The 144,179-nt window shown below is 40.4% G+C and overlaps 3 protein-coding genes across 3 annotated transcripts; 1 reads left to right on the top strand and 2 right to left on the bottom strand.

The window, feature by feature from the left end:
- The first annotated feature begins 22,885 nt into the window (after window positions 1-22,885).
- PLPPR1 (phospholipid phosphatase related 1) lies at window positions 22,886-66,191 on the top strand. The gene is made up of 5 exons (XM_010587795.2): window positions 22,886-23,102; window positions 37,550-37,682; window positions 58,023-58,273; window positions 62,041-62,217; window positions 65,856-66,191. The coding sequence occupies exons 1-5, from the start codon at window positions 22,923-22,925 to the stop codon at window positions 65,991-65,993; spliced, it is 879 nt and encodes a 292-aa protein (XP_010586097.2). The 5' UTR covers window positions 22,886-22,922; the 3' UTR covers window positions 65,994-66,191.
- Window positions 66,192-87,863: 21,672 nt separating this feature from the next.
- Window positions 87,864-91,385, bottom strand: LOC100654296 (acyl-coenzyme A amino acid N-acyltransferase 2-like). The gene is made up of 3 exons (XM_003407560.3): window positions 90,923-91,385; window positions 90,215-90,417; window positions 87,864-88,480 (listed from the first exon to the last, which is right to left on the bottom strand). Exons 1-3 carry the CDS (start codon window positions 91,383-91,385, stop codon window positions 87,887-87,889), a joined length of 1,260 nt encoding a protein of 419 aa, XP_003407608.2. The 3' UTR covers window positions 87,864-87,886.
- Window positions 91,386-113,018: 21,633 nt separating this feature from the next.
- On the bottom strand, window positions 113,019-123,156 carry BAAT (bile acid-CoA:amino acid N-acyltransferase). The gene is made up of 3 exons (XM_003407832.3): window positions 122,691-123,156; window positions 118,763-118,965; window positions 113,019-113,868 (listed from the first exon to the last, which is right to left on the bottom strand). Exons 1-3 carry the CDS (start codon window positions 123,154-123,156, stop codon window positions 113,281-113,283), a joined length of 1,257 nt encoding a protein of 418 aa, XP_003407880.1. The 3' UTR covers window positions 113,019-113,280.
- Window positions 123,157-144,179: the final 21,023 nt, after the last annotated feature.

Below are 144,179 nucleotides of genomic sequence, written 5' to 3'. Positions count from 1 at the left end.
GATTTACTCCTTGGCAATTTGCAGCGCTTGTTATTTATGGTTGTCTTGAGGGACTTGGGAGAAAATGGGCTGTAGGTGCATATGTGTTGGCACCCATCTGGCTGCCTGGATCTTGTAATTCTTGTACTCTGGCCTTAGTCCATGTACTGGACCACACTCATGCAGCACCTACAACATACCAGGCTCTGGGGATACACAATGAATAAGAGCCACTCTGTGTCCACAGTCCGGAAACCCTGGTGGCGTGATGGTTAAGTGTTACAGCTGCTAACCAAGGGTCAGCAGTTCGAATCCACCAGGTGCTCCTTGGAAACTCTATGGGGCACTTCTACTCTGTCCTATAGGGTCACTATGAGTCGGAATCGACTCGACGGCACCGGGTTTTTTTTTATTTGGTCCATATTCCCTAGGGACTTCAAAGTCTGGTGCACTAAATTTTTACTGACTTCCAGGTGGGATGATGTGTCTTTCAATCCCTCAGCATACAATGGAAAATCTGTAGGAATCAAAGTGGCCTAATTATTGCTTTTCTGTCACCTAATGTTCCTGTCCCTGATCATGCTGGGTAAATATAACCTCCTCTTGATATATCCAGCTAAAAATATTTTTCCTGATTCCCAGGAAATAGATTTCCTATCCCTCTTCATGGAAAATAAAAGAGCTTGTGCCTAGGAAGCAGGAGCCTTGGTGGTGCAGTGGTAAAAGCGCTCAACTGCTAATCGAAGGATAAGCTGTTCAAATCCACCAGCCGCTCTGCAGGAGAAAGACATGGCAGTCTGCTTCTGTAAAGATTTGTAGCCTTGGAAACTGTGGGGCAGTTCTACTCTGTCCTTGTAGGGTCATTATGAGTCAGAATTGTCTTGATAGCAGTGGGTTTGATTTTTTTGGGTTTTGGTGCCTAGGAAGGGGTGGCCTCAGCATGGGGTTAGCTCATATAGCAGAGTCTACTTTGGGAGACTGGGTGAGGGTGATGACACTAGGTATAAGGTGTCAGTTGATGGAGCTCGGACCAGCATGCTGACTGCACACTTTAGTTACAACAGTTCTGACATCAAGACTGTCAGGAAAATGAAGACACCATTGAAATGCTCTTTCACACACTGGGTTCCCTTCCCTCCAGTGACCATTACAAGAGATCAGAAGAAAGTCAAAAATGAAAAGGTACCTTATGGCAAACAATAATTAACTACTTAGGAATATAACTTCCCGAACTGTTTTAGCTTGACATCCCTGGCCTAAGCCAAATGCTCTAAATGTGTCTTCTAAAGTAATTTCACATTTCTTTGAATACGTTTCCATTGACAAGGCATGCTCAGTCATAAGAGCAATAGTATAATGGCAGAGTATTTAGAGTGCCAAATGATACAGATTATGTATTGTGCCATATTCAGAAAGTTTTAAACTGGAACAATCGTTTTCAAAAGGAACAAAAATCAATCCAAGAGGATAAAAGGAAGAAGAGGAGGCTTAAATTACTTTGCAGAACCTCCAGTCAAGCATGGACATCCACAGAGTGACAGTTTTTCATGAGAATCGGGAGATTATGGGCTGCGAGAGCCTTTCCCCTATCATGTGTATTAGAATAATTGCTCCTCTAATTCAAATCTCTAAGCAGCTTAATGCCTATTCTTACCCTGTTTTCAATTTAGAGAGAACATAACAACAAAGATGCTATGTCTGTTCAGTGTCTACTTTTCTAAATGAAACTGTTCAAAAGACTTCAAGCTCTACGCTTATGTCCAAAGAAGGTAAAGAAAGCCTCCTCCAGTTCAAGACTCAAACTGAGAAGTGGTTTCAAGGTTGTTAGGGAGATACAGGAGCCCTGGTGATACAGTGGTTAAGAGCTACGCTGCTAACAAAAAGGTTGGCAGTTAAATACACCAGCTGCTCCTTGGAAACCCTACAGGGCAGTTCTATTTTGTTCTATAGGGTTGTTACGAGTTGGAATTGACTCGACGGCAACAGGTTTTGTTTTGGGTTGGTTTTGGTGGCTCACGTTTAAAGCGATTGACTGCTAACCAGAAGATTAGCAGTTTGAAACCACTGGTGGCTCCACAGGAGAATGATGTGGCAGTCTGTTTCCAGAGAGATTTACAGCCTTGGAAACCCTATGGGGTTGCTATGAGTTAGAATCGACTCAATGGCAGTGGTTCTTAGGGGGGATATAAAAACATCTCCATAGCTAAATATATTTGGGAACAAAAAAAAAAAAAGATTAGAGGGGGAAAAATGTCTGTTCTATCCAATGCTCTGAATGTTGTAAAATCACCATGATTACATTAGTTTCTATGCCAGACTCCATGATATGCCAATAGTATTAGCTGACAGATTTGGGATATTACCCATGGCAAAAGGTAGCCATCCTCACTGAAGCCACACTTGCTTCCTCCAAAACTAAAATAAATTACTGATGAACAAATGTCTGGTAACACCCCAAGCTAGATTGCCTATTGTGTGACTCTTCTCTGAAGGGAATGTTTTGGCAATGCATTTTCTTGTCTTAGGGACTTGGAGCACTTGAAGGAGCTCAGGAATCATTCAAGCATGTATATAAATTCACTTAATTTTATTTGGTGGTGTAGTGGTTAAGAGGTCATCTGCTAAGCAAAAGAACAGCAGTCTGAATCCACCAGGTGCTCCTTGGAAACCCTATGGGGCAGTTCTGCTCTGTCCTATAGGATCGCTATGAACTGGAATCAACTCAACGGCAATGGGTTTGGTTTTGGGTTCGGTGATTCTATATAAGGACTTACTTCATATGTCTGTGTTATGGGTTGAATTGTGTCCCCCCAGAAGATACGTTAAAGTCCTAACCCCTGGTACCTGTGAATGTGACCTTGTTTAGAAATAGGGTCTTTGAAAATGTTATCAGTTAACATGAGATCATATTGGAGTAGGGTAGGTCCTAATCCAGTATGAATGGTGTGTTTATAAAAGAGAAGACACTAAGAGACATATAGAGGCAGCTGTGTGAAGGTGGAGACAAAGATTGGAGTGATCTACACACCAACTAACGCCAGAGATCTCCAGATCATCAGAAGCTAGAAGCATAGAACAGATTCTTCCTCAGAGCCTCTGAGTCAACGTGGCTGATACCCTGATTTCATACTCCTAACCTCCGGAACTGTAAGACAATAATAAATTTCTGTTCTTATAAGCCACCCAATTTGTAGTACTTTGTTATGGCAGCCTGTCTTAATAACAGAAATACCACAAGTGGGGGCTTTAACGAAGAGAAATTTATTCTCTCACAGTCTAGTTGGTTACAAGTCCAAATTCAGGGTGTCAGCTCCAGGGGAAGGCTTTCTCTCTCTGTCGGCTCTGGAGGAAGATTCCTTTTCATCAATCTTCCCCTGGTCAAGGAGCTTCTCAGGCACAGGGACCCTGTGTCCAAAGGATGCGCTCTGCTCCTGGTGCTGCTTTCTTGGTGGTATGAGGTCCCCCTGTCTCTCTGCTTGCTTCTGTCTTTTGTATCTCAAGGGATTGCCTCAAAGCACAATCCAATCCTGTAGGTTGAGTCCTGCCTCACTAACACAACTGCCACCCATCCTCCCTTATTAACATCATAGAGGCAGGATTTACAACATGCAGAAAAGTCATATAATACTGGGAATCATGGCCCAGCCCAATCAATACACACATTTTTAAGGAGAAATAATTCAATCCATGACACAGCTCTAGGAAACTAATATATTCTGCAAAGATGCTACCACTTGTGTCATCAAGGGTAACAGAATTCTAATCAATTGGTAATGACTACCTAGAGTTCTATGTGGAAAATTATTTGAAGACCTACTGAATTCAATGGGAAAGAGTCCTAAGGATTACTGGTGCTGTCATAATTATGGATGGAGGAAAGTGAAACATATGGCATGTTTCTGTCATTTCTAGTCTAGTTGACTCTGAATTATTACTTTTTCTTACATTTTCTCATTTCTTTAAAAACGCAGAGGAAAGAAAACACTAGTCAGGGTTCAGCTCCTCCTCCACATTTTAAACAGTGAAGATATTAGTCTAATGTTGTGTCATTCTCAGAATAGCTTATTAGATGCTTGTTATAAAATGGTACATTTCTGAGTCACAGATATCCAACATAGGAGTACTCGGAGAATGGACAACTGACTCCTTCTGCTGTGGGAATAGCCGAGGACGTGTGCCTCCTGGAATCCCAAAGAGCAGGAAGAGGTTTTGAAGCTTCTAGGTCACTTCTCATCACCTGACAGACAATAGGCACAGCTGTATTTAAGGAATTAAGTTTTCTGGAGTTAAGGAATTAAGCTTTCTTTCTCTTCATCCTTCTCCTCACTAAATACATAGTAGTTGTTCAACAAGTACTTGTTGTGATAGTGGGTGAATCCATACTGTCTAGAGATGCCTAGTGCTAGATTACTACAGTTTAGGAAATATACTTCACCATAAAAACATTTGTTAAATGGTCACCTTCCCAGAATAGCCCACAAAAGCTTATTTTGTATTTTTTTAATTCACAACACAACACGGAAGAGCTCTCCTCTCCCTTCCTAGATGAAGGTTTACAGAACAAACTAGTTTCTCATCAAACAGTACACACATTGTTGTATGACATTGGTTAACAACCCCACAACATGTCCACACTCTCCCTTTTCAACCCTAGGTTCCCTATTACCAGCTTTCCTGTTTCCTCCTGCCTTCCAGTCCCTGTCCCAGGGCTGGTGTGCCCCTTTAGTCTTTTGTTCCATGGGCCTGTTCAATCTTTGGCTGAAGGGTGAATCACAGGAGTGGCCTCATTACTGAGCTGAAAGGGTGTCCAGGGGCCATACTCTCAGGGTTTCTCCACTCTCTATCAGGCCAGCAAGTCTGTTCTTTCTTTTCGAGTTAGAATTTTGTTCTACATTTTTCTCCAGCTCTAAATGGGACCCTGTATTGTGATCCCGGTCAGAGCAGTCAGTGGTGGTAGCCAGGCACCATCTCGTTGTACTGGACTCAGTTTGGTGGAGGCCATGGTAGATGTGGTCCATTAGTCCTTTGGACTAATTTTTCCCTTGTGTCTTTAGTTTTCTTCATTCTTCCTTGCTCCCAAAGGGGCGAGACCAGTGGAGTATGCTAGATGGCTGCTCACAGGCCTTTAAAACCCCAGACGCTTCTCACCAAAATAGAAGGTAGAACATTTTCTTTATAAACACTGTTATGCCAATTGAGCTTAATGTTCCCTGAGACCATGGCCCCCACAGCCCTGGACCCAGCAGTTCAGTCCCTTAGGGAGTTTGAATGAGTCTATGGTTTCTTACTATGGCGCTACCGTGGCCTTGCCTTATACAGGTTGTGCTGGTTTCCCCAGTATTGTGTACTGTCTTACCTTTCACCAAAGTTACTGCTTATCTTTTGTCTATTAAGTGTTTTTCCATTCCTACCCTTCCCCTCCCTCATAACCATCAAATATTGTTTCTTTTTGTATGTATGCCTTTTCATGAGTTTTTACAGTAGTGGTCTCATGCAGTATTTGTCTTTTTATAATTGACTTATTTTACTCAGCGTGATGTCCTCCAGATGCATCCATGTTATGAGATGCTTCACAGGTCCATTGTTGTTCTTTATCATTGAGTTCATTGCTGTCATTTTGTAGTGTTTTTTTTTTGTGGTGCTACTGTTTTCTTTGTTCCTCTTACTGTCCTGTGCTGAGTTCCTTTTGTTTATGATTTCTTTCGTTTTTGTAGATTTTGTTTTTATTGAGACTTTATGTTTTTCTTCTTTATTTTGATGAGTAGGTTTGTTAACTTTCTTTGTGGTTACTTGGAAATTTACCCTTGTCTTCCTAGGTAATATGTTCCTATTATCACTTAGTATCTCCTTGCCTTCCTCTCCATTAGAAAGTTCTATACCTATACCGTTTATTCCCTCTTTCATTGTTTTGACATTGTTGTCATTTACAGATTAACCTCTCTGGTTCCCTGTTGCAATTGTTTTGGTTTTGGATAGTCCTTGAGAGTTCATTTCCTAGGTTGGTATCTGGCTGGTACAATCTTGCATCCTAGATTCAGGCTGTGGTCTGATGTTGTTTGTTCTCAGACCAAAGGACTCCCTTTAATAATTCTTGTAAGTTTGGTTTGGTTTTTACATATTCCCTTAATTTCTGTTTATCTGGAAATATCCTAATTTCACCATCATATTTGAACAAAAATTTTGCAGGATATATTATTCTTGGTTGGCAATTTTTTTCTTTCAAGGTTTTATGTATGTCATCCCATTGCCTTCTTGCCTGCATGGTTTCTGCTGAATAGTCAGAGCTTAGTCATTGTTTCTCCTCTGTATGTGACTTTTTTTTTTTTACTCGAGCTGCTCACAGGATTTGTTGTCTTTGATTTTAGTGAGTGTGATTATGATATGCCTTGGTGTCTTTCTTTTGGAATCTATTCTATATGTGGTTCGTTGAGCCTCTTGGACGGTCGGCTTTTTATCCTTCATGATATTAGGGAAGTTTTCTGTCAGCAGTTCTTCAATGATCCTCTCTGTGTTTTCCGTTTTGTCTCCCTGTTCTGGAACTCCGATCACTTGAAATTTTTGCTTTTGATTGTATCCCACATAATTCTAAGGGTTTCTTCATTTTTCTTTGTTCTTCTTTCTGATTTTCCCTCAAACAGAGTTGTATCCAAGTGTTTGTCTTCAATTTCACTGATTCTGTCTTCCATCATTTCAAACCTGCTCCTCACCCCTTTCCATTTCTGAAATCTTGTTGTTTATCTTTTGGATTTGTAGTTGTTGTTTTTGTATGATTTCTAGTTGTGAATTTATTTTGGCATTTTGTTCCTGTATTACTTTCCTGAATTGTTCCTTTTTTTTTTTTTGTCTGTATTTTCCATGTATCTGTCTGCCTTTTCCAAAAGTTTGTCTATTTTTTTTTTTTCTCATTTTTATCTGCTTTTTGCTTCAACTCCTGGATTGCTCCAAATATTAGAGATTTGAATTCCCTGTCAGGTAGTTCTAGTGCCTTTTCTTCTACTAGAAAGTCATCTGTGTTTTATTTTGGATGCTTACTGGACCTATCCTGCCTTGTTTTTAAATATGTTTTGATATTTTCTGCTGTCTTTAGGACATTCAGTAGTTATTTTCTTCGTTTCTTGATTGTAGATTTGTTTTGTCCTGCTTTTTTGTTTTATTTGGTTATGTCTGAGCAGGTGGGCTGTGTGTTCTTTGCTCATCGGTAGTCACCATACTTTTCACCTCTTGTCCAGTGGGCAGGGCCAGTCATTCAGCTATGGAACAGCAGGGCAGGTCCAGCTGAAGGGGAGGGGTTGGGATGGGTTGTTTGTGGCATGTACTAGGGCCAACAGGGTGGGCCAGGAATCAGTGCTGGGAATATTCCAGTAGGCCGTGCCTGTGCTGCTTGGGGGTGTGATGTTCAGTGCACAGTGCAGGTAGGCAGGAAAGAGTGGGGAGGTTGTGATATGTGGAGCTCATATGAGTATGGGAAAGAGGAGAGAGAGGAGGGAAAAACAGGAGCCAAAAACAAGCAAAGAGAAAAAAAAAAAAGAACAATAAGGGAGCTTGCTGTTGGAGTGCAGAAATGAGAAACCAAGAAATGGAGAAAAGAAAAAGGGAAAAAGAAAGAAAAAAACTAGATAAAAATTTGGAAAAGAAAAGCCCCCAGGAGTCCCAGAGTCCCACCTGTGGGGCTGCAAAGACTGGGGAAGTGGCTCCCAGGCTGCACAGTGTAGCCTGGCTAGAGGGGGTATAGATGTCACACAGCTCCAGGTATTCAGGAGACAGGAAAAGAAGATAAGTGTAGAGAGACAAGAACTGAGAAATTAAGACAGACGACAGAAAGGGAAAAAGAGAGAGAAAAGAAAAAAAAAAAGAAGAAAAACAGAAATGCCCCCAGGGATCCCACCTATGTGGCTGTGCAGGTTGGGGGAGTGGTTCCTAAGCTGTGCAGTGCAGCCCAGCTAGAAGGGGCTCCCATGCTGCGAAAAGAAAAAGAAAACAAACAAAACAAAATAGAATAAAGCAAAACATGGGGAAAAAAGCCCCAGGGATCCCACCAGTGTGGTGTCATGGGCCGGGGAATTGGTTCCCCAGTCAAGCGTGGCATCACAGCCTTTCAAGAAGAAGCAAAGATGGCACATGGAGCCAGGTGTTCCAGAGAAAGGAGGGGGAGGTGGTAGGAGGCACAGAAGAAACCAAAAGAGATGGAAAGAAGCAATATCAGCTCAGGGGTCTGGCCAGTGTGGGCAGGCCAAACCCAAGCAGCCTATGGTCATAGCAGTTGTCTCCTGGCCAAGAGACTGTGGCTGGCAGGAAGCAGACAAGGCCGAAGGAGAGGGGGAGGGGGCTAGGAAAGTGTATATTGCTAGTTATCCGGTGCTCTGTCTCCTGCTGGGAACTTTGTGAAGCTTCTTTACCATACTCCCTGCCTGCTGGTCTCCGATGTGGGTGGGGCGAATCCAAGCCGCATGGGCACTGCACTCCCTGGCCGGCCGAGCCACCACAGCCAGCCAGGAAGCTCAGAGGTAGAGCAGCAGGGAGAGAATGGTGGGTGGGAAAGAGTGTATCACTGCTTACCGGGTGCTCTGTCTCCTGCTGGGAGTTCCAAGAAGCTGCTTTCCCATGCTCCCTGTCTGCCTATCCCCAACAGGAGTCCAAGATAGCGGATCCATGCTGCGGTAGCCAGGGGGGCCCTCCGCACGTATCTTTCCTCGCTCTCCGTCCTCTGTCAGTTTCTTATTCCATTCAGTGTTTGGCTGAGTTTTCTCTCTCTTCATCTGGCACTTCAGGTTTCAGGAATGATGTTTGTCTGTGTTTTACTTAGTTTTTCAGGACTTCGCTGTGGACGGTGCTTCTGTCTATGGTGCCATGTTGGTCGGAAGTCCTCTCCCTTCCTACCATCTTAACACAGCTCCACCAGTCTGCTTCAGAGAACATCAGGAATAATGTCATGCTTTTTGTCCCTGTTGCTATGAGTTGGAATTCAACTCGACAGCAGTGCACTTGGTTTGGTTTAATATGAATTAGAAGACAGGACTCCAGACCATCTCTCACCCTGTGATCTCTCATGCCCACACAGCTCTGTGATCCCAGCCACCATCCTTTTAAACTCTTGAATTCCTGCCCTGTGAACTCCAGACCTCACCTGTGTCATCAGCAGAGCCTCTTAACTTTGTCTGAGCAGTCCCTTCTTACTCTGAACTTGAATCTCCTTAATTATATTGCTTCCCTATAGCCCTCCCAAATGGCCATGTTTTCATTCCCACACTCCTTGGGCTGCTAGATTTGGAGGTAGGATAGATGTTAATCTTTGCTCTTCATTGCCTTTTCCAGACTATTATCTCTCTCTCCTCCCTAAAATTGCTCAGCTTGGAAACTCATGCCAACAGCTAATAACACTCATTCTGCCTCCTTGGTGCAGTTATATAAGGCCCTGGATGTTCCTCCCCCTGCCTTCATTCCTTGAAGATTCTAGTTCTTGGCTCACCGTTACTTGCTCTCTAATGCCTACCCTTGTCGCAACCCTCTTCCATCTCTGTTTCTGGTTCCTTTTCATCTCCTGGATCGCTCTTTATTCTGTGTACATTAACTAGGTGATCCCATCCTTTGATGACTCCAAAATATGTCTTAACCCAGACCTTTCTCCAACTCATATATCCAACTGTCTCCTTGACATTTTACTTGGATGTCTTAAAAACAAACAAACAAAAAAAAAACCCATTGGCGTTGAGTCAGTTCCGACTCATAGTGACCCTATAGGAGAGAGTAGAACTGCCCCATAGGGTTTTCAAGGAGCAGCTGGTGGATTCAAACTGCCAACCTTTCGGTTATCAGCTGAGCTCTTAACCACTGTGACACCAGGGCTCCAGATGTCTAACAGGCATCTCAAAACTTGTGGATTTGAAATTAAACTTCTTAATTTGCCCCCAAAATCTGTTCTTTTTACAGTCTCCCCCACGTGACTAGAGACTTTATTTTGTGCACTGATATTTTTCCTAATGTCTAGCATATAGTAGATGCTCAATAAAAGTTTAATGAATAAATTACTTTTTGCAATAATAGTTGAAAACTGTTACAAAACACGATATTTTGTTTCTGCTCTATTGTGAATGAGAGAGCTAAATAAGGTTTTGTGACCTGGCTTTGGAAGTGTGATGTAGTTGTTGTTAACTGCCATGGAGTTGACTTCTGACTCATGGTGACCCCATGATGATAGCACAGTAATATTAAAGATATTCTGAGTACCAGGTTACTGACTTGTAAACAATCCTTTGTACCAAATCTGATTTCTCTGACAAGGGTTTCTACCTACTCCAGTCTACTACAGATTACTTTTCAGGGTCACTGTCTTCAATGACAAGTCTGATTTTGCCACTTCCCCACTCAAAATCCTTCAGTAGTTTCCTTTTGAATACATAATAAAACCTAACTTCCCTGGCCTGGCATGCAAAGCTCTCCTCCTTTGAGTTTACATCTACTTCTCTGCCTTCATCTTGAGGTACGGTCTTTAATAATAGACTGAACATGCTAACCCCAGCAGTGGATCTGGCCCTGACTCACTTGTGTCAGTCAGAACTCCTTGGCAAGTAGTGACAGAGGGAAGACTGGCTTAGCAAAGAACAGAACATATTGGCTCATGTAACTAAAAATCTCTATGTACTAATATGGAAAGATGGTCACAATGTGTTGTTAAGAGAAAAGCAAGTTGTGGAATAGCATTTATAGTGTAATTCTATTTTCTGTATTTTTAAATCTAGCTATAGTTGTGTGTATCTGTATGTCTGGGGAGAAAAAAAAAAAAGTCTGGAAGAATAAATACACACCAAATGTTAAAAATGATTTACCTCTACTGAGTAAAATTCTGACAGTGAATTTTCCAGTTTATGTATTACACTGTTTTATAATTTAAAAAATAGGTTCAAATTTATACTCAGTTCAAGGTAACACCCTGGGAATGTAAGACCATCATGAACTTTCCAACATGTAGCCACTAGCTGAATGCCCTTAGAAGCGAGGATGATGAGGCTTCAGCATGCTTACTTACATCGTCAGGAAAGACCAATCACTGGAAAAGAACATCATATTTGGCAAAGTAGTTATTTTCAGGTGCTGTCGAGTCAGTTGCAACTCATAGCAGCCCTGTGTAAAACAGAATGAAGCAGTGCCCTGTCCTGTGCGATCCTCACAATCGTTGTTATGCTTGAGCTCATTGTTGCAGCCACTGGGTCAATCCATCTTGTTGAGGGTCTTCCTTTTTTTCACTGACTCTCTACTTTACCAAGCATGATGTCCTTCTCCAGGGACTGGTTCCTCCTGATAATATGTCCAAAGTATGTGAGATGAAGTCTCGCCATCCTTGCTTCTAAGGAGCATTCTGGCTGTACTTCTTCCAAGACAGATTTGTTCATTCTTCTGGAAGTCCATGGCATATTCAGTATTCTTTACCAACACCATAATTCAAAGGCGTCAATTCTTCTTTGGTCTTCCTTATTCACTGTTCAGCTTTTGCACGGATATGAGGCAATTGAAAATATCATGGCTTGGATCAGGCACACCTTAGTCCTCAAAGTGACATCTTTGGTTTTTAACACTTTAAAGAATTCTTTTGTGGCAGATTTGCCCAATGCAATACAGTGTTTGATTTCTTGACTACTGCTTCCATAGGTGTTAATTGTGGATCCAAATAAAATGAAATTCTTGACAACATCAATCTTTGTTTATCATCATATTGCTTATTGGCTTAGTTGTGAGGATTTTTGTTTTCTTTATGTCGAGGTGTAATCCATACTGAAGGCAAAGGGTCAGCAAAATGAAGGAAACACTCAATGAGATGAACTGACACAACAGGCTCAACAGTGGACTCAAACATACCAAAGATCATGAAAATGGCACAGGACCAGGCAATGTTTCTTTCTGTTATACGTAAGGATGCCACCCAGCAGCATTTCATTGTAATTAAAGATTCTATTCCTCAGTCACACTAGCCACATTTCAAGTGCTTAACAGTCCCATGTGGCTAGTAGCTATGATGTTGAGAACACAGATATAGAACATTATCAAAGCAGCACATTCTGGTGGACAGTGCTGGTAGAGGAAAACAAAAATTCAGCCGCACCCCCACAATGTGAAACACCTGGAGAGCTGGATGAACCTAGATGTTTGCCTGGTTGCATTCTCTAGACTAGTCGGCTTCGCTCAGACGCAACCACCTGAGGCAGGTGCAGGCCTGAGCACCTGTGCTCTCAGAGCCCCCAGGAGTTGGAGTGAGGTCCCAGTTTGCATTCATTTATGCAGCGTCTTCTAGTTTTGGAGAGACAATATCCTAGTGGCAATGAATTTAGTAATTTTAAAGGGAAATAAGGAAAATCCCTACTCAGTAATACTTAAAGGAAAATAAGAACATCTAAATCTTTTTTGCAGTGCTGAGATTTACCTGTTTCGATTAGACAGAAAAACAAACTGGTTGATTTGGAGAAAATGTTTTTCCTTTCTTCCTCATTTGCCTAATTCCCAAGCAACATAGCAGTGCATCTGGCGAAAGAAAACTCATGTTCCTTTCTGGTAGGGAAATGAAAATGGTATCTTAAATACTTCTTTATAACATTGTTTTGAAGCAAAGGTAGGACACTTTCCCTTGGTTCCTTAGTTGCCCTTTGCAGTGGGAGGCTTTAACATTTGCTCCACGTGCTGTGCATAAAGATTGGCAACAGTTTTATGTTCTCGTTCTAATTTGGAGTCATAAAATGATTTCTGAATGACTTTTTTCTCCATATAAATCTGTAATTTAAAAGCTCATGATGAGAAAAGAACATTTATTGTAAATACCAAATAGGAACTTGCAATAGATTTTTATTTGAGATAACAGTGTTATTTTAATATTTAAAGCAACTTATATTTTTGATATCTTTTGAAAACCATGAAATGATAGGTCCATGAAAATGTCCCTTTATGTTTTACAGCAATTCATTATATTGACATCTGTATGTTAATAAACAGAGAAACTCCTGTCCATTTCATGGTTGTGGACTTTTGTACAAGAGTCACAGCAATCAGTTTTTTTTTTTTTTTTCATTTTATAAAAGATTAAGAGTATATTAGCAGTCAGCATGATCCTTATTTAAAGGCTAGTGTTGTGTTTGGAGGAAAGCCTGGTAGTGTTGTGGTTAAGTGCTAGGCTACTAACCAAAAGGTTAGCGGTTTGAATCTACCAGGTGCTCCTTGGAAACCATAAGGGGCAGTTCTTTTCTGTCCTATAGGGTCACTATGAGTCAGAATCGACTTGATGGCAACAGGTTTTGATTTTTCTTTTTTAATTATATTTGGAAGGAGTCCTGGCTGTGCAGTGGTTAAAGCGCTCAGCTGTTAACCAAAAGGTTGGCAGTTAGAACCCACCAGCCACTCCAAGACAGAGATGTGGCCGTCTGCTTCCATAAGAATCACAGCCTTGGAAGCCCTACAGGGCAGTTCTACTTTGTCTTATAGGGTTGCTGTAAGTTGGCATTGATTCAGCGGTAATAGATTTGGTTTGGTTTATTGTGTTAAGATGCATCTGTCAGTTTCTCATGTTGTGGTGGCTTGCATGTTGTTGTGATACTGGAAGCTTGCTAAAAGTGAAGAGAACTTGAAGCACTTACTGATGAAGATCAAAGACTACAGTCTTCAGTATGGATTACACCTCAGCATAAAGAAGACAAAAATTGTCACAACTGGACCAATAAGCAACATCATGATAAACAGAGAAAGGATTGAAGTTGTCAAGAATTTTATTTTACTTGGACCCACGGTCAACACCCATGGATGCAGCAGTCAAAAAATTAAATGATGTATTGCATTGGGCAAATCTGCTGGAAAAGACTTCTTTAAAGTGTTGAAAAGCAAAGATGACACTTTAAGGACTATGGTGCACCTGATCCAAGCCATGATAGTTTCAGTTATCTCATATCCGTTTAAAAGCTGGACAGTGAATAAGGGAAGACCAAAGAAGAATTGATGCCTTTGAATTATGGTGTTGGCAAAGAATATTGAATATACCATGGACTGCCAGAAGAACAAACAAGTGTGTCTTGGAGGAAATAGAGTGCTCCTTGGAAGTGAGAATAGAGAGACTTCGTCTCATGTACTTTGGACATGTTATCAGGAGGGATGAGTCCCTGTAGAAGGATATCATGTTTGGTAAAGTAGAGGGTGAGCAAAAGAGAAGAAGACCCTCAACAAGATGGATTGACACAGTGGCTGCAACAATAGGCTGAAGCATAACGATTGTGAGGATGGTGCTGGACTGGGCAGTGTTTCCTTCTGTTGTACACGGGATTGCTATGAGTCGGAACTGACTCGACAGCATCTAACAATATCATTGTGTTAGGCACACACAAGAGCTGTAGGATCACAGAGGCAACCGTCGTATCACACAATGGAGATTGTCAAGAATGACTTCTGGACAATTTCAGCAGCTTTATTGTTTACCTGAACCAGTGTCCATCTACTTCTGGGTTCTTTTTATGACATCTATACCTAATGGCCTATACTAGAATACTCCTCATAGCAACCCCATGAAGAGTAGCATAGGCCATTAGGTATAAAAAAAAGGTATAGATGTCTTAAAAAGAGTTGCTGTGAGTTGGAATTGATTCAAAGGTACTCAATGACAGAATACTCCTAGTGATGGAAAACACATTAATGCCCCCACCCTCAAATAAGAGACATGTTGTTTTTAGCTGCCATTGAGTTGACAACCCTGTGTGACCCCATGTGTACAGTGTAAAACTGTTCTGTAGGGTTTTCAAGGCTGTGACCTTTCAGAAGCAGATAGCCAGGCCCCTCTTCCGAGACATTTCTGGGTAAGTTAGAGCCACCAGCCTTTTAGCAAATAGTAGAGCACTTAATCATTTGTGCCATCCTATATACAGGATCAAATATATCATGGAGCCCTGTACTATTTGACCCCATTACATCTGATCCATGATGACTAGGCAATTTCTCTTGTTGGATTGAAATCCTATTCTATCATATTTTCCTTAAATTAAGTAGATTAGAATGTTTTAAATCCTTAAATAAATTACGTTTATTTGGGATTACATTAGTATTTTAATATGGATACTATTGTAGAATAAGCAGGCCAATGGAAATAAGAATAATGTTCTCTTTTTTCTTCAGACCAGGCACAAGTCTCTAAATGATTTGTTAGGACTAGTAGGAGGCTAGAAAGCCTTTCTTTAGGCAGAAAGTCAAACCACCTTCCCCAAAGCCAATTCAGTACTCAGTTAGAAAGCAAAGCCTGCAATGATAATGATTCAAATACTATGTACACTTGTGATGTCAGCTTTCGTTCATACAGTGCTCTGCCTGCTAATAAATCCATATCTCTTTTACCGAAAACCTTTTGATTATTAATGAAGGTAATTTTAAAGATGGGAAGAAAATTGCATTTTCTTTTGCTATTATAAGTATAGTTTCTTCAACTGGCTCTTTAAAAATTGAGAAGGCCTCATCTCACAGATTAATGAGACTTCTCTATTCCCACTCAAACCTTTTTGGACTTATTCACTTAATAAGTCTGCTACATATGTCTTAACTGTCAAAGGTGGCACTAGTCTTAATTCCTTAATTCCTTCCATCCACTCTTCCAAAAAATGCTCAGCATTATGAGTCAGATGCTGCTGTAGGTACTTAATACACAATCCTCATTTAATCCTCATGACAACTCTAAGAGGTAGATACTATAGTATTATAAGCCCCATTTTACATATGAAGAAACTGAGGCACAAGAATTTAGATCACATGCCTAATATAGAGCAGAGCTAGTTTCTAACCCAGGCAGTCTGTTTTATACTCTTAGCCTTTCATTCTACATCTTTCTCCAAGTACAACCTAGGTGGAATCATAATGCCATCTCTTCCATTTTACCCCACGATTTCACTTTGATGTGAAGTCATCAGATCCCATATATATGTTATACTCACCATTGAGTCATTGTTTATCATGTCGCACAGTGCATGAGAACCCACAGGAAAAATTCCTGTGTAGTCACCATATCAGAAATATTCTATGTGTCCTTAACTATTGGTTTGTTTTTATGTTATAAACCCTGTGAAATGTATAACTGACTGGGATTTCCTTATTTGTTGACGGCTACTTAACTTTTTTCTTTTATTTACATAACTTATACTCAGGGGTATAATTCCTGTCTCCATTTTATGCCACCATACTTATTTTCTTCTTCTCTTCCAAATTCTCATTGATGCTCGTTACTTTATTTGATAGAAGTTGACATAACTGTGTTTTGGAACAAAATGAGTATACGTAAACATGCCTCATTATATCTTTATGGAGTAGTTATTATTGCCCTTTATACAGATCAAGAAACTGTATGTGAAGACATTTAAGTAAGTACCCAAGTCTGTACCATATAGTCTAGCACTTAATATTATGCTGTCTTTATTTGTAATCTGAATGTCCATAGGCTGCATGAGTTCGTGGGGGAAAAATAAAATCACATTTATAGTAATCACCCCAGCTCAACTTCTAAGAACTGTGTGACCTTAGTTAATTCATGTAATATTTCTGTGCTTCTGATTCCTTATCTGTAAAATGGAAATAATAATATACCTACTTCACAGGGTAGTTTACGTAAATGCTTAGAACAGTCCCTGTTAACACATACATAATGTATGACATCATCATCTCCGTCATCATCTTTCGGCTCTTGCCCTTATTTATAAAGAACCTCCAGACCCTATCAAAGGGTCATCCAGTTATTTCTAAGGGTCCCTGCTGAAGTCTCATAAGGGTTTGTTATCAGTTTTCTCATGTGCTTCTCCTTCCACTTTCATCAATGCTACTTGAGAGTTTCCCCTCCAACTCTGTGTGCAGCCATTGACACATGTGCCTATGATGCTTTCTCAATCCTGAAAAACATGCTAACCCTTAAAGTGTGCTATTCCTTGGAGTCCTCCCTAAGACACTGCTTCTGTGTTACAACCGTGTCACATATTGGTTTGAAGGATACCAAACCAACGTCTATCCATCATCCAGCCTCCGATGAAGTACTACTTCAGCACTGAGTTTTCTTCATCTGCTTTCTTTATGAAATTGAATATATGTCCATGGGGATAGGCCAGAACCAATATCCTAAACAGACACCATGCTGCCCTCTCCATTCCCTTGTACTCCTTTCTCATCCATACAATGGCCCCTTCCCTCATTCTCTTTCTGTCAACTCTCCTCTTAACCAGTTCACCAGGGACATGCAGCCATGTATGAATCCCATGGGCTCAGATAACACTTCCCGACAGATCACTATCTGTTCCCTGTGTTGGTGAGCACTCCTCAGTTGAGTCACAAGCTGCTTGGGGTCAGAGAGCATGTGTGAGAATTCTTCACCTTCATAGCTCTTAGTTTAGGATTCAGCTCAGAGGCATCTACCATGAACAGTCGTTGGCTGGTCTTGATAACTTTTGGCCACATCTGATGTGAAACCTCTTTGGAGAGAAAACATTTATTGTCTCATACAGGGTGACTAACTGCCTGAGTTTGTCTGGGAATTGTCCCACCCTGGTGGAATAGTGGTTAAGTGCTACAGCTGCTAACCAAAAGGTCAGCAGTTCGAATCTACCAGACACTCCTTGGAAACTCACTGGGGCAGTTCTCCTCTGTCCTATAGGGTCACTCTGAGTCAGCATTGACTCAACGGCAATGGGTTTGGTCAGGTTTTGGTCCCAATTTTAGCACTGAAATTCCTGAGGCTGAGCAAACTGCTCAGTCCCAGACAAACCAGGATAGTCGATCCTAGTGCTAGGATTCCTCAGTTTGAAATATGCCCTTTACACTGCAGACCAGATACAAGTCCGCTCATTCTAACCTCATCTCTTTGCTCCACCTTCTTGGACACACTCACACATACACTTACACACACACACACACATATCACACCACCAGTGCCTGCTCTAGCACTCCCCCAGCTCACATTACTAGTCCAATTGCTCCAGACATTACTGCCAAAGCGTCAGCCTGCAGGAAAATGTTTTCATCATCTCAGCTTCTTCTCTCAGTTTTGTGACCTCCCCAGTTATCTCTGTCTGTGACATTTACTTCTCTCTAACTAGCAGAGGTCCTGGGGAGAAACACAGTGGTCTCAACCATGAAAGGCTGGGTTTCAGATATTGCTGGCTTCTGTCTGCTGAATCCTGGTAGGATGAATACATTTCCATATTTGTGTTGTCATTCTTGGTAAGCGACAGCCCAGGAAAAGGCATGTTAGCTCCTTACACCTTGTTTTCCTCCCACAGCCATAATTGCTCCTTTCACACTGACATCCACCACCGCTTGGGCTTAGCACAGCCTCACCATCTGCTCATGTGACACCAACATTATGGCCTCCCTCTATGCATCCCTAGATGGGGCTGAGGAGGGCAGCAGAGATGGCAAGTGTGCCAGCTGGCACTGGTGACAGAAACATAGAGAGCAATGCATCATGGCCCAGGGCAGGGAGGAGGAAGAGTGGACGCTGATGGCTAATCATGCAGCATCATCGATGCAGCGAGGTGGGCCTCTCTGCTTATGGGAGCAGAATCAGCGTGTGGTATTTTGTTCCTGCAACAGATTGCACCAGCTTCTTTTTGATGTATGGTCACAAGAGAATGTTCAATAGAAAGGAAACCCAGAAATCATGGTGTGGATTGGTCTATTTTTGCTTCTGTGCATCTCTATATGGCATTATCAGGGGATATTCTAGGCAGTTTGAGAATTGCTTGAAAATGGCCAGGAAAGGTTTCTGGCTGCTTAGGGAAAGACCTAGGGCAAATTGATCATGCTAGGGGCTAGGTCCATCCCTTAGGCTGCCGAAGCTCCCACCCACCTCTGCTACTGTGGTAAGGCCTGTCAGTCTCCAGGGTTCTCTGTTCTTTGCTTTAAGGCCTGTAATTGATTGATTGATTCATTCAGTTCTCTCTGAATGCCACTTCCGGGGTTAAATCAGTCAAGCAGCCATTTGAGGTTTGCTCCAGAGATTTCAAATTTAGTTGTATGACTTTGGTTTTTTTTGGCTGTTGATTTTGATGTATTTGATGTTGAGACAGTTCTGTAAGTTTCTGTCCTTTGCTTTTCTAATGAGTCCTCACACACCACACACACACACACACACACACACAAGTGTTGCCTTACTGTATATCATTTTCACCACTCTCTTTTTTTTTAAAGGTGTAGGAAGTGGCAGCACAAAGGTACCTAGTAAAATGCTATACTCTTCCTCAACGGAGGACACTAGATGCCTTTTTTTTAAGGCCAAGTAGCCCCTCCCAACCCCACAGATCCTAAGGAACCCTGGTAGTGCAGTGGTTAAAGCAGCTTGGCTGCTAACTGAAAGGTCAGCAGTTCCAACCCACCAGCTGCTCCATGGGAAAAAGATGTGGCAATTGACTTCTGAAAGGTTTACGGCCTCGGAAATCATATGGGGCAGTTCTACTCTGTCTTATAGGGTCGGTATGGGTTGGAATTGACTCAATGATGGTGGAATTGTTTTTGTTTTATCTCCCAAGGGCTGAGGAAGCCTTTGAAGCTCAACTGCATCAGCCATAGAGAGAGAGAGAGAGATGTGTTTCCATCCACCCACCCACATGGAATACAAACAAATCTCATATCAGCCCTTTACAGGGACAAAGACAGCCCCAGTGGCAGAGCCTCAAAGCTGTTGGAATCTTAGTGTTATCTCCATCACAGTCTGAGGTCAGCCGGCTAGGTCCCTTCCCAGTAGGTGGACTCAGTTGACCAGTCAAGCACAAAAGAAATAGAAACTCTATGGCCTTGACTTCTAAAGTAGCCTCAGGAAAGATCAACCATTAGCAGGGGCAGCTTTGGGACACTTATCTCTCAGTCTTACAGGAAAATATTTATCCAAGCCCTTTCCTGTAGCTATCAGGAAAAGAAATAAGCCAAACACTTGAAACAGCAGAGATGGCTGGCCTGAGGGTTGGTGATTTACACAAAGTACCATAAACAACTTCAGGCGTGGAGAAACCTGCAGGAGTACCCTGAGGTTACTGGATGGTGAGAGGTTGTGAGAGGGAGGTCCTTTAGCAGGGGTGGAAAACATGCTAGAGATCAGAAGAATGCAATCCTTGTGGGCCATAAAACACATCATGTCCAAGACATGGTGAGTATAAAGTATGATTTGTGACATACCTGGGGATAAAGAAAGGTGGTATTGAATGTGGCCAAAAGGTAACAACCTTACAACAGATGGTTAGGGGTCTGTACTTGAGACAAACTACAGCTGAGTGATACTAAAGGCTTCTGAGCCAGAGAGGAAAAGTACTGAAAGAGGGAAAATGGAAAGATGGAGGAGGATTCTTGATCTAAATGAGCTTTAAAGAAGATGATGCTTTCTGCTGCAGTGAGGAGGAATTGCAGAGGTAACAGCTCAGAAGCAGAGGCTGTGCCTGATTCTAGAGAGTGAGGTTGAGTGGGGCCACATGAAAGGCTCTGCTTCAATGTTGTGGCTAGAAAGTAATGGGTAGGAAAATGGACAAGAATCTCAAACAGTCGATGCTCTGCCTAAGAGTTCAGCTCTTTTGCCCTCCCCCCCCCAACACACGCATACATACACCTCTTCACCCTTTTGTGTAGGAATCCGTTTTGATGCCGTGGTAAAGGCTTCCAACTCCCACCCTACAGATCAGGAGGCATGAATTTCTTGTTCTGGCTTTAACCCTAACTAGCTCTGTGGCCTTTTTTTTTTTTTTTTTTTTTAGCTCTGTGGCCTTAGGTTAGTCATCCCAAAGCTAGAATAAGAATTAAGGATCATGGTTTTTCCCTCACTGCCCCGTGTTGTTTTTAGCTGCTGTGGAATCTGCTGTAGACTCATAGCAACCCCATCCACAACAGAAAGAAACCATCTCCATGATTGGTGGCGAATCAGACCTTTGTGTTCCATAGAGTTTTCATTGTCTGATTTTCAAAAGATGGTCAGGTGTTTCTTTCAAGTCTTTCTTAGTCTGGAAGCTCTGCTGAAACCTGTTCAACATCATAGCAACATGTGAGTGGACTGACAGACAGGTATGGCTGCACTCGAGGTGCATTGGCCAAAAATCGAACTCAGGTCTCCTGCTTGAGAAATGAGAATTCTACCATGGAACCGCCAATGCCCTATAAATATATATATATATATATATATATATATATATATATATATATATATATATATATATATAAGTACTTTCAAATAAAAAACAATTTTAAATCGCATAAGATGTACAAAGATATCCTACCAAATTCTGATGTTTTCCCATAATGATTGTGTCATCGCAATTTTGCGAGTTAGAGCCGCCTGCCGCAAATAGTCAATTCTTGAGACAGGGGTGAGGTGGGTAGCAAGAGCTTTATTAGATATACCAGTATATGGAGACAGAGGAGAATGATCTCCTTCTAAAGTCATCTGTCTCATCAAGCTACTGATCAGTTCGGGTTTTTAAGGAAAAAGGGGCCATAAGTTTTAGGGACTTGTGGAATGTGTACTCTCTTTTTTCTGTTTGGTTTTGGTGGTTGTATCTCAAACATGTTGATTTTTTCCTGCTATTATCCCATTAGCTCAGGGGGTAGGTGGCACCATCCTTCGTCTTATTTGACAGGCTTAGATCAATATTACTTGTTTTCCACAGTCTTAGAGGAAACATTGGTTAACACTTAACTATTTGGAGAGCTAACATCAGGATCTTACCTGGAGGCAGAGATGGGCTAGGGAAGGGAAAAGAGAGAAAGAAGAAAGAAGAAGGGAAAAAAAAAATTGGCTCAGGTACTGTTCAAGATATGGCTGAGCAGCCTGTTTCAATTACTTTTGATGCCTTTAAACAAATCATTTAAAAATACGTTTGTTCCACTGAGTTTCCCTGCCATGTGGATGCTCAGTCTAAGCACATGTTCTGTTTGCTTGTTGGATAATCCAGCAGTGGTCAGTTCCCCTGCCTGGGCCTCAGTTTTCTTATCTTATGAAATAAAAGTATTAGACTAGAAGATCTCTAAGATCTCTCCCAGCTTACATTTCTGTTATTTTATAACCTCAAAGATCTGTTTTCTATCTACCTTTGTTCTCATCTTATCTTGGCATTTTGGTGTTTTCCAAATATGAATAAGAAAAATTAACGTTGGCATTTCTATGTCCCCAACCCCACATACCTATTAAAGGCTATATCTAAACCTCAGTGAGTATATAGGATACTTCTGAGTCAAATTAAAGCATAACTGTGTCCCTTCTATGTCTCAGCCCTACAAAGAATATTTGTCTACAATAAAATATGATCATCAGCAAAAAATCCTTGATTTACTGGTGAAAGTATTTTGAAATGAAAGTAAAACCATTTTGGAAAGGGATAAAATTTATGACTGCTATAAAATACATATATTGTTTCCATCCCTATTAAGTAATTTAGGGTGTGGTCCTGGAAATTTCCCTAAAGTCCTATATGCTTTAGCTTTCCCGTTCTTTCATTCATTCAATCAGTCTCTCATTCATTCACTCACTCATTTGTGATTCAGCCTACCTCTAATACTTTCTAATAAGGTAAGTCTACCTCTGATAGTTACGAAATTTCTTGTGAACCGATCTCACATCTCCATCTTGCCAACTTTGATGCCACTGCCCTTTGACTTGATACCCTCTGTCCTGGTTCCCACTCATCCTCTGAGAGGGAAACAGCAGAAGCTGGGTCTCTGTCCAGCCTTGCTGTGGTTTTCCTTTTCGATGGGAGCTGCTCTTTATTTGCTAGAAGGTTTACATAACAGATGTTACAAGGCAGACAAGTAAGCACACACTCCCAGAGCCCAAAGCACATGAGCCAGGCACACACATACTCACCAATACCAATCCCAGGAGGGAGAGCTGCTGGGGTGATGGAGGGAGTGTGCTCTGGGGGCGAGCACTGCTCTGAAGCCCTGCTAATGTCTGTGTGGCCGTGCTGTATTTTCAGCTTGTCATCATGGCTGGGACAGTACTGCTTGCCTACTACTTCGAATGCACCGACACTTTTCAGGTGCATATCCAAGGATTCTTCTGTCAAGATGGAGACTTAATGAAGCCTTACCCGGGGACCGAGGAAGAAAGCTTCATCACCCCTCTGGTGCTCTATTGTGTGCTGGCTGCCACCCCAACTGCTATTGTAAGTACGGAACTCTACCTCCTTCTTTACTGTCAGACACCGAAGAGCATTTCCTGTCTGCCTTGTCTCCTCTTTCCTCTCTTCTTGGGCATTAATAGCAGTTTTATCAGCAGTGTCCTGTTTCAGCCAAAAGAAAAGGAAGGGAGCTCTGCATAAAAGCTCATTAAAATACGTCTTGTCTTTTATAGGTGGCTTTGCTTTTTGGTATCTGAACAAAAAAATATTTTTTAAAAAAGCATGTGTGAATGTCATACATCAACAGGCGTGATTAGCTAGAATGTTAAGGACACCAACTGTGGCCCTTGAAAAAAGTAAGCTGTGGGATGTGTATATTCACAAGAGGTTCTGAATGTAAATACTGACATTGATAGAAACACTCAGGTCAGAGTGAAATAGAGTCCACCAGCCCTGCATCTCCTGCTGTTCTGATTGAACTTCCAGAGAGGCCAGAGATGAGAGAAATCACTTGTCCCCAAGTTTGCTGTGACTCATTCCTGATGCCTCTGGCTCTCTTAACTTTACGTTACACTCAATTAAGTTGCAACTTTGCCTTCATTTATTTCATTTTCTCTCTCATGAGGCAAAAAATCAGCCAGCTAATGCTCTAGGGGGAATGCTTCAAGAGCCTGCAGATTGTGTCATCTGGTAAAGTGATTTAACGCTTAGACATCTTAATTTTTATTTAAGAAATGATCTTTTGTGGGGGATGTAAAGTGAACTTTTCTGTGTCTAAACATAGTACAAGGTCAGATTAGTTGGACTGTGATCTCAGCTCTCACTCTCCCTTTCTCTTCTAATAACCATCTTCCCCAACTCTCTCTCCTCTCCTGCCTGCCCTCTACCCCCCTTGTTTTGGGGGCAGTGATAGCAATACTGATGGATATGCTGAGGAATATACTGATTACTCAGGTTTCAGGCAAAGTGTTGTTTTCTACGCAAATGTTTTGCTTGTTTTAAGATGAAAAAGGAGCCCTGGTGGAGAAGTGGTTAAGAGCTCAGGCTGCTAATCAAAAGGTCGGCAGTTGGAATCCACCAGCCACTCCTTGGGAGCCCTATGGGGCAGCTCTACTCTGTCCTATAGGGTCGCTGAGTCCAAATCGACTCGATGGCACATAACTACAACATCAGCAACAGGATGAAAAATGGAATTGAATTATGAGGAGAAATAATATGGAGAGAGCAGCCTGTGTTCATTTTGATCATGGATTTCCAGGCTCAACAAAGCTCCCCCTTAAATGACAAAATTATGCTGTAAGGATTAAGGTTACTGTTGACAAACTGTAACATGGTATAGCAGAGTGGTTAAAAACATAAGCTTTGCAGCCTGACATACCTGGGCTCAAGTCCTGGCAGTGTGGTTACTCTTTCTTCCCAGGTAAAATAGGGATAATGTGACTGCCAATTTCATCATAGATATAAAATAAGTCATATAAACAACTCAGCACGGCACCCAGCATGTATTAAGTAGTCAGGAGTAACAACATGGAGAATAAGAAAAGTGAACATCTTAACTGGTAGCTAACCTTTGCTCTCTTCAGGGTCACAGGCCAACTTCCTCATTTTGAAGAGAATTAGATCACACTGAGAACACTGAGCTCTAGAGCGATAAGAGGTGTGTCCTCCCCGGAGGAAGGTTAGCTTCTGCATTGGTCTTACTCGAATTTCTCAACAGCCTGGGAAATAAGAGAGCGCATAAAAGGCACCCTTCGTCCTTCACAAAGCTACACGCTCACTCTACAGAGAAAATCAGGAGGCTAAATTGGGTTCTATCTGGAATGGTTTACTGGTAGCTCTGGTTAGAGGCAAAGAGCTTAGTCTGGAATCAGATCCTGATTTCTTCCTGTCTCATAAAAAAATAGACATGCCATTTTCCTGTGTATCTAAACATGGAAGGAAACATCATTGCCTAGCTTCTCCTATAGTTACTTCTTGTAATTATAGAGATTTTTTTTTCATTAAAAAATTAAGGGAAGCAAGGGGAAAATGATTTCAAAAATTATGAGCAAAATATAGTGAATCAAAAAACAGTAGAATTGATAAATAAAATCAGCAGGTAATTCTTTGAGAAGTAAAATGGATAACCCACTGGCTAGTTTAACATAAGAAAACAATATAAACCCATTGCCATCGAGTTGATTTTTAACTCATAGCCACTCTATAGGACAGAGTAGAACTGCCCCATAGGGTTTCCAAGGAGCAACTGGTGGCTTTGAACTGGTGACCTTTCGGTTAGCAGGTGAGCTCTTAACCACTGCACCATCAGGGCTCCTAAGAAAACAATATAAGTAAAGAAAATTAAGAAGAAATAAGAATATATAAGCAAATATACATAAACCTTTAAAAGTCTACACCCTATTTTTATTTAAATGATAGGTACAATTCTGTGCCAATAAATGCTTAAATCTCAATAATATTGACAATATTCTATGAAAAGATAATCTATCAACAATGCCTTAAGAAGATGTAGAAAACATGAATATATGAATAACCACAGAATGTGATTTTAAATGAATCTAAACTTTATCTCACAAAATAGTACTGGGTGTACATAACTATAGAATAAGTTCCTTCAAACTTTCAATTATGAAAAATAAGACCACTAATGCTGATAGGCCTCTAAAATATGTGTTGAGGAATCTTCCATAAATGATAATCATAAGAATAAAAAATAAGAATGATAAGAATAGCGTCTCTTAATTTACTGATATTCTACAGTCCTTGCCAATTTATCTTCACAATGGCTCAGTAAAATGGAAGAAGGACCATCCCAGAAAACCTAGGGGAAGTGTTTAGTCTAATTCCTTTATTTCTGAGTTGAGAACATTGAAACTCAGAGAGGTTAAATGATTGCCAGTAGCCCCAGCTACTTCCATGTATGACTGGACAGATGGCCACCCATTTGGTTCCACTTTTGTTTTCCTCCCAAGTGAGGGCCATTGCTAGGAACCTGGGCTGATTACAGCTGACAGGTTAATGGCAAAGACTTGGTGTGGCCTTGGAACCCTGCTGATGCTGTTTGATCTTCTTCCAAGACATAAAAATAAGTAAGCAGCAGCAGGACAGAAAGGAGAAACTTCCTGATGCTCAGGGAGATTTCCTGGGAGCAGGAAGCTGCATTCATTTCTTCTGTCCAATCTGAGCGAGGTATGGCGTAAGAGCTGCCTTTGTTTGGCCACCTTCTGAGAGATCTCAATCCCCTAACTCAGCACACCCACTGCTTCTGAGTATTCATTCTTCATTCTCTTCACACTACAGTCATCCTTTCTCAGGTTTGATCTGTCAAGAGAGGCAGGGTATCCCAGTCACAGCTCTGCCCATGATAATTGTATGGCTTCTGGTAAATCATGTTCCTCTAAAGACTTCCTCATCTTCAAACAAAAGGAGGATTTGGGCTGAATTATCTCCAAGATCCCTTCCTGTTCTCAGATTCCACAACCCAAAAAAAAAAAAAAAAATTCAGGTTGGAAAGTTCTATATGTCAAATTCCCAACCCCCAAGTCTCTATTTTCTCTGTCAAGTTCAGTTTTGCACCTCTGTACCTGGTCAAGTGTTTCACAGAACTCCAGTTTCTTTATTTCTCCTCAACACTGTTTCCTATTCTCCCTGAAGTAGAAAGAAGACAGGACTCCTTTTGGGTGACTAACTGAGGGCAACTTTCGAAAAGTAGCTCAGTCCTCAGTGTTCTGGGATCCTTGAACCCATTAACCATGGAAAAAACCTAGCATCCTGCAATGGTGTGGGTCTCTGTGGATGGGCGTTAACACAACCTTTAACAACTGCAGGAACTTACAAGAAAGGCGTTAGAGAAAAGACTCTGCCCAGGGTTTGATCTGTCATTTCCTATTTCTCCTTTTGTGCTTTGCTGTCAGAAAAGATCAACCTCATGTTGAGGCGAGGCCACACGGGATGAACTGCACCAGGCCAAGGCCACTGCTACCCGTGGTCTTTAAGAAAGGCGGGCACATGGGGAATTTATTGTCTCCAGAACTGTTTATCCAAAAGTGTAGCCAAAAATGCTTCAAAATATCTGCAGGGTATGTTTTGACCAACCTGGAAACCTCAGCTAACTACTGCCTGGGGCCTCCTGAATAGACTCAGATACTCAGAGTCAAAGGCTGAGAGAGCCCGTATGATAAGAGGATTTACACAGCAGAGAATCTGATTTACCCTTATTTTATCTCAGCTCCAGTACCACAAGGCATGAGAAAATGGCTATTAAGCCTTTTCCTTGGCCTCGCAACAAAGTGACAGGGGAGTATTTAGTTTAGTGTGGAAGCAGCAGTACATTTGACTCCCAGCCTGGGAGTACGGAAACAACTCGTAGTTTGCCTGCAGGTGTGCATGTGTACATCTACACGGCTCATCCCGAGTTTCCTAGGAAAGGAAGAGACAAACGCGGTGTGACAAAAAAGCACAATTTGGAGGAAATTCTGACTCTTTACTAAGGGGCTTCTGGACTTTGAGCTCTTACAGTGACTGTAAAAGCCGAATGCATTGTGCAGATCACAGAGTGGACTCTCTGATTAAACCCAATTGTGTTGGCTTTTTGAGGAGGGACGCCTCAGTTGAAGCAAAGAAGACATTGCAGGACATCGCACTCCCTTATAATCTGCCTCTCCCAGGCTCTGAACAACCTCATATACTAAAATTATTTCTTATAGTGCATATCTTTTTCTTTTTTTATATTTTCACAAGATTTCCTTTCTTTTTTAAAATAAATTTCACCATGACCACATTTTCTGCTTTGCTAATGTACTCTATCCTTATAATTTGTATTTTTTTCTGGGAAAGATTTATAGATATCCCCATTAATTGTTGTGGATTGAAAAAAAAAAGTTTTCTCCTTTTCTGCCCACACAGCCAGTGAAATTTTCTCTAGAGATTACTTTTCCCCTAATGCCACCACATAGATGTGCTTATGTCATTCAAGATGTCCCTTCTAATGACTGGTGATGATAATAATGCTAAGGAGCTCGATTGTCTATTTTCTGAAAAGACTATTGTTTGCCTAAAAGTGTGTGATGTCAGTTTCCTTGGGGGTCACCAGGGATTCACTACTTTTTATTGAGAATAGTATTTTAGTTAATCCATTTTAAGTTGCCTTTTCTCTTGTACCCGTTACTTAGAAGAAGAAAAAAGATGTAAGAGAGTACTATGCTTCGAAGATGCAGGGGATCAACTTGGTGTTACATTTTATGTTAAGTGTCAACAAAAGACCACCCTCTGGATGGATAGATATGGCCTCTAGAGTAAGACTCTGGGAAGGCTTCAGTCTACAAAATTCTTATTACCCCAGTTACTGAAAGGTTATCAAAATGCCATCATCCAAATAGCCTCGATTCCATTTAAGCCTTGATCCTTGGGAAGGCACAGGAAGTAAGTGTCTAGAACTTAATTTAGTCATTTCCACCAAGGTATGATAAAGCAGAAGTGAGGAGAGCCCCTCTGCAGATGTGGGTTTATCAACCCTATCCATTAGGAGGGATTAAAGCAAAGCACTAAGACTTTGGCAGTCAGGGCCAGCAGCATAGTCTGTATGTTTAAAATCTCCTGGGTCACTTCTAAATAAAACCTGCAATGAGAACCATGTCTGCCTTTCTTGGAAACGCTCGTGATTATTAAAGCCATCCAGGGAAAATATTGGAATCATCAAAAAAAATCCCTGGGACTGAGAACTCTGAAACTTTTTTCTAGTTACCATAGTGTTGGCTCTAACTCATGGCAGCCTCATGAGTGTCAGAGTAGAACTGTGCTCCATAGGGTTCTCAATGGCTGAATTTTTGAAAGTAGATTAACAGAAAGCCGAGGCACCCCTGGGTTGACTCAAACTTCCAATCCTTCAGTTAGCAGCTGAACACATTAACCATTTACATCACCCAGGGACTCCACTCTTAAGCTACTTAGATGTTAATATTGGGGAGTATATAAAGAATCTTCTCCTCTTCCTCAATGTCAGACACAAAAACCCCAGAGAGAGGGCAAGATTCGATGGGTAGCCTCTGCTGCCCTTTAAGAACCTAAGCAACGAGCTATCAGGAGATGTGATGACACTGAGATAGACTGTGTCTACTTAATTTTTAGCGAAGATTACTTGGCGAGGACAAAGTCCCATGGGATTTTAAAGTGAATGATGGCTGACAGAAGAGACATTGCAGGAAATCAGGCAGGGCCTGGAAAACTTAACCAACTGAACTGAGATTGAAGTCTGGTTATAAGTGCTTCAGAGTTTTACTCAAAGAGACCTCTCTTGTCAGCTCCTATCATAAAGCTAAAAAGATGGAACTGAAAAGTGCCTCAAAAGTCTTCTAATACAACTCTTTCATTTAACAGATGAGAAACGTAGGCCCACAGAAATCCAGCGACTAGTCCAAGATCAAACACCTGGATGAAGGCAGAGCGAGCTAAAATCATGCCATGTTCCATTATGCTAGGACTTGGTACAGTGATTTTCTTTTTTTTTCTAACACATACTCTTGCCTGGATAGAATAGGCAGCTTAGGTAATAAACATTCCCTGTACATCTGTAGATTTTTTATATACACCTTTTTTAATCCTTTCAATACTTATCAGATATAGACATAAACCTCACTTTAAAATCATGAAAAAAATAAAACAACAGTCAAGGCTCAAACAGGTTCAATTACTTACCCAAAGTCACACATCAAGAAATGAAAGAGCTGGGATTTCAACTCCAAAGCAACAGTTTTATGATTACCAAGGACCAAAAAACTACAACTAGCATATGTGTGAACACAAACTGTGTATTCCACAAACTCCAGATAACTTTTTAATGGCAACCACATATAATATGCAGAGAAACCCCCTTACAGTACGTAATTAAAGTACATATTCCAGGACTGTTTTTTCCACAGACTGTTTATATTTTGAAATCTAAAAGCTGTCCCCTAATTTGAAAACGGATAGTGGTGGTGGTTGCACACCACAGTGAACGTAATTAATGTCACTGGATTATACATGTAAAAATGGTTGAAATGGCAACTGTTTTATATGTTTTACCATAATAAAAAAATTATACTCTAAATTTTTTGCATTTGTTCATCACTTACCAGATCTCCTGTAAACATTTGTGAAGAAATATAATCCAAAAGATATCATATTGATGCACTGGATTTCTGGGTTATTTGTTCATTTATTTCTCTGTCACCCAATTTCCATGTTTGAAAGATAACTTTATCAAAATAGAACCATTATCCTTGTTTCTTAAAGTATATTTACTGTTATCAAAAGGTCAGTCATCACTTGGGATAGGAGCAGGTGTATCTGGGGGATGAGAAACGTGCCAGTGGAATTCATTTGCAGTTCATTTATTGCCAGATATGACATTTGGCCTTGAGCGTTTCTCAGCGGAGCATACTCTCATTTGCCAGGAGTGATATCATATCTGTTAGCCAACAATCAGAAAAGCCATGATAGGCAGGGCAGCCGGGGCTGAACACATGGAAAGTCGCACATGCCCCAGCCACTCTCTGAGCAGAGTGGAAGATGGAGACAGAGCGTGTGGCAAAGATACAGATGGAGAAACATGGCCATTGCCAAAACCAGAGTCACGAGTCTGCCATGATGCGCAAAACAGCATTCAGTGTGGGCTGGAAGTCTGGCAGAAACAAGAGAGACTCCTTCTCTTCCCAGACTCCCTCTCTCCAAGCATGATCAGGCCCTAAAGGAGATGAGGGGACCCAGCAGGTAGACAACTAGCACCCTATGGCTGGCTAGTAAGTACAGGAAAAGGAACATCCTTTAGCCTACTGGGATGCAAGAGCTAGACTGTTTATCAGCCCGTCACAGTCTTAACTAAAAATCAGGACTGTCTCACTTCATTTTAATTAATAAATGACCTCCGTCCTCCCTCTCTTTTTTCCTTTCTTCCTTATGCAAACATTCATTATTCTTTAATATATCTCAGCCATTACATAAGTAACTAGCTATTTAGATTGGTACATATTCCTGTGCTTTTTTTCGTTTGTTTTTTTATGCTGCATACCTCATTTTGTGATTTGAACATCGTTGGTTTGCTGTAACAATCTTTGTACCACTTATCATTTTTGACGTGAGGGTCTTAGGACATTTTTCTTGTGGATGTATTTGAAGTCCATGCCGTTTTCCATGACAGGTATTGTTTGGTCTGTGTCATAGATTGAATTATGTCCCTTCAAAAATGTGTGTATCAACTTGGTTAGGCCATGATTCCCAGTATTGCGTGGTTGTCCTCCATTTTCTGATTGTAATTTTATGTCGAGAGGATTAGGGTGGGATTGTAACACCACCCTTACTCAGGTTACCTCCCTGATCCAAGGTAAAGGAAGTTTCCCTGGGATGTGGCCTGCACCAACTTTTATCTCTCAAGATATAAAAGGAAAGGAAAGCAAGCAGAGAGTTGGGGACCTCGTACCGCCAAGAAAACAGCACCGGGAGCAGAGCGTGTCCTTTGGACCCGGGGTGCCTGCGCCTGAGAAGCCCCTCGACCAGGGTAAGATTGAGGACAAGGACCTTCCTCCAGAGCCCATAGAGAGAGAAAGCCTTTCCCTGGAACCAACACCTTGAATTTGGACTTTTAGCCTACTTTACTGCGAGAAAATAAATTTCTCTTTGTTAAAGCCATCCGTTTGTGGTATTTCTGTTATAGCAGCACTAGATGACTAAGATAGTCTGTTATGCCTGGGAGTGATTTTGTTTATGGGCGTGTGTATGTGTGTTTGTTTTTGGTGAGGATGGGTTGAGTGCAGATTTTCCTGCCTCTTGTTTGCCCTCCTCTTGTGTGAGTAATGGAAAGCCTTCCTGAACTTCTGCAGTTTGCTCATCTCCTTTCCTATACTGTAAGAATGTTTTGGGTGTCTGAAGTGTCTGAAGCAAACAATGTTATTTCTTTTCATATTATTGAGTGTCATGTGTTTGTCACTCTCCATCCTAAATCCCTGCTTCATTTTTTAAGTGTGTATCATTTTATGTGTGTTTATATTTCCCTCACTATGTCTTTGTTCACTGCTGCATCTGCAGTGTTAGAACAGTGCCAAGCACAGAGTGGGTACCTCCCAAAAAACTGCTGAATGCTAAAGGATTTGTTCACTTCCAACTCATGAAACCCCATGTGTGCAGAGTAGAACTGCTCCATAGGGTTTTCAAGGCTGTGACCTTTCAAAATACATTGCCAGGTCTGTCTTCCGAGGCTCCTCTGAATGGGTTCAAAATTCCAGCCTTTCAGCTAGAAGTTGAGTACTTAACCATTTGCACCACCCAGGGACCCCACTAAATGAGTAAATGAGGGAATTTCATTTAAAAGAAATTGCTTGCTTTGTATCATTTACTTGCTAGTTTTCATGTATTCTTAAGCAACACACTAATTATTTCATGCTTTCTGGTTCATATTGAAAATATCCAAAAGTATTCATCTCCAGAGAAATTAAGCTTAGAAGGTTTTGCCCATAAATAGGTCCTTTAAATGTTTAATCTTTCATTTATTCAATAAATAACTGATTCAGCCTACTATATACTAGGTCCTGTCTTAAGCACTATAAAAGGAAGGACAAATATACTAACCTCGAGGGCATCACACTTGAATGGAAAAGAACATACAAACAGTAATTGCAGTTAATTGAGAAGATAGATACCTGTATAATGGGCTGAAAGAGTAACAAAAAACAGGGTCTCCCTTTTCCTCAGGGACCTGGCAAGGCTTCACCAAGCACAGGGACGTTTTCACTGCATCTGAAAGATGAATACTAGAAATAATTTGTCCTTCTTTATAGTCTGCCTCCGCAGACCAAAAGAACTTTATTAATCTGATGTGCTTAATTCATTCAGCATTGAGCAACTGCTATGTACCTTGCATGGGGATAAGCCCTGGGGATAAAATGGTGAATAAGACAAGCAGGATATCCCATAGACAAAGAAGCACCAAAAGTAATCATATGTAGTTAGTTGTGATAAGAGCTAGGAAGGAGAAACACAAGCTAATAGATTCAGGTACAACAAGAAAGACCAAACTAGTCTGTGGGTCCAGGAAAGCTCTCTCAAGGAAATACTATTTCACGTATTTGAACATGCATGAATTTGCCCCCATCTGTTCACACAGATAAAGAACAGAATGCAGTTCTGTCATGTACGTTAGGAGCAAACAAAGCCCCTGGCACCTTATTTTGGCAGAGGTAGGTTTTATGAGCAAAGAGGGACGGCTTACTTATGTAATCTATTCAGATATTATTAGATGACAGAGCAGCAATTCATTGTTAATTCCTAGGGATATTAGGCACTAAATATTTATAACTCTGAAAAACTGTATCTTGACAGCATCTGCCAGCATGATCCATGCTGGCCCAATTATTTGCCTATCTGACTCTGAATTCTGTCTCTTTCTGCCTTATTCCCACCCTGCTCTCACTTGATTGGCTCCTTCTGTGCCAGAACTGAGCCATTATCCCACCTACAACCTACCTGTGCCTGGCCTCTGTCTTGGCCCTCACTGGTCCATCTGGTGGATTTCTCTCTGATTCAGACTTCATGGAACCATGATATTCTACACATCTGCCCCATCTCTGCTTGGGTGATGCTCAGCAGTGTCCTACAACCCCAAAGAAGCTGTCTTTACTTTTTTGAGTGTGACAGAGCTGTAAGGCAGGGGCTTCAAAATTGAAGGCTAAGGATAATTTTGTTAGTTTTCGACAATAAGCGAGAGGTCCAACTAATAAAGAAGGTATAGTCAACCAGTTTAGAGTAGGAGAAATATATCTCAAATAAACACATTCAATATATATTTATACTATCAATAATAGTAGTAGTAGCAAGTAATGAAGTAAGAATTTACTTCTGTTGGTATATTTAATGCCTTCTTGGGCACATGGACAGTGCCGTCTCATTCCTCATCACTACAACTCACAGGTTGAATTTGAAAAATCCAGTCCCAGCATGAACCTTATCATAATTTTATTGTTGTTGTTAGGTGCCATTGAGTCGGTTCCAACTCTTAGGGACCCTATGCACAATAGAACAAAACACTGCCCGGATCCTGCTCCATCCTCACAATTGTTACTTTCTTGAGCCCATTGTTGCAGCCACTGTGTCAGTCCATCTCGTTGAGGGTCTTCCTCTTTTTTGCTGACCCTGTACTTTACCAAGCATGATGTTCTTCTCCAGGGACTGATCCCTCTTGATAACATGTCCAAAGTATGTGAGACGATGTCTCGCCATCCTTGCTTCTAAGGAACATTCTGGTTGTACTTCTTCCAAGACAGACTTGTTCATTCTTTTGGCAGTCCATGGTATATTCAGTATTCTTTGCCAGCACCACAATTCAAAGGCATCAATTCTTCTTTGGTCTTCCTTATTCATTGTCCAGCCTCCACATGCATATGAGGCAATTGAAAACGCCATGACTTGAGTCAGGCACACCTTAGTCCTCAAGGTGACATCTTTGCTTTTCAATACTTTTAAGAGGTCTTTTGCAGCAGATTTGCCCAATGCAACGCGTCTTTTGATTTCTTAACTGCTGCTTCCGTGGGTGTTGATTGTGGATTCAAATAAAATGAGATCCATGACAACCTCAATCTTTTCTCCGTTTATCATGATGTTGCTTAGTTGTCTAGCAGTAAGGATTATTGTTTTCTTTATGTTAAGTTGTAATCCATATTGAAGGCTGTGGTCTTTGATCTTCATCAGTGAGTGCTTCAAGTCCTCTTCACTTTCAGCAAGCAAGGTTGTGTCATCTGCATAATGCAGGTTGTTTATGAGTCTTCCTCCAATCTTGATGCCCCATTCTTCTTCATAGAGTTTCCATTCTTCGCAATGTTATCCATAATTTATTATGATCTACATGGTAGAATGACTTTGCATAGTCAATAAAACACAGGTAAACTTCTTTCTGATATTCTCTGCTTTCATCCAGGATCCATCTGACATCAGCAATGATATTCCTGGTTCCACTTCCTCTTCTAAATCTAGCCTGAATTTCTGGCAGTTCCCCGTTGATATACTGTTACAGCGCTTTTGAATGATCTTCAGCAAAATTTTGCTTGCATGTGATGTTAATGATATTGTTTGATAATTTCCACATTCAGTTGGCTCACCTTTCTTGGGCGATAGTCATAAATTTGTATCTCTTCTAGTTAGTTGGCCAGGTAGCTGTCTTCCAGATTTCTTGGCATAAGCAAGTGAGCCCTTCCAGCACTGCATCCATTTGTTGAAACATCTCATTTGGTATTCTGTCAATTCCTGGAGACTTGTTTTTCACCAGTGCCTTTAGTGTACCTTGGAATTCTTCAGTACCATTGGTTCCTGATAATATGCTACTTCCTGGAATTGTTGAATGTCGACCAATTGTTTTCAGTATAGTGACCCTGTGCATTCCTTCCATCTTCTTTTGATGCTTCCTGTGTCGTTTAATATTTTCCCCGTAGAATCTTTCACTCTTGCAACTCAAGGCTTGAATTTTTTCTTCAGTTTTTCAGTTTGAGAAATGCTGAGGGTGCTCTTTGCTTTTGGTTTTCTTTCTCTAGGTCTTTTCACATGTCATCATAATACTTTGTCTTCTCAGGCCATCTTTGAAATCTTCTGTTCAGCTCTTTTACTTCATCATTTTGTTCTTTTTGCTTTATCTACTCTACATTCAAGAGCAAGTTTCAGAGTCTCTTCTGACATCCATTTAGGTCTTTTCTTTCTCTCCTGTCTTTTTAATGACCTCTTGCTTTTTTCATGTATGATGTCCTTGATGTCATTCCACAACTCATCTGGTCTTTGGCCATTAGTGTTCAACACGTCAAATCTATTCTTGAGATGGTCTTTAAATTCAGGTGGGTTATACTCAGGGTCATAAGTTGGCTCTCATCGACTTGTTCTAATTTTCTTCTGTTTCAACTTAAACTTGCTAATGAGTAATTGATGATCTGACCCCTGGCCTTTTTCTTACTGATGATACTGAGCTTTCCCATTGTCTGTTTCCACAGATCTAGTCCATTTGATTCCTGTGTATTCCATCTGATGGGGTCCACATGTATAGTCACTGTTTATGTTGGTGGAAAAAGGTATTTCAATGAAGAAGTCATTGGTCTTGCAAAATTCTATCATGCAATCTCTGGCACCATTTTTATCACCAAGGCCATATTTTCCTACTACCAATCCTTCTTCTTTGTTTCCAACATTTGCATTCCAATAACGAGTAATTACCAAATGCATCTTGATTGCATGTTTGATCAATTTCAGACTGCAAAAGTTGGTAAAAATGTTCAATTTCTTCATCTTTGGCATTAGTGGTTGGTGCTTAAATTTGAATAATAGTGGTATTAACTGGTCTTCCTAGTAGGCATGTGACTATTATCACTGAAAGCATTGTACTTTAGGATAGATCTTAAAATGTTCTTTTTGACAATGAATGCAATGCCATTCCTCTTCAAGTTGTCATTCCCAGCCTAGTAGACCGTATGATTGTCCAATTCAAAATGTCCAATACCAGTCCATTTCAGCTCACTAATGCCTAGGATATCGATGTTTATGCATTCCATTTCACTTTTGATGACTTCCAATTTTCCTAGTTTCATACTTTATACATTCCAGCTTCTGATTATTAATGGATGTTTGCACTCATTTCGTCTCATTTTCAGTCATGCCACATTGGCAAATGAAGGTCCCGAAAGCTTGACTCCATCCACATCATTAAAGTTGACTCTACTTTGAGGAGACAGCTCTTCCCCAGCCATCTTTTGACTGCCTTCTGACCTGGGGGGCTCATCTTCCGGCACTGTATCAGACAGTGTTCCGCAACTATTCATAAGGTTTTCACTGACTAATTCTCAGAAGTAGGGCACCAGATCCTTCTTCCTAGTCTGTTTTAGTCTAGAAGCTCAGCTGAGACCTCTCCGCCACAGATGACCCTGCTGGTATTTGAATACCGGTGGCATACCTTCCAGCATCACAGCAACACACAAGTCCCCACAGTACAATAAACTGGCAGATGCTTGGAGGGTAGAAGGAGTACCACATCACTAACCACAAACTCTTCCCCCCACCCAAAAAAGAAATTAATAAAATCTCCATTGGACAACTCTTCTCTCCTTCTTTCTCTGGTCTCTCTCTTCCTCTGCTAACATTGGCCTATCCTTACCTCTCCTATCTGTATTTTAAAAGTATTCTCCTTCTTCTGGGTGTTGGGAACCTGTGAACCACAGTACGACAAACTGACAGACATGTGAAGAATAATTCTAATTATTTTAATGTCATGTTATTTGACCTTAGAATCTAATATTACAGCCTGATATCTATATGAAATGATCAATTGTTGCTTTCTCTCATTCTTTTAAAGAGTTAAATGTAAACTACTATCTAACCCTCCATCTTTTAAAAGGATTGTAGATCCTCAAAAATTATTAAAGAGGGGGGAAGGAAGTGGTCTCTTTCATCAAACAGTTCTCCACCTTGACATTTCTTAAACGTTCTTTTCCCAGATTTTCATTGGTGAGATATCCATGTATTTCATAAAGTCAACCAGAGAATCCCTGATTGCCCAGGAGAAAACGATTTTGACCGGAGAATGCTGTTACCTGAACCCCTTACTCCGAAGGATCATAAGGTTTATAGGTGAGTAGAAGAACATGATGAACTGATCCTTTGCTTATAGGTAAAGTTTACTAATGGTGAACATGCTTGATAAAATCAGCTAAGCTACAGAAGCATCAACTTAAAAAATCCTGGCCACTTCGGGAACTTCTCAGCAAGTGCAGAAATTGAGCCTAATCCTATCATTTGGTGTCCAGTCAAATTTTTGAAGTGTAACAGTACTTATTATTTTATGAATGATTTCAACTTTCATTTTTTTCCCTATACAACATTTATCTGACAATCTCTCTGGGCTTATCTTTTAGTATTGACTGGGTATTGCCATATACTCTTAGCTAAGTCACATGAAGAGGGGGGCAATGGAGAACACCAATAAAATGAATTTAGAAATAATCAAATTTTTCTGGCAAAGATTTCCCATCTGGTAGTTTTCTTATGCACGGAATTTGACAAAGTGTGGGAAACCTAATCTTTCAGGTACTTGAAAAGAATGCCTTTCAGAATTTGAAACAGTTAACTAGCATCAGTGTTCATGATAAGGGATATTGAAGTCTTCTTCTAAGACTTTTAAAAAAACTCCTGGGGTGATATGGATGAGAATTATAAATATGGGAATTAATATGTGTAGGGGTAAAGGTAAGAATAGAGAACTTGAATATAGAGCTTTCAGTACAGTTTCTACACAGTAAGTACTCAATAAATGATAACTACTACAGTTTTTTTTTTTTTAACTACAGTGTTCTCATGAGGATCCTGCAAAGACTAACTGACCTGATCTTCATGAAAACCCCCAAAAAACTCCCAGACCAAAAAAACCGAACCCAGTGCCATCAAGTTGATTCCGACTCATAGTGACCCTATAGGACAGAGTAGAACTGCCCCATAGAGTTTCCAAGGAGCACCTGGCAGATTCAAACTGCCGACCCTCTGGTTAGTAGCCATAGCACTTAACCACTACACCACCAGGGTTTCAACAACAACAACAACAAAAACTCAACCAGGGTTTCAACAACAAAAACAGATTGTGAAAATAGCAGGTATTAAGACAAGCCATGATATCATTTAGAATATATAGAACTAACAACCGGGAAAGTGAGGACCAGAACACAGCTTGCTCTTAAATCTCTTGGTAATCCTTAATCTTTTTTCGTGTGTGTGCAAAAGGGTTGAATTGCCTGAAATTGTGGGCAAGTGACCACATCAAAACCAAATATGCAACAACTTCTCTTATTTGAGTGAGAATAAGGGAAGTGGTAGACGGCCTAGTAAAATTTAGTTTAAAAAAATCAACCCTTAAAATAGTCTTGGGCATTTACCTATGGTATTTGCAGAATAGCCTGTGGAAGTCTGCAGTTGGCTCATTAGGTAATCAACACGAGCCTAGTGTCTAGTCCACTCATTCCAAACAATGATGCCTTTCAGCGATGTCCAAAGTTTGGTAACCAGAGTGGCTAGATGATAAATCATGAAAGAAAAAGAGAATAAGGAAAAAGACTATTTATCATATAGGATACTGAGCTAGACAGTTCATACGCATTATTTCATTTAATCCTCCTAATACCCTGTAAAATAGGTTAGAGTCCTAATTTTACAGATGAAGAATCTGATATATAGTGGTGTGTGTGTGTCTGTGTGTGTATTTTATGAGCATACACACACACACATACATAATTTGATTTTATGACCAACATCGGATCTGCATCCTGCACAGACAGTTAAAGCAAGTTTTCAAAGCAGGAGGTTATTCAATTACAATTAAATGGAAATATGAAGAGTTGCTGATTTTATCCCTGGCAAAAATCTGGGGACTAGGGATATTGAAGGCATGTTCTAGAGATCTCCTCCTGTGACTTATAAAAACCCCTGGGTGATAAGAATAACAATTATAATACAATACAATACCCATTACCAGGTATTGTGCCAAGCATTTTTTATCCTTTAATCCTTACAACAATCCTGCTAAAAAATAAACAAAAAAACCAAACCCATTGTCTATTCTAACTCATAATGACCCTATAGGACAGAGTAGAAATGCTCCATAGGGATTCCAAGGAGCAGCTGGTGGATTCAAACTGCTGACCTTTTGGTTAGAAGCCAAGCTCTTAACCACTGTACCACCAGGGGTCCTTGATAATTATAGATAACAAGTTAGCATGTTTAATATCCCTCCAATATCTCATGGCAAAGACTAGCCACACCCACCCCACTGGGGCAGTGTCCAAAGAATGGAAATTTTAACTGGCATCTCTCATTTATGTAGGCCTGCCTGTATGCATTAGCAGAGCAAGTCTATGTTCATTGTGTGGTCTGACTTGAGGGATATCCGAAGGTTCCCACTATCTAGGAACGGATGCTCCAGATTGCCTGTCGTAGTGCCTGAAATTCCTGCTTGAGTCACTGCATTGGACCAACACATGGTTTCAGAAAGGCCACCGTTAATACATACATTTGTCACCCTGGGCAGATTCCCACATTCATAATCAGTGACACATGAATCCATTTGGGTTTATCGTAAGCTAACAGAGAGCTGGATCTTGGAAGCAGCCGGGTACATTCAGATTAGATCAGTTAAAGTTCAGCATAAGATGCTGCTTGTAAGGAACCAGGGATAGGGTGGGGAGAGATCAAGGGGCAACATGTAGACCTTGGAGAACTAGAGGAAACAGCAGGGGAAGGGAATTGCTGAATAATGAAGTGCCTACTACATGCTTTCCCTCTTGTTTTATGGCACTAGGATCCACCTGGTTTTTCAAGTCAAAAACCCAAGCGCCACTCCAAACTTGTTCTTCCTTCAGTCCTCACATCCAATGAACTGCTGTTGTTGTTAGTTGCTGTAGTCGACCCAGAGTCACAGAGACTCTATGTCATAGAGTAGAACTGCCCCGTAGTGTTTTCTGGGCTGTAATCTTTAGGAAAGCAGATCACCAGGTCTCTCTCCTGCAGAGCCACTGGGTGGAAACTCTATGGGGCAGTTCTACTCTGTTCTGTAGAGTGCTGTGAATTGAAATCAACTCAGCAGCCAAGGGTTGTTTTTGTTTTTGTTTTAGTCCTGAATAGTTAACCTTTTTTTGAGTTGGAAAAAAAGAAAAAAGATCCAAATATATAAGATCAGACTGTCTATTAGCACCTTAAGTAGACTGTCTTCCTGCAACTAGTTATTATGATCTTTTCAGTTGGTATCACATACTTGCCCCATTATTATTTCTAATAAAATTTTAATTAAATACCAAGAAAGTCTTAATGCCGTTTAGGTCAGGTCCAAAGATTAGGTGGCACTGGACAGAATAGAAAGTGACCTGGTATACAATTAATTTGTGCAGCACTAATTAACTGCCATGAACAAAGTGTGATCTAAATGAGACATGAATATTTTAAATGCAGTTTCAAAGGTCACAGTGTTTTGTTTTCTTTTCTTTTTTATTGTGCTTTAAGTGAAAGTTTACAATTCAAGTTAGTTTCTCATGCAAAGGTTTATACACATTGTTTTGTGACCCTAGTTGCTCTCCCTGTAATGTGACAGCATACTCTTCCTTTCCACCCCGGATTTCCTATGTCCATTCAACGAGCTCCTGTCCCTTTTTGCCTTCTCATCTCTCCTCTAGACAGAATTCGCCCATTTAGTCTCATGTATCTACTTGAGCTAAGAAGCACTCTCTTCATAAATATCAGCAGTTTAAAAGTGTTCTAGTCTCTCCACAACGTCTCTAACATTTATTATTTTGTGTTTTTTGGATTAATGCTAGCCTTGTTGAGGTGAGATGGTATCTCATTGTAGTTTTGATTTACATTTCTCTAATGGCTAATGATTGGAAGCTTTTCCTCATGTATCTGTGCCTGTTCATTTCTTTTGCCCATTTTTCAATTGGGTTCTTTGTCCTTTTGTTGTTGAGGTTTTGCACTATCTTGCAGATTTTAGAGATTAGGTGCTGATCAGATGTGCCGTACCCCAAATTTTTTTCCCAGTCTGTAGGTTGTCTTTTTACTCTTTTGGTGAAGACTTTGGATGAACATAAGTGTTTGATTTTTAGGCACTCCCAGTTATCTAGTTTCTCTTCTGGTGTTTGTGCATTGTTAGTAATGTTTTGTACACTGTTTATGCCATGTACTAGGGCTCCTAGAGCTGTCCCTATTTTTTCTTCCATGATCCTTATTGTTTTGGATTTTATGTTTAGGTCTTTGATCCATTTTCAGTTAGTTTTTGTGCATGGTGTGAGGTATGGGTCTTGTTTCATTTTTTTCACAGATGGGTATCCAGTTATGCCAGCACCGTTTGTTAAAGAGAGACTGTCTTTTCCCCAGTTAATGGACTTTGGGTCTTTGTCAAACATCAGCTGCTCATAGATGGATAAATTTATGCCTGGATTCTCAATTCTGTTCCATTGGTCTATGTATCTATTGCTGTAGCAGTACCAGGCTGTTTTGACTACCAAGGTGGTATAATAGATTCTAAAACCAGGTAGAGCGAGGCCTCCCACTTTGTTCTTCTTCTTCAGTAATTCTTTACTTATCCAGGGCCTCTTCCCATTCCATACAAAGTTGGTGATTTGTTTCTTCATCTCATTAAAAAATGCCATTGGAATTTATATTGGGATTGCACTGTATCTGTAGATCGCTGAGGATAGAATTGACATTTTCACAATGTTGAGTCTTCCTATCCATGAGCAAAGTATGTTTTTCTACTTATGTAGGTCTCTTGGTTTCTTGCAATAATGTCCTGTAGTTTTCTTTATATAGGTCTTTTATGTCTCTGGTTAGATTTATTCCTATGTATTTTACCTTCTTGGGGGCTATTGTAAATGGTATTGATTTGGTGATTTCCTCTTTGACGTTCTCTTTGTTAGTTTAGAGGAATCCAACTGGTATTTGTATGTTTATCTTGTATCCTGAAACTTTGCTGAGATCTTATATTAGTGCCAGTAGTTTTCTTGTGGATTCTTTAGGGTTTTCTGGGTATAAGATCATATCATCTGTAACTAGAGATACTTTTACTTTTTTTACCAATTGGATGCCCTTTATTTCTTTTTCTACCCTAATTGCTCTGGCTAGGACCCAGCACAATGTCGAATAAGAGTGGTAATAAAGGGCATCCCATCCTTGTCTGGTTCCCGTTCTCAAGCGGAATGCTTTCGGACACTCTCCATTTAAGATAATGTTTGCTGTTGACTTTTATAAGTGCCCTTTATTATGCTGAGGAATTTCCCTTCTGTTTCTATTTTGCTGAGAGTTTTTATCATGAATGGGTGTTGAACATTGTCAAATGCCTTTTCTGCATCAGTTGATAAAATCATGTGGTTCTTGTCTTTTATTTTATGTGATGAATTAAAATTTTTTTGTTTTTCTAGTGTAAACCATCCCTGCATACCTGGTATGAATCCCACGTGGTCATGGTGAATTATTTTTTTGTTATGTTATTGAATTCTATTGGCTAGAATTTTGTTGAGGATTTTTGTGTCTTAGTTCATGAGGGATATTAAAAAAAAAAAAAAAAAAAAACAACCAAGCCCATTGCCCTTGAGTTAATTCCGACTCATAGCAACCCTATAGGACAGAGTAGAACTGCCCCATAGAGTTTCCAAGGAGCACCTGGTGGATTTCAGTTGTTGACCTTTGGTTAGCAGCCGAGCTCTTAACCACTGCATCACCAGGGTTTCCTCATGAGGGATATAGGTCGGTAATTTTCTTTTTTTGTTATGTCTTTATCTGGTTTTGGTATCAGGATTATGCTGGCTTCGTAGAGTGAGTTTGAGATATTCCATCCTTTCCTATGCTCTGAAATACCTTTAGTAGTGGCGGTGTTAACTCTTCTCTGAAAGTTTGGTAGAATTCTCCATTGAAACCATCCAGGCCAGGGCTTTTTTTTTATTGGTAGTTTTTTAATTACCTTTTCAATCTCTTCTTTTGTTATAGGTTTATTTAGTTATTCTCCTTCTGTTTTAGTTTAGATAAACCCGTTGCCTTCAAGTCGATTCTGACTCATAGCAACCCTATACGACCGAGTAGAACTGCCCCATAGAGTTTCCAAGGAGCGCCTGGTGGATTTGAACTGCCAACCTTTTGGTTAGCAGCTGTAGCACTTAACCACTACACCACCAGAGTTTAGGTAGGTAGTGTGTTTTCAGAAACTTTTCATTTCTGCTGGGTTTTCAAATTTGTTAGAGTACAATTTTTCATAGTATTGTGTTATGATTCTTTTAATTTCAGTTGGGTCTGTTGTGATATAGCCCATCTCATTTCTTATTCAGGTTATTTGCTTCCTGTCCTGTTTTTCTTTTGTCATTTGGGCCAGTGGTTTATCAATTTTGTTGATCTTTTCAGAAAAACAGCTTTTGGTCTTGTTAACTCCTTCAGTTGTTTTTCTATTTCATTTAATCCTGTTCTAATTTTTATTATTTGCTTTCTTCTGGTGGCTGAGGGTTTCTTTTGTTGCTCTCTTTCTATTTGTTTGAGTTATAGGGTTAATGTTTTGATTTTGGCTGTTTCTTCTTCTTGAATGTGTGCGTTTATTGCTATAAATTGACATCTGAACACTGCGTTAGCTGTGTCCCAAAGGTTCTGATAGGAAGTGTTTTCATTCTAATTGGATTCTATGAATTTCTTTATTCTGTTCTTAATTTCTTCTATAGCCTAGTCATTTTTGAGGAAGGTGTTGTTCAGTTGCTAAAGGTTCGATTTCTTTTCCCTGCTTTTTCTGTTATTGATTTCTACTTTTATGGCTTTATGGTCAGAGAAGATGCTTTGTAATATTTCAGTGTTTTGGATTCTGCTAAGGCTTGCTTTGTGACCTAATATGTGGTCTATACTAGAGACTGTTCCATGTGCATTGGAAAAGAAAGTATACTTGGCCGCTGTTTGGTGGAGTGTTCTGTATATGTCTATGAGGTCAAGTTGGTTGATTGTGGCATTTGGATCTTCCATGTCTTTATTGAGCTTCTTTCTGGATGTTCTGTCCTTCATGGAAAGTGGTGTGTTGAAGTCTACTATTATTGTAGAGCAGTCTATCTTGCTTTTCAATGCTGTTAGAGTTTGTTTTATGTTTTTTGGAGCCCTGTCATTGGGTGGGTAAATATTTATTATGGTTAGATCCTCCTAGTGTATTGGCCCTTTAATCATTAAATAGTGTCCTTATCCTTTGTGGTGAATTTTACTTTAAAGTCTATTTTGTCAGAAATTAATATTGCTACTCTTGCTCTTTTTTTGATTGTTGTTTGCTTGATGTATTTTTTCCCATCCTTTGAGTTTTAGTTTGTTTGTGTCTTTAAATCTAAGGTATGTCTCTTATAGGCAGCAGATAGGCAAATCATGTTTTTTTTAATCCATTCTGCCACTCTCTGTCCTTTTATTGGTGCGTTTAGTTCATTTACATTCAGCATAGTTATTGATAGGTATGAGTTTAGTGCTGTTGTTTGATGTCTTTTTTTTTTTCCCATGTTGTTGAGTTTCTTCATTACACTTAATTTTTTGCGCTGAGACATTTTTCTTTATGTATTTTCTTTTCTTTTTCACTGTTGTTGATTTTGTATTCACTGAGTCTTTGTTTTTCTTGTTTTTTTTTTTTTTTTTGATGTGTAGGATTGTTGGTTTCTTTTGTGGTTACCTCAATATTTAGCCCTATTTTTCTAAGTTTAAACCAATATTTTATTTCTTTGTATTGCCTTGACTTCCTCTCCATATGAAAGATCTATGACTACATTTTTTAGTCCCTCTTTTTGTTTTAATGTTGTCATCTTTTATATATTGATGTCTCTGTTTCCCTTTTTTCAGTGATTTAGCTTTGATTTATTTTTGTTACTTCCCTATCTGGGTTGATTTCTAGTTGATCTTTCCTGTGTTCTAGTCTTGGATTGTTATCTGATGTTATTGATTTTCTTATCAGAGTACTCCCATTAGTATTTTTTGTAATTTTTGTTTGGTTTTTGCAAATTCCCTAAACCTCTGTTTATCTGGAAATGCCCTAATTTCACCATCATATTTGAAAGACAGTTTTGCTGGATATTTATTTCATAGCTGGCAATTTTTTTCCTTCAAGTCTTTATATAAGTCATACCATTGCCTTCTTGCCTGCATCGTTTCTGCTGAGTAGTCAGAGCTTAATCTTATTGACTCTCCTTTGTAGGTGACTTTTTATTTATCCCTAGCTGCTCTTAAAATTCTCTCTTTATCTTTCATTTTGGCAAGTTTGATTATAATGTCCTGGTGACTTTCTTTTGGGATCTGCCTTTTGTGGGGTTCGATGAGCATCTTGGATAGATATCTTCCTATCTTTCACAATGTCAGGGATGTTTTCTGCCAACAAATCTTCAACTATCCTCTTTGTATTTTCTGATATCCCTACCCCCCCGTTCTGGTACTCCAATCACTTGTAAGTTATTTCTCTTGAGAGAGTCCCACACAATTCTTAGGGTTTCATTTCTTTAAATTCTTTAATCTGATTTTTGCTCAAATAAATTTGTGCCAAGTCCTTTATCTTCAACCTCACTAGTTCTGACTTCATTGCCTCAATTCTGCTCCTATGACTTTCTATTGAGTTGTCTAATTCTGAAATTTTATTGTTAATCTTCTGGATTTCTGTTTGATGACTCTCTATAGATTCTTGCAGCCTGTTAAATGTGTCATTGTGCTTGCCTATAGTTTTCTTAAGTTCCTCTATTGCTTTGTCTGGGTGTTCCTTGGCTTGTTCTGCATTTTGCCTGATCTCCTTCCTGATCTCTTGAAGAGTTCTGTATATTAATCTTTTGTATTCTACCTCCTATAATTCTAAAAAATTATCTTCCTCCAGAAGATTTCTTGATTCTTTGTTTTGGAAGCTTGCTGAAGCCATCATGATGTGCCTCTTTATGTGATTTGATATTAACTGTTGTCAATAAGTTATTATATTTATTTATTTTATGTTTGCTTACTGTGTCCTAACTTCTTGTTTTGTTTCATTTTGATATGCCCGAATAGGCTCCTTGAGTGAGCTTGTTTGATTATTGGCACCTTTGAAGCTCTAATGTCCTGTCACCAGGTGGTTAGATCTGTTACTAGATATGTAAGCCCAGGAGTCCATTTACTTTTCTTGTATGGATTCAGCTCAGGTGTCCAGGTAGTCGGTCAGCAAGTGTGTGGTGCAGGCTCTCACCTACAGTCGTAGATGGGCAGGAGTGATTGGAAGAGGCACAGGTATCTGGCTGCAGTAGGGGTTCACACACTGAACAAGGCAGGGGGCTGATGGCTGCCTCTGAGTGTCTGGGAAGAAAACGTGTCCCTGTTCCCTAGAGTGTATAGGTGGGTGGGTTTTGTAGCCAGACTATGGGCACCCAATGCTGTTGGCTGTAAGGACTGGGAGGAACCACTCATTCTTGGACCCCTGTCACAAGTGGCTAGGTGATGTGGGTGGAGCCACCAGTCCTCAGGTCCCTGATATGGGTAGGTGAGAACCCTGCTTAATGGGCAGAGTGGTGTCACATGACACAAAACTTCCACTCCACCATGTAGCTGATACAGTGAAATTAGGCTTCAGGTATATATCCCGTTGTGCTAATGCGGGCCTACCCTGTTGAAATGGGCCCACACAAGTCTATGTAGAGGTGAAAAGCATTCAAAGTCCATGGACCCCTTATGCCTGTGCCTAGGCAAAGGAGCTGTGCCTTCCCTAAAGTTCCTGGCTTAGGGGAGCTGGCAGATTATTTTTTCCTGTTTGTTAATTTGTTCCCTCCCCAAGGCCAGGAGAATGGTTCAAGGCACATGACAGGTCCTACTTCTGGCCCAGGAGAAGCAGCAATTACTGAAGCTGGCACAGACCCAGTGCAGAGCAGGGAGGCAGCAGGTAAATGGGAGAGAGGTTCTTCCCAAACTTGGTGTTTTTATGATCCACACAGTAGGTTAGATGCATGTACTTATCTTTTGCTGATTAAACGCTGCTTTTTTGCTGGTTCTAGAGGCTTGAGTGGACTCTCCACCACTTGGCCTCTCCCAATATGGAAAATGAGTCCCGAAGGCCACTGCTTGCCTCAGTGTGAACACCAGCTGATCCAGCCTACAGGGTGCCAGTTCCTACTGGGTCAGGTCTGGCAACTCCTTGTTGCTTCTGAACCATCTCTCCCTCCTCCTGCCACTCACCCGATTCCTCAGCTTTGCCTTTGATGTTCAGGGCTCCTAGATTATCATATATAATTGATTCACTTGTTTTTTCTGGTCTTTGTTGTAAGAGGGACCACAGGAAGCACCTGATTACTCTGCCATCTTGGCCCTGCCTCCCGGTCACAGTGTTTTGTGGTTGTAAGAATTGATACTCTGAGATAAGCTTAATGTCAGCCTTTTCAAGAACTGGAAAATCCTTCTCAATTTCGAAAGTCATTTAAATATACTTTGTCTGGAAAGAGAATTTATTTTACATAATCAGCTCCTTTCTACTTGCAACCAGTATTTATAATTAAATTACAGGCCAGAGGACTGGTCATACTCACTCAACCTGCAACAAGAAATTTATTGAGCATCTACTATATGCCTGATATTGATTGAAATGCTGAGGACATATTAGTGAACAAAACAGAATGAAAATTTTCCTTATTAAGTTACATTCTAGTAGGAAAAGCCAGACATTAAACAAAATAAATAAGTAAATTATGGTGCTTTTTCTTAAAAAAAAAAAAAAAACCTATCTAGAAAATAAGTGCTGCAGATAAAAAAAGAACATATGTAAAGAATTAGAGAGTTTTGGAGAATAGGTGTGCAGTTTTAAATGAAGGGAAGATGTCATACAATGCAAATACTATCTAGATGTGACAGTGACTTCACAACAGGATGGAGCAATCAGGGCAGGGACGGTCCCTGACACTTCATTACTCACTCCAGGGGGTGTGGTGCCCAGAGAACCAGGCCATCTCCATGTGCTGATTCAGAAAGTCCAGCCTGCCCAGGTAGTCTTAAAATAATTCACAGGGCCCCACGCACCTGACTTGGTTCTAAACTAGGAATCTAGTCTTTAAAAGAAAAATGTTAAGAGCAAGGCCAGGTACGGACCTATAAGTAGACGGAGATGTTTCCAGAACTGAGCAGCAGGAACCAGAGTTGAAGCTCAGATATACAGGTCAGGAGGAGACAGCCAGAATGGATCTTAGGGAAAAAATGGAACCCTAGTGTTTAGACCCCATAAGCAGCCAAGCCACCAGATTTTGAGACTAAGACATTTGGCCATTCCTACCAGGGAATTGATGGGTGAGGTTCAAGGATATACGGGAGGAGGGATGCTGAAGCTGGGAGCTATGGTTGGCCTAAAAGGCATAGGTAGCCAGGGGTCAACCCTTGCTCAGGTCTTGAGGAGTTGTGATGAGGCTGCTTTTGGTTGCTCTGCTCAATGTAGAGACAAATCCGCTCCCCTTTAAATGTCATCCTCTGTGAACCAGAGCATTGCGGACCTAAACAAGACTCCTGGACTAAAACTCTGTAGATCACCCTCGCTATCAAGAGGAAAGTTAGTCATATGTGACTCTAGTCATCCTTTGCAAAGGGCCCTCCCCAGCAGCAGTGTTTAGATGCTGAACTCAAAAGGACTAATTGAGCAGGGATCTGCTTTCCCTAGCACCTTGTGTGTTAATCTTCTGAAACAGAGTTTCTTAACTTAAGCACTGTTCCTATTTGGGACCAGATAATTCTGTTTCTGCAGGAGGGTAAGGACTGTCCTGTACTCTGTAGAATGTTTACAAGATCCCTGGCATCTACCCATCAGATGCCAGTAGCATTTCCCTCCCCACTAGTGTCAATCAAAAATGTCTCCAGAAATTGCAAAATGTCCCCTAGGGGCCAGAACCACTGAATATTTTAAATGCAGTTTCAAAGACTGTTTTTTAAAAAACCATACGAATATTTTTGCTATGCAAGGTATTAAACATATAACATGAACAAATCTGTCTTGGAAGAAGTACAGCTAGAATGCTCCTTAGTAGTTAGGTTGGCCAGACTTTGTCTCATATACTTTGGACATGTTATCAAGAGGACCCAGTCCCTGGAGAAGGACATCGTGCTTGATAAAGTAGAGGGTCAGCGAAAAGAGGAAGACCCTCAACCGACACAGTGGCTGCAGCAGTGGGCTCAAGCATAACAATGATTGTAAGGGTGACACAGGACTGTGTAGTGTTTTGTTCTGCTGTACATAGGGTCACTCTGAGTCAGAAATGGCCCAATAGCACCTAACAACAAACATATAACCAAATTAGGTAACCAAGGCACACAAATGCTATTCAGGCATCTAAAGTGAGTCCAAACAATTGGTAAAGAGCTGTTTCAAAGCTTTCTATAAAGCAATAATAAAGCAGTGTGTGTCTTAGAAACAGAATTTAGATTATTACGTTATGGTTGTTGGAGTTGATTCTGACTCACAGAGACCCCGTGTGTGCTGAGTAGAACTGCTCCATAGGGTATTCAAGGCTGTGATCTTTTGGAAACAGATTGCCAGGCCTATCTTCTAAGGCACATGTGGGTGAGTTTGAGCCGACAACCGTTGGCTAGTAGTCAAGCACTTAACCATCTATGCCACCCAGGGACTACAAATCATTACATTGTAAATGAAAGAGATTAGGAAATGCATCAAGCAGAGGACAGTAGTACCAGACCAGCATCTGTTAGTCACCAGCAGGGTTGGAAGCCACCCATCAGAGTTTGATGCTGGTCTGGTGGTAGGGATGGGTGGGTACAGATTACCAACCTCAGCTTTAGGAACTTATAAACAAGAAATTAGCAAGGGCCAAATTTGAAGACTGTTATTTTGGGAGTCTTCTGTTTTTGGATTCCTTTTTTTCTCTACGTTTTGTTTGTATCTGGGGGCTTCTCTCTAGACTTAGGTGGATCCACATCCTCCATCTATTTTAAAATATCATTGCCTCTGGCAGACTTGTTGGATTTTTGTCTCTATCAATCAGTATTTGGATCCACACTGCCTGGGGGGACCGAGAAGCAGATATTTAGAAGCTAATGTGGACGGACAGTGAGAGAGGCATGAGGCATTTGAGAGATAAAGCCCTGAGGTAATGTCCTGGGAAAGGAGGCATTACGAAGACACTCCTGTTGAGATTAGAATACTCTTAGCACCAAGGAGCTTAAAGCTTCATCCACACCTCTACAGCACCAGGACCTAGAATAATAATTTCTGGGCATTTCTGCAAAATTTCAAGAACAAACGCAAGCTTGCATCTTTCCTAGATTCCCCATTTCATCTTCATTCATAAGTGTGCTTGCACCCTTACTATGTTGCAGCAGGCACCCCCACAAATAATGAAGATATTCTGAATCTAGATTTAAAATATCTTCATTACTTTAATTTTACGTCTATTCCTATGGTTCTCTTCAAGATGATTTTGCCCCCTATAGGACATTTGGCAATGTCTGGAGATATTTTTGGTTGTCACAACTCTGGGGAGAGGGGAAGTCGGAAACTGGTGTTTAGTGGGTAGAAGCCAGGGATGCAGCTGAACAACCTGCAATGCACAGGACAGCTCCCCACAACAAAGAATTCTGTAGTTGATTACACATCATCTTTATTAAGTAATTATCCTTCATCTTCACTTATCATGATAAGTTGTTACACTAATGACAAATACAGGGCATTAAAAAAAAAATACACACACATCAGCTCATCACGTTGGAAAAGGTGTTCTATTGATGCAAAAATGAATAATAGAGTCAAATATTTGCTTTGGAGTATTAGAATTATAGATTTCTTATCTCTTTCCTCCATTTTCAAAATAATTTTGTAATAAATTTATTTAAAATACCGAGGACGTGTACTGTACTCAGTTATGGTAATAATAATAATTAATATTTATATACCCCCCCAAAAAAAACCCGTTGCCATTGAGTCAATTCCAGCTTATAGCAACCCTGTAGGACAGAGTAAAACTGCTGCATAGGTTTTCCAGGGAACGGTTGGTAGATTCGAACTGCCAACCTTTTGCTTAGTAGCCATAGCTTTTAACCACTGTGCCACCAGGACTCCAATATCTATATAGGACCCACAATGTACAAAGTGTTTTTACAGCTATTTTCTGTGATTTGCGTAATAACCCTCTGATGTAAGGGCTATTAAAATCCATTTTATAGATGGAGTAACTGAGCTTCAAATTAACTGATTTAAATGAAAACGATTCTTATGATTAAAACCATACCATCGAGAGATGTAGACTGCTGTCAGCAGTTTGTGTTTGCATAGCACCTAGAGGAGAAGGAGACCACAAGAATTCTTGCTCTCCGAACTCCTGAAATGAACTGTCCATGGAACCAGTGTTTTCAATTTTGCCACAAACTTCTTTTTAAGCATGAATAATAGTTGATGTATGTGGGTTCATTTGCACTGATGGTGTTTGTATCATAATTAAAAAAAAAAAAAAAGCGGATTCATTGCCAAGGTGATAACAGTAGTGCCTCGCTCAGTTATGACGTATCATAGGTATTCCATCATACTCTCCTTGGAAATTACTTTCTACAGAATTGAGGAATTCTTGTTCTACTGTGGCAAACGCAATACATTTCATCGGAGACATGCTTTAAATCCTTGCCCTTTTTTTGTGAATTGGTACCAAGCATATATAGTTAAAGTGCTTTTATCATGACCTAATGCCTAGCTATTTTTTTTAATGCTTAAAGAGAATTATGATTAAGAATATGGACTCTGGAACCAGACTGTTTAGTTTCTAATCTCAACTGCACTATTTACCAGTAGTAAATAGTGACCTGGGTCAGGTTAATTAACCTCTCTGTGCCTCGTTTTCTTCATCTGTGAAGTGTGAAGATAATAATAGTGTCTGCCTTATAGAGCTGCCATGAGTACTAAATGAATTAACACTGTAAAGTGCTTAGAACAGTGCCCAGTACCTACTGAGTACTACGTATTAGCTATTCTCACTATTACCTAGTATCTATGGCAGTCATAGTCAAACATCTCATCAACTCAGTACATCCTTTCAAGGAAATGGTAACTGCAGATAAATCACTTTCTTTATTAGAAAACTTCCAGTTTGAATAAAGCATGTTAAGGAGAGAAAATGCTCAGGTATTCTCGGTATCACACTATGGAGTAATTATTTCATTCTCTCTTTCATTATATAGTTTTGCTACATATAGGCAAAACAACAGTCCTATTTGAACAGCTTTTGATGAGAGGTTGAGAACATAGGTGGAGGAAGGAGTGGGGCAGAGGGTGGCACAAGCTGCAGGACAGAGTAAAAAATGCCCCGAGAGCCGTGGAAGCCTTCCAGGATGGGATCACTCCACCCCCCTTTTCACATATGAAGAGTGCTGTCACTAATTTAACCCAGATAACTTGATTTTGTGCCTTTTTCACTACCCTTTGCTTTTGTAAAATTTCATGGGTTAATTTCTCTGTGTGCAAATGCATAGGATCCAAATACATGTGTCCATATATTAACATGTAAACTGACAATCACTGCAGCTAACAGAGGTATGACTTGCTCTTGGCCGGCTTTTCAGAGCTATGGCTTAAAAGCAGGTTGGTTGCACAATGCTGAGTCCAGTCCCTAGTTTGCAGGCTTTCAACTAGAGCTCCACGGCTCCATTGAACTGGCATTTCTTCCTACCCACTTCTTGATTCTCCAGTGCTGTGGAAAGATGAAATGCACACAGAGCTACAGCACCCAGCATGTGCTGCTCTAGGAGAGGACTAACATGTGAGTCTACTCCTCTCAAGATGCAGTACCTATCCCCCTGCCACTTCCTGCCTAATTGTTGTCCAGGAGTGTGTCTCTAAATACATTTAGAAAGATGAAGGCAGAGAGGAGACAGTTGTCTGACAGATTCAAAGAGCAGAACCCATCCAGTGGAGAGACAGCAGCCCTATCATTTGAGTGTTCTAAATCCTAGATCTCTGAGTCAGCGGCCAGACAAAAGGGGAGAGAGGAACTCTCTCCCTAAGTTTTCTCCTGTAGTCTCTGTCCTCCAAGGATAAGCTTAAGTTTTCCATGAGATAAAATGCCCTGTGTGTGTGTGTGTGCGGAAGTGGGAGAAAGAGAAATCGAGGGAAAGAAATCTACCCCCAACTGTATGTCTTAGAGATAGTGGAAAACCTTCACCGATTCTTCCTTTGAGTTGGCATCAGTCTTAGTTCTCAGTGTTATTATGAGTTTCTGTCTTTTCTCACTATCATCATGTATGTTTTAGTGGACAATTGAGTGATGATCCATCAGAGGCAGGTAGCAAGATGCCATTTTAAACTGGATATTATACATTTATAATTTAATGTGGGACATCTGGCCTTCAGTTCAGGGGCTCCTCCCAAAGTCACAGCCTCTTTGAGGTTAAAAGGAATGTAGTCCTTCCTTTGCTAACCCCACCAGATTCTGCTAATTATTCCTCTACTACCTGGGTGGAAAGCAACAGAATCCTCCCCAGCAGTGGCTGGTTGGTTTCTGATTTTGACCAGTTCTGTGTCTGGGCAGCCTGAAGGTATCCTGGAATGAGCCCTGTTATCATGGACCAGTAGACCTTCAGCCAATTATCTGTGGCTTCAAAGACCCTCATCATGCGCATTTCCTGGTTACATCGCTGCTCCTCTTACTACTTCTTCGGGAGGTAAAAGGGCTGGAGCCATGTACTAATTCTGTAGCAGGGACCAGGTCACAAAGTTTCAGCTCCATGTTCTAAACTACTAGTGATCAAAGATCCTAACTTGTCCAAAGATCTCCTATGGAAGATCAGATGGGGTCCAATTAAAACACTGAGAAAAACATTAGAGACTTTTTAACACCTTCATCTTCTATTACTTCATCCTTTGACTTGCCTGGCAAGTGTCAGTTTTAGATTCTTTTACACCACAAAGAAGAAGCATAGTCAGGTTTCCTTAGACTGTCCATGTCATCATGACAGAGACCATGGACATGGTCAGCAGATTCCAGTCTCTTTCTCCTAACTCCAGGCCTCTTCTAGCCCCCTGGCCCTATCAACATTCCAGTGCCTCTCACCCTTTAGAGATCTAAGAATCCATGTCTGACTGCTCCATACCATGCCAGAATGTGTGAGTCCTGTGAGGTGGCCCTTGGACTCAACCAACTTGACCCTCCCTTGGCCATTGTTCATGCAGGTGCCCTGTTGCTCTGGTGCCATCCATGCTGGATGTGAAACTTCTCTAAAAGGCTCGCAGGGTTCCTGAACTACACCGTGAGAAGCACAGGGTACTCTTCAACTGGGTTTCCAAAAATCATTCTGGAGATTTCTACTACCCAGTCCTGGGGTGTTTTATACCAGCATGAGGCAGGGTGCATGGAAGTGCCTCTTCACACCGTCCACCAGGCCAGGCAGGGCTCTATTTTCTTCTTGTATGGGGAGAAAACTGCTGTGACATTATCATCTACATCCTTCCTTACTTGTGGTTGATTTTAGACACTCAGTGGGCTAGTCTTCCAGGCCATGATAAGAACTCCCTATCCAAGCCATTTTTGGAATTCAGAACAAATGAAGCAACAAGTTTCTCAAGCACATAGCTCTGTGACTCGAAAGACTTTTTGTCTGCTGTAAATTTGAAAATCCATTCAGAAATCTAATCCACTCCCCTGAAGCAAGGAACACCATTTATAGAAAACAAGGAGAGCCATAAGATAAATAGAACCAGCTAGGGGTGACCAGAATGCAACATATGCCTGTTAAAATTTCAAAAATATGATCTCACTTAGAGAAAGAATTTTAGACACCAAACTAATGGCAGAGATTTTTAAAATATCTCCTTCAAATCATGCCTTGCAATACAAAGAAACTATAAATGGTCCTTCTCCCCACTCTGAGGAGAAAAATGGCTGTGCTATTTTTAGCTTCTGAGGCTTGAAGGAGAAATTTCTAAAAATGCACACAAGGGGCTCCAGGTTAAGTAACAGAGGGATGGCTCGGGTTTCCTTACAAAAGCCCCGTAGGAGCTGATGCTGGCTGTGAATCACGGCTGCAGGTTTCACGGCCCTTTGCTGGCGTGGCCTGCACCAGGCAGGTGCAGTCCTCTGGCCCCTGTGGTGCCCTTCTGAAGCTAGATCAAATGCACCAGAATGAAATGTTTTGAAAGCAGATCCTTGTTAAACCATCAGAAGAAGCAGACATAATCCAGAGAAGGCAGAGAGAAGAGGGAGGAAGCAACTTCTAGCAACAATATCCCAGGACAGAGGAGTGGAGAGCTGGCAGTCAGAGACTCGCTGTGACATGGAGCTGGCATTTCAGACACTGATCCAAGGAGCCTAGAAAGCCTCAGTCTCAGAGAGGACAAACCCACCCTAATTGGAAGCACTTCTGACAAATGAAATGCCAGAGGCAAATGCTGTCACATTTACTTTTTCAAATCATAAATTACCCTCGTTTCCTGGAAAAGTTGGTCTGGGCAGAGTTATTGCCCCTAGGAAAAGCCAGAGACCTGGCCTTTGAGAATCTTGAAGATGTAAAGTAATTTCCAACCAATTCAGACTCTCCCAGCACCTGGGGGTGCAGAGTGCCTCAGATGATCAATGCCTGCTCTCTGAGGTCAGAGCCTGTGAGTGTGAGCCTGCTGCAGCTATTAAAAGAACCAGTTATCATTGTGATAAAGCACATGCTGGCAAAGCCACAAAGAAGAAAATTATAGCAATCGATACAGAGCAAAATGAAAACCGGATGAAGGTTTCAGCCAAACTTGTCTTCACTTCTGCTCTAATGGCTTTGCTTTTGGGTGCTGAAATCAGCACAATTTGCAGATTCAGAACATTGGATATGGAGGTCAAAGTTGGGTAGAAATTTAGTTGAAACTATCGCAGACCCTGGACATTTACAAGTATTTCTGCCCCCTCTCACACTTGCTAACCTCTCCCATAATTGGGATGCATTTATAAAATCTCGTTCATCCCTTTAAGTGAATTGCACTTACCTTGGCTCTGCACAGCCTCTCTTGATATGTTTAAGAGGTAACAGTTCACAGATAATCTACAGATGCGCTGTACACACTGTGAGTAAATTCACGGTGAAGCTCCCTGTAAGGAATTATGTTTATCCATGTTCAAGCTTGTTGAAGCTTATGCTATGGAACTCACCAGAGAGCAGGTGATATCCAGAAAGTAGGCCCACCCACACGATCCTCAACCTGATAGCGAAGTCCGTGTAGTACGATGAATGATGGTCCCCCAAAGATGTCCACATACTAATCCTTGGAAACTGTGAATGTTACCTTTCCTGGAAAAGAGGACTTTGCAGATATGATTAAGGATCTTGAGTTGGGAACATTATCCTGGGTTATCCAGGTGGATCAGTGTAATCACCAGGGCTCTTGTAAGAGGGAGTAAGGAGGGTCAGAGTCAGAGAAGGAGATGTGACAATGGAAGCAGAGGTCAGAGTGATGCCACCTGGAAAGGAGGAATATGAGCAGCCTCTAGAAGCTGAAGAAGGCAAGGAATGGATTCTCCCCAGAGCCTCCAGAAGGAATGCAGCCCTGTAAGCATGTTTATTTTAGCTCAGTGAAACCTGTTTGGACTTCTGACCTCTGGAGCTGTAAGAGAATGAACTTGGATTGTTTTAAGCCACTAAGTTTTTGATAATTTGTTACAGCAGTGATAGGAAACTAATACAGTCAGCAACATTTGTTTTTAACACCCTTTTTTTTCTTCTCCTTTCCTGTTTTCAACATCAAATAAAATATCAAATTTAATCAGGGTTTCTGGAATTTTTTTTTCCCCTTTCTTTTAGGGACAGCTCCCTAAAATAAGTCATTCACTCTCAATTGCCCTGATGTTATTAATAACTCCTCCTAAAAGTATTTGCATTTCTAAAAAGGACCAGAGATAACATATTTTCTATGGAAAGGAAGAGAACCGACGCCGAGTAACTACTTAAAGCCAGGCATCATAGTGTGTGTTTTGCACAAATTATCTTATTTCATCTTCCCAACCTCCCTCTGCAGTATCACCCCTCTCCCCCAACACCCTGCATTTTACAACTGAGGGAACCAAGTTCTGGAGAAGATAACAAACTTAAGCTTCAAGTGACTGATCGGAGGGGTATTGCATCTCAGGCCCATATGACTCTCAAACTCAGATTCTTTCCATTAGACCATGATGCTTCTAATTTTCTTACACAAAACAGTGACATGCTAGTAATAGCATTTTGGAAGAAATAGTGATTTGGGAAGCAGGTATCGCTTGCTAGAAAGAATAAGGTGAGGGCACAATTTGACTATAGGTGCTACTCCATCTCTTTTTGATAGGCCTTTGTGGACTCTTCCCTTGTCCTGGTTGCAGATAATTGGGAGGACGGGAAATCATTCTGAGCGAGCAGTTCCTGCCGCCCTTTCTGCTTCCTAAAAGCTGTTCCCTCTCAAGGACAAAACCTATCGGCAGTGTATGAACCCATTCCTAATTATGTTAAATCTTCTTGTAGGGGTGTTTGCATTTGGACTTTTTGCTACTGACATCTTTGTAAATGCCGGGCAAGTGGTCACTGGACACCTAACGCCGTACTTCCTGACAGTGTGCAAACCAAACTACACCAGCACAGACTGCCGAGCACACCACCAGTTCATAAACAATGGGAACATTTGCACGGGAGACCTGGAAGTGATAGAGAAGGCTCGGAGATCCTTTCCCTCCAAACACGCGGCTCTGAGCATTTACTCTGCCTTATATGCCACGGTGAGTGTGCGAGTCCTGCTGTCTCTCCCAAGTTGAGTTTTTGCTGGAAGGTGGGTCTCTCTGCTTCCACCCATTGTTTCATCACTGTGACTGATAGTGATCTCTAAAGTCATGTACAACATGTGTCTCCTATATTATATCATGCTGTTGCCCACCTCCCAACATCCCTGCAACATCCTTTCCTGCCAGAGGATATTAGTTCTAGAAAGAATTTTGATAATCATCTCATCAAATCCCCTCATTTTACAGATACAGAAACTGGAGCCCAGAGGATAGCTAAGGATATACAGTCAGAGCTGGAGCTCAGGCTCCTGGCACCATGTTTGGAATTCTTTGAGAACCTACAACAACACTCTTGGCCAAGGTTTTGGTGGGTTTCGGAATGGCACACATTTCTCACATCTGCCTAAAATTTGCAGGTGTGAACTGAATGAATGCTGCCCCGGCAGCATGCAGACCCTGGAGAAATGCACACCTTTCTTTTTCTCTTCCTGACACTCTCCTCCATTGCTTTGCTGGCAAAGATGAGTGATCCGAGAAGACCCCCAGCACCCAAAGTCTCACTTTTCCCTGCTCCCCAAGTCACCCAGACTTTGGCTGCCCCACTGAGGTATAATGCTTTATTTGCCCTTTTTGCAGAGAAACTCCATAGTGTGTCTCATCTTAAAATACAAGACGAAACTATGGTGCCCTCTTATTTTCCTACTCTTTAATTGCATCCATTTTAGAAATGACTTCATTTTGCCTTTCTCTGGCCTATGCTTCCTTAGAGCACAGACCATAGAAGTGTAAGGATCAGGTCAAAGTCTCCACTGCTAAATAACGCTGTTAAATGTGTATTTAATTGTAGAGCAGCAACTGCTGGTCAAAAATACCCCTTTTGCTTACTCAAACTTATTTTATATTCAGGATACAATTAGTCTAGGGATTCTCAGTGAAAGGTAGGGAGAGAGAAGGCAGAGACAAGACCCTTCTCAAACTATCCATTCGTCCTGGAGATTCTGAGCTTGAGAACTCTCACCTTACCCCGACAGAGGGGCTGCTCCCAGCACTTCCCGTGAGAGTAACTGCTTCTGATGGAAGAAGCCTCTGCATATATTCAGAGTGGAGAAAGTTGAGTAACTATGGGTCTGGCCTATTTAGTAGAGTTTAAAACTAGTGGCTGAATATCCTCTTAAATGCAATGGGAGCAAATAGGGCCTCTGTATTGCATTTACGGAAACCCTGGTGGCATAGTGGTTAAGTGCTATGGCTGCTAACCAAAGGGTTGGCAGTTCGAGTCAGCCAGGCACTCCTTGGAAACTCTGTGGGGCAGTTCTACCCTGTCTTATAGGGTCGCTATGAGTCGGAATCGACTTGTCGGCACTGGGTTTGGTTATTGCATTTACAGAATCACGTCTATAGGATCAATTTGTCAACCACCAAATATCCAGTATCAGTCTTCCTAGTTATTCCTTTTAGATCTGCTTTTCAGTGGATACATGACACAAATGATTCCACCTGCCCCCATGTTCAGGAGACATATGAACACAAATAATTTAATGAGCCTCAATTTATAAAGCAAGTCAATTGGTTAGGATTCTTTGATTTTCCAAAAAAAAAAATATATGCCAGGTATTTTACTTTTTTTATTTTTTAAACAAAGAAAGCCCTCTGAGGCATACAGCCCATTTTCCAGTTTTCGATATTGATTTATCCTGAATTATCTGGAATCTAAATTGTATAAAGCCTCTTTTCCTATTATTTTTATCAGAATCAAGCCATCATTATGCAAAATTAATTTCTACAGCCAAACCAAAAACCAAACCCACTGCTGTCAAGTCGATTCCGGCTCATAGCGACCCTACAGGACAGAGAGGAACATAGGGTTTCCAAGGCTGTAAACCTTTGCAGAAGCAGACTGCCACATCTTTTCTCCTGCAGAATGGCTGATGGTTTTGAACCACTGTCCTCTTGGTTAGTGGCCAAGCGCCTTAACCACTGCACCACCAGGGCTCCTTTCTCATAATAAATTACTGTCTTATCAAATGATGCCATAAACTCTTTTCGGGAAGAAAGAAGTAAGTATAGTCAGCTCACTCACAGTAGATGCTTCTCTAACACATTTTCAAAGAGTCAGATATAATCCAATTCAAATCATGCCCTTCAAGCAGAACATAAAATCAGACAAACCCTGATAATAAGATTCCAAGTGTACAAACATTTTCTGAACCCCTCTTGCATGTTAAATGCTTTTACAAATTACTCAAGTATCTCCTCCCATTGCCGTCAAGTCTATTCCTACTCATAATGACCCTATAGGACAAAGTAGAACTGCCCTGTAGAGTTTTCAAGGAGCTCCTGGTAGATTCGAACTGCCACCACTACACCACCAGGGTTTCCGTGTATCTCCTAGGTACTCGTTAATACTGTGAGGAATGCTAACTACCCATAGGCCCATGCTCCTTATAATCTTATTGGAAAGTGTGTGAAGGATATAATTAGAAAACAATATAGAAGTATAAAATACTAACGTTAAATGTATAATAGAGACTTTAACATTTCCCACACACCCTCAGGATAGTGTAATAATATGCTCTAACTTATGTAGCTTTGATCTAACCAGACTTTTGTAGGGCATCTGTTACATAGAACAGTGAGAACCCTGACTTTTTGTCTTCACACCAGTGTTGAAGCGTCACTCTATGAAATGAATCATTTCCATTGCGTATTGTAACATGTATCTATTTGTACTTACGTGTGCTCTCACCATACAAACACACTATTTGTCATTGACTATAACATTTATAATGTAAGCATCAACCTGTTATCTTCCAGGGCTGCTAAACTCATGTGTTAAGAAATGATGGCTCAATCATGCCCTCTAGTGTTCGTTTTTTTGTGACCATTACCAGGCACATCTTCCTAATTCTAGACTGCCAGGGACACATTTGATAACTGAGCCAACGAAACGTAGAAGTCTCACCCAGCTCTTCACAATGAAATAATAACACCTTAAATCTTAGGTGTCATAAATTGCCTCATCATGTACTTAGTTCAAGTCTTCCCAACCTTTTTTCCCTGGTAGGACCTGCAGAAAAGTTGAATATTTTAAAGCACATTAGAGCAAAAGATTGGATAGAGCTGATTATAGCTGCCCCAAGGAATGTGGGAATCAATTTCCCAGTACAGCTGAAACTCATTTGCGTAGCGCACTGATTGGAAGGTTCTATTTCAGTCAATACAGTCATGGGTCACCGTTTTGGAATGGATTGCCTGGTTTCCATGAGTCAGCATTGACTTGATGGCAATGGATTCTAAGAGAGAAGAAGCAGCTAGGCCTCCGGAGGTCACAAAAAGTAAAATATATAGTCACTCACCTGCCTGATCTTTGCCATAAAATTAACTCTCATAGGTTTATTTGGTAATTGAGAATTCTTGTATGGGCGTCCTAATACTCTGATGATTCTTTGTTACATAAAAACTGCGTGGTCTGAATCTGGTCATGATCATGCAGCCATCCTTCAGGTCCCTATCCTTCTGTTCACGTGTCCACTAGAATACAAAGCACTGTGATTGATGTACATCTGTTCCTTGCTCTTGCTGCACTAGTTTCCTACCCTAAGTTTCTACTAAGTAGTTCAGTGGTGTTGTTCCAGGAAAGCCAGTCAGTGTGGCTGCTTTGGCATAGGTCCCTGTTTGTGTGTGCTGGTGTGTGTATAGGCATGCATATGTATGTACCAGTCCAAGAGGCTGTCTGATCACTCCCAGGCTCTCTCCCGTTCCAGATGTACATCACAAGCACAATCAAAACAAAGAGCAGTCGACTGGCCAAACCGGTGCTGTGCCTTGGGACCCTCTGTACAGCCTTCCTGACAGGACTCAACCGGGTTTCTGAGTATCGGAACCACTGCTCCGACGTGATCGCAGGCTTCATTCTGGGCACTGCTGTGGCCCTGTTCCTGGTACGTCACCTGCCCTCTTTCTGACCCTTTCCCTCTAGTACCCTCCGAAAGGCTGCCTGTGATCATGGTGAGTCAACAAAATCAAGTTTCCAGACTTTTCAGAGTCTAAGCCCATGTTCCTCTTGTCCCAACCTTGTGAATTGCAATTACTCTCCAAGTATTATGCATCCTTCCCCTGCTAGAGTAATTTCTAAAGCACCTTTTCTTTCAGAAGCAGGGTTGGCTGTATTCCCACTGAAGGTCGGGGAGAGGATTGCCCCAGGAAGGACAGCTCACTCTACTTTCTTAACACTGGGCTTGGGATTGAGGCTGGGCAGACTAGTAATTTGGTATACCTTAAAACCATTGTTCTTTAAATATTTGTTCTAAACGTATTTAGAGCCTAAGTTGGGTGTTGCTTGAAAGAAGAGCAGAAAGAAAAGCCCTGGTGGATGCATCCAGTCTCTTTTCCAAGATTCCAAGAAATTCAGCTCTGACCCCAGACTTGCCTGTCCCACACAGAAAAATGAAAGCTCTGTAACCAGCCACACCCATACTTCTTAGAAGGTCTGTTACTATCTGAACATGCCTCTTGGACATCTCATCTCCACCACAAGGGGCTTCTCACCCATATTTAGTAATCTTCCTGGAGAAGAGTATTGGTTGATACAGTTCTCTCCATACCTTTACAATTCTGATGATGTTTTAACTCCGTTGATCCATGGGGGGCCTGGTCACCTGTTCACCTAGGAAATCCCTTCATCTGTATTAGTTACAGGACAAGAAGTTTGTTTTTCATTCTTGGTTTGTTTTTGTTTTCTTTCGTCTTCTTTTGATTTTTACAGCTTTATTGTGGTATAGTCAGCATATAATAAATGGCACATAAAGTGGACAGTTTGAAAAATGTAGACATACGAATGTACCTGTGAAATCATAACCACTATCAAGATAATGAGCATATCCATCGCCATCAAAAGCTTCTTCGTGCCCCTTTGCAGTCCTCCCTCTACTTTTCCCCTATCTCTGTTCTAAAACAACATCTGACCATCTTTCTGTCACTATATATTAATTTCCCTTTTCTGGAATTTCATATAAATGGATTAACATAGAATAGACTCCTTTCTTCTGGCCCTTTTCACCCAGCATAGTTATTCTGAGACTCATGCATGCTGCAGCATGCATTGGTAATCATCCCTTTTATTGCTGTATAGTATTCCATTGCCTGAGCATACCATACAGGCAGGTTCATGTTGTCTTCAAGGATTTAAAATAGGCTTATCCTGGGCTCCTAGAACAACCCTGACAACATTCTTATCCTCATTTACAGTGAATCACCAGGCCTGGAGCCTCATGTGTTATACATGAAATGAATCCCCTAATGATATTCTGAAATCCTCCCCAAGGAGACAGAAGCCATTGCTGTCTGGAAAAGCCTCCCTCTTCCCATTCTGCCCTTTCTGGTCCAAGAACCCATGAAGACTGGCATCACACATAGGCAGACTTCACAGTCATATAACCTACCTCCTCCTTTTCCAGCAAACTCATTTCCCAACCTCTAACTCAGCATTTCCAAACCTTTTTACCTGTTAAGATACCCACAGAAAATAATCACATTTATTCAGGACACTGATTGGGAAGCTGTATTGTAACTCAGAATTATTCTGAATGTGTCCACACTTTCTTCTCACCATGAAAGATGAAGGGCATAAATGCAAATTCCCTGGGGGAAGTTGCAGGAAAGGTGGTGCTGAGATGATCTTGAAACGTTGCTATCTCATAAGGGGGTATCTCCCCAAGAATGCTTTTTAAAAGAACGAAAAAATACAGGTGATTTGAACAGAGGAGAAGAGGCTTCAGAGTGAGATCAATAGCCCATGAATGAAAGCTTTGGGCTCCAAAGAAAAGCCAAACAGTTTTGCTGTCCATCAGTGCTGAAGCCAGCCATCCGACGCCAAGAGAACAAGCAGTACTAACTGCCCTGGGCAACTTCGTGGGATGATGCCTTTGGATTCCTTTGGGTTTGCTGAAGCCCCAGATATAAATTCTGTTTTAATATTAAACTTGGTTTTCCCTCAGTAATGTACTGTTCTGTTTCTGCCTCCTTCACATGATTTCCCAGTTGATCTCAAAATGTGTTTTCCACAAATGATGTTTCTGTAAGGTCTTGATCTGCTGTTGAATTGCTCAGGCATGAGACGGTTTACCCTGGACACACCACACATACACACTCGCGATGCTGGGAAGTGGGAGGGGAAGGAAGACTTGAGGGACGGATGTCATGGGAAGAACCAGAGGATTCCAGACAGAAAGTTGAAGAGAAGACATAAAAAAAGAGAAGAGCAATGTCCGAGAGTAGAAGCATAGTTGCTGCATATGTTCATTATTGTTTTACTTGTTGTTTGTGTTTACCACGAAGATGAAAGCGGGGGAAAGAGCAAGGAAATTATTAGTTGAACAATTACTACGTGCCCTCCGCTTTATATGTATATCAAATCATGTGCTTCGAGAACTCTAGCAACATTCTTACCCTCATTTTATAGGTAAGATAGTGAGGCTCAAGAGTCACTAACTTGCCCAATGGCCACTCAGCCAATTAGCCATGAATCTAACCTGGGTCTCTCCAACTGCAGACCTCCTATACCTTCCACTTTCCCCATTTCCTGAATGGAGGAGGCTTAAGCAGAGCTGGAGAGTGAGGTGAAGGCGAGCCAGGTAGAGAGTATTTTCTACTTAAATATACCACAGGGTTGGAAACATGACAGGAAAAATGCTGAGTCAAAGACACCACACTGGATACAGAAACAAAGATGGGAGGCAAATGGAAGCCAGAATGTGGAAAGAAGCAGATAAACTCTACCCAGGCAGAGCAAGCAGAGAAGATGGTAAAAAGTTATGAAGGGGCCTCAGTAGGAAATAAAGCAGGTAGTAATTTATAGGGAAAGTTTTTTAACTGAGACAATAAAAGAAAACAGCCACGGATAAGTTATTTAATCTCAAGCAGATAAAAATCAGCTACCTAGTAACATAATTTGAGGGTGAACATTTTAAGTTGGAGTTACTGAGTAGCTAGCATTTACTGATTACTTGCCATGTGCTTGGTACTTGTTAAGAGGCCAAGTGGCATAGTGGTGAGAGTTAGAGGCTCTAGTATTCAAATCTCTGTATAATCTTGGGCAAGCTATCTGGCTTCTCTGTTCCTCCTTATCTAAGATAAAGGTGATTATAGTATCTCCCTTGTAAGATCGTTGGGTGGGTTAAATGAAGTATTGGGAAACCCTCAGCATAGTGCCAGACACATGGTAGCCCTCAGTAAACTGTTTCTATTAGACAGTTTAGATCCATGGGCCTTTTAATTGTTACAAATCCTATGGAGTGGGTATTATTATTCCCATTTTACAGGTAAGGAAACAGGCTCAATGGGGTGCATTGATTATCACTGGCTGTCTGGTGATTAAACAAATGCCCCCCCACACACACACACAGAATGTTCTTCACAGACACCTTGTGTCATGCCTCAGGTTTTTCATGGTCCCTACCCACCCAAAGGCAAAAATCACTATGGCGATGATGTACAAGGGAGAAAGTCCTGCCATCCTCAGAGATGGCCAGGTGGTGATGGCTGCAGTCTGACCCCAATCTCTTTTCCCCTCATCCTGCAGGGAATGTGTGTGGTCCATAACTTTAAAGGAACGCAAGGATCTCCTTCCAAACCCAAACCCGAGGATCCCCGTGGAGTACCCCTAATGGCTTTCCCAAGGATAGAAAGCCCTCTGGAAACCTTAAGTGCACAGGTATAGTAAAGTCATTAGCAAACCAAACCCACAGGCTCATACCTGTAGCCTCAGGTGGTCAACAAATCTGTTCCTTTACTGAAGGCAAGACGTCACTGAGCCCACCCAGTATGAATACAAATATGATCCCTCAAGAAAGGTGTCATCACAGCTTTCCTCAGTCAGTCCTTTGTTCATTGTGGGGTTGGTAATCAAATCCTCAGGAAGTTCATAGTAATATCTAACTTAAATCCCAGTTGCTTCAGGACAGCTTGACCTCCAATGTAAAAATTTGGTCCAGTCATGTGAAAGGCCAACTTCATTTATTGGCTAGGGCAATATTTGAAAAGAAAAATGTTTTATTAATATCCAGTGATAGATGAAAGCTGGAAGCACATTAACAAGGGGCTCATATCTAGATGTCCTTCTGGGTCTGTTTTGATGACTACAATTAAAAATTCAATGCAGCAATACTTACTGATCACTTCTTGTACACCAGGGCCTTGTTTCATGCCACAGATACAGGGAATAAATAGACACACACAGGTGACCCACAGATGATCAGGAAAGGTGGATATAAGTGAGTAAGTAATGGGATGTGCTGAGTCAATGTCTACAAGGTCCTCTGTGAAAGCAAACATAAAAAAAAAATATTTATTCTGTCTGATAAAACAGGTAAAGCTATGAAGAAGACTTGCCAACTGAAAAGAGCCTCAAAAATGGTATTAGGCACTCACTTTGCACCTAGGAGAGTTGCTTTGTACTTTACAAATATCTTATTTGAACAACTACCTGATTGATCTTGGACAAGATATTATACTTCCCATTTCACAGATAAGAAAATTGAAGCTAGGGATATTAAATCACTTGCCAAGGCCACATAGCTAGATAATGGGAGAGCTGGGATAAGTAAACCTGAAACCAAACCCATTGCCTTTGAGTCAATTCCAATGCATGGTGAACCTCTAGGACAGAGTAGAACTACCCCATAGGGTTTTCAAGGAGGGGGTGGTGGCTTCGAACTGCTGACCTTTTGGTTAGCAGCTGAGCTCTTAACCACTGCACCACCAAGGCTCCCTGGAATGAGTAGGAGTTCTTTAATCAGACAAGAGAGGGGAATGACTAATAATACAACAAGATTTTTGTTAGAATGCCACTTGTTTCAGGCAGATGGTCTTGCTAAAATGTATCTTTTCTGTTAACAGCCTGTTTATCTTGAAATCTTGATTGTATTGACGTTTTCTTACTAAACCAGTTTTCTAGATAGTGCAAGGGTAAAGTCATTCACCTCCCACTGGAATTATCATATACTTCATATTAGTACCGTAGAAAATAATATTTTTCTCTGTTTAAAGATTTTTAACTATCAGACTTCTCTCTGAGACACCCTATACTCTTTCCTTTCATCTTTAGTGAAGTTTTTCTAATTTTATTCATGAACCAGGGGAAAAAAAATTCCATCTTGGGAAAAAAAATTCCATCTTGGAAAAAATACTTATGGCTCTCTATTAAACTCAGTGCCATATACTTTTTGAGTGTTTGTTTGTTTTCCCTTAACCTGTATTAGACTGAAAATTTTAACTTGGTCTAATTAGAAATAAGTACTTAAAAAATTATTTCTGGTTTATTTACATAGAGCCTGTTATTGCTGGTTGAATGGTGAATTAGCCAAGTAATGATACCTTGTGGTAAAATGGTATCTTAGTAAGAATCTCACTAGTTTTTCTTCCCTATCAAATATGTACCTGTGCCCAGTGAAGTCAGAGTTGTTATCTTTATTTATAAGGTGAAGCAGTTGAAGACAAAGGTGAATTTTCAAAGCAAATATTTGAATTTGTCAAATGTTATTCTGTCTCCGTGTTCTTGTACACACCATATAAAGTATATACACTTTTGTCTCCAATATCCTAACCTAAGAACACTCCATTCCCATACCATTTCCCTGCCCAGTTCTGCTCAAGGATTACCATCTGAAGCTTTTTCCGGAGTTCTTTCCCTTTCCTCAGTCAGAGTCATTAATAGATGACAAACCCAAGAGAGGCCCAGGTCATATTTAGGGGAATTTTACTTAATTGAAAAATGGAGTGCTAAAACAAGGCTGCAAAAACTGCTATTCACCAGGTAGACATAAGATAATAGGAATATATATATAGTTGTTGTTAGCTGCCATCGAGTCAGTCCTAACTCATGGGGACCTCATGTGTGCAGAGTAGAACTGCTCCACAGGGTTTTCAAGCTCCGATGGCACAATGGTTAAGACCTTGCCTGCTAACCAAAAGATCAGGCAGCACTGTAGTTAAACTTCTTTTAAATTTGTCAGTGTATCTTTGTGACTGTATGTGTCACCTCATTTAGATACAACCTGAGGCCTTTCCTGATTACCAGGTATCTTAGTCATCTAGTGCTGCTATAACATAAATACCACAAGTAGTTGGCTTTAACAGAGAAATTTATTTTCTCACAGTTTTTTTTTTTTTTTTCTAGTAGATTACAAGTCCAAATTCACAGTGTCAGCTCCAGGGGAAGCTGGAGGCTCTGGAGGAAGGTCCTTGTCCTCAATCTTCCCATGGTCAAGGAGCTTCTCAGGCACAGGGACCCCGTGTCCAAAGGATGCACTCTGCTCCTGATGCTGCTTTCTTGGTGGTATGAGGTCCTCACTCTCTGCTTGCTTCCCTTTCCTTTTATCTCTTGAGAGATAAAAGGTGGTGCAGGCCGTACCCCAGGGCAGCTCCCTTTACCTTGGATCAGGGATGTGACCTGGTAAGGGTGTTACAATCCCACCCAATCCTTTTAACATAAAATTACAATCACAAAATGGAGGACTACCACAGAATATTGGGAATCATGGCCTAACCAAGTTGATACACATATTTTTGGGGACATAATTCAATCTATGTCACCAGGGTTGGGCCAAAAAGCTCTCAGAGCCTTTTTTATGACTTCCTCTTATAATTAAAGCCAATAGTGCTTTCTCATAGCTGCCTCCCCCAAGGACTCAGAGATCTATGAGGATTTGGACTCTATGAACTCTGTCTTACTCACTCTCCATATGTCCTGACATCACTGTTTGATGGATAAATGCAGCAAGCCAGAACCAAGAGCTAAAAAGAAATGTTAATCAAAGCCAAGAACCTCAAATCAGACCATAAGGAGCTTTGGTAGCACAATGGTTAAGCACTTGGCTGCTAACCAAAATGTTGGTGGCTCGAACCCATCCAGCAGCTCCACAGGAGAAAGACCTGGTGACCTACTTCCATAAAGATTAACCAAAAAAAAACCCAAACCAAACCCATTGCCATCAAGTCGATTCCGACTTATAGACCCTATGGGGCAGTTCTGCTCTGTCCCATAGGGTCACTATGAGTTGAAATTGACTTGATGGCTCCTAACAACAACAACAACAAAGTCAGACAATAGTCACTATCTGAACATCTATGGAAATAGAGATTTATGAGAAACAATGAGTAGGACTTCTGCAGGCTAGTCCACATGAAGCTACAGGAAACTGGATAGAAAGTACTGCCTCTCAAATATACTGTCCACACCAGTTGGGGAAGACTCAAGTAACCAAGCATCTGATTTTAGTATGAAATACTTTCCACATGGATAGTATAGAAGGATATATTCTTGTTTTGTTGGTCAACAAAAGAGCATTTATTGAAAGCCATCTCATTTAATTCACACAATAACCCTTCAATAGGTATTAATCCTGTTTTATAGATGAGAAAAGTAAGGCACAAAGAGTTAAATAACTTGTCCAAGATCACACAGCAAAATTAAAACACAGTCCTATCTAATTCTAAAGGCTCTACTTTTTCCATCATACTACATTGCCTGAGATTTTATTCAAGGAAGATTCCTTTTTGAAATCTGTATCTCTCAGCATTGGATATGCAAACATGTTACAGCCTGCATAAAGGCTGGTGTGTTTAAACTGAATTACAGCTCTCCCTAAATAAATCTGCCCTGAGTACCCCCCCCACCTTCCCCCTGTGGGCAGAGGCACCCTGTGCAGTTCCAACAATGGTGGTTTCTATTAGAAGTGGCCTGTGATGGTTAATGTGATCTGTCAATTTGGCTAGGCTATGATTCTCAGTGATTTGGCAGACATTGGACTGATTGCTCTTCCGTAATGCCATATAATGTAATCATCCTCCACTTTGTGAGCTGATGTGAGTAGCCAATCAGTTTCCCTGGGGACGTGGCCCTCATGCAATATATGTGGATGTTCTGGCAAAGCTCGCTGTCTCTCAATCTTGAGTTCAACTTGTAATCCTCTGACCTCTGGTTCTCGGGATGTGAGCCAGCAGCCTGCCATCTGACCTGCCAGTTTTGGGTTCATCAGCCCCTGCAACAACATGAGTCAGGAGAAGCCTCCAGCCTGATGCCTGACCCAGGGATTTGGGACTTACCAGACTCCACAACAGTGTGAGCCATTTCCTTGAAATAAATCTCTCTATATATGTTCATATGTATATGTGTGTGTGTGTGTGTGTGTATACACTCTTCACTAATTTTGCTCCTCTAAAGAACCCAGCCTAAGACATTTGGTACCCAGAGAGCTTCTAGAGAAACAAAATCTTAAGGATGAGTTTTCTGAATTGAATCTCAAGTCTGGCTAGACCTAAATACACTGATAACTCTGTTTCCAGTAAGGAAGAGGCACTGCTAAACCATGGCATGAGGTAGCAGTAGAAATACGTAAAATATCACCACCATTGGATCAAATATTTGTCAGAAACACAGCTCTGGATGATTGTGTATTTGACACTTTGCAGCATTTCTGTCAAACTGAGAAGTGTAGGGAGGCTGGTTGGTTGGTTCTGCTTTTGCTTAGACAAAGTGATGAAAGAAAGATGAGCTCAGGGCTCCAGAGTCACTACTCAAGTGCTGCGTACGAGACCTTAGAGTTGCCACTTGTGCCCAGAAAGAAAGCCTTATTTCTGGTAGCAACAGAGCTGATATTGCCAAAAGCCAAACCCAGAGTCTTATCATAAGAGCGGCTAAATTACAACGCTGACTGAATTCCAACTTCAAATTTAAAGTTTGAGTGAGGGCATGGTTGGGAAGAAATGGGATCCTGGAACTCGGGATGGGGGTATGTGGGCAAATGATCAGGAACCTGGGGGCATTGAGTCCCTAAATTCTGTTGAATCACTGCTGAGAACAGAACTAGCCCTCTTACTCCCATCTGAAGAGATTATGCCATCTTTGTCTGCTAAGCCACCCTCCACAGTAAAACCATTATTCCTTCCACCCACATCTGATAAAATTAACACAATTGTGCTTGAGGAGTCTTTATGTTAGATATTACATGGGGCATTGCCTAAGGCAGATGCCTTGCAAGACATTAATGAATGTCCTCAGGAACCACCCCCACCACCCATTTTTGCTTCTAGGCCTGCAAGTAGACTTAAGTCCCAGTGAGCCCCAAAAGGTGAAGTACAAATTGTGACCCATAAGAGGTATGCTTCACTTCAAAAGACCTGCTTGATTTTTCTAAAATACACAAACAGAAATCTGGGAAATATGTGTGGGAATGGCTATTGAAGGTGTAGGATGATTGTACAACAAACTTAAAGTTGTATCCGTCTAAGTTTATTGGTATGAGCCCACTAAGCACAGATTCTTCATTCAGTGTTTCAGCTCGAAAGGTTAGAAAAGGGTCTAATAGTTTATTTGGCTGGTTCACTGAAGCATGGATTAAGCCATATCCTGAACCAGATGCCATCTAGTCAATTCCAACTCATAGTGACCCGGTAACACAGAGTAGAACTGCCTCATAGGGTTTCCAAGGAGCGGCTGGTGGGTTTGAACTCCCGACCTTTTGATTAGCAGCCAAGCTCTTAACCACTGTGCCACCAGGGCTCCAGATTAAGCGGTGGCCTACACTAAATCAAGTTGAAACCCCAGACTTGCCTTGGTGTACTGTAGAAGAAAATATCCGAAGGCTTAGGGAAATTAGCGTGTTAGAGTGTATTTATCAGGTTGGACCCACAGACCCACCCATGGAGTGCCCAGAAGACATACCTTTTACCACAACAGTGAGGAACAAATTTGTGAAGGGAGCCACAGCATCCCTGACTACTGTGATAGCTATTTTATGTCACATTTGACAGTGGGAACACCTAACTACAAAGGGACTAATTGGACCCTGGGGTGGTAGGGGCCAAGTAGTAGCAATAATTGCAAAAAGCAATGTGGGTGTGGTTACCATAATGGACAGCAGAGTCAAAGCATCAATAAAAATGTCTGACTTGTATGGACTTATGGCATTGGCTACTTAGTCATGATATCCCTAGGAGTGGAATAGATGCAAAATCTACAAAATATTTACTTGACCTGTACAAGTGAAAGAATTCTAGGTCACGAGAGCAGTTGTCTAACAGAAGAAAGTCACAGCCCTTCAACCAATTCCCCTTCAGCCATTTTACAGACCCACAACCCCTTGGATGAAGCAGAGGTCAGGTTCCCTTGAGGAAAGACCACACTACACATCCAAAAATTTGTATTGCTAGTCTTTCTCCCAGCCTTCCCCAAAGGAATCTATGGCCTATTACAAGAGTGGCTGTTCACTGGAGAAAAGGAAATAATCAGACTGTCCAGGGATTACTAGACACTGGCTCTGAACTGGCACTAATTCTAGGAGACATAAAACATTATTGTGGCCCACAGGTGAGAGATGGGGTATCTGGAGATCAGGTTATTAATGGATTCTTAGCTCAGGTCCATCTCACAGTGGGTCCAGTCAGTCCTCGAACCCATCTTGTAGTGACTTCGCCAGCTCCAGAATGCATAATTGGAATAGATATACTCATCAACTGGCATAATCCCCACAATGGATCCCTGACATGTGGAGTAAAGGCTATTAGGATAGGAAAGGCCAAGTGAAAGCCAGTAGAACTGCCCCTACCTAGGAAAATAGTAAACCAAAACCAATACCACAGTCCTGGAGGGATTGCAGAGATTACCGCCACCATCAAGGGCTTGAAGGATGCAAGGGTGGTGATCCTCACCACATCCCCATTCAACTCACCTATTTGGCCTGTGCAAAAAACAGATGGATCTTGGAGAATGACAGTGTATTATCCTAAACTTAACCAGGTGGTGACTCCAATTGCAGCTGCTGTTCCAGATGTGGTTTCATTGCTTGAGAAAATTAATACATCTCCTTGTACCTGATATGCAGCTATTGATCTGGCCAATGCTTTTTTCTCTATTCTGGTTTCAGAGGATCACCGGAAGCAGTTTGTCTTCAGCTGGCAAGGCCAGCAATACATCTTCACTGTCCTACCTCAGAGTGCCTCCAGCCCTATGTCGTAATTTAGTTTGCAGGGACTTTGATCACCTTTGGAAACCCTGGTGACATAGTGGTTAATAAGAGTTATGGCTGCTAACCAAAAGGTTGGCAGTTCAAATCCACCAGATGTTCCTTGGAAACCTATGGGGCAGTTCTACTCTGTCCTGTAGGTTCACTATGAGTCAGAATTGACTCGATGGCAACATGTTTGTTTTTTTCCCCCCTTCCACAAGATGTCACACTGGTCTATTACATTGATTACATTATGCTGATTGGACCTAGTAAAGAAGAAGTGTCAATAACTCCAGATTTCCTATTAAGACATTTGCATGCTAGAGGGTAGGTAATTAACATAACAAAACGTTAGGCACCTTCCACCTCAATGAAATTTCTAGAGGTCCAGTGATATGGGGTAAGTCAAGATAGTCCTTCTAAAGTGAAGGAAAAGTTGTTGCACCTGCCCCTCCTACAAGTAAAAAGAAGGCACAACACCTGGTGGGCCCCTTTGGATTTTGAAGGCAACATATCCCTCATTTGGGGATGCTACTCTGGCTTATTTGTAAAGTGACTTGAAAAGCTGCTAGTTTTGAGTGAGGCCCAGAACAAGAGAAGGCTCTGCAACAGGTTCAAGCTGCTGTGTAAGCCACTGTGCCTCTTGGGCCTTATGATCCAGCTGATCCAATGATTCTTGAAGTGTCAGTGGCAGATAAAGATGCTGTTTGGAGTCTTTGGCAGGCCCCTGTTGGCGAATCACAGTGTAGACCCTTAGAATTTTGGAGCAAAGCCCTGTCATCCTCTGCAGATAACTTTTCTCCTTTTGAGAAACAGCTTTTGGCTTATTACTGGGCCTTAGTAGAGACTGAACACTTAACCAAGGGGTACCAAATCACCATGTGGCCTGAGCTGCCCATCATGAACTGGGTGTTGTCTGACCCACAAAGTCATAAAGTTGGACATGCACAGTAGCACTCCATCATTAAATGGAAGTGACATATACAATATTAGGCTTGAGCAGGACCTGAAGGCACTAGTAGGTTACAAGTGGCCCAAATGTCCATGGTCTCCACTCCTGTCACATTACCTTCCCTCTCCCAGTCTGCACCTATTTCCTCATAAAACTCCATTGCCATCCAGCCAATTCTGACTCATAGTGACCCTATAGGACAGAGTAGAGCTGCCCCATAATGTTTCCAAAACTATAAATCTTTGTGGAAGCAGACTGCCACATCTTTCTCTCACAGAGTGGCTGGTGGGTTCAAACAGCCAACCTTTCGGTTAGCAGCTGAGTGCTTTAACCACTGTACTACCAGGGCTCCTTTTATGGCCTCATGGGGAGTTCCTTATGGTCATTTGACTGAGGAAGAGAACACTCGTACCTCATGTACAGATGGTTCTGCGCAATACACAGGCATCGCACCTGTGAACAGCAGCGGCACTGCAGCCCCTTTCTGGGAACCTCCCTGAAGGACAGTGGTGAAGGGAAATCCTGCCAGTGGTCAGAACTCCAAGCAGTGCACCTGGTTGTTCATTTTGCTTGGAAGAAGAGATGGCCAGTTGTAAGACTGTATACTGATTTGTGGGCTGTGGCCAATGATTTGCCTGGATGGTCAGGGACTAGGAAGGAACATGATTTAAAAATTGGTGAGAAGGAGGTGCAGGGAAGAAGTATGTGGATATACCTCTCTGAATGGGCCAAAGAGTTGAGGATATTTGTGTCTCATGTAACTGTTCACCAAAGGGTGACCTTGGCGGAGGAGGATTTTAACAGTCAAGTGGATAGGACGATGTGTTTTGTGGAAGCCAGTCATTCTATTTTCCCAGCCACTCCTGCCATTGCCCAGTGGACTCATGAACAAAGTGCTATGGTGGCAGGGATGGACATTATGCATGGGCTCAGCAACGTGGACTTCCATTCACCAAGGCTGCCCTGGGTACATCCACTGCTGAGTGCCCAATCTGCTAGCAGCAGAGACCAGCACTGAGTCCCTGATATGGCATCATTCCTCAGGGTAAGCAGCCAGCAACTTGGTGGCAGGTCGATTACACTGGACTACTTCCATCATGGATAAGGCAGTGGAATAGACACTTTACTGGAATAGACACTTTCTCTGAATATGGATTTGCTTTCCCTGCATGCAATGCTTCTGCCAAAATTACCAGCCATGAACTTACAGATTGCTTTATCTATGATCTTGGTATCCCACACAGCAGAGCCTCAGATCCAGGAACTCACTTCACAGAAAATGAAGTGTGGCAGTGGGCCCATGCTCACGGAATTTGCTTACCTTATCATGTTCCCTATCCTTCTGAAGCAGCTGGCTTGATAGAACGATGGAATGTTGTTGTTGTTAAGTCCTGTTGAGTCAGTTCTGACTCATAGCAACCCTATGTACAAGAGAACAAAACGGGGGCCAGTTCTGCACCATCCTCACAATCTTTGTGCTTGAGCCCATTGTTGCAGCCACTGTGTCGCATGATGAAATGACCTTCTAAAAATATAATTACATCCTGAGGGACCAAATTACTGGGCTGTCAATCCTGCATCTGACTCATTATCATCTGGGCTGTGGTTCTTGGGACATGAGCCACTAGCCTGTCATCTAACCTCCCAATTTTGGGTTCATCAGCCCCTGCAACCACTTGAGTCAGGAGAAGCCTCCAGCCTGATGCCTGACCCATGGATTTGGGACTTGCCAGCCTCCACAACCTCGTGAGCCATTTCCTTGAAATATATATAGAGAGAGAGAGGAAACTGTGTATAGATCAAGAGGCAGTCACTGAAACAGAACGAAGGAATACTGTGTGGTTTTAAGGCAGGAAAGGTGTACGTCAGGGTTGTATCTGTTTTTCACCATACTTATTGAGTCTGTATGCTGAGCAAATAATCTGGGAACCTGGACTATATGAAGAAGAACAGGGCATCAGGATTGGAGGAAGACTCACTGACAACCTGCATTATGCAGATGACACAACCTTGCTTGCTGAAAATGAAGAAGACTTGAAGCATTTACTGGTGAAGATCAAAGACTACAGCCTTCAGTATGGATTACAGTTCAACATAAAGAAAACGAAAATCCTTACAACTGGGCCAATAAGCAACATCATGATAGAGAAAAGCTTGAAGTTGTCAAGGATTTCATTTTACTTGGATCCATAATCAACACCTATGGAAGCAGCAGTCAAGAACTCAACTGATGCATTGCATTGGGCAAATCTGCTGCAAAAGACCTCTTTAAAGTGTTGAAAAGCAAAGATGTCACCTTGAGGACTAAGGTGCGCCTAACCCAAGCCATGGTTTTTTCAGTCGCCTCATATGCATGCGAAAACCGGACAATGTATAAGGAAGACCAGAGAAGAATTGATGCCTTTGAATTATGGTGTGGGCAAAGAATCGAATATACCATGGACTGCCAAAAGAACGAACTAATCAGCCTTGGAAGAAGTACAGCCAGAATGCTCCTTAGAAGTAAGGATGGTAGAGACTTCATCTCACATGCTTTGGATGTGTTATCAGGAGGGATCAGTCCCTGGAGAAGGACATCATGCTTGGTAGAAGGTCAGTGAAAAAAAGGAAGACCCTCAACAAGATGGACTGACATTTAGTTATATTAGGACGTTGCAACAGTGGTTTCAAGCATAACAATGATTGTGAGGATGGCACAGGATTGGCCAGTGTTTCATTCTGTTGTACACAGGGTCGCTACGAGTTGGAACCAACTCGATGGCACCTAACCACAACATACATATGCTTATGTGTATGTGTATATATATATATATACACGCTTCACTGGTTTTGCTCCTCTGGAGAACCCAGCCTGAGACATTGCCCCTTTTTAATTTATGGGGTAGAACTGTCTTCCCTGGAAGGGGACCTTCTGGGGTATCAAAGAAGATTCAAGCCTTGCTTCATAGCACACATACACACGTAAAATCCTTCCCACTTTCGGAAATACCTCCAGGAGAAGACTAACTGGATAAGGAGTGTGCCCAGTCTTCCTCCTTTCCTTCCTTCTTTCCCCTTTGCCATATGGAACCCCCAGAACTACAGTGCTCTTCCTCCCGCTCTAAAACATCAAGTCGAATATGAGTGTTTCCCACCTCTGTTTCCCCTCAGTATAGCTGGTTAGATCACAGTGGTATTTGACAAAATATTTTCTAGGTACCAAAGAGAAACTGAAAAGTAAATAATTACAGAAATTCAAACAAAACAAAAATTGACCAATGGACTTATTGTGATCCCAAAGTAATCACCTTCTAGCTATTCAGTTCTACATCCTGATGTCTGCATTCCTCTGAGCAATCAAGCTTAGTGTTGAACAATTAGATTGTGTTCTTGTCAGACACAGCCTGTTTATATTAACAAAGAAATTAGAGATGAAGCAATTGGACTAACTCACTGTGGATGTGGTATAGAGTTTCCCTGTGTCTTCCAAAGGTGGGAATGGAGTGAGGAGGGTGAGGGTTGGATGGGGTGGGATGGGAAGAAAACATTTGTTTTCTTTAACACAAAGAAAGGGAAATCCAGGCTGAGCTGAATCTACAGATGACTGTAAGCTCACTCTAGGAGATTCTGATTTAGTAGATCTGGGGTGAAAAAAGATATTTTAAAAAATACTTCCAGAGGATTCTGATGGGGGCCTTGGTTAAGAACTAGTGATACCATAAAAAAAAAAAAAACCATATAGACTTCATTTTATAAATAGAAATAACTTGAAAGTTAAATCTGCCCAAGGTCACCATTTAGTTGTATTAGGATGTTAAATTACTTTATTTTTACCACTTGCTCTTAAGTGGCAATGTCGTAAATGACGTAAGTATTGACCCAAATAAAATTTTGTGAAGAAAAAAGAAGAAAGCATATATGGAAAAGTTGTTTTTCACATGATGACAAGAAATTCTTCAAATACAAGTTAATGCCTCAGTTTCCACAAATATGAAAGACAAAAGTGTGGGAGGGGCAGTTGTTTGTAGCTGAGATTCCTGCATAAATCCCCTGGCCCCAGAGGTTTTCAGTGAAGACTACTAGAAAAAAACAAAAAGCAGCTGCTTCTAAGGGCTCCAAAGGGAAACTTGTCAGTCTTGGCTGAGCTCCAGGTAGAAATTCCTCTGAGAAATCATAACTGCCTAGCCTGCCCTCATATGGTTGTGGAGTTTGAATTTACGTAGCTTTTGTAGTTTAATTTCCTTGTTAGTGTTTCTAAAGAGGCCCTAGATTTGTAGAGTCCTATTAGGGCTGAAACAAATGTAAATTTTTCTCCAGAGTAGTACATTGTCAATCCATACCTATCAGAATTCCCAGAGTTTAACATCAAAACTGTGTCATGGGACAAAATTACACAGCATATGAGGATAGAAGCCACCATGAGTGACAGTAAACAGAATATGCAAATAGCAGAATTAGACCCAAAAGAATATAAATTACTATAATGATCAGATGAAGCATATAAAAAAGAATAAGCGAAATAAGGGGAATTAAAACACAAAGAATAAGAGATTTATGTAAAAGGTTGAATAAGAAGATTCAAAATACCCTCTAGAAATGAAAAATGTATAATTGGACACTAATAGCAGATAAAATTCTGACTAGACCTAGCTTAAAAGAGAATTAATTAATTAGAAAATAACGCTGAAGGAATTATTCAGAATACAAATAGAGGGTCAAAGAGGGGGAAAGTATGACAGAGAAGTTACATGGCACAGAGGGTACAGTGAGAAGTTCTTTCATCAATGAGAAGAAGGTCTATCTTTCATCTAAACATTGTTCCCAGCATAATAAAATTGTTTTTAAAAATAAAATTCACCAGAAGATAAAACAATTCTAAACTTGTACCCCTAATAATTTAGTGTCAAATTATATAAACGAAACTTGGCAGAATTACAAAGAAAAAATAAATTTGTAGTCGTAGGAAATTTTGACACATTTCTTTCAGAAATTAATAGACAAGCAAACAAAATATATTAAGGATATGCATGATTAACAGGGCTGATCTAATGTGCATTATAGATAAGCCCCCCGAAAACACATGAAACATTATAAAACTAGACCACGTACAGGACCATAAAGCAAGTCTCAATAAATTTTAAAGGATGTGTATCATGTAGACCATAGAAAAAAATTTTAAATGACTAAAGCAAATAACGCTGTATGTTTGAAAATATTAAAACTCACTTCGATATAACTCATGACTCAAAGAATAAATCATATGGAATTTTTTAAAAAATTAAAACTGTTCAATATTAAAAATAGTACATATAAGAAATGTGTCAGATACAGCTTTGAGTTCCGTAAATGCTTGTATTACAAAATAGTTGAGTAAGTGTAACTTAAGGCAGAATGATACAGAGAATAAGTGTGGGAGAAGAAACAGTCCTATTTTGGTTGAAGATATAATGGAGGAAGTAATAGATTTTGAGGGGCCTTGAAAGAGCGTATCAGGGAGAGGCAACATCCTGGGCACATGTCAGGAGACAAGAAAGCAAGAGGATATTTAGGGAAGAGGTTCTCACGTGGTACAAATGGTTTACCCTTGTCTATTAAGCAAAAGAGTAATGGTTCAAACCCACCCAGAGGTACCATGGAAGAAAGGCCTGCTTCCATAAAGATTAAAAAAAAAAAAAAAAATTTTTAAAGATTACAACCGAGAAAATCCTATGGAGCTCAGCTCTGCTCTGTAACACATGGGGTCACTGTGAGTTGGCATCAACTAGACAGCAACGGGTTTATTCAGAGAAGATTGTGTACATGGGTCAATCAACCCAATTCTAAGATTTTATCTGCTTGTGTTTACTCTGCAGAATCACTCTGCCTCCATGACTGAAGTTACCTGAGAAGGCTGATGTATCACAAGCTGTTTTTTAATCACCCTGCAGTTCGATACTTCAAGACACACAGTTACTCAATGTCAAACTGTGAAGACAAGTATTATGTTTATCTAGTTAGAGGCTAATGTTTTGTACATTTTTTGTATGAGGAAATGATGTAGCTTGCCCTGATTTTTTGTTGTTGTTGTTGTTTGGTTTTTGGGTTTTTTTTTTTTTTCCAGCTTTAATATATTTATGCCAGAATTTTAAAAACAACAAAATTTTCTTGTTTAAGTATGCATTGATGAACCACATTTATTCAATGGTTGATGCTGTTTTGTGATATTTGTATACAAACCTTCTTTTTCAGTTTTATAAACATAAGTAAAATTAATATAACAATTCACTTTAACCTTTTATTAACACAGTTGCTGCCTCCTCCAAAAATTTTGAATCTTAATGAAAGTTAAACTTTGGAGTTGCAGGGAGGACAAGGTTGCTTAACCATAAATCTGAAAATCAACTGTGTAAAAAAAGAAACATTAACTTCAAAAAGAACTCTGTGTTCTGATCTCTTAACACGTTGCATTCTACATTAACAGTAATAAATTCGTGAAGTTACTTATCAATACTATTGACAGAGAATCCAAAATTTTGGGGGCATTGGGGTTAGATGAGAGAAGCTCTGGTGGTGCGGTGGTTAAGCACTCGGCTGTTAACCGAAAGGTCAGCAGTTTGAACCCACCAGCCACGTCACAGGAAAAAGATATGGCAGTGTGCTTCCATAAAGATTTACAGCCTTTGTAACCCTCTAGGGCAGTTCTACTCTGTCCTATAGAGTTGCTGTGAGTCAGAATTTAATTAGATGGCAATAGACTTGGTTGGGTTTGGGGTTAGATGATTCTTTCTTAGATAATGGCCTCACCCACCTAAAAAACTCAGAATCTTTCTGGAACCATTTCCGTGGGCAGGCAGGTGACATTGGTCAGCCTTCCATCCAAAAATGCAGCCAGCACCAGTCTCCTTGTCAACACAATTGTTTCGTATATCAGATTGTATGGGCTTTATATGAAAATGAATATTTTACAGTTTGCACATTATTATTTTACGAAAGGGTATTCAGCATCTACAACACAGAGCCCCAGAGTAACAGCTTCACTTTTTGGCTTTTAATTATTCTAGGATTTTAACTGCATCTCATTTTTCTAGCATGGTGATAACTAACGTGTACCTCCTTTGAGAGAAGGAGCTCCCTTGTCTGTACCTACCAGAATGTTTTCATGACACTTCCATGTTGGCTCGTCTTGGCATTTTTTGTACATATTTTTTTTCTAAAGAGAAGGAAAAAAATGTTATCACAAAATCTATCATGGCTCATGTCCTTTGTTTTAAGTCTCATCCACCCGACAAGGTGTTTGAAACATCATAATGAAATGACCTAAGCAAATATTTATTCTCAGTGCCTGCTGAGATAAATCCTAAGGGAAACCGGACTGAGGTCATTTCTTAAGTGAGGGGGAGGAGGGAGCAATCGAAGGCAAAATAAAAGAACCTTTGAAATTATTAAGACACACAGGAGCACTTTCTGAATGTCTAGCGTGCTACCTATGTCATCCGCCTGCTGACACTTTTGAGTGGTCAATAAAGAGTCAGGCAGTCACGTTTAGGGACAAAATTTACCTCTGCTAAAACTTTCTTTCATACCTCATCTCATTCTGGCCTATGCTTATTTACACACATACACACACTCTCACATACATCTTCTGGGTGGTGTCTGACTAAAGTTGAGGAGCGGACAAAGAAGGAAAGTGTATTTAAAGCTCTCCTCATTCTAGGTGCTTTGTCAAGCGCTTTTACATATAGTCTGGTCATTCTCATATCAGCGAGTCCAGGGAAGGTGTGATGATCCCAAGATTGTACTCCACATGTCAGCACCAATGTCAGACTCCAAATCTGCCTGCAATTCCACTCTTTCAACTACATCAGGAAGCCTTTGAACAAAACTTGTGTCTTTCCAAAGGTTTTTCAATGTGATGTACCTACTAAGATGGTTCAGGGGGTGGTGTAGATGAATAAAGACGTGGTGAGAAGGATGCATTCTTGTAATGAGAAGGAATAATTCACAAGCACTGAGCTCTCCAATCCTGGGTAAGCTACCTACGTGTAATGTCACCCAGTTTTAGAATGACTCATTTTCTCTCTCTAAACATTTTAGAATGTTACAAAAAAGAAACTATGGCTCCATTTTATTTCTTTGTCCATAAGACATTCTGAAAATGCTGACAGGCCAAATCAATTTTACATATTTTGCCTATTTCTCATCATAATGAGAGGCCATTTCATCATTTACATGTTCAGCCACCAAATGATATTTCCGAGAGCATAAGTTCACTAAGTGAATCACGTTATCCCTCTACTCTTCTTTCTGGTTTTAACTTTAGAAGGACCTATCTGTAGTGTTCCAAGAGCTGTGGCCACAGACTCCAGTCTCCCACTCCAGTCTCCCAACCTTGGGGTTAGAGGTAGGGTAATGCTTGACTTAGCTGTGCTCCACAGGATACCACCCTAAGGCATATGGAACCAAGAGCCATCTCTGGGCCCACACACCTGAGATCCCTGAGCCAGTTTGATTCCTTTCCATTATGCCACGATAAGCCTAGTGTTGCTTTCTATTTAGGCCAAGTCACTTCACAGGCTTCACACTCGTCTCTCAAGTTTGCCATTTATGAATCACTTTTTAAGGCTAGGACCCTCCACTTGGTCCTTCTACTAAGGATGAGGCCCTCTGTTGAAATAGGACAGGTAGTTACTGTAACCTCAAAGAGAATAAATTCTGCCGTGAGCTTTTCTTCCTCCCTTTAAAGAAAACCCAGAGGATCCTGAGAAGTCTGATATACCGTGAGAGTGAAGTTGGAAGGAATAAAAGAAAGGCTAATAATGCATATTGACAAAAGCAAGCAACCTCAAGAAAATGTCAGCCCCTGAAGTCATGGATGACATCTTTCTTCTCTTTGTTTCCGTGCCTAAAACAAAACCTGACACATAGAAAACTTTAAAATTTCTTGAGTAGAAGGATGCTGCCTTCTGCTTTGTAATTTGGCTGACGGAGACTGTAACGTAACGCATTTGTAAACAAAGAGAATTTAATGAGAACTGAAAGTAGTTATAAGATGAGAATCTGTAGATATAGAAATAAAAAGAGTGGGGAAACTGCGCTGGCAGTTATGGACACATGGATACCTCTCTGGGTATTTTATAAAGCTCTCCTCACTAGACTGTGATAGAAGAGCTGTATATAATTCTACCGAATCAGAGACTGCAAACAGCCATAATCCTGTAGGCAGGAGGAGAGGGAGTGGGTAAGTTTGGGATTTAAAGAGTAGAAGAGCCATGAGTGGCATTTTTGTTTCAAAAAATTGGTTTGCTTCCCTTATTTCATGTAGCTACCTCTCAAGGATGTCAGATATCTTGGAGGCAGACACATCAAATAGCAGATTACCCTAGTTTGCTTTAAGGAGCAGATTACATTAGGGCATGAAACTATTTCTGCTCTGCTGAACTCAAAATGGATACTGGAACAGGTCTGTCATTTACCATCATCCTGTGTACTACTACTGTATGGAGATTTCATGATGAACACCAAACCTCTTCTTCATATCCTAGTGTTTAATCCAGAGTGTCCCAGAATCAATTGATACATTCAACAAGTATTTAATGAGCACCTATTAAGTATCAGGAATTATGGTAAGAACTGGGGATATGCAACAAAATAAATAGACCTTCTAGTTATCCTCATGGAACTTAGAGTCAAGAAGGAGAAAAGAAAAACAACCACAAAACAATCTACAATTCGTGCTTTGAAGGGAGACCTGATTTAGATGGGGCAAGATAGTTATCAAGGAAGACTTCTTTAACAATGACATTTATACTGAACTGTTTAGAATGAAAAGAAGGCAGCTAGATAGAAAGCAGGAGGAAGAGCATTTGCAGTGTGAGCAAAAGCCCTGAGGCGGGAGGAGCTTTACACAGGTGAGAAGCGAGGGAAGGCCAATTCTACTGAATCTGATAACGCGAACAGGCGTAAACCCTTAGGAAGACAGGGAGTAGGTAAACTTGGGATGACTTAAAGAGTAGAATAGCCATGGGTAGCATTTTTACATCAAAAAATTGGCTTGCTTTTTTTTTATATACAAGAAACCACAGCGACTGAATGGGAAAGACACTTGATGAGCTAGAGAGCATGTCAGTGATGGGGGAGCTTGTTATGGATTTTAGAATTTATCATAAAGTCACAGGAAGCTCTCAGTGAATTGTAAGCAGAAGAATGGGCTAATCCAAATTGCATTTTCAAAAGGTCCTCTCGGTTACTTCTGTATGTAGAACAGATTGGAAGGAACTAAGTGTGAAAGATTATCAGTTAAGAGCCTATTGTATTAGGCAATGCATGATTATGATTTGAATTAGGGAGTAGCAGTAGTGATTTTTTTTTTTTTTTTTTAGTAGTGATTTAGTATGGGTTGAAAGGATATGAAAAATTGCTAAGAGGTAGACTTAACAGAATTTGAATATGGATTGGATATGGTGGGATGGTAGCTTTCAGTAATACTTGCTTCCTGAAGAATAGTTGCTCTATCCTAACTCTCCTGCTTCAAAGGACCCTGGTGATGTATGGAAAGCTAGAAACAAAAATAGAGTTTGGGTCTACTCTCCAGATTGGCCCCTGACAGGTCTGCTTCTCATGGGAGCCCATGTAACTCCACACACACTTCTGACGTTGGAAATGACTCTTCTAGGAGAATCAGCTTTTATACCATGCAATGCTGGTGCTTCTGTCCTCAGCCTCACATGTTTATTTTGGTAGCCTTTGTGCCAACAGCTATCAAAGGTTGCATTCTATGGCCTTCCTATGAAGCCAAGTAAACCTATGTGAAGAGTGGAGAGTAGGGTAAGGGTGAAACTCTCTCCTCAAAGACATTCTCTATAAAAAAAAAGGATGTGCTTCATTTCCCGTATTAACCTTAATGGAATTTCCATCTGTCAATTTGTCTCAAATGCTTTGGAACAGAGAACAGTTCTTCTCTTGGGATAATGATGTTTAATGGTGTTACACAAAGTCATCTCTCTGTTGAATTTTTTTATAATTTTTTTTTTTTTTTTCAGTTTCAAGGAATGTTCTGTAGTATTCCAGAATTGGGTAAGTCCGGGCTCCCCAGAGTTACATGGACCAGTCATATATAATCCTGCACCAAATAGTCATGCTTCCTTCTCATTTTCTTTCTTTACAGAAAACAGAGTTTCTGCCATCTAGTCATGTGTTTTCTCATTTTTGCACTTCCTCTACTTTGTTCTTCAGCAGTCAGGAAGGCAAGTATGAAGACAGGCAGGTGTAGCATAGCCACAGTTAACCCTCGTCTGTAAGGCTGTCTCTCTGGTTAGGGGCTTTGAGCCCAGTAAGGTCCACACCTAGGGCAAATTAACTAAGTAGTCACCAGTTATGAATTGACTCATCATTTGTGGGGAGGGAGGTTGGGTTAGGTGTGGCCACCTTCAATACAGATTCTGTATATTTGGTAAAACCAGTCATACCAAGATCCACTAGATATTTATTATCCTACTGCTGCTTATCGAGATCACTGATTTTGTTGAATACAGACCACCTCTATCACCGTAACTTTCACCTCGCCTCACTAGAATGGAGTTGGAGTCTGACTCTATTAGAAAATCTCTCTTATTAAATCATGAATGACCTGATATGTCACATTTCTCATCGGATCCATACCAATCTTTCTGTTTATCTGATTTATTCCTTCTCATTATCGCAGCATTTTTGTTCTAGGAACTTAAAAAAAAAAAGTCTATACTTTGATGTGCAGCCCAGATGCCACAGCCTCTGTGAAGCCCTGGATACTGGGGCAGAATTTTTTTTTTTTAATCCCCTTCCTGTATTTCCAAAGCTATTATTTTTATTTTATCACACCAGTGGGGAGAGTGCATGTCAAGGCAAGAAGGATGTGACCTTGGAATCCAGCTGGTCATTCAGGCTAGATTCTTAGGATGAAAGTCACCATGTGGCAGGTCAGGACTTCAGCTTTGTGGGCCTTAAACTAGGCTCTGAGTCTCTCAAAGATGACCAGTCCCTTTGTGACAAACTCTTACTTATTGAATGTAGCAGGATAAAAAATTCAGCCCCATTTTATCCTTAGCTAGGAGTCCCTGGGTAGCACAAATGGTTAAGCACTCAACTACTAGCAAAAAGGTTGGTGGTTCAAACCCACCCAGAGGCACTTCAGAAGACAGGCCTGGTAATCTGTTTCTGAAAGGTCACAGCCTTGAAAATCCTATGGAGCAATTCTACTCTGCATACATGGGGTCACCATGAGCCACAACTGATTCCACAGTAGCTAACAATAACAATGCAATCTGGTCAGATACTGCTATCAGGTGGGTGAAGTAACAGTCACGTGAGTTTTGGAGGAAGACTACATAAATTCAACCCTGGTTCTACCACTTTTTCTTGTGTGAGCTTAGGTGAAATAAGTTCTCTAAGGCTTAGTTTCTTCACATGTAAAATGGGGAGAATTTAGTGACTATCTCTGCCATAAAGCTGATTGAGGAATAAATTAGATACCTCATGAAAAGCTTTTAACAGAGTTCCTGTAATACCATAAACACTCAATAAGCATTTTTGTGTCTATTTCTCTGCGGAATAGGTGGCTTATCTTCAGGTCATCTCCAACCAGGAAGTGACTCTACTCACCACAGGCGGTTTCATTTCTTCCCACCATCCCATTACCTCAAAGAAAACGGAATACAATCACCTCTAGCTACAATACATTGTCCTTCGGTTACGCATGTTATGTGAGCTTACTAAATTTAAGAAGTATAATCAATGTTTCGTGAAATTCAAGCTGGAAATTAGTTTTTAATCCACATTTCTCCATTTTCTTTTTAAAAGTTAGGATATACATCTTGTCCTTCTACATGGCATCAGGCCAGATCCACAAGAGAGTGGGCTGCTATGGTGGGGCAAGAGACCAAGGATCAACTAGAAAGTCTTCAGTAGCAAATAATAGAAAAGTCCAAAGTAAATGGATTAAATAATAAGGGAATTTATTGAATCTCAAAACAAGAAATCCAAAAGTTGGGTATCTACAGAAATGACATAATCAGAATATATGTGTCATTTTGTTGAAATCAGATCCTTGAAATGCAAGATTTGGGTAGTGCTGGGATAAGCAGGTTTCCCAATTCCAACAAGAGGGACCCCCCCCCCTTTTTTTTTTAAATACAAATGATACTCTTCTGCACAGAACCTGGATGTGTTGATGAAAGCATCAGGTGAAAGAAGGAATAAGAAAGAATGATATATCTATAAAATGAGAATGGGTTTTAAGGAAATAGGTCAATTAGAGATCAAATACGTACATATTTGTGCCCGGTCCTTTGTTTTGTCCCATTTCCTTCTAGTAGATTCAAAATAGAATTCCCTGGGTGGCACAGATGGTTATGCCTCGTCTACTACCTGAAAGGTGGGAGGTTCAAATTCACCAAGAGGTACCTGGAAGATAGGCCTGACATCTGCTTCTGAAAGATCACAACCTTTAAAACCCTATGGAGCAGTTCTACTCTGCACACATGAGGTTGCCATGAGTCAGAATCCACACCATGACAACTAACAACAATGACAAGATTCAAAATAACCATGAACCCTGAGAAGCCAAGAAAACCCCCTGTCTCTACACTATCCCTGCCTTATCCTCTTTCTCTTTTTTCTACCGTAACCTCTTCTCCCCAGCCCATCTTCATCCTTAGCCCTTGCTCAGAGTTTGCTTCTGGTGGGACTGAGGTATTGCCTGAAGAATTTCTGGATCTCTTCCCAGGCATGCTCCTGAGCTGCCGCATGGGCAGCAGGGTCCCCTCCCCAGAGTATGGGCCGGGAAAATCCAGGGCTCCAGGAAGCATAGCATAGGGGAGCATAAGGTGGCTCTATGAGGTGGCCTGCACCAGGGTACATCAGCATCCTTCCACTGCTTTTCCCATGGCTCTGTAGTTGGTCCACAGCCTGCTCAGCATACACTCTGCTATTGAGACATTCATCATTCTCCCCGACGATGAAGAGGATCCGACCCTGAGCCTTTTCGACAGGAAGTACACTCTGCCGATTCAGTTCATCCCGGGGGTCCTCCATACAGTGGCAGATGCGCACGGCCCCAGAGACATGGATCTGGATGCGCTCTTTGAAGGAGTGGATGGGTTTCACAACCAGATCCTTGTACCTGAGTGGAACTGTAAAGATGGCATTGAACCCATTGATGCATACAGTGGCAACCACCTGCTTCAGGTAGCAGGCCATGGCCAGCCCGATCTCTGCACCTTTACACACTGAGATCACGCCAATTCCTGACTTTTGGATCTGCAAGCACAAAACAAAGGGGGAACCCATTACAGACCATACTCTGGGAAGGAACTGTCCCATAGACCAGTCCCACATACTGTGAGTAAGCCAGTGTGATGGGGAGAGAATGGGACTGAAGTCCTGGCATTTGGATTTACCAGATTCTGTGACTGAGAAAGTTACATACTTACCCTCTCTAAGCCTCGTGGTATTTGGTGGTGATAATGAGGAAGGCTCATTAACAACCTGCAATATGCAGATGACACAACCTTGCTTGCTGAAAGTGAAGAGGACTTGAAGCATTTACCGATGAAGATCAAAGGCCACAGCCTGCAGTATGGATTACACCTCAACATAAAGAAAACAAAAACCCTCATAACTGGACCAATAAGCAACATCATGATAAAAGGAGAAAAGATTGAAGTTGTCAAGGATTTCATTTTACTTGAATCCAAAATCAATGCTCATGGAAGCAGCAGTGAAGAAATCAAACAATGGATTGCACTGGGCAAGTCTGCTGTGAACAACCTCTTTAAAGTATTAAAAAGCAAAGATGTTACTTTGAGGACTAAGGTGCGCCTGACCCAAGCCTTGATATTTTCAACTGCCTCATATGCACCCGAAGAAGAATTGATGCCTTTGAATTACGGTGTTGGTAAAGAATACTGAATATACAATGGATTCCCAAAAGAATGAACAGGTCTGTCTTGGAAGAAGTACAGCCAGAGTGCTCCTTAGAAGTGAGGATGACGAGACTTTGTCTCATGTGTTTTGGACACGTTATGAGGAGAGACCAGTCCCTGGAAAAGGACATCATACTTGGTAAAATAGTCAGAAAAGAAGAGGAAGACCCTCAACGAGATGGATAGACACAGTGGCTGCAACCATGGGCTCAAACATAGCAATGACTGTGAGGAAAGTGTAGGACCGTGGCAGGGTTTTGTTCTGTTGTACATATGGTCTTTATGAGTTGGAACCGACTCGACAACACCCAACAACGATAGCTCAGCTAATCAACGTCCCTGGCTAGGGCAATTGGTTAAGTGCTGTGTTACTAACGAAACATTGGTATTTTAATCCACTAAGAGGCTCCCTGAAGAAAGACCTGGCGATCTACTTCCAAAAGATCACAAACTTTGAAAACCCTGTGGAGTGCAGTTCTATTCTGAAATGCATGGGGTCACCATGAGTCGGAATCCACTGGACAGCAACTGGTAAGCTCAGCCAATCAAATGATGCTAGCACATCAGTTTTGCTGGTAGCCCTGCTCTGGTCTTTTGCCTCAGCTCTGTTACTGAACGTTTGCATTATTCCCAGTCTCGGAACTCTTTAGTGTGACTTACTCTGGCATTACTCCATGCAGAGAAAATCGCTGAAGTTTGAAAATATGTCGAGCTAGGAAATTCACGATTTGAGATCAGTGCCTGATAAAAATTGAAGAGCTACTTATGAATAAGTTACAAGTACCTCAAATGTAAATTTATTTCTACCAAAAATGATCATAATGGATCCACCATTTACTGTGTTCTATGTGCGTCTCGACGGCACTGGGGTTTTATGTGCCAGTAAGCACTATGATGAACATTTTATCACTAATCAACCCAGTAATCCTACAACATAGATATTGTCATTCCCGTTTTAACAGTAATCTGTGCTATTCCCAAGTCCGTACAAATTGGTCATATAGGCAAAGCAGACACTCGTGATCTTCTCACTGTAATGTTGCGAGTAAAATGAAAAGTATTTCAATACCTTGGGATGAGCCAGAAGCAAGTTGACAGCTTCCTCGAAATACTCCAGCTCTACCTCCTGCAGCTGTTTGGGCAAGTCTTCATAGGCAAAATATGCTAATGCCAACACTGCAAAGCCATGGGCAGACAAAAGACTGGCCCGGAATTCAACCAAACCCCCAATGCCTCCAAACAAATCAATGACTCCTGGAAAAGGGCCTTCCCCTGAGAAGAACAAAGAAAGAACAGAATCAGATCAGAAACAGTGAAAAAGGGTCGAGTAGGTTGCAGTGAAAGCAAAATCTGAGCAAAATTAATCCCATTTTCTCGTGCACACACGTGTGCGTGTGCACACACAGGTACACATACACCCACCTGCACACACACTTACACAAATAGCATGCTAATTTTAAAATACTGCGGGAAATGCTGGTTCTCCAATAATTTGATACCATACTGGTTTTTTTTTTTTTTCTTAATTGTGTTTGGTGTAATGATAATACTGTTTCCACGTTAAAAAATGACTGACTTTGTCTATGGGTGATACATATCCTATCTGGGAGCTGCTTTAAAATATTTCTGCAATCTTTTCAAAGGTGTATTGGAAGTGGCATATGACCAAAAATGGAAACAGGTTAATGGTTATTGAATGAGTGATGATGATGCCATACACTTTTGTTTTTTTATTTCCATCCACATTGTTCTATAGATCACCAAAGATTAATCTCACCTGGTGGGAGAAAAAGGGCTCCTCGCACTCGACCTTCCCGGATCTGCATTCGTTGCATCCCAGGGCCCGAGAACCAGCGCTGCAGAGTCTGGCTGGCTGTGGGCTGAGCTGTGGCTAAATCTTGGAAGCACACAGAGTCATATAGATCCAGAGTGACCAAAAAGGGGCTGGCCATCACATCCTGCTTGAGCAGCCTCTGGAAAGCCCTCTCAGGCTTTAGAGACCAGAAGAGGCCCATTGGGTGAACCCCCACATAGTCGCCTCCAAATGCAGGGTCCTGTTCCAGGTCCACCTTGCCAGTCTCATTCGCTCTGTAGAAGGCTTTTGAATGGAACAAGTTCCCCTTCTCATCCTTCAGAGATGCCTTGAAAGTCACCATCTGGAATGGGGGAAGGCCTGTCACTCGAATGTGTACCGGCTCATCTGCAAGGGCACTTGCTGGGGTGGCTGTCAGCTGGAACATTAGTAACCGTCAAAGGGGCCAAGTGGTGCTTCCTGCCCTTCGGTGAGAGAGGGACTTTGAGTTGGAGATTTAAATTGCAAGGAAAGACCAATCTAAGGCTTATGTTAGGTTTAACCAAGTTAAGCTTCTAGGGACTTAGTGCAAAGTACACAGGATATTCAGAGGAGGGAGGGGAAGACATGCATAAAGTGCTCATTATTCTCATTTTACAGATAAGGAAACAGGTTAAGTAAGATGCTCATGATAGCATAACTGGAAATTCAAACTACATTTGATACTACAGCCTCCTGGGTTATTCGTTATCACACGGAAGTAAATCTTAGTTTTGTGTTTTGAGTAAATTGAGCTTTAATTCTTCAGTTGAGATTAATACCTGTGTGACCTATTTTACAGAGTGTTTCTCAGGATCAAAGTAGCCTAAAACACTGCTGTTTTCCAGCTCCCCAAACTGCCTGGGATACAGTTACATAAGCAAGCAATATATTGTGATTTTGTTGTTGTTTTTAGTATCTAATTCCCACCTGCCTCTGCAAGACCTTCAAGTCTTTGCAGAGTTCTCATTATTTTACCTTTTTAAAGGAAAATAAAATTTACCATGATCTTGTTTTTATGCCTTTCCAATGGAGTGATCAATGTCAACTTGGTGGGTTCAAACCACTGAGCTTTTGGTTAGCAGCCGAGCTCTTAACCATTGAGCCAGTATAGCTTCTTTTGTTTTAACCACTGTTGTTGTTGTTAGGTGCTGGCAAGTCAGTTCTGACTCATAATAACCCTGTGTACAGCAGAACAAAACACTGCTCAGTCTTGTGCCATCCTCACAATTGTTGCTATGTCTGAGCACATTGTTGCAGCCACTCTGTCAGCCCATCTCATTGAAGGTCTTCCTCTCTTTCAATGAAAATGTCATGGATTGGGTCAGGTGCACCTTAGTCCTCAAAGTGACATCTTTGCTTCTTAACACTTTAGAGAGGTCTTTTGTGGCAGATTTGCCCAATGCAATACAATGTTTGATTTCTTAATTGCCGCTTCCATAGGCATTAATTGTGGATCCAAGTAAAATAAAATCCTTGACAGTTTTCTCCATTTATCATGATGTTGCTTTTCGGTCCAGTTGTGAGGATTTTTGTTCTCTTTATGTTGAGGTATAATCCATACTGAATGCTCTAGTCTTTGATCTTTGAGTGTATCCCACCTGAATTTAGAGAACATCTCAGGAATAGATTTGATGCATTGAACACCAACAACTGAAGACGAGATGAGTTGTGGAATGACATCAAGGACATTATACATGAAGAAGGCAAGAGGTTATTAAAAAGACAGGAAAGAATGGAAATACCAAAATGGTGTCAGAAGAGACTCTGAAACTTGCTCTTGAACATAGGGTAGCTAAAGAAAAGGAAAAAATGGTGAAGAAAACACCTGAACAGAAGACTTCAAAGGGCAGCCAGAGAAGACAAAGTATAGAGTATCATAATGAAATGTGCAAAGACCTAGAGTTAGAAAGCTAAAAGGGAAGAACTGACTTGGCATTTATCAAGCTGAAATAACTGCATAGAAAATTCAGGCCTCAAGTTGTAACACTGAAAGATTCTACGGGGAAAATATTAAATGATGAAGGAAGTGTCAAAAGAAGATGGAAGGAATACACAGAGTCACTATACCAAAAAGAATTGGTCAATGTTCAACAATTTCAGGAGGTAATATATGATCAAGAACCGATCAGACCATCAATTACTCATATGCAAGTTAAAGTTGAAACTTGAAGAAAATTAAGAACAAGCCCACGAGAGCCAAGGAACTTGAGTATATCCCATCTGAGTTTACAGACCATCTCAAGAATAGATTTGACACGTTGAACCCTATTGACTGGAGACCAGACGAGTTGTGCAAAGACATCATACATGAAGAAAGCAAGAGGTTATTAAAAAGACAAGAGAGAAAGAAAAAACCTAAATGGATGACAGAAGAGACTCTGAAACTTGCTCTTGAACATGAAGTAGCTAAAGCAAAAGGAAAAATGATGAAGTAAAAGAGCTGAACAGATGATTTCAAAGGGTGGCTTGAGAAGACAAAGTATTATGATGACAAGTGCAAAGACTGGGCAGTGTTTAGTTCTGTTGTACGTAGTGCTTCCGTTGCTGCATCCATTTGTTGAAACATTTCAATTGGTATTGTCATTTCCTGAAACCTTGCAAAATTCTATCATGTGATCTCTGGCATCGTCGCTATCACCAAGACTGTATTTTCCAACTACTGATCCTTCTTCGTTTCCAATGTTTGCATTCCAATCACCAGTAATTATCAATGCATCCTGATTGCATGCTTGATCAATTTCAGACTGCAGAAGTTGATAAAAATCTTCAGTTTCTTCATCTTTGACCTTAGTGGTTGGTGTGTAAATTTGAAGAATAGTCGTATTAAATGGTCTTCCTTGTAGGTGTACAGATATTATTCTATCACTGACAACATTGTACTTCAGGATGGATCTTGAAAATTTCCTTTTGACAATATATGCAACGCCATTTCTCTTCAAGCTGTCATTCCTGGCATAGTAGACTATATGATTGTCCCATTCAAAATGACTAACACTAGTCCATTTCAGCTCCCTAATGCCTAGGATATTGATGTTTATGCATTCCATTTCATTTTTGATGATTTCCAGTTTTCCTAGATTCATATTTTGTACATTCCAGTTTCTGAGGCTTCTGTTCTTTATGCAGCAGAAGGCAAGACTCTGCCTTTTGTAGGATGTCAAAGAAACAAAGGATATAAAGCAGCTAGAGGACTAGCAATCCTGTTGCCTTGCACAGGCTATGTGATTCACCTGGAAGCAATGCGGAGGGAGCCCTCAGTGATATTGAAGCAACCTGAGCTGATCACGAAGGCTACATTGCTGAGCAGGTCACAGGTCCCATACTCCCAAGGCAATTAAATCAAGCCTACAACACTGGAGACTGTGACCTATGAGGAGACAGGGCAGTCAAGAACTGGCAGGGCACGAACACGCAGGAGGCAGGAAGCAAGGAATAAAAGAGAACAAAATGTCACCCATGGAAGATGAAATTACCAATTAAGAAACTAAAATTACTTTTTTTGTTTTTTTGGGAGCCTGTTGATTTTCTTTCTTCATATCTACAATCACTTCTTCATTCAGCCCAGATATGAGCATCACCATCCCAGTCCACAGCCCCCTACTTCCATGCACTAATGCCCAGGGAAAAATCTCTTCAAAGAGTCAAGAAATCATTTCTCTATAAGTTCACGTTATCTGGACCCTTACTTTACTAGCCAAGTATGCATAGTGCCTCCACAAATCACCTCTAAACAATCTCTTGGTGGGGCTGACACATCTGTCATAATTTCGTGTTTCTGAGTTTAAACCAGCGGGGATGGCGATCGCTGGTCCCTCGGAGAATTTTGCTGCCTGCCGAGATGAGAGAGACACAGCAAAATGAAAGCAGCATTCTCAGGTGCCCTGCAGGCTGACATATCAGGAAGCAAATCTTTTCTAATACATAATGACAACTCTGATTCCCCCAAGCACTCACCCTGAATTCAGCTACGGAAGCAAGAGGGGGCTATGCTTTTGAGAACAGGATGGCTTGCCGAGCCAACTTAGAAGTGCTGGTCGTTTGCCTGTTGCTTGCTAATTTATGGTGTTGAAAACAGGCCAGCCTGATGCTCAAAGTTGAAATTGTCTTCGCAGAAACTGTGAGCTGTTACTACATTTAAGTCTCCTCTGACAAGGCTGCCAGCAGATGTTGCCATGGGGTCAGGGAACAGCCTTAGTCTAGGTGGTCTGCCTTTCAGTCCAGATGTTTCATAATGGAGTCTAATATTTCATCACATCCCTCTGGTTTCTAAGACATTTCCCTTGACGCCTCCTCTCAACTCCTGCCTCCAGTCTCCTTTTCAGTTCTTCTTCTGTCTCCTGCTCTAAGTCAGGGCCTGTTAGGCAGCTGCCTAGGTGATGATCTCTAAGAAGGTGAGTCCCAAATATCCACCTTTGTAGCAGTATGGGCTGGCTGCATGAGACTTATCTGTTAAATAAAGATTCCTGGGCTCCACCCCTGGAGATTCTGACTTAATAGATCTGGGATCTGTGTTTTTAACAGATAATTCTAATGCATACCCCAGTTTGGGAGCCACTCTTCCAAAGGACAGCAAAAGTTCTCTCTGTGCAAAAAATGCCTCCCTAGGACCCGGAACCTCTGAAATCCTCATGGTGCCATTGCTAATCCTATCAGCCAATGGCCATAGTCAAAATGTACAAATGATCCAACCTACATATTATAGACTCTGCTTCCAAGGTGTGCGTTCCTTAAGGGGAAGGGGCTGCAACTTTTTATTTTTGTATTTCATGCAACCATTGAGGTCTAGTTGGGAGCCCACTGGCTTCTGGAATCAGAGAGATGTAGGCTGGAAGCCTGACCCCATTGCTTTCTATCAGCACGACCTCAGACAAATTATTAAGCTTTTCTGTGTGCTTCAGCTTTCTAATTAGTAAAATGGGAGTGATACTATAAAAAGCATTAAAAGTGAAATACAAGCATTGGGTAGAAGTGGCTGATCTTGGAACTCACAGACAGATTGGGATGCCTGGGAGAAGAAAGCGGTGTTTTGGCACACAGTTCCTACCCTGGAGAAGAGGTACTTTAGCAGGATAGCAAGGATCCAGTCTCATTGACTGCTTCCCAAGACCAGATCCAAGGATGCGAAGTGGAAGCATTGGAGAAGTGCAGCAGGAAAAGAAAGTGTAGCATTTACTAAGACTCTAAAAGAGGCACAGGAAAGGATAGAGGAGTTATGATGCTTCAGTGCACAAGTTATAAAGTGAGATACAAATTAAACTGGTACAGGGCAAGGCTTTCTCCACTCTGCTGCCCAAACAGAAGATTTCAGGGAACCCAGCACTCCATGGACCCTCAAGGACTGTAACATATGAGGAGTAAGGACATTGGTAGAAGCACTGGACGGTGAAGTATTGACCATATACAAGAGGGGCATCAGCAGTCTTCAGCAGCAAGTGTGAGCCAAGAATGAGAGGACATTGCTCATATGACTAAAGAGGGCCTGGAGCAGGCAGGGAAGGAGAGAGAAAGAATGAATGATTAGAGCCAAGGTGGTGTGTGTGGGAGCACTGGAGTAGGACTTATCCATGAACACATGAGACATGCCCTAAGAACCCCCAGAAATAATTTTTAATGGTGTTTGCAGGGAAAAGGATATCTCATATTAACCAGAAGGATCATGCACCATAAAAGAGAGGTTACATCTATAAAGTGTTTGGCATATGTTATTGCTTAACAAATGTTAGTTCATTTTCCTTCCAAATAAATGAAGAAAAACTTAGAACACCTGGACAACCTGACACTGCCACAAATTGTTTTAAATAAATCTCTGCTTTATTCAAAAGATTTGTATCATCCTATTTTGAAAAATCATAACAGAACTTAAAATATATCAAGGCTAAAGAAAAAAAAATGCTGTTGATTCCAACTCATGGCGACGCCACGTGTGCCAGAGTAGAACTACATATGTGTATTTTTCCTTAATTTGGATAAAATATGTATGATACAAATCAAAGAGAGACAAGCATGTCAACTCAGAAGACATAAAGATTCCTATAAACATCAGCACCCACCCTTAAATATTGTGAGATGGAGTTCATTATAGTAATCAAGATGATTGTGAATTTGCCAACGCCCAGATCTGTGGTGGTAATCATAAAACTACGTTGGTATCAGTTTAAGATTAAGTCAACTATCATTTAGTGAGTATCCATTATGTGTCAAGGATGTAAGAAATGACAAGGACCCTCTTTCTACCTTCAGGAAATTCACAGTCTAATGGAACACCTAGAACAAAATTAATGAGAATTTTGACACATTATAAAAAAAAAGTAACCAATGTCACTGAATAATTTGTGTAGTAATTGTTAAATGGGAACCTAATTTGCTGTGTAAACTTTCACCAGAAACACAATAAAATGTTAAGAAAAAGAAATTTGTAGTGTAGTCTAGGGATTAGCAAACTACAATCTACAGGCCAAATCTAGCCCACCACCTGTTTTAATAAATAAAGTTTTCATTTACATATTGTCTATGGCTACTTTCATGCTACAGTGGCTGAGCTGAGTAATTGCAATAGAGATCATATGACCTGCAAGCCTAAAATATTTATGATTGTCTTAGTTAACCAGTGTTGTTATAACGCAAATATTGCAAGTGGGTGGTTTTAAAGAATAGAAACCTATTTTCTCACAGTTCTAGAGACTAAAAGCCCAAGTCAGGGTCTCAGCCATGTTGATTCCTTCCTTGTTGATAGCCCCAAGTGTTCCTTGGTTCCTTGGCCTTCCTTGCCTTGTAGATGCTCTTCACATGGCATCTGTCTTCTGTGTGTGTTTCTGTGTGTATTCTGTTCTTTTCATAACTCAGAAATGATTAAATTTAGGATACATCCTACTTCCTTCTTGTTGTTGTTGTTGTTGTTGTGTGCCATTGACTCAGTTCTGATTCATAGTGACCTTATGTACAAAGGAACAAAACACTGTCCCCTCCTGTGCCATCCTCACAATTGTTGCTATGTTTGAGCCCATTGTTGCAGCCACTGTGTCAATCCATCTTATTGAGGGTCTTCCTCTTTTTTTCTGACCCTCTACCAAGTATGACGTCCTTCTCTAGGGACTGGTGCCTCCTGATAATTTGTTCAAAGTATGTGGGATGAAGTTTTGCCATATTTGCTTCTAAGAAGCATTCTGGTTGTACTTCTATGAAGACAGATTTGTGCATTCTTCTGGCAGTTCATGGTACATTCAATATTCTTTGCCAACACCATAATTCAAAGGCATCAATTCTTCTTTGGTCTTCCTCAGTTGGCAGAAACCACGCAGGCAAGAAGGCAATGGGATGACTTATATAAAGCACTGAAGGAAAAAAAATTGCCAGCCAAGAATCATATATCCAGCAAAACTGTCTCTAAAATATGAAAGTGAAATTAGAACATTTCCAGATAAACAGAAGTTTAGGGAATTCATAAAAACCAAACCAAAACTACAAGAAATACTAAAGGGAGTTCTTTGGTTAGAAGGCCAATAATATCAGATATCAACCCAAGACTAGAACACTAGACACGGCAGTCAGAGGTCAACCCAGACAAGAACATCACAGAAATAAATCAAGATAAAAGAACGTTCAGAACAGGGAAACAGCAAAGTTATTATGTAAAAGAAGACAACATTAAAACAAGAAAGAGGGACTAAGAAACATAGTCATAGAGCATTCATATGGCGAGGAAGACAAGGCAATATAAAGAAATAAAGGTTAGGTTTAAACATAGGAAAACACAGGTAAATATTAAGGTAAAAACAAAGAAGACTATCCTACTCATCAAGATAAAATACAAGAAAAAAATAGAGACTCAGCAGAAAAAAAAATCAACAACGAATAAAAGGAAAACAATATATAAAGATACACTACTCAGCACAAAAAATTAAGTGGGAAAAAGAAACTGTCAACAACACACAAAAAAAGAAGTCAAAATGACAACACTGAACTCATACCTATCTGTAATTACGCTGAATGTAAATGCACTAAGTGCACCAATAAAGAGAAGACAGTGGCAGAATGGATAAAAAACATGATCCGTCTACATGCTGGCTACAAGAGACACACCTTAGGCTTAGAGACACAAACAAACTAAAACTCAAAGGATGGAAAAAAAATATATCAAGCAAACAACAATCAAAAAAGAGCAGGAGTGGCAGAATTAATTTCGGACAAAATAGCCTTTAAAGGTAAATCCACCACAAAGGACAAGGCAGATCAGTATATAATGATTAAAGGGACAATATACCAAGAAGATATAACCATATTAAATATTTATGCATCCAATGACATGACTGCAAGATACACAAAACTAACTCTAACAGCATTGAAAAGTGAGATAGACAGCTCCACACTAACAGTAGGAGACTTACACGTACCACTTTTGGTGAAGGACAGGACATTCAGAAAGAAGCTCAATAAACACACAGAAGATCTAAATGCCACTATCAACCAACTTGACCTCATAGACATATACAGAACACTCCACCCAAAAGCAACCAAGTATAATTCCTTTTCTAGTGCATATGGAAAATTCTCTAGAATAGACCACATATTAGGTCATGAAGCAAGCCTTAGCAGAATCCAAAACATCGAAATATTACAAAGCATCTTCTCTGACCATAAGGCCATAAAAGTGGAAATCAATAACAGAAAAAGCAGGGAAAAGAAATCGAACACTTAGAAACTGAATAATACCCTGCTCAAAAAAGACTGGATTATAGACAACATTGAGGATGGAATGACAAAATTCAGAGTCCATTGAGAAGGAAAACACTTCCTATCAGAACCTTTGGGACACAGGGAAAGCAGTGCACAGAGGCCAATTTATATCGATAAATGCACACATCCAAGAAGAAGAAAGGGCCAAAATCAAAGAATTATCCCTACAACTTGAACAAATAGAAAGAGAGAAACAAAAGTAACCCTCAGGCACCAGAAAGAAAACAAATAATAAAAATTACTGGAGAACTAAATGAAATAGAAAACAGAAAAACGATTCAAAGAATTAACAAGGCCAAAAGCTGGTTCTTTGAAAAAATTAACAAAATTGATAAACCATTGGCAAAACTGACAAAAGAAAAACAAGAAAAGAAGCAAATAACCCAAATAAGAAATGAGATGGGCAATATTCCAACAGACCCAACTGAAATTAAAAGAATCATATCAGATTACTATGAAAAATTGTACTCTTGCAAATTTGAAAACTTAGAAGAAATGGATGAATTCCTAGAAACACACTATCTACCTAAACTAACACAAACAGAGCTAGAACAACTAAATAGACCCATAACAAAAGAAAAGATTGAAAAGGTAGTCAAAAACTCCCAACAAAAAAAAGCCCTGGCCCGGATGGCTTAACTGCAGAGTTCTACCAAACTTTCAAAGAAGAGTTAACACCACTACCACTAAAGGTATTTCAGAGCATAGAAAAGGACAGGATACTCCCAAACTCATTCTATGAAGCCAGCATAACCCTGATACCAAAACCAGGTAAAGACAGCACACACAAAAAAGAAAATTACAGACCTATTGGTGTAGTGGTTAAGTGCTAAGGCTGCTAACCAAAGGGTCGGCAGTTCAAATCCGCCAGGCGCTACTTGGAAACTCTATGGGGCAGTTCTGCTCTGTCCTATAGGGTCGCTATAAGTCGGAATCAACTCGACGGCACTGGGTTTGGTTTTTGTTTTTTTTATATCCCTCATGAACTTAGACGCAAAAATCCTCAACAAAATTCTAGCCAATAGAATTCAACAACATATCAAAAAAATAATTCAAGATGAGGAAGTGGGATTCATATCAGGTATGCAGGGATGGTTCAAAATTAGAAAAACATTTAATTTAATCCATCACATAAATAAAACAAAAAACAAGAATCACAGGATTTTATTAGTTGATACAGAAAAGACATTTGACAAAGTTCAACACCCATTCATGATAAAAACTCTCAGCAAAACAGGAATACAAGGGAAATTCTTCAACATAATAAAGGGCATTTATAAAAAACCAACAGCCAACATCACCTTAAACGGAGAGGGCCTGAAAGCATTCTCCTTGAGATCAGGAACCAGACAAGGATCCCCTTTATCACTGCTCTTATTCGACATTTTGCTGGAGGTCCTAGCCAGAGCGATTAGGCTAGATAAAGAAATAAAGGGAATCCAGATTGGCCAGGAAGAAGTAAAGTTATCTTTATTTGCAGATGACATGATCTTATACGCAGAAAACCCTAAGGATCCCTCAAGAAAACTACTGAAACTAGTAGAAGAGTTCAGCAGAGTATCGGGATACAAGCTACACATACAAAAATCAGTTGGATTCCTCTACACCAACAAAAAGAACATCGAAGAGGAAATCACCAAAACAATACCATTTATAGTAGACCCCAAGAAGATAAAATACTTAGGAATAAATCTTACCAGAGAGGTAAAAGACTTATACAAAGAAAACTACAATACACTTCTGTGAGAAACCAAGAGACCTACATGAGTAGAAAAACATACCTTGCTCATGGATAGGAAGACAACATTATAAAAATGTCTATTCTACCAAAAGCAATCTATACATTTAATGCTTTTCCGATCCAAATTTCAATGACATTCTTTAATGAGGTGGAGAAACAAATCACCAACTTCATATGCAATGGAAGGAGGCCCCAGATAAGTAAAGCATTACTTTAGTGGTGGGAGGCCTTATTCTGCCTTATTTTAGAACCTATTATACTGCCGCAGTAGTCAAACAGCGTGGTACTGCTACAACAGATACATAGACCAATGGAACAGAATTGAGAATCCTGACATAAATTCATCCACATATGAGCAGTTGATATTTGACAAGGGCCCCAAAACAGTTAAATGGGGAAAAGACAGTCTTTTTAACAAATGGTGCTGGCATAACTTGATATCCATCTGTAAAAAAATGAAACAAGACCCATACCTCACCCCATGCACAAAAATGAGCTAAAAATGGATCAAAGATGTAAATATAAAATCTAGAACGATAAAGATTATGGAAGAAAAAATAGGGACAATGTTAGGAGCCCTAATACATGGCATAAACAGTATACAAAACATTACTAAAAATGTAGAAGAAAAACTAGATAACTGGGAGCTCCTAAAAATCAAACACCTCTGCTCATCCAAAGACTTCACCAAAAGAGTAAGAAGACGACCTACAGACTGGGAAAAAATTTTTAGGTATGACATTTTTGATCAGCACCTGATCTCTAAAATCTACATGATACTGCAAAAACTCAACTGCAAAAAGACAAATAACCCAATTAAAAAATGGGCAAAAGAAATGAACAGACACTTCACTAAAGAAGACATTCAGGTAGCTAATAGATACATGAGGTAATGTTCATGATCATTAGCCATTAGAGAAACGCAAATCAAAACTACAGTGAGATTTCATCTCACTCCAACAAGGTTGGCATTAATCCAAAAAACACAAAACAATAAATGTTGGAGAGGCTGTGGAAAGATTGGAACACTTCTACACTGCTGGTAGGAATGCCAAATGGTACAACCACTTTGGAAATCAGTTTGGCACTTCCTTAAAAAGCTAGAAATAGAACTACCATACGATCCAGCAATTCCACTCCTTGGAATATATCCTAGAGAAATAAGAGCCATTACACAAACAGATGTATGCACACCCATATTCATTGCAGCACTGTTTACAATAGCAAAAAGATGGAAGCAACCAAGGTTCCCATCGATGGATGAACAGATAAATAAATTATGGTATATTCACATAATGGAATATTATGCATCAATAAAGAACAGTGAGGAATCTGTGAAACGTTTCATAACATGGAGGAATCTGGAAGGCATTGTGCTGAGTGAAATTAGTCAGCTGCAAAAGGACAAATATTGTATAAGACCACTATTATAAGAACTCAAGAAATAGTTTAAACAGACAAGAAAATATTCTTCGATGGTTATGAGCTGGGGAGGGAGGGAGAGAGGTATTCACTAATTACGTAGTAGATAAGAACTACTTTAGGTGAAGGGAAAGAGCACACAATACAGGGGAGGTCAGCACAACTGGACTAAATCAAAAGCAAAGAAGTTTCCTGAATGAACCGAATGCTTCGAAGGCCAGCATAGCAGAGGCAGGGGTCTGGGGACCACGGTTTCAGGGGACATCTAAGTCAATTTGCAAAATAAAATTTATTAAGAAAACATTCTGCATCTCACCTTGGAGAGAGGCGTCTGGGGTCTTAAACGCTAGCAAGTGGCCATCTAGGATGTATAGATTGGTCTCAACCCACCTGCATCAAAGGAGAATGAAGAACACCAAGGACACAAGGTAATTATGAGCCCAAGAGATAGATAGGATCAGTAGAGGTAAATGGTGCCCGGCTACAACCAATGACTGTGCTGACAGGGAGTGCAATGCAGAGCCCCTGAGGGAGCACGAGAGCAGTGGGATGCAGACCCCAAATTCTCATAAAGAGACCAGACTTAATGGTCTGACTGAGACTAGAAGGACCCTGGAGGTCATGGTCCCCAGACCTTCTGTTAACCCAAGACAGTAGCCATTCCCAGTGCCGACCCTTCAGACAAGGTTTGGACTATGGGGTAGAAAAAATGATACTGGTGAAGAATGAGCTTCTTGGATCAAGTAGACACACGAGACTATGTTGGCATCTCCTGTCTGGAGGGGATATGGGAGAGCAGAAGGGTTCAGATGCTGGCCAAATGGACATGAAAATAGAGAGTAGAGGGAAGGAGTGTGCTGTCTCATTAGGGGGAGAGCAATTAGGAGTATGTAGCAAGGTGTATATAAATTGTTGTATGAGAGACTGACTTGATTTGTAAACTTTCACTTAAAGCACAATAAAAATTAAAAAAAAGGAGAGACAGAGTGGCAGAAAGGATTAAAAAAACAAAATCCATCTATAGGCTGCCTACAAACGACACACCTGAGACTTAAAGACACAAACAAACTAAAACTCAAAGGATGGGAAAACATATACCAAGGAAACAATAATCAAAAAAGAGCAGGAGTGTCAATACTTATTTCTGACAAAATAGACTTTAAAGTAAAATCCACCACAAAGGATAAGGAAGGACATTATATAATGATTAAAGGGTCAAGATACCAGGACATAACTATGATAAGTATTTACCCACCCGATAACAGGGCTCCAAAATACATAAAACAAACTGTAACAGCATTGAAAAGAGATAGACAGCTCCACAATAACAGTAGGAGACTTCAACATACCACTTTCAGTGAAGAACAGAACATCCAGAAAGAAGCTCAAAAAAGACACAGAAGATCTAAATGCCACAATTAACCAACTTTACCTCATAGCTAATTCTAGCTAACGGAATTCAACAACATATCAAAAAAAATATTCACCACGACCAAGTGGGATTCATACCAGGTATGCAGGGATGTAATCCATCACATAAATAAAACAAAAGACAAGAACCACATGATCTTATCAATTGATGCAGAAAAGGCATTTGACAAAGCCCAACAATCATTTGGATAAAAACTTTCAGCAAAATAGGAATACAAGGGAAATTCCTCAACATAATAAAGGGCATTTATACAAAGCCAACAGCCAACATCATTCTAAATTGAGTCTGAAAGCATTCCCCTTGAGAACAGAAATCAGACAAGGATGCCCATTATCACAATTCTTATTCAACATTGCGCTGTCCTTAGCCAGAGCAATTAGGCTAGAAAAAGAAATAAAGGCATCCAAATCGGTAATGAAGAAGTAAAAGTACCTCTATTTGCAGATGACTTGATCTTATACACAGAAAAACCTAAAGAATCCACAAGAAAACTACCACAACTAATATAAGAGTTCAGTAAAATATCAGGAGACAGGATAAACATTCAAAAATCAGTTGGATTCCTCTACACCAACAAAAAGAATGTCGAAGAGGAAATCACCAAATCAATACCATTTATAATAGCCCCCAAGAAGATAAAATACTTAGGAATAAATCTAACCAGAGATGTAAAGACCTATACGAAGAAAACTACTAGACACTACTGCAAGAAACCAAAAGAGACCTACATAACCAGAAAAACATACCTTCCTTATGGATAGGAAGACTCAACATTGTGAAAATGTCTATTCTACCCTAAGCGATCTATAGATACTATGCAATCCCAATTCAAATTCCAATGGCATTTTTAATGAGATGGAGAAATAAAACATCAGCTGCATACGGAAAAGGAAGAGGCCCCAGCTAAGTAAAGCATTACTGAAAAATAAGAACAAAGTGGGAGGCCTCACACTACCTGATTTTAGAGCCTATTATCCTGCCACAGTAGTCAAAACAGCCTGGTACTGGTATAACAACTGATGCATAGACCAATGGAACAGAATTGAGAATCCAGACGTAAATTCATCCAGATAGAGCAACTGATAGTTGACAAAGGCCCAAAGTCCATTAACTGGGGGAAAATGGTCTCTTTAACAAATGGTGCTGGCATAACTGGATATCCATCTGCAAAAAAAATGAAACAAGACCCATACCTCACACCATGCACAAAAACTAACTCAAAATGGATCAGAGACCTAAATATGGAATCTAAAATGATAAAGATCATGGAAGAAAAAAATAGGGACAACTTTGAGATCCCTAATACATGGCCTAAACAGCATACAAAACATTTATTAACAATGCACAAACAGCAGAAGGGAAGCTAGATAACTGGGAGCTCCTAAGAGTCGAACATCTATGCTCATCCAAAGACTTTACCAAAAGAGTAAAAAGACAACCTGCAGACTGGGGGGGAGGGGTGGGGGGTGGGAATTGGCTAAGACAAATCCAATCAGCATCTAATCTCTAAAATCTGGAAGATACTGCAAAACTTCAACAACAAAAAGGCAAATAATTAAAAAATGGGCAACAGATATGAACAGGCACTTCACCAAGGAAGATATTCAGGCAGCTAACAGAAACATGAGGAAATGCTCATGATCATTAGCCATTAGAGAAATGCAAATCAAAACTACAATGAGATTCCATCTCACCCCAACAAGTCTAGCATTAATCCAAAAAACACAAAATAATAAAAGTTGGAGAGGTTGTGGAAGGACTGGAACGCTACTTTGTGTGTGTGTGTGTGTGTGTGCCTTAAGTGAAAGATTACAAATCAAGTCAGACTGTAATACAAAAATTTATAAATGCCTTGCTATATACTCCAATTTCTCTCCCCCTAATGAGACAGCACACTTCTTCCCTTCACTCTCTCTTTTCGTGTCCATTTGGCCAGCTTCTGACCCCCTCTACCCTCTCATCTCCACTTCAGACAGGAGATGCCAACATAGTCTCATGTGTCAACTTGACCCAAGAAGCTCATTCTTCCCCAGTATCATTTTCTATCCCATAGTCCAGTCCAATCCCTTTCTGAAGGGTTGGCTTTGGGAATGGTTCCTGTCTTGGGCTAACAGAAGGTCTGGGGACCATGACCACCGGGGTCCTTCTAGTCTCAGTCAGACCATTAAGTCTGGTCATTTTACAAAACTTTGAAAGCATTCCAATGCTCTCCTGTTCCCTCAGGGGTTTTCTGTTGTGTTCCCTGTCAGGGCAGTCATCAGTTGTAGCTAGGCACCATCTAGTTTTTCTGGTCTCAGGCTAATGTAGTCTCTGCTTTATGTGGCCTTTTCTGCCTCTTAGGCTTATAATTACCTTTTGTCTTTGGTGTTCTCTATTCTCCTTTGCTCCAGATGGGTTGAGACCAATTGATGCGTCTTGGATGGCCACTTGCTAGCGTTTAAGACCCCAGAAGCCACTCTCCAAAGTGGGATGCAGAATGTTTTCTTAATAGATTTTATTATGCTGGATGACTTAGATGTCCCCCAAAACCTTGGTTGCCAAACCCCTGGCCCTGCTACACTGGCCTTCAAAGTGTTCACCTTATTCTGGAAACTTCCTTGCTTTTGGTTATTCCAGTTGTGCTGACCTCGCCTGTATTGTGTGTTGTCTTTCCCTTCACCTAAAATAGTTCTCATCTACTATCTAATTAGTGAAAACCCTCTCCCTCCCTCCTTCCCCTCTCTCGTAACCACCAAAGAATACTCTCTTCCCTGTTTAAACTATTTCTTGAGTTCTTCTAATAGTGGTCTTATACAATAGTTAAGACTGCAACACTTTTACACTGCTGGTGAGAAGGTAAAATGATACAACCACTTTGGAAATTGGTTTGGTGCTTCCTTAAAAATCTAGAAATAGAATTACCATACGATCCAGCAATACCACTCCTTGGAATATATCCTAGAGAAATAAGAGCCCTCACATGAATGGATATATGCGCACCCATGTTCGTTGTAGCACGGCTTACAATAGCAAAAAGATGGAAACAACCAAGGTGCCCAAGAATGGATAAACAAATTATGGTATATTCACACAATGGAACACTAAACAATGATAAAGAACAACAAGGAATCCGTGAAACATCTCATAACGTGGATGAATCTGGAAGGTTTAATGCTGAGTGAAATTAGTCAGTCACAAAAGGACAAATATTGTATGAGAACACTACTATAAAAACTCAAGAAAAGGTTTAAACAGAGAAGAAAGCATTCTTTAATGGTTACAAGGGTGGGGAAGGAAGGAGGGGGTATTCACTAACTAGATAGTAACAAGAATTATTTTAGGTGAAGGGAAGGACAACATATAATACAGGGGAAGTCAGCACAACTGGACTAAACCCAAAGCTATGAAGTTTCCTGAATACAACCAAACACTTTGAGGGACAGAGTATCAGGGGTGGGGGTCTGAGGACCGTGGTCTCAGGGTACATCTAGGTCAACTGGCATAACAAGATGTGTTAAGAAAACGTTATGTATCCCACTTTGGTGAGTGGCTTTTGGGGTCTTCAAAGCTAGCAAGTGGTCATCTAAGAGACATCAATTGGTCTTAACCACCTGGAGCAAAGGAGAATGAAGAACACCAAAGACACAAGGAAAATATGAGGCCAAGAGACAGAAAGTACCACGTAAACCAGAGACGCCATCAGCCCAGGACCGAAAGAACTAGATGGAGCTCGGCTACCACCAATGACTGCCCTGACAGGGAACACAACAAAGAATCCCTGATGGAGCAGGAGAAAAGTGGGATGCAGATCTCAAATTCTAGTAAAAAGACCAGACTTAATGATTGAGACTGGAGGGACCCCTGAGGAGATGGCCCCCGGAATTTCTGTTAGCCCAAAACTAAAACCATTCCCTAACCCAACTCTTCAGACAAAGATTAGACTGGACTGTAAGACGTAAAATGATACCGGTGAGGAGTGTGCTTCTTAGCTCAAGTAGACACATGAGACTATGTGGGCAGCTCCTGTTCCAAGGCAAGATGAGAAGGCAGAGGGGGACAGGAGCTAGTTGAATGGACATGGGAAATACAGGGTGAAAGGAGGAATGTGCTGTCACGTTATAGGGAGAGTAACTAGGGTCACATAACAATGTGTGTATAAGTTTTTGTATGAGAAACTGACGTGAATTGTAAACTTTTACTTAAAGCGCAATAAAAAAAGAAAATCTAAATGATAGACTTTAGTTAATAATGTATCAATATTGGTTTATTAAAAGATCAAATATGTAACACTATACTCTAAAGCAAAAAGCAGAGAATACCAGAAAGATGTTTACCTGTGTTTTATTGACTATGCAAGACATTGAACTGTGTGGATTATATCAAATTACGCATAATATTGAGAAGAATGGGAATTCCAGAATACTTAATTGTGCTTATGAGGAACCTGTACACAGACCAAGAAGCAGTTGTTCAAACAGAACGCGGGAGTACTGCATGGTTTAAAGTCAAGAAAGGTGTGCATCAGGGTTGTATCCTTTCACCATACTTATTCAATCTGTATGTTGAGTATATAATCTGGAGTATATGACCCTGGAGTACAGGAAGAAGAACTCGGCATCAAGATTGGAGGAAGACTCATTAACAACCTGCAGTATGCAGATGACACAACCTTGCTTGCTGAAAGTGAAGAGAACTTGAAGCACTTACTGATTAAGATAAAAAACTACAGTCTTCAGTATGGATTATACCTCAACATAAAGAAAACAAAAACCCTCACAACTGGACCAATAAGCAGCATCATGACAAACAGAAAAAAGTTTGAAGTTCTCAAGGATTCATTTTACTTGGATCCACAATCAACACCCATGGAAGCAGTAGTCATGAAATCAAAACAACACGTTGCATTGGGCAAATCTGCTGCAAAAGACATCTTTAAAGTGTTAAAAAACAAAGATGTCACTTTAAGGACCAAGGTGTGTCTTTTCCAGTCCATGGTGTTTTCAATCGCCTCATATCCATGTGAAAGCTGGACAATGAATAAGGAAGACCGAAGAAGAGTTGATGCCTTTGAATTATGGTGTCGGCAAAGAATATTAAATATACTATGGGCTGCCAGAAGAATGAACAAATCTGTCTTGGAAGAAGTACAGCCAGAATGCTCATTAGAAACATGGATGGCGAGACTTCATCTCACATACTTTGGACATGTTATCAGGAGAGACCAGTCCCTGGAGAAGCACATCATGCTTGGTAAAGTAGAGGGTCAGTGAAAAAGAGGAAGACCTTCAACAAGATAGATTGACACAGTGGCTGCAACAATGAGCTCAAGCATAACAACGATTTTTAGGATGGTGCAGGAGCAGGCAGTGTTATGTTCTGTTGCACACAAGGTCGCTGTGAGTCAGAGCCAACTCCTCTGCACCTAACAGCAAGAGAGAAGAGAAGATAAGGGGACAGGGAAACTAGAGTATAGGAAATGGAACAACCGGAACAGAATTAAAGAGAATACCAACACATTGTGAAAAACGTAACTAATGTCACTGAATTATTTGAGTAGAAATTGTCATTTGGGAACCTGATTTGCTGTGTAAACTTTCACCAAAAGCACAATAAAATATTATTTAAAAAAAAAATAATAAAGTATAACTATGGAACCTTGTCTTAGTTATCTAGTGCTACTATAACAAATATCACAAGTGGGTGACTTTAACAAACAGAAATTTGTTTTCTCACAGTTTAGGAGACCAGGAGCCCAAATTTGAGGTGCTAACTCTAGGGAAAGGCTTTCTCTCTCTCTGTTGGCCTGGGGGAAGATCCTTGTCTCTTTTCAGCTTCTGTTTGTCGGTTCCTTGGTCATCTTTTTGTGACGTGGCATCTATCTTCCCCCATCTCTGTTTTCTTGTCTGTACCCAATCTGCTCTTTTTATATCTCAAAGGTGATTGGCTTTAGACACACCCTGTACTGACGTGGTCTCATTACTGACTAATATAGTAGGTGAAGTGAATAATTTTCTTCTAAACGTAGACAAAACCAACCCTGATAAAGTTAGAAAGAATAGACATTTTCCACAGAAGAAGTAGAGAATGTAGTCAAAGAGCTATTTTAAAAAACATATCAGGAACAATAGAAGACCCAGGATAGTGGTGCCAAATCTTTAAAGAGCACATAATTTCAGTGCTAATTAAAGTATTCCAGTAAAGCGGTAATATTTCTGAATTCTTTTTATGAAGCAAGTACAACACTGGTGCAACACCTGACCAAAAAAAACACACAAAAATAAAAACAATAGCTCAAGCTTATTTATTAATTTTTATTAAGAATATATCATAATTAAACGAGTTTTATTCCCCAAAGCTAAAGATGATTCAATACTAGAAAAATAATTCATCATATTAATAGCTCTACAGAGAAAAAACGTAAGGGCATTTTTTTTTTATTAACTTTTATTGAGCTTCAAGTGAACGTTTACAAATCAAGTCAGTCTGTCACATATAAGTTAATATACATCTTACTCCTTACTCCCACTTGCTCTCCCCCTAATGAGTCAACCCTTCCAGTCTCTCCTTTCGTGAAAACTTTGGCAGCCTCCAACTCTCTCTATCCTCCCATCCCCCCTCCAGACAGGAGATGCCAACACAGTCTCAAGTGTCCACCTGATATAATTAGCTCACTCTTCATCAGCATCTCTCTCCCACCCACTCACTGTCCAGTCCCTTTCTTGTCTGATGAGTTGTCTTCGGGGATGGTTCCCGTCCTGTGCCAACAGAAGGTTTGGGGACCATGGCCGCCGGGATTCCTCTAGTCACAGTCAGACCATTAAGTATGGTCTTTTTATGAGAATTTGGGGTCTGCATCCCACTTATCTCCTGCTCCCTCAGGGGTTCTCTATTGTGCTCCCTGTGAGGGCAGTCATCGATTGTGGCCAAGTACCAACTAGTTCTTCTGGTCTCAGGATAATGTAGGTCTCTGGTTCACGTGGCCCTCTCTGTCTCTTGGGCTCTTAGTTGTCGTGTGACCTTGGTGTTCTTCATTCTCCTTTGCTCCAGGTGGGTTGAGACCAATTGATGCATCTTAGATGGCCGCTTGTTAGCTTTTAAGACCCCAGACGCCACATTTCAAAGTGGGATGCAGAATGTTTTCATAATAGAATTATTTTGCCAATTGACTTAGAAGTCCCCTTAAACCATGGTTCCCAAACCCCCGCATAAGGGCATTTTTATTGACGCCAAAAAGGCACTTGGAAAAAAATTATTGGTTTAAAAAAGAAGACTACTCCATAAAATATAAATATCAATCAAGGGGTACATAGCAGGCCAAATGCCAGCATGGCACTTCATACAGAGATGTTCTTCCTAAAGCCCAAAACAGGAAAAAAGAAAAATTATAGCAATATTATATAACATTGAACTGCAGGTATTAGTCATTGTAATTACATAATCATTACAGTCAAGGGAGCAAGGTGTGCTGATTGGCCAGGTCTGTGCCATGTGGCCACTTCCATGAGTGACAGAGAAGGGGAGTCATTAGTCTGACTCCAAACAAATGGAACGATTTTACAGCAAGAAAGAAGGAGATGAAAGAAAGGGCAGACACAGCTGAAGTGTCCTTACGTTAATTTTACTACTCTAAATTCTTCATTGGCCCACTGTCACACTGGTTCATCTTCACCTTGATTATCCACCAATCACTCTCAACTGATTGCAATTCAGTAGCTCAGAAATACACTGTAGCTTGCCTCATAGAGAGGACATGTTAAATTTGACCTTGGAGAAGGTAGTTTGGATTACTCTTCACTCAAATTCTTTAAACTACAACCTGCTAGCCAAATCTGGCCTGCTGCCTGTTTTTGTGCTACACATAGGCTAACAACAGTTTATACATTTTGAAATGGTTTAGAAAAAAATCAAAAGAAAACTACTATTTGGTGACATGTAAAAATTATATGAAACTCAAATTTCAGTGTCTGTAAATAAACTTTACTGGAACACAGCCACAATCATGAATTTGCATACTGTCTATGGCTGCTCTCCCTCTATAATGGCAGAATGGAGTATTAGTGCTAGACATCATATGGCCTGGAAAGCCAAAAATATTTTCTATTAGTGCTTCACAGAAAATGTTTGCCAGCCCCTAATCCAGAGTCATAAACCCTCACAGGATGGCTCCTTCCCCCAGTCAGAATTTTGTGAATCTCAGATTGCTCTTCTCTCATTACAGAGAATGTCAAAATGCTTTACGTGTTCATCCATTGTTGTAGAGTTGATTCTGATTTCTGCAGGGTTTCCAAGACTGTGGTCTCTATGGAAGCAGACTGCCATATCTTTCTCCCCCAGAGCAGCTGTAGGTTCACACTGTCAACCTTTCAGTTAGCATCCAAACACTTGACCACTATACCATCAGGGCTCCCTATATGAGTTTAGACAAAGAAAAAGCAAATTATATTTCGTTTCATTAGCTTTTGTTAAATTATTAATTGTAGACTGATTCAACAATGTTAACTCCATTTCAGCTTCCATATTGCCTCAGAATACTGTAATTCTTAACCCAGTTCTAGTTTTCTAATAACCATGAGCCATGAGCATATTTTCAGTTATAAAAGAGCTAAGCATATTTAGTTTGAGTTTCAGGAAATCACCAAGTATCACACCTGATTCTCTGAATATTTGTTTTGTAGACCTGAGGATTCTGTGGTTCATTGTTGGTGATTTTTTTTCCCCTTGACAATCACTATAATTGTGAACCGGAATATTTGGAGGAAGGTAAATCTCTAAATTTGTTTCTACAAATATAGGACCCTTCGTATAAAATATTGAGTTAAGCAGAAACCAATTTTCTCTTTCTAAAGTTAAGACATTACTATTTCAGTCGTTCTGACTTCTCTTGCTGTAACTTCCTTCTTACAATAAGGGATCAAAAACATTCCTTTATAAAAATCACGAGAAGGTGCTAGTAAAGAGATTTCCTTGAATATTTCCCAGGACTATCTACTTTCCTCAGAGTTGACTAGTCAACACTGGAATGAGGTGCTTCCTGAGAAACTTCTGGATCTCCTTCCAAGAATGTCCCTGCGCAGCTGCATGAGGGATCACCTCTCCTCCCCAGTGTACTGGAATGTTGGTGTTCCATGAGCCACAGCACAGTGGGGCATAAGGAGGCTCTATCAGGTGGCCTGCCCCAGGGTAAGACAGCAGGGTCCAGTTTTTCTTCCCATTTTTCTTCAGCTGTCCTATGGCATGCTCAGCAAATACTTTGCTGTTTAAACTCTTATCTTCCTCTCCCACAATGAAGAGAAAATGTCCCTGGGCCTTTTCAATGGGGAGAAAAGGCCTACTGGCCTCATCTCGAGGGTCCCCTAAAAAATGACGGAACTCTATTAAACCTAAGGCATTTTTGGATAGTAAATGTAAAGCGTAGGGCAAGGGCTGACTGATATGACCACGATATTCCTGCGAATCTTGGAAAAGAAATTTGGGCCCATTAATAAGTACGGTGGCTGTGATTTGTTTGAGGTGAATAGCCATGGAGAGTCCAATCTCTGCTCCTTTGCATATGGAAACAACACCAATGCCTGGGCCAAGGACCTGAAAATAATGGAAATGAGATGTTGATTTTATCCTTCATTCAGCAAAGCCCTACAATCTCAAACAACCAAAGGTTTCACAAAGAAGGAGGCTTGACTTAGCTTTCCCTTTCATTGTCAGTCATCAAACAAGCGTTTGATAGGCATCTACACTATGGTAGGCACTGGGGCCGGGTAGAGAGGGCTCACAGAGAAAAGGCACAGTCTCTTGTTATCACCGAACGCACTACCAGGTGGTGAGATACGAAGGAAAGAGGGGGGCGGGAAACAGATTATTTTATGAACTCTATGATATTGGAAACCCTGGTGGCGTAGTGGTTAAATGATACAGCTGCTAACCAAAGGGTCGGCAGTTCAAATCCACCAGGCAGTCCTTGGAAACTCTATGGGGCAGTTCTACTCTGTCCTATAGGGTCACTATGAGTCGGAATTGACTCGACAGCACTGGGTTTGGTTTTGGTTTTATGATATCGGAATACATGTAGGCAAGGAAGGTTGCCAACCCAGATTGTCAGGGAATAAAGGAAGGATCACAGAAAGATTCTCAGAAGAAATAGCCCATGGGCTGATATGAAAAATAAATAAATAAAATAAAAATGGGAGCAAACAGGAAGGGAAAGGCATTCTAAGCAGAGTGTAGCTGACACAGGTGCCGGTCTCCACCGTTTCAAGGCTAACATAAACTTGCCTTTGTGTACAACAGTGATGTATCCAGACTCAAGGGATAAGTTCCAATAGGTTCAAACCCATTCCTCTATGCTACATAGTTTCAGCCTCTCTTGTAAGGCCATACATTCTATCTGAAGACTTCTTTTTTCCCACAGGTAAATGACACAACATCGTGATGAGACAGCCTGTGTTCCTGGCCCTTCTTTCCTGCTTAGGGTGCTGGCATGTTTACTTAATTCCTGAAACTTCCACAGCCATCTTACAACTATGAGGGTAAGGCCAGGAAATTACAGAGACATCAATCTAGTCTCCCGATATCACTGAGTTTCTGAGCCAAAGGTGGAATCCCCTCTTTCCAGAACTCCTGTTATATGAGATAATAAAATGTCTTATGTTGGTGTTTAAGCACTTTTCTGGGAAATGTAGCTGAAACATTCCTAATGGATTCACCTTGGGAACAGTATGTACGAAAACTCAGAGGCAAGAAACGGCAATGCTTTGGGGGAACCACAGGTACTTAAGTTTAGAGCTTAAGTTGGGAGGTGGCAAAATAAGGCTGGAAAAGAAAACAGCAATCTGGTAGTGAATAGTTTTGAAAGACATGCTAAGCAGCTTTGACTCATTTCCTAACTGAAGAGGGGAGTGTCATGGATTGAATTATGTCCCCCCAAAAATGTGTGTATAAATTTGCCTGGGCAATGATTTCCAGTATTGTGTGGTTGTCCTCCATTTTATGATTGTAATTTTATGTTAAAGAGGATTAGAGTGAGACCATAACACCCTTACTGGGGTCACATTCCTGATCCAATGTAAAGGGAGTTTCCCTGGGGTACGGCCTGCACCATCTTTTATCTCTCAAGAGAAAAAAAGGAAAGGGAAGCAAGCAGAGAGTGAGGACCTCATACCACCAGCAGAGCAGCCCCGGGAGCAGCGCGTGTCTTTTGGACCTGCGGTTCCTGTGCTGAGATGCTCCCAGACCAAGAGAAGACAGGGACCTTCCTCGAGAGCCAACAGAAAGAGAGGACTTGTCCTTAGAGCTGGCGCCCTGAATTCAGACTTCTAGCCTACTGGACTGTGAGAGAATAAACTTCTCTTTGTTAAAGCCATCCACTTCTGGTATTTCTATTATAGAAGCACTAGATAACTGAGACAGGGAGTTAGAATAGATTTTGAAGGATGAAGAACTATGCAGAAGGCATATTAGGGAAGGTTTTATCTAACATGCTAAGAAGCCTGGTCTTGATCCTGTAGTAAATGGGGGACAGTCTTATGCAAGTGAGCAAAATCACTACGCTGTCTCTAGAAAATCTACTCTTACAACTTTGTTGCAAACTGACTTGCAAAAATTGACTCAGAAAATCCTAGAGCTTATTTCAACAGTGCAGGCAAGAAAGGATGGTGCCTTGAACTAAGATAGCACCAATAGGAATACAAAGGAAACAACATGTTCGCCAGTTATCTGTAAGTGTAAAGTTTATACCACCCAGTCACAAATTTGGTATGGGAGAGCAAAGGAGTTAAAGGTGACCGTTCTTTGTGGCACAAAATAAAGACTCAGACCTGCCTGAGCACTGGCAAGACACAAGGATGATGTGTCCAAGAGTCTTGTCTATTTTCTAAAGCCTCACTTAACCTCCTGTTAAGAAAACAAGGCATTTTGGGTCACTATAAGTGTTCATTTTTGTTTTGTTTCTTAGAGAAATATAGATGATTGTATCACTTATATCCAGCTGATAGAAACGTGAGAATTTCCTAGTGTAAGGAAAAACAGACTAGACAAATTGAGGGAGCAAAATACACTCTCTATTTCCTGCCCCTGCTGGCACAGTGGTTAAAAGCTCAGCTGCTAATCAAAAGGTTGGCAGTTCAAATCCACCAATCCAAACCCTATGGGGGCAATTCTACTCTCTTCTGTAGGATCACTAAGAGCTGGAATCAACACAACTGCAACCGGTTTGGTTTTTTTGGTTATATTAAGAGGGGTGGCTTGAATCAACAAAAAGTTGCCTTCAGTGGAAAACAACAGGTATTGGTGAAGCTGCAAAGAAATTGGAACCCTCCTTCACTGCTGATGAAATTATAAAATGGCACAGCCATGTGGAAAACAGTTTGGCAATTCCTCAAAAAGTTAAACGTCCATATAGTCCAACAATTTCACTCCAAGGTGTATACCTAAAAGAATTAAAAGCGGGAATGCAAACAGATGTATACCAGTGTTCACTGCAGCACTATTCACAATAGTCAAAAGATGGAAACAGCCTAAATGTCCACCAACAGATGAATGGATGAACAGTGGTGTATACATACAATGAAATATTACTCAGCCATAAAAAGAAATGAAGTCCTAGTATAAGCTACAACATAGATGAACCTTGAAAATATGCTGAGTGAAATGTCAGTCACAAAAGGACAAATGTATGATACGACTTGTATAAAATATCTAGAAGTGTATAGATTAAAGTCCATTAATGGTTACCAGGCCAGAGGGAGGGGGAAAATAAGATCCAACATTTAGAGGATACTCAGCTTCCGTTAGGGGTGATGGAACATTTGGGAACGGTTAATGGTGACAGTTGAACAACATGATGAACATAATTAATGTCACTGAACTGTACATGTGAAAGTTGTTGAAATGGCAAATGTTTTGTTACCTATATATTTACCACAATTAAAAAAAAAAGTCCTTTCCAGCTCTGAAATTCTATGTCTTACAATAAAAGATATAGAGTCACAGTTATGCCGAGGAGACATGGGAACTCCAGAATGGATTTGGCCATGAAAGATAAACTAAAAGCAGCATAACGTGAATGAACAAAAGACTGTCAGTCAAATATATGTGGAACCTATGTAATTTGTTTCTGGTCCTAGGCAGAGCAGTAACTCTCATTATAATTTCTGCCACCAAATTTGACTCAAAGAATTTAGAGTCCTTAGAAGACACTTAAAGGAGGAAAATGACACCTACAAGGAACTGAAAGATCTGTGGTCTATCATTTTGCAGAAGAGACAGTGTGGATCAAGCTTATGGGAATGACTCAAAGCCTTCCAGGCCTAGCCTAGTCATTATCCAGGCATCTATGTGGCATTGGCCGGTATGGTAACAGAAAAGCCATGCGGCAAGTATAAGGGAAGGCTTATACTATGAAAAGCAGAATCACAAAAACTTCATTTCCCATTTAAGCCAAGCAGGGGTCTAGCATACTGATATCATTACCTATTTGATAGTTTAAGGACAATTCTATTATAAGCATCAAAAATAGGCGTTTAAAATATCAGTGCATCAGTAGATTATCACTAGTTGCTGCTTATCTTACTGTTGCCATCTTGATCATATTTTGGTGATCCTCACATAAAAAAGGATGTTACAGAGATTTGATTTTACTTAGATCAATTCTGGTTAAGAAACAGTATATATTAAAAAATTAACAAGGGATAATAAACCTATTATGTTGTTGTCCTTGTGTGACATCGAAGCAATTTTGACTTGTAACAACCCCATGTGACAGACTAGAACAGCCCCCATAGGGTTTTCTAGGCTGTAATCTTTATGAAAGGAGCCCTGGTGGCATCGTGGTTGAGTGCTTGGCTGCTAACTGAAAGGTCAGCAGTTCAAACTTGCCAGCTGATCCATGGGAGAAAGATGTGGCAGTCCGCTTCTGTAAAGATTACAGCCTTGGAAACCCTATGGGGCAGCTCTACTCTATCCTATAGGGTCACTATGGCTCTGAATTGACTCAACAGTAATGAGCTTGGCTTGGAATCATTACAGGAGCAGATCTCCATGTCTTCCACAGAGCCACAGAATCGCGTGTGTGTATGTGTATGTGTATGTGTATGTGTATGTGTATGTGTATGTGTATGTGTATGTGTATGTGTATGTGTATGTGTATGTTTCATACCACCAAGAAACAAGAACCAGGAGAATAGTGTGTCCTTTGGACCTGAGATCCCCGTGCTGAGAAGCTCCTTAACCAGGGAACATGGATGACAAGGACCTTCCCTCAGAGCCAACAGAGAGAGAGCCTGGAGCTGGCATTCTGAATTCGGACACTTTGCCTCCTAGACTGAGAGAATAAATTTCTCTTTGCTAAAGCCATCGACTTGTGGTATTTCTGTTATAGCAGCATTAGATAGCTAAGACTGAAGTTGGGGGAGGGGGTGGGGTAAGAGAATATTAAGGTCTTTTAAAAACAGGTGCAGAAACCTACCAAAAAGGCAAAAATTACCTTAGGATGTTTCAGAAGAAAGTTGGCAGCTTCTTCAAAATATCCCAAATCTAGTTTTCCTATGTTTGAAGGCAGGTCTTCATAGCCAAAGTAAGCCAAGGCCAAGGAGGCAAAGCCACGACTGGCCATGAGACTGGACCGGTATTCAATCAGGCCACCAGTACCACCAAACAAATCAATTACTGCTGGGAAAGGGCCATCTCCTGGAAAAGAACAAACCAAAACAAAACAGAATACTGTATGAAAAGAAGGTGAGGAAAAGAAAACAGCAGTGTGAGAATACAAAGAAGAAATACATTACAAATTTTGGACTTAATCTATAAATTTTCAAACAGAATTCCCAAATTTTCAGCCTAGTATATGGGACAGGATTAAGGCCTATTGAATATACTATGGAACACAATATCCAAAAGTTTCATTGGGAACCATGTTCACAGGCATGTTTAATCCCTGAAGCCAAGAATAATAGGAACTCATAGTCATCCATTTCTATAGTTTTAGAGTAAAGAAAGCCTAGAAATTAGACCAGGGCTTTTTAATACATAAATAGGTGCACAAACAGGCTACAGGAAATCTGTGAAAGTCCTGAAATTATATGCAAAATATGGTATATGTGCAAAATGTTTTTATACGTGTGTTATGGATCGAATTGTGTCCCCCCAAAATATAAAAAAAATGCGTTGTAAATTCTAACATCTATTCCTGCAGTTAAGCGCTGGGCTGCTAATCGAAAGGTCAGGAGTTTAAACCCATTAGTCACTCCAAGGGAGAAAGATGTGGCAGTCTGCTTCCATAAAGATTAAACCAAACCTGTTGCCTTCGAGTTGATTCTGACTCATAGTGACCCTACAGCTTTGGAATGCTATGGGGCAGTTCTACTCCGTCCTATAGGGTGACTAGGAATCAGAATGGACTCAAGGGCAAAGGGTTTGCTGTTTTGTTTTTTGGTACAGGATCACTATGAGTTGGAATTGACTCCTCGGCAATGGGTAGGTACAGGTGGTTATAATCTCATCTGCTAATGGATTTTCTTTCTTATGTTAATGAGACGGTATTGGTGTGGGGTATGTCTTAAATCCCTTTTGAGGTATAAAAGAGTAGATTAAGTAAGCAAGCACGAATGGAGGGAAAGGTATTGTACACGTCACGTGATCGCCAAGGAATCGTGGAATAGAAGTTGAAGAGACGAGAGAATTTCCCCAGAGCTAACAGAGAGCCTTCCCCTAGATCCAGCACTTCTAGCCTCCTAAACTGTGAGCAAATAAATTTCTGTTTGTTAAAGCCATCCACTTGTGGTATTCTGTTACAGCAGCACTAGATAACTAAGGCAACGTGAGATTTACTGAGTCAGTTCATTGATTTAATTGAAATCACAGTGATGTATATAGCACAAAAAAGGCTTTGAAATATTATGTCAGATAAAATCCTGATTTAATATTTCTCTGTTGCACTTATCTGACTGTACAGTTATGAAACCTCACATGTAAGATGATATAAATAATGAGTCCTTTCATGCACATATACTATTCATTACTACAGCCTAAATCATGGTAAAAAGTGGGAATGGTCAGACTGTCATTCTACACTCACTCTCTGTGTAGGCAACTTGTTTCCACAACATAGCAGAACTGAAAGAAGTTTATGATGCACTTATTGGGGGTATTCTATTCTTGTATAAGTGAGTTTAGATGGATGACTGGCCTCATCCATGTCAGAAAGGAGTGGCTTGATTTAAAGGCATAGTGAGAATTTTCTCAGAAAGATCTACATTTGTTTATTTCATCTTGAGAAAAGAAGAAATAAAATTATACTGAATATATCTTCATTTAAAAATACTATTTGATGTATAGACATCAAATTTTATTGGTGATAACCCAGAACGGGAGGGAGAAGGAAGGGGAGAGTCATTTTTTAGGGAGCATTGGGTTTCTGTTTATGGTGATTGGAAATTCAGCAAAGAATATACGTGATGGTTGTGCAAAATGATTAATGTACTTAGTGTCACTCAACTGTACATGTGAAAAACATTGAATTATCAAATGTTGCTTTTGCATCTTCTGATAAAACAGGAATTGGGGGAGCATTTAAGAGTACTGAGCCCATCTTAGAAGAATGTTGAAGTTGAAAAATGCTTTGAGACCTGACACAACCACTGTACGGCCCCCTCCAACTCAATCCTCTATTGTCCCCTGCATAACATCCACCTGATGCAGGAGATCAAGCACATGCAATGTCCAAGAAGTTTGCCTAATAGCACACTCTAAACTAGCACATCAGCCCAAAGTGGATGTCTTAGTTAACAGAAATACCACAAGTGGATGGCTTTAACAAACAAATTTATTTTCTCACAATTTAGGAAGCTAGAAGTCTGAATTCAGAGCGCTGGCTCTAGGGGAAGGCTTTCTCTCTCTGTCACCTCTGGAGGAAGGTCCTTGCCCTTTCAGCTTCTGCTTCCTGGTTCCTTAGAGATCTCCAGGTGTCTTGGCATCTGTCTTACCCCATCTCCACTTCTTTTTGCTTGCTTGTTTAATCTCTTTTATGTCTCAAAAGAGATTGACTCAAGACACACCCAGTAGTAATCCTGTCTCATTAACATAACACAGAAAACACATTCCCAAATGGGATTATAACCACAGGCATAGAAGTTAAAGTTTACAACACATATTTTTGTGGGATATAATTCAATCCAGAACAGTGGAAGACCTGTGCCAATATTCAGATTTTTGACTGGGATAGGACAAGAGATGCACAGCAGTGTATGCCGCTTATTTCCCAGACCCTATACAAAATGAAATGGTCTACTAATTGTAGGTGTGAAAAAGCACCTAGCTTTATCTGGAAAAGTGCATAGGCCACAGTGAATTTAGAAAAGGGAGCCTTTACTCCTTATGCCATTTATAATTACATGCTGTCACAAGCCACGAAAACACTTCAGGTTTTCTCAAGCCATCTCAATTCTATAAGTGGACTATTAAAAAAACAAATAAATAAACAGAGGAAATACATTCTGATGAGGTGATGACTGTATCCCAGATCAAACATATGTCAGGTAGACCTCAAGCCTGGGTCTGCTGAGAGCTACTTCTGGGAAGATAATGTTGCTTTATTCAGTCCCGTAATAAACTCTGGAGCCCTGGTGGGACAGTGGTTAAAAAGCTTGCTGCTAACCAAAAGGTGAGCAGTTCAAATCCACCAGCCACTCCTTGGAAACTCTATGGAAGTTCTACTCTGTCCTATAGGGTAGCTATGAGTCAGAATCCACTTGACGGCAATGGGTTTGGCTTTTTTGTAAAACAAACTCTGAGAAAAGTATCAACAAATGTTTTGAACACATTATTTGTATATGGAGATCACTGTGGGAAACTGTGTGTTTTGGCAAGTTTTATGGCTATTAGGGAGCATGTTACATTGCCTGCTGATTTATGCAATGTTCTATAAATATGTGATATTGATGGAACAAAGAGTGTAAAATTTCTCTATATCCTCTGTCACTGAAATCTTTCTGACCATCATATCATCAGCTCATTGTGGCAACCACACAATGACCTATGCCTAAGTTGGATCTTAGACATGACAGAGTTTGCAAAAGGAGCTGGGACATGGTTCCGTGATATCAGAATGAGCATTTTCAGATAGGCTTCAATGCAGTTGGATTTCTTATAAATCCAAAGCTATGGAAATTTCAAATTCAGGGACTCCATAAACTATATGTAGTTTATCCTTAGATAAGCTGCAGAATTGTTGAGATGAAACTTGAGTTGGAATGGGGTATTGCTGCATTCTTGTTCTCACCCAAATTTAGCCCTCATTCTAAGTCAGCAAACAGGTGCTTAATGTACTATTCATATCCAAGTTAAATTTCTAGGAGAATAAAGCATTCAAAAGAGGAAAAACAAGGATGGCAGTCAAGTAGACTAATTTTACTCACCTGGAGGGAGAAGGAGGGCTCCCCGAATGCGACCTTCTCGGACCTGGGTCCGTGTGACACCAGGTGCCACATACCACCTCTCCACAGTCAGGCTGGCCTTTGGAGTAGCTGTAGTAAACTTAATCACTGAGATATCTAAGTCATACAGTTTCAGGGGGACCTGGAAGGGACAATTCATCACATCTTTTTTCATCAGTCTAGTTAATAACTTCTTGGGTTTCATGGACCAGAAGAGACCCATAGGATGGACTCCAACATAGTCACCTCCAAGTGCAGAAGCATACTCCAGATCCACTTCACCAACTTCATTGGCCTTATAGCAAGCTTGAGAATGAAACATGTTTCCCTGTTCATCTTGCAGTGATGCCGCAAAAACTACCATCTGAGAAGGATACAGGCCTGTAACTTGGATATGTACTGGCTCGTCAACAAGTGCACTTATAGGAGTAGCTGTCAGCTGAATCATGGTGACAGTGTGGCACCTTGGATGATTCTTCGGGAAAGCCTTCAGTAAAATCCCAAATAGAAAGAAATAAAGGGTAATAAAGTAAGGCTGTGATAATGTTAATGAAGGGTAAAATGGACCAGGTAACAGGCTGGGGTTCAGACCCAACTTTCCATTTATTTAGCAAATACCCTATGTTTAATTTTCTAGTGCAAGACACCTGAGAGCTTTCAACAGAATACTAGAAGACATAAAGCTAGTACATAAGCTTTATAATAATAATGAACCAGGGTTGAGGAAACAGCAGACAAGAATATTCACAAATACTGTCTAAAGATCCAAGGAAGATAACAGAATCTCCCCTACCGAACAGGTAGCCAAATCCACTTGGTTATTAATATCATCCTTCTGTTGAGATCATCATTTATACTTGACCTTTCAGGGCCTACTGCAACTTGAGCCTAGTTATAGGTCCAGAAGCAAAAATAGGTGGTGGGAGTGTGTCCTGAGGAGAATCAGCAGTATCTTGCAAGGCACTTATAAACTAAAACCAAACCTACAGTTGTCAAGTCAATTCCAACTCATAGCAACCCCACAGGACAGAGTAAAACTGTACCGTAGGATTTCCAAGGCTGTAAATCTTTACAGAAGCTGTTATGGATTGACTTGTGTCCCCCCAAAATATCTGTCAATTTGGCTAGGTCATGATTGTATGATTGTCTACCATTATACCTTCTGATGTGAATTCTTTATGCATTGTAAATCCTATCACTATGATGTAATACCCCCACATGTCTGTCAGTTTGTTGTACTGTGGGGGCTTGCATGTTACTGTGATGCTGGAAGCTATGCCACTGATATTCAGGTACCAGCAGGGTCACCCACGGAGGACAGGTTTCAGCTGAGCTTCCAGACTAAGATAGACTAGGAAGAAGGACCCAGCAGTCTACTTCTGAAAAGCATTAGCCAGTGAAAACCTTATGAATGGCAGCAGAACATTGTCTGATATAGTGCTGGAAGATGAGCCCCCAGGTTGGAAGGCACTCAAAAGATGACTGGGGAAGAGCTGCCTCCTCAAAGTAGAGTCGACCTTAATGACGTGGATGGAGTAAAGCTTTCGGGACCTTCATCTGCTGATGTGGCATGACTCAAAATGAGAAGAAACAGCTGCAAACATCCATTAATAATCGGAACCTGGAATGTATGAAGTATGAATCTAGGAAAATTGTAAATTGTCAAAAATGAAATGGAACATACAAACATCGATATCCTAGGCATTAGTGAGCTGAAATGGACTGGTATTGGTGATTTTGAATTGGACAATCATATAGTGTACTATGCTGGGAATGACAACTCGAAGAGGAATGGTGTTGCATTCACCATCAAAAAAGAACGTTTCAAGATCTATCCTGAAGTACAATGCTGTCAGTGATAGGATAATATCCATACGCCTACAAGGAAGACCAGTTAATACAACTATTATTCAAATATATGCACCAATCAGTAGGGCCAAAGATGAAGAAATAGAAGATTTTTATCAGCTGCTGCAGTCTGAAATTGATCGAACATGCAATGAAGATGCATTGATAATTACTGGCAATTGGAATGCGAATGTGATTGGAAACAAAGAAGAAGGATCAGTAGTTAGAAAATATGGCCTTGGTGATAGGAACAATGCCGGAGATCAAATGATAAACTTTTGTAAGACCGATGACTTGCTCTTTGCAAATACCTTCTTTAACCAACAAAAATGGCGACTATACCCATGGAACTCACCAGATGAAACACGCAGAAATCTAAATGACTACATCTGTGGAAAGAGACAATGGAAAAGCTCGATATCATCAGTCAGAACAAGGCCAGGGGCCAACTGTGGAACAGACCATCAATCGCTCATATGCAAGTTCAAGCTGAAACTGAAGAGCAAGTCCACAAGAGCCAAAATACGACCTTGAGTATATCCCACCTGAATTTAGAGACCATCTGAAGAATAGATTTGATACATCGAACAGTAGTGACCGAAGACCAGATGAGTTGTGGAATGACATCAAGGACATCATCCACGAAGAAAGCAAGAGGTCACTGAAAAGACAGGAAAGAAAGCAAAGACCAAGATGGATGTCAGAGGAGACACTGAAAGTTGCTCTTGAGTGTCGAGCAGCTAAAGCGAAAGGAAGAATTGATGAAGTAAAAGAACTGAACAGAAGATCTCAAAAGGCGTCTCTAGAAGACAAAGTAAAGTATTATAATGACATGTGCAAAGAGCTGGAGATGGAAAACCAAAAGGGAAGAACACGCTCGGCATTCCTCAAGCTGAAAGAACTGAAGAAAAAATTTGAGCCTTGAGTTGCAATAATGAAGGATTCCGTGGGGAAAATATTAAACGACACAGGAAGCATGAAAAGAAGATGGAAGGAATACACAGAGTCATTATACCAAAAAGAATTAGTTGATGTTCAACCATTTCAAAAGGTAGCATATAATCAGGAACCAATGGTACCGAAGGAAGAAGTCCAAGCTGCCCTGAAGGTATTGGCAAAAAACAAGGCTCCAGGAATTGATGGAATATCAATTATGTTTCAACAAACAGATGCATCACTGGAGGTGCTCACTCGTCTACGCCAAGAAATATGGAAGACAGCTTCCTAGCCAACTGACTGGAAGAGATCCATATTTATACCTATTCCCAAGAAAGGTGATCCAACCAAACATGGAAATTATAGAACAATATCATTAATATCACACGCAAGCAAAATTTTGCTGAAGATCATTCAAAAATGGTTGTAGCAGTATATCGAAAGGGAACTGCCAGAAATTCAGGCCGATTTCAGAGGAGGACGTGGAACCAGGGATATCATTGCTGATGTCAGATGGATCCTGGCTGAAAGCAGAGAATACCAGAAGGATGTTTACCTGTGTTTTATTGACTATGCAAAGGTATTTGACTGTGTGAATCATAACAAACTATGGATAACATTGCAAAGAATGGGAATTCCAGAACACTTAATTGTGCTCATGAGGAACCTTTACATAGATCAAGAGGCAGTTGTTCGGACAGAACAAGGGGATACTGATTGGTTTCAAGTCAGGAAAGGTGTATGTCAGGGTTGTAGTCTTTCACCGTACCTATTTAATCTGTATGCTGAGCAAATAATCCCAGAAGGTGGACTACATGAAGAAGAACGGGACATCAGGATTGGAGGAAGACTCATTAACAAACTGCGTTATGCAGATGACACAACCTTGCTTGCTGAAAGTGAAGAGGGCTTGAAGCACATACTAATGAAGATCAAAGACCACAGCCTCCAGTATGGATTACACCTCATATAAAGAAAACAAAAATCCTCACAACTGGACCAATGAGCAACATCATGATAAAAGGAGAAAGGCTGAAGTTGTCAAGGATTTCATTTTACTTGGATCCACAATCAACATCCATGGAAGCAGCAGTCAAGAAATCAAAAGACGCATTGCATTGGGTAAATCTGCTGCAAAGGACCTCTTTAAAGTGTTGAAGAGATAAAGATGTCACCCTGAAGACTAAGGTGCACCTGACACAAGCCATGGTATTTTCAATCGCATCACATGCATGTGAAAGCTGGACATGGACTGCCAAAAGAACGAACAGATCTGTCTTGGAAGAAGAGCAGCCAGAATGCTCCTTAGAGGCAAAGATGGCGAGACTCTGTCTTACGTACTTTGGACATGTTGTCGGGAGGGATCAGTCCCTGGAGAAGGACATTACGCTTGGCAGAGTACAGGGTCAGCGGAAAAGAGGAAGACTCTCAACGAGGTGGATTGACACAGTGGCTGCAAAACAATGAGCTCAAGCATAGCAACGATCGTAAGGAAGGCTCAGGACGGGGCAATGTTTCGTTCTGTTGCGCATAGGGTTGCTATGAGTCCGAACCCACTCGATGGGACCTAACAACAACAGCAACATGAAGTAATAAGACGGATGAGGTCTACAAGATTAGATAGTGTCTTAAGCCAATCTGTTTTAAGATACAAAAAAGAGAAGCAAGCGGAGAGACATGGGGACTTCATACCACCAAGAAAGAAGTGCCGGGAGCAGAGCGCTTTGGCCTGAGGTTTCTGTGCTGAGTTGCTCCCAGACCAAGGGAAGACTGATGACAAGGGCCTTTCTCCAGAGCTAACAGAAAGAAAGCCTTCCCATAGAGGCAGTGCCCTGAATTCGGACTTCTAGCCTACTGGGCTGTGAGAGAATAAACTTTGTCAAAGCCATCCACTTGTGGTATTTCTGTTATAGCAGCGCTGGATTACCAAGGGAAACCCTGGTGGAGTAGTGGTTAAGTGCTGTGGCTGCCAACCAAAGGATTGGCAGTTCATATCCTCCAGGCTCTCCTTGGAAACTCTATGGGGCAGTTCTACTCTGTCCTACAGCGTCCCTATGAGTCGGAATGGACTCAACGGCAACAAGTTTTTTTTTTTTTTTTAAGATGACCAAGACAGAAGCCGACTGCCACATCTTTCTCCCTCAGAGTGACTGGTGGGTTTGAATTGCCCTAGGGAAAGCCATTGTAGGTTCTTCAACCAAACCTGGATTAACCTCCTCAGTCAAAGGTGGACGAGCTCCTTCTACTGGCATAAAGAATTCAGCAGAATTTAGGGGTGCAATATCCCCAGCTTCATCAAGATCTGCCAGTATACTCTCCATGCAAATTTTCAGGGTCCCATTCCATCCCAATCAATGCCCTCGCTTTAACAGCAGACACCCTGCAAGGTTAGGAATTCAGTTCACATTGTAATTTGGACACCAACAGGATGAAGCTCTGGGTTTGATTTTCAGCAACGTCAGGTGGCAATCAGAGCACTTCTTTTAAGTGTCAATAGAAAATTTCAGTCCATTTATGTGGTGCTTGAGATCGGGATTTGAAGCCCTGAGATCATTTTTTTCTTTCCTCACTTTGTTCAGTAAAATTAGGAGCAAACAGCCAATTCTATTATATTGTCAGTTTGACAAAAACTTTCTAATGTATCAAATACATGGCCACCCTAAGTAAAGGAGTTTACCCTGGATAATACAGGCCCCTGGCGGACATAAATGGTTTGCTCTTGACTACTAACCAAAAGGGTGGTGGTTTGAAGTTTGAACCTACCCAGTAGTGCCACTAAAGAAAGGCCTGGAGATTTGCTTCTATAAAGACTACAGCCAAGAAAATCCCATAGAGCTCTGTTCTGCTCTGTAACACAAGGGGTTGCCATGAGTTGGAATCAATGACAATGGGTTTTATTGTTTGTTTTTCTTTTTTTTTTTTTGAATGTGGGTGGGCCTCATCCAATCAGCTGAAGTCCTTAAGAGCAAAAACTGAGGTTTCCCAAAGAAAAGGATTTCTGCCTCAAGACTGTAACATAGAAATCCTACTGGAGTTTCTAACCTGCATTGACCTACTAATTTAAGACTCAGGACTGCTAGAATTTCCAACCTGCCACTGACCCATGAATTGTGGACTTGCCAGACTCAATTGTGTGAGTCAATTCATTAAAATAACTTTCTCTACACAGTGAGTACACAGTTTCTGTTGGGGTGATGAAAAAGTTTTGGAACTAGATAGCTGTGATGGTACAATACTGCAAATGTAACTAATATCACTGAACTGTAAACTTAAACAAAGGTTAAAATGGCAAATTTTATGTTATATATATTCACAGCAATAAAATTTAACCAAAAAAACAAAAGGGTCTTTCGAGATTTCAGGCAAAATACGTACTGATAAGTCATTGGATTTACAACATATAAAACATTGCCACTTACAGAAGATAGTTTTGATCCAATAGGAAAGGCAGAAATTGTTGGAAGTGAGTTGAGGAATGAATTGTTGTTGTTGTTAGTTGCCGTCGAGTCACTTCCCACTCATGGCAACCCCATATGTGCAGAGTGGAACTGCTCATAGGATTTTCAAGGCTGTGACCTTTTGTAAGTAGATCACCAGGTCTGTCTTCCGTGATGCCTCTGGGTGGGTTTGAACTGTCAACCTTTCAGCTAGCAACTGATTGCTTAACTGTTTGCACTACCCAGGGACTTAAAAATTCAGGTGTAGACAACTTGTTCAATAAGTTTACCAGGGATGATTTATTTGTATGTTGCTTTCTACTGGTATGATTTTTAAGATGACAGTGTCAAAATCAGATAGGAAGGGCCAAAAGAAAGAGAGTGGCTGCAAATGAGATGTCAATAAGAAATAAAACATTGTCTCCCAACAGGCTTCAAGTCAAATGATTTTACGGTAGAGACATAGTATGTCTAACTCCTTACAATATTCCAAGGATTTCTGTGAGTACTCAAGCTCACACAGCAATGTATGGCAGCATCAAGACCAGAACTTGTATCTCCTAACTCTCAGACCAATTGTTCAGTTTAATAAAACTTACCATGTGATAGACACCAGTAGATGCAGCAGAATCCCTCAATCAAATGGAAAGCAATTACTTAAAAGGTTTAAATTTAAGTTAATTTCATACTTCTTTTCACACGCCAATATTATTTCTTTGACATGCCGACTTATTATTGCATTTTAATACTGGGCAAAGTCCCTGGGTGGCACAAACAGTTAAGCACTCAACTACTAGCCTAAAGGTTGGTGGTATGAACACACCCAAAGGTGCCTCAGAAGACAGGCCTGGCTATCTGTTTCTGAAAGGTCACATCTTTGAAAATCCTATGGAGCAGTTCTACTCCATAGGGGTCGCCATGAGTCGGAATCAACTTGACAGCAACTAAACACAGGAACAAAGTTCCTAAATTTTACAAATGTTTGTGACTTGCACACTTCCCACTCAAAAAAAATTTTCACAGAATAAAAGTTCTGACAAGACTTTGTCAGGTCAACTGAAAATCATTAAATAAAATATCAATAGGATTTTAATTAAATAATTAGCTAATTAAAATGGAGAATAATTCTGTATTTTCTATTTAATATTTTGTCATTTCAGGAAAAGAACTATTTTTTCAAGTCAGTTATAAGAAAAGTCATGAAATGAAAGGGCAAAATGCTACTGTGGGGTAGTGGAATAGAACAAATTTTTTTTTTTCTTTCTGAACAAAAATTTCTCTTTCTTCCTAAAACAAATATCATTGATTTCTGGTGGGAATTTCTGCTCCATTTAGGATATCAGATATGTTCCCTTTCAGTCTGTAAACAGCCATAATTGGAAGCCCCACCTGTAAATATAAATGCTATTAAATTTATATATAATATAAATTATATATAATTATACACTGTATATTATTTATATTATATATAATATATATGTGCATATAAATAGTTACCTGAGCTCTCGTCAAAACATACTGCTGCCTCAGACTCTGAAATAGAAATAATCTCTCTCCCCTTAAGCTGCTAAGGTCCAAGGTCTGGTGAAAGCACCTTTTATTTACTTCTAATCACTTTGGACTGTCCTGACTGCATGCAAAAGTACTTGACTCTCTCCTCTTGAGTCAGCCTTTCCAACAATAAATGATTAACATTACCCTTCCCAGGGCTCACCAGAAAATCCTAACCTCCAAATGTGCCCTCTGCAGTCTAATAAAGCTAAAAGAAGAATAGGTTGTTTTCTCCTAATTTACTTTATCTTATGACCACGACTGATTTGTAGCTAATCTAGTAAATTAGCTCCAGGGGCTCTTAGCATTTTGGTCCTAACTCTTGGCCAATACAGCAATGAAATGTATTAGTTTTTCATTATTGTAAAAATTTATTGCAAATTTTGGTCTTCTTCCAGCATTGTTCTTTGTTTTTTACTTTTTAAGTATTTGAACTCAAATAATACATGAATATACTTATTATAAAAATACTGTAATATTAAGTATAAAGAGTAAAAGGTGAGATGTCTTTATTGTTGTTCCCCCATCACCCTCTTCCCCTGATGTAAGTACTGTTGACATTTTATTTTATTATCCCTTTAGATCTTTCTATGTATATATTCAGAAAAAAAAAAAGGCTTTAAATGTTTCATTAACATTTTAAACAAATTACTAAAAAAAAAAAAAAAACCCATTGCCATCAAGTAGATTCCAACTCATGGCAACCCCATGTGTTATAGAGTAGAACTGCTCCATATGCTTTTCTTGACTGTAATCTTTATGGAAGCAGGTTGATTGGACTTTCTTCCATGTTGCCACTAGGTGAGTATGAACCACCAACCTTTAGATTAGTTGTTGTTAGGTGCCGACTTGATTCCTACTCATAACCATCCTATAGGACAGAGTAGAATGTCCCCCGTAGGGTTTCCAAGGAGTGGCAGGTTGATTTGAACAGCTGACCTTTGGTTAGCAGTCAAGTGTAAACCATTTACGCCACTCAGGAACCTTAAAAAATTATACATTGTTTTAATATATCTTTTCACTTTATAAGCTTCCTACTCTTTTAATTTTTTATTTTTATTTTGAGATTAATTTAGTCTTAAAGAACAATTGCAAAAGTACTACAAAGAGTTCCTATATGCCATTGGCCCAGCTTTCTCTAATGTTAACAGTTCACCTAATAATAGTACAACTATCAAAACTAATAAATGAACATTGGTAAATTACTATTAACTAAACTGCAGACCTTTTCACCAATTTTTCTCCTAATGTCCTTACTCTGTTCCAGGATCTAATCCAGAATTTCACAACGACAATCTGTGTTGTTGTTGTTGCTCCTTATTTGATGACTTTCTAGAACTAATTCTGTAAAGTTTATGTACTTTGTTTTAAGGTCACTGAAGTTTCTGCACACTAGCTTAGTGGTCAGCTAACAATTAAACAGAGATTTCTTTAAATGCTTGGAACCAGTAAGTCTCCCAGCCTGCCAAAGGGGTCTATGTGTGTGTCAGGACTTGCCTTCAATGTTCAGATGCTCTGAGCACAACACTGTCTTAGCTTTCTCTTTCTGCTTGTGGAGATCCTCAAGGTCAACAAACCCTGACAGTTTAGAGGTTTCTCACATTTCCCCTGAGCATACATACAGCTGTGCACACAGGTGAGGGATTCTAGGAATATGTTGGAGATTTTCAAAGCCTTAGCTTTTCCTTTTCAGTGCTTTGGTCAGTTTCTCGTTTGCTCCAAATGTTTTTGCTGCGTCATACACTGCTTTGTTAAATAGATGATTGTTTTCAACAAATACTTCCCAGAAAATGCTGTTTGCACTAAGTAAGCTCTGAATTAGATCGAATTAAGACAAGCCCTGTAAGTAGGGATTTCCAGAAAACTTTTGGTCAGGTCAAATAATGACAATTTTCTGACAATTGTGCTTTTGTAGCTCTCCAAAACCATCCTGCTTCCTCCAGTGGTGGAATGTAGTGAATTCAGGGGAATTTGGGATTGATCAAGAAAAAGATATGCAGGGTAGAGCCAACATGGTGCTATAGTCAGAAGCCCCATGCCATCCCTCCACAGCAAAGACATGAAAAACTAAAACAGATGTAAACATCGATCCTGAAAACCTGAGCATCAAATGAAGGGATAAAGAACTTGTCCAGGCACCAAATGGAATTAAAAAACTGATAGAAAACAGAGAATGAGGACAGCTATGGAATGGAAGTCCCCTTGGACTGCTTAGCCACCAAGAACAGAGGACAGGGAGTATGGGAAGGCAGCTTCATGGAGCTCCCAGCAGGAGACAAAGCACCCAGTAACCAGGGATACACAATTTCCTACCCCCCATCCTTCTTCCCCCTGTGTGGCCTCTGTGGCTTTATGGCAGGCCACAGTTCCTCACCTGGAGAGACATCAGCTACTTGACACTTGGACTCACCTTGCCCCCACCAACCAGATCCTTCAGTGTCATTTTTGTTGCTGTTTTGGCTTCTTTTGTTTCCTTCTCTCTCTCTTACCTCCTTCCTTTTCTTTCTGATGAACACTGGCACCATCTGCCATCTCTGCTCCTTCTTGATGGGCTGAGCAGCACTGCTAGGCTGGGTAACCACTTCCCCATCCATGCCACAAAGTGGTGGACTCCGTTGGAGTGTTTTTCCCCTCTTTTCTTGGGTCCTTGTCTCTCTCCACCTTCCTTCCTTTCTTTTCCCCTGAACACCTGGTGCCGTGTGCCATATCCAGTCCTTCTAGATGGGCTGTGCAAGGTCACTCGGCTGGGGAGCCACTTCCCTGGTCCACATCACCACACCAGTGGGCTCCTTCAGGGCATTTCTTCTCTCTCTCTACCTTCCTTTTTCCTGAACACCTGGCATCGTGTGCTGTAACTTCTCCTTCTTGACAGGCTGTGCAGAACCACTTGGCTGGGGAGATGCTTCCCTGGTCCATTCCACCATGCCAGTGGGCTCCCTTGGGACTTTTTTCTCTCTCTGTCTCTTTTCTCAGTTTCTTGTCTCTCTCTACCTTTCTTCCTTACCCTTCTCCCAAGCACCTGGTGCTGGGTGCCATCTCCACTCCTTTTTGATGGGCTGTGCCATGCCTCTCAGCTGGGGAGCTGCTTCCAGTGGGCTCCCATGGAGCATTTTTTGCCTTTCCCTTTTCTTCTTCTTCTTCTTTTTTTTTTTTCTTGGTTTCTTGTCTTCCTCTACCTTCTTTCCTCCCAACCACCTGGGATTTTTTTCTCAGTTTCTTGCTTCTCTCTCCCTTCCTTCTTTTCTTTTCCCTTGCCCGCCTAGCCATGTGTGCCAAATCTGCCCCTTTTTGATGGGGTGTACCACACCATCCAGCTAGAAAGTCACCAGTGTGTGGTTTGCCTGGATCCATACCACTCCAATGGTAGGCTCCAACAGCACCTTTTTTTTTTTCAGCTTCTGTTTCTCTCTTCTTCTTTCTCTTCTGCCTCACACCCACTTAACTCCACATATAACATCCTCTCACTCCCTTCTGCCTATCTGCACAGTGCACTGAGCACCACACCCCCAAATAGCACAGGTGCAGACCACCAGACCCTGCCCTACACCACCCCCTGGCCTCACCCTGTCGGCCCCAGTAAGTGCCACAAATGACTCATCCCTGCCCCACACTCTCCACTGGACCTGCCCTGCTACACCATAGCTAAGCAACTGGCCCTGCCCATTGGACAAGGCGGTGAGAAGTACCATGCTCACAGACGAGCAAAAAAAGAACACCCAGCTTGCCTGCCTAGACATAAGCAAATAAAACAAAAAAAAGCAGGACAAAACAAACAAATCTACAACCACTAAATGAAAAAAATAATTACTGAATGTCCCAAAGATAGCAAAAAATATCAAAATAGATTTAAAAAAAAAAAAAAAAAAACAGGACAGGGTGGTCCCAGTAGGTGTCCAAAATAAAATACCAGATGATCTTCCAGTAGAAGAAAAGGCATTGGAACTACCTGATAGGAAATTCAAAACTCTAATATTAAGAGTTATCAAAGAGATGACAAAAAAAAGGCAGACAAAAATAAAGTAAAAAATAGACAAAATTATGGAAAAGACAGGCAAAACAATGCAATAATTCAGGAAAATAATATAGTAACAAAATGTCAAAATAAACACACAACTAGAAATCATACAAAAACAGTAATTAGAAATCCAAAAGACAAAAACAAGATTTCACAAATGGACAGTGTCACAGAAGTTTTGAGGAGAGAGTATGAAATAATGGAAGACAGGATAAGCGAAATTGAAGACAAATCCTCAGATACCGCCTTGTTTGAGGAAAAATCAGAGAAAAGAATGAAAAAAAAATGGAGAAATTCTGAGAATGGCGTGGCATAAAATCAAAAGCAAAAATTTAAGAGTGATTGGAGTTCCAGAACAGGGGCAGAAAATGGAAAACACAGAAAGGATTGTTGACAAATTCTTGACAGAAAACTTCCCTAATATTAGGAAAGATGAAAAGCTGACCATACAAGAAGCTTAACTAACCCCGTATAGGACAGAACACACAAAAAAAAATCAAGACATATTATAATCACACTCGCTAAAACCAAAGACAAAGAAAGAATTCTGAGAGCAGCATGAGAAAAATAAAAAGTCACATATAAAGGGGAAACAATAAGACTCAACTCTGAATACTCCGCAGAAACCATGTAGGCAAGAAGGCAATGGGATGACATATATAAAACCTTGAAAGAAAAAATTGCCAACCAAGAATAATATATCCTGCAAAACTCTGGCTCAAATATGTGGTAAAATTAGGACATTTCCGGGTAAACAGAAATTAAAGGAATATGTAAAAACCAAAGCAAACTTACAAGAACTATTAATGGGAGTTTTTCTATTAGAGAACCAACAACATCAGAAAACAGCTTGAATCTAGAACACAAGACTGCATCAGCCAGATACCAACCTAGGTAATGAACTCTTGAGGATAAAACATTCACAACTGGGAACCAGAGAGGTTAAGCTGTTAATGACAACAATGTCAGAACAATAAAAGAGGGAATAAATAGTGTAAGTATAGGACTTTCAAAGGGAGAGGACGCCAAGGCAATACCAAGTAATAAAAGACTGGTTCAAACTTAGGAAGATAGGGGTAAATTTCAAGGTAATCACAAAGAAAATTAACAAACCTACTCATTAAAATAAAGAAGAAAAACAAAAAATCTACAAAAACAAAAGAAATCCACAACAAAAAGGAACTCAGCACAGTAGAGTAAGAGGAACAAAGAAAACATCATCATCACAACAAAAGCACTACAAAATGACAACAATAAACTCACACCTATCAATAATCCTACTGAATACAAATGGCCTAAATACACCCATAAAGGGACAGAGAGTGACAGAATGGATTAAAACATAGGATCCATCAATATGCTGTCTACAAGAGACACATCTTAGAAACAAAGACATAAATTTATTAAAAATCAAAGGTTAGGGAAAAATATATCCAGAAAACAGCTACAAAAAAGCCCAGGAGTGGCAATACAAATCTCAGATAAAATAGACTTTAAAACAAAATCCACCATAAAGGACAAATAAGGGCATTATATAATAAAGGGACAACCCACCATGAAGACATAAGCATAATAAACACCTAAGAACCCAAAGACAGGGCTCCAAAACACATGGAGCAAACTCTAACAGCACTGAAAAGAGAAATTGAGAGTTCCACAATAATAGTAGGAGACTTCAACATACCACTCTCCATAAAGGACAGAAGATCTAGAAAGAAACTCAATGAAGATACAGAATATCTAAAAGTCACAATCAACCAACTTGACCTCCTAGATATGTATATATAGAACACTCCACCCAACAGCTGCAAAGTACACACTCTTTTCCAAAGTACATGGAACATTCTTCAGAATAGACCACATCTTAGGCCACAAAGCAACCCTCAACAAAATCCAAAATATTATGATAATACAAAGTATCTTCCCTGATCACAATGCCATCAAAGTAGAAATTAATAACAGGAAGAGCAAGGAAAAAAATCAAATACATGGAAACTGAATAACACCCTGCTTAAAAACCACTGGGTAATAGAAGAAATCAGAGATGGAATCAAAAAAATTCCTAGAATTTTTCAAACAAGAGTGAAAACACATCATACCAAAACTTTTGGGACGCAGCAAAGGCAGTGCTCAGAGGTCATTTATAGCAATAGAAGCACACATCAAAAAGAAGAAAGTGACAAAATCAAAACATTAGCTACACAACTCAAACGAATAGAAAGAGAAGTCCACCAGAAGAAAGGAAACAATAAAGATCAGAGCAGGAATAAATGAAATAGAGAATACAAAAACCATAGAAAGAATCAACAAGACCAAAAGTTGGTTCTGTGAAACGATCAACAAACCATTGGCCAAACTGACAGGAGAAGATGCAAATAACAAAGAAGAAATGAAATGGGGGACATTACAACAGACCCAACTGAAATAAAAAAGATCATAACAGAGTACTATGAAAAACTATACTCAAACTAATTTGAAAACCTAGAGGAAATGGACAAATTTCTGGAAACACATTACCTGTCCAAACTAACACAAACTGAAGTTGAAAATCTGAACAGACCCATAACAAGAGGAGAGATTGAAAATGTAAAAAAAAAAAAAAAAAACTCCAACAACAACAACAAAAAAGCCATGGCCTAGATGACTTCACTGGAGAATTCTACCAAACATTCAGAGAAGAGGTTACACTAGTACTTCTCAAATCATTTCAGAACATAGAAAAGGAAAGGATACTTCTGAATTCATTCTGAATTCATTCTATGAAGCCTGCGTAACCCAGATACAAAAACCAAAGACTCCACAAAAAGAGAAAATAACAGACCAATATCTCTCATGAATAAAATACAGACGCAAAAATACTCAACAAAATTCTAGCCAATAGCATTAAGCATCATATCAAAAAATAATATACCATGACCAAGTGGGATTCATACCAGGTATGCAAGGATAGTTCAACATCAGAAAATCAATGTAATCCACCCCATAAATAAAAGATTCACATGATCATCTCGATTGATGCAGAAAAGGCATTTGACAAAGTCCAACACACATTCTTGATAAAAACTCTCAGTAAAATAGTTATGGACGTGAAATTTCTCAACATATTAAAAGGCATCCACACAAAACAAACAGCTGATGTCATTCTTAATGGAGAGAGGCTGTCTTAGTCATCTAGTGCTGCTATAAAAGAAATACTCACAAGTGGATGGCTTTTACAAAGAGAAATTTATTCTCTCACAGTCTAGTAGGCTACAAATTCAAATCCAGGGTGTTAGCTCCAGGGTAAGGCCTCTCTCTGTTGGCTCTGGAGGAAGTTCCTTGTGATGCCTCAGTCTTCCCTTGGTCTGGGAGCATCTCAGCACAGGAGCCTCAGGTCCCAAGGACGCCCTGTGCTCCCAGGACTCCTTTCTTGGTGGTATGAGGTCCCCATGTCTCTCTCCTTGATTCTTTCTTTTATATCTCAAAAAAAGAGATTGGCTTAAGACACTACGTAATCTTGTGGACCTCATCAATGTAACTGCTGCTCATCCATCTCGTTACATCATAGTGATAGGATTTACAACATATAGGAAAACCACATAAAATGGTGGACAATCACATAAAATGGTGGGCAATCACACAACACTGAGAATCATGGCCTAGGTAACTAGACAGATATTTTGCAGGGGACACAATTCAATTCATGACAGAGGCTTAAAACATTCCTGTTGAGAACAGGAATAAGACAAGGATGCCCTTTATCACCACTTCTATCTAACATTGTACTGGAAGTCCTAGCTAGAGCAATAAGGCAAGGAAAAGAAATAAAGTGTACCCAAATTTGTAAGGAAGAAGTACAACTGTCCGTATTTGTGGATGACATGATACTCTACAAAGGTATCTCAAGACTCCACAAGAAAACTACTGGAACTAATAGAAAGATTCAGCAGAGTAGCAGTATGTAAGGTAAACATACAAAAATCTCTCAAAGAGAACGACAAAAAGGACATCAGGAAAACAATACCATTTATAATAGCCCCCCCCCAAAAAAAAACACTTAGGAATAAATCTAACCACGAATGGTTAGGTTTCTATACAAAGAAAATTAAAAAACACTACTGCAGAAAAACAAGAGAGACCTGCGTAAATGGAAAAACATACCATGCTCATTGATAGGTAGACTTAACTTTGTGAAAGTGTTAATTCTACCCGAAGCAATCTACAAATACAATGCAATCCAGATCCGAACACCAACAGCATTCTTTAAAGACATGGAAAAACTAATCATTAACTTTATATGGAAAGGGAAGAGGCCCTGGTTAATTAAAGCACTATTGAAGAAGAAGAATAAAGTAGGAGGACTCGCACCATCTGACCTCAGAACCTACTATACAGCTATGGTAGTCAAAACAGCCTGGAACAACGACAGATATATTGACCAATGTAACAGAATTGAAAATCCAGATGTAAATTCATCTACCTACAGTAACCTGATATTCAGCAAAGACCCAAAATTCATCAAATGGGGAAGAGACAGTCTTGTTAACAAATGGTGGGGCAAAACTGGATTTCATCTGCAAAAAAATGAAACAGGACCCATACCTCACACCATACACAACAACTAATTCAAAATGGTTCAAAGACCTAAATATAAAACCAAAAACTATAAAGATCTTAGAAGAAAAAATGGGATCAACCCTAGAGGTCCTAATATACAGTGTTAACAGAATACAAACCATAACTAAAAATACACAAACACCAGAAGACAAGCTAGATAACTGGGATCCTCTAAAAATTAAACACTTATGCTCATGAAAAGACTTCACCAAAAGGGTAAAAATAGAACCTACAGTCTGGGAAAAAAAATTTTGACTATGTCAAATCCAACAAAGTTCTAATCTCTAAAATCTATAGGAAATCCAACACCTCTACAACAAAAAAGACAAATAATCCAATTAAAAAATGGCCAAAGGATACCAAAGAAGATATTCAAGTGGCTAACAGACACATGAGGAAATGCTCATAATCACCAGCCATTAGAGAAATGCAAATCAAAACCACAATGAGATACCATCTCACCCCAACATTACTGGCACAAACCAAAAAAACAGGTAATGACAAATGTTGGAGAGGCTGTGGGGAGATTGGAACTCATGCACTGCTGGTGGGAATGCAAAATGGTACAACCATTTTGGAAACTAATATGGTGCTTCCTTAAAAGTCTAGAACTAGAAATACCGTATGATCCAGCAATCCCACTCCTAGGAATATATCCTAAAGACTAAGAGCCGTCACACAAATAGACTTATGCACATCCATGTTCACTGCAGCATTGTTCACAATAGCAAAAAGATGGGAACCACCTAGGTGCCCATCAACAAATGAATGGATAAACAAACTATGGTACAAACACACAGTGGAATACTACACAACAATAAAGAACAATGATGAATCTGTGAAGCATCTCACAACGTGGATGAATCTGGAGGGTGTTATGCTGAGTAAAATAAGTCATTCACAAAAGGACAAATATTCTATGAGACTACTACTATAAAAACTCGTGAAAAGATTTACACACAAAAAGAAACAATCTTTGATGGTTATGAGGGAGGGAAGGAATGGGGATGGAAAAACACTAAATAGATAATAGATAAGTGGTAACTTTGGTGAAGGGTAAGACAGTACACAATACTGGGGAAGCCAGCACAGGCAAGGTCATGGAAGCGCCATAGACACATCCAAACTCCCAGAGGGACCAAGTTACTGGGCTGAGGACTGTGGGGATCATGGTCTAGGGGAACATCTAGCTCAATTGACATAACATAGTTTATAAAGAAAATGTCCTTTATTCTACTTTGGTGAGTAGTGTCTGGGGCCTTAAAAGCCTGTGAGCAGCCATCTAAGATACTCTACTTGTCCCGCCCCATCAGAGCAAGGGAGAATGAAGAAAACAAAGGACCCAAGGGCAAGATTAGTCCAAAGGACTAATGGACTGCAACTACCACAGCCTCCACCAGAATGAGTCCAGAACAACTAAATGGTGTCCAGCTACCACCACCGACTGCTCTGACAGGGATCACGATAGAGGATTCCGGACAAAGCTGGAGAAAAATGTAGAACAAAATTCTAGCTCACACGCGCACACAAAAAGACCATTCTTACTGGTTTGACAGAGACTGAAGAAACACCAAGAACATGGCCCCCTAGACATTCTCTAAGCTCTGTAATGAAGTCACTCCTAAGGTTCACCCTTCAGGCAAAGATTGGACAGGCCCATAAAACAAAAAGAGACTAAATGAGCACATCAGCCCAGGAGCAAGGATGAAAAAGCAGGAGGGGACAAGAAAGCTGCTGATGGGGAATCTAAGGTCAAGAAAGGGAGAGTGTTGACATGTTGTGGGGTTGGCAACCAATGTCACAAAACAATATGTATATTAATTGTTTCATGAGAAGCTAGTTTGCTCTGAAAAAACTTCATCTAAAGTACAATAAAAAATGAAGAAAGAAAAATACATGCTTTTTATTGGGGCTGATACATTGACAGCCACATGCAGGGAGTGGTCCCCCTCAGCAGGAGGTCTTCTAGAGACAAGTAGCACAGGGAGCCACCAGAAGAGGAAGAGGGCATGAAAAACCCCCAGGGAAGAGGAGAAAGAGGAGAGAGGAACTTACATGTACCTTTACACAATGTCTTCTTACAGCAGTGTGGGGAATCTCTTGGTCAGAGAACTTCAAGAGCAGTAGCACTTAACCACTACGCCGCCAGGGTTTCCAGTAGCACTTTAGGATCCTTGTAACTACGAGATTGCATGTTATCTCCCATGGCAGATATTGGGTGCAATTTAGCGGGGTGTGTAAAGCAGGTTGGCTCTAAGTGGTAAACATCTGCTTATTTTGGGTTATTTTTAAAACAATTGGTGTTTACCAATTTGAGTTTGGTGCTTGTGGGCTTTTTTTTTTTTTAACAGGCCTAGGCTTGCTCTGAAGAAAGAAGTAAACAACTTGGAGCCAATACACAGAAGTTATTTTTTACTCATTTATATAATACTAGGTAGCTTGTTTTACGGTGATGGTGACATTGTTGATTTTCAAAGGAATCACCAAGCTGGGGAGGCAGGGATGGGAATAGGACAAGTTAAAACATCGTAACTCTTGCTCTTCTTATCAAGCTTCAGTCATTTTCTTGAATAAACATTCCTTCTATTATTATAAGACTTTGGTTAATTTCCACAGTTCTGAAAAACGTTGATTTTGGCGATTTTTGCCAGTACTCTCTCTTTATTTATTTATTTATAACAGAATGGCAAATATTTGGAGGTCTTTTTCATCCATTCCCATTAATGTCTGGCCAGAATGGCAAAATGTTTTCTAAAACATTTTCTGTACCATGTTACATCCCCACAAGAAATGCCTGAGTTTAAATTACTCTACGCTCCCGGCAACACTTGGTATTGTCAGTTTTTCTTTGTTTTTTCTTTTATTATACTCATTCTAATAGCTATCTAGTGGTATCTCATCATGGTTTTAATTGACATTTCCCTAAATACTAATGCGCCCCTGGTGACACCGTGGTTAAGAGCTTAACTGGTAACCAAAAGGCTGGCAGTTTGAATCCACCAGCTGCTCCTTGGAAGCCCTAGGGACAGTTCTACTCTGCTGTGAGTTGGAATCGATTCGACGGCAACAGGTTTGGGTTTTTTTTCTTTTTGGTTTAAATAGTAATGATGCTGAGCATCTTATCGTATGCTTTTTGCCATTCATTCATCTTTTGTTGAAATGTCTCTTTAGATTATGTGCCCATTTTTATTGTTTTTTGTTTGATTGTTTTCTTATTGGTAAGTTGTGAAAGTTTTTTTTCATTATATATTCTGGACATAAGTCTTTGCCAGAAATATGATTTGCAAATACTTTCTTCAATTCTGTGGCTTCTGTTTTCATTCTCTTAACAGTATCACTCACAATTAAGTTTTTAATTTTTATAAAGTCAAGATTTTTTTTCTTTTATGTATTACTGTGCCTTTGGTGGAGACCTGGTGGCACAGCAGTTAAGAGCTTGGCTGCTAACCAAAAGGTCAATAGTTTGAATCTACCATTCGCTCCTTGGGAACCCTATGGGGCAGTTCTACTCTGTCCTGTAGGGTCACTGGGCGTCAGAATTGCCTTGATAGATGTGCAGGTTTTCTCCAAGCTTTTCTTCTAGAACTTCTATAGTTTTATGTCTTATATTTAGATCTATTTTTCTGCATATCCAATTGTTTCAGCACCATTTGTCAAAAAGATTATTCTTTCTCCATTGAAATTTCTTTGCATATTTGTAAAAAATAAGTTCACTATTCTTGCATCTAGTTCTGGGCTCTCTCTTCTGTCCCTCTGACTGATAAGCATATCTTTTCACCAACACTTCGTTATCTTGATTTCTGTAGCTATTGTATTAGGTCTTGAAATGAGATAGTGTAGATGATCAACTTCATTCTAATTTTTCAAAATTATTTTGGCTATTTGAGCTACTTTGCCTTTTCATATACATTGTAGCATCAGCTTGTCAATATCAACAAAAAAATCTTGCTGGAATTTTTATAGATAAAATTGGGAAGAATTACATATTGATATTATCGAATCTTCCAATCCATGGGCATGGTATATCCCTCCATTTATTTTTGATTTCTTTCATCACAGTTTTGTAGTTTTCATCATATATAGATCCTGCACATATTTTGTTAGATTTATAACTATTTCATTTTTTTGCTACTGTTGTAAATGGTATTGATTTTTTGGTTGAAGAGTTTAAATCCCTCTCTAAGCAATTGATAGAATAAACTTGACGAAAATCAGTAAAGACATCAATTTAAACAAAATTATCAATAACATTGACCTAATTGCTATTTATAGAACACTAAACTCAACAAGTACAGAATACATAATTAGCTGAGTTTTTTTATAAATTAATTTATTAGAATTCTTTATATATTCTGAATAATAATTCCTAATCAGTTTTATGTATAGTATAAATCTATTGCAAGTTAGCTGCTTGTATTTTAAAGTTTTGTTATGAAATATTTGGCTTATCAGAAGTTCTTAATATTAAGGAAGTTTAATTTACTAATAGTTTAAGTTTACACTTTTTTATGGTCTTTTCGTCACCTCAAAAAAAAAATCCAATACCTTTATGGTTATAGTTCTTTTACTTTCTTGTCATGTAAACTCTCTAATGCTCTGTCATATAGCTATCTCTATAGCCCCTGTGAATCAGATGGGGAGGGGATGAGAGTCAGTGGGGAATTTGGTGTCCCTCAAATCCTGAAAAATGTGATTGAGCCCTAGAAAAATAATTTTATTACCATTTGTATGCCCCAGCTGATGTGGCCTCAGAAAAGAGATCATTTGCTAACGCAGAGTCCTTTAACTCTGACTTCTTTATTTGTAGAGGAAAAAAGAGGAAAGACATGCCTAAATGCTGCTGACAGAGGTCAAACAACTTGGTTATATAGAAAATTCATAAAACATGTCAGTAAAATGTAGGGGCTATCCCTGGGAGCTAGAGATTTAGAAAGAATAGAAAATGAAAAAAGGGAAATCAGGAGGAGGCTGGATTCAATAAATTTAAAAAGTTAATCAGAAACTAGAGCAAGAAGTGGGCAGTAAGCTGGCACTTCATTTAGCTCTGTTAGGCTGCAAAAGACATATTTGATGTTTTGACCTTCAGGG

The sequence above is a fragment of the Loxodonta africana genome, chromosome 9, assembly GCF_030014295.1.
Source record: "Loxodonta africana isolate mLoxAfr1 chromosome 9, mLoxAfr1.hap2, whole genome shotgun sequence".
Lineage (NCBI taxonomy): Eukaryota > Metazoa > Chordata > Mammalia > Proboscidea > Elephantidae > Loxodonta > Loxodonta africana.
This window is presented reverse-complemented; position numbering and strand designations above follow the sequence as displayed.

Coding starts and splice junctions, on each gene's coding strand:
- PLPPR1 (XM_010587795.2), top strand. CDS start 22,923: ATGGCTGGGACAGTACTGCTTGCCTACTACTTCGAATGCACCGACACT. Junction 37,683..58,022: donor AAGGATCATAAGGTTTATAG/GTGAGTAGAAGA, acceptor ATCTTCTTGTAG/GGGTGTTTGCATTTGGACTT. Junction 58,274..62,040: donor ACTCTGCCTTATATGCCACG/GTGAGTGTGCGA, acceptor CTCCCGTTCCAG/ATGTACATCACAAGCACAAT.
- LOC100654296 (XM_003407560.3), bottom strand. CDS start 91,385: ATGTTCCAGCTGACAGCCACCCCAGCAAGTGCCCTTGCAGATGAGCCG. Junction 90,418..90,922: donor AGCCCTTTTTCTCCCACCAG/GTGAGATTAATC, acceptor TGTTCTTCTCAG/GGGAAGGCCCTTTTCCAGGA. Junction 88,481..90,214: donor TGCTTCTGGCTCATCCCAAG/GTATTGAAATAC, acceptor TTGTGCTTGCAG/ATCCAAAAGTCAGGAATTGG.
- BAAT (XM_003407832.3), bottom strand. CDS start 123,156: ATGATTCAGCTGACAGCTACTCCTATAAGTGCACTTGTTGACGAGCCA. Junction 118,966..122,690: donor AGCCCTCCTTCTCCCTCCAG/GTGAGTAAAATT, acceptor GTTCTTTTCCAG/GAGATGGCCCTTTCCCAGCA. Junction 113,869..118,762: donor TTCTTCTGAAACATCCTAAG/GTAATTTTTGCC, acceptor CATTATTTTCAG/GTCCTTGGCCCAGGCATTGG.